We start from the raw sequence: 105,699 nt of genomic DNA, 5'->3' as shown, positions 1-105,699 counted from the left end.
GTTAACATGGTGAACATCTCCAGCTCGGAACACACACACACACACACACACACACACACACACACACACACACACACACACACACACACACACACACACACACACACACACACACACACACACACACACACACACACACACACACACACACACACACACTCTGGCTTATACCCTTCTATGGTCCTCAAGGAACAGGTATAGAACACATAAACCTACCAGACACTGCCCAATGTATGTGATCAAACTAGCCAGCTTTTGTCACACGCACACGCTACTGTGTGCAATTGCACCGCCCAAAAATGCCAGTTCCCAGGCTTTTAATAAATGTGTAATTCTATATCACATCAGCTCAAACATCTCTCTCGCTCTCTCTCTCTCTCTCGCTCTCTCTTTCTCTCTTTCTCGCTCTCTCTCTCTCTTTCTCGCTCTCTCTCTCACTCTCTCGCTCTCTCTCTCTTCTCGCTCTCTCTCATCATGGCCGCCTCTGTTTTCACTCGGCTGCCCGGACAAAGACTGTTGAAATGATTACGGCTGGGCCTGAACAGTTTGTCTTTGTGTGTGTGTGTGTGTGTGTGTGGGCTTGGGTGTGTGTGTGTGTGTGCGCGTAATCTCCAGCGAGCCCTCCAGCGGAGACCGTGACACAGGAAGAGGGAGGAAGAAGTTGATTGTTCTGAAAACCAGAAGCCAATGACATCATTTCAAAGGGCACTATTCAGAGTGTTCACAACAGGGAGGTGTGTGTGTGTGTGTGTTTGTGTATTTGTGTGCATATGTGTGTATCATTGTGTCTGCGTGTGTATGACTGTTTGTGTGTTTCCATTGGAATGCGTGATTGGTTTGTCTACATGTGCACGTGTATCTGTATGAGTGTGTAACTGCGTATGTGTTTTTGTATTGGGCGTGTATACCTTTTTTGGTCGCAATATATTTTGGTTTGTACGTGTGTGTATGCGTGTGTATTTCTGTTCCTGAGAGGCTAAATAAGCAACAAGGTACAAGGTATAAAAACCAAACCGCGGCCAGCAATTTCAAAGCCTCACATGCTGTGTTCTTGGAGGCGTTACTCCGAGCGCTTGCTCTGTCCGGGGAGCTCGAGAGAGAGAGAGAGAGGGGGGGGGGGGGGGTACCGCAGAGTAGGTTCTAGGTTTGGTCCAACTGCTAAGAACCCTCACACCCGTCCCTTCCCCTCTTCCTGCTGGCACATGTCTCTCATGCCGCTCCGCAGTGGGTCAGCTACCAGGGTGTGGGTTTTATGGTTTTAATATATGTTGGTCTGCATGGCAGAGCAGGTCCATGTTGGGGTCCACCGTTGTTGTGCCTGGGGTCGTGGCAGGATGTATTTTTAAAACGGGATGGGACAACAGCCACAGCAGGAAGGCCAGGGTCCTGAGGAAGTGACTGAGCCTGAGATGGTGGGGGGGGGGGGGGGGGGGGGGGGGATAAGAGAATGCGAGACAAACAACAAGAATTGGGCACAGAGCTGTTTCAGAACATAAGGAAAGAGAAAAACCTCAGGCGATAGCAACTGAACGTTAGAAGAAATAGAAAAATATGAATAGAATCTGCAATTGTACGATGAGGGTGCGTTCCTCTTCGCTGCTGTGAGGACCCACCACCGGAGGAAAGGTCGTTCTTAAGAGGACGAGGTTCCACCTTACAATAGACTGATCAATCATGATGATGTTGGGCCGTTTGTGTGTGACCGCCATAAGACAGCTGGTGTACAGCCAACTTGGGGCGCTGGTTCTGTTAGGGGAACTAGAGAGGGGGTACGGTAGTAGAGTAGGCACACAGGGAAGGGAAACATGGACATACAGCGATATTTACATACAGTCAGACAGACTTCCGGGCATTGTCAGACCGAGAGCGTCGATGTCAGATCCACTCCTTCCTGTGCAGAAGGGAGAACGCCATGCAATGACAATGGGCCCAAAACGGGACAAAGAGGAAATGTTTAAATTTAGGCACCATCTCCTCTCGCGCAGCTATGGATTGGTGGTGGTGCTGTTTAGTTTTTAGTGAATTCCTTCAGTTCCCCCCTTCCCCCCCCCCCCCCCCCCCCCATTGTGTTTTTTCAATAGAGGGATTTTCACATTCAACGTAAATCCCAAAGGAGGTCCACTATGTGAGACCAGAGTTCAGTCAATCACCTCTCTTTCTCACTGCCATGTTCCCTTTGAAAACGATCAGTGCCAAGTCAAACACAACAAACTGGCCAAACAGAGTGGATATTTAACAGCTAGGCTTTGGAGAGGAGGTAACCGAGGCATTTATAAGGAAATATCTGTATGCCTGTGTGCGTGTGTGTGTGTGTGTGTGTGTGCGCGGTCGTATCCCTGTGTGTCCACCACCACCACCACCACCCGCGTGCGTCTGTGTCTGTGTCTGAAAAGTGCACGTGTGTGTGCGGTTCCCCTGGCAGTTGGGCGTCAGCGTGCGCTGCGAGTTTCTCACCACAGACCTGCGTGTCGGCGTCTGCTGGAGCTTTTGGGCGCAGGGCAAGAGTTCACGCGTCTCTGCCTCATTCGGTGAGTTGCTCCCATTTCTTTCCAGATAGTTGAAGAAGTTTAGGTTCAACTTGTGCGGCTCCCTGAAGAATGGCTATCATCGACGTTCTGATCGGTTTTACTGATGGATACAAAACGTGTAGGGTTTGGTAATAGAAAAAAGCGTTTTATCACTGTGTTTTGTTGTGTCGCGGAAGTTTTCTTAACCGGGTTTTTTTTGGAGGTAAGTGAATATAGCTTCGTTTTTAACTTTGTTGAATCGTCGCCTAAGAAATCTGCATCCTGGTAAGTCTCCTCCTGTATGTCTAATTCACGGGAAATAGCCCAAGGTTTGCGAACCAATTGTTTAGAGTAGCCTTACTTTGTTTAGAGTAGCTTCGGCTGACTAAAGTCCTATTTGGTGATGTTGACATGTCTACCTGCTGTGATCGATACGGTGGAGGTGGATCAATTAATTAGATCGACCCGCTGATTGGTTGTATAACGTTATAGCACGTATAGAAGTGGCCGAATATCGTGAGACTGGTCAATCAATGGAGCTCAATGATTGAAGTGTTCGATTGTTTTTCGTAATTTTATATGATGTAAAAGTATTGTATTCTTATGAAAGTGCTTTGAAAAATATGGAAACACGGAAGATATGGGACAGTAAGTCTATCAGCAAGATTAAGGAAGGTTTATTGCAATTTAAAAAATAGCATGTGAAGTGAACTGATTTGTCACAATATAGAAAATTCGTAAGGCCTGGAGCTCTATAGAAATAAAATTGGATGATTCTAAAATAATAATGCGTTATAATTGGTCATCTGAGTACAAAATTACAACCTTGGCCTACATCAAACGTAGCCATTATGAAAAGGGGGGTAATTAACAGGCAATGGTAAAGGAGGCCTGTTCGAGTCAAGTCCTCTGCCTCAGGAAATGTTATTTCAGCTAGATGGTGATGTCACTGTTGGACAGCAGGGCTGGAATGACCAGATAGCTCTGTATTATACGTTTCCATGACAACAGGTTCTCCTGGTATAAATGGTTGAGGGGCTCTCATGTCTGAATAATTACCAATAAGCACCGAGCGTGCAGTGTGGGGGGCATTCTGTTTGCTGACTCACAGTTATCAAACGTGTGTGTGTTGGGTCTCCCCCAGGCAAATGAAAGAAAGCAATATAAATCTGTTATGAATAATAACACATTCTTGTCTCTCTAGGTGCATGTGTGCTCGTGTGTGTGTTTATGAGACAAACATGACGGCCATTGAAGCGAGCTGACATCGTGGGATGTGAGAACATGGAGGACACAAACAACGCCGGCCCCCCAAGCCCCATACCCAACGGCTTCGTCAACCGCCTGTTCAGCGTTTCCCTGGACGTCCACAATGAAACGAGCAGTGTGTGCATTCAAGAGACGCCGCCTGGGATCACCGACGCTGGGCCACCGCCGGAAGACCAGGCTCCCCAGGTTCCCCTTCCCAAGACCCCCGGGAAGGACAGGCCGCCTGAGGTGCTCCGGAGGGACCGTCGCGCCACCGGGGGGATCTGGAAGATCCTGACCCGGAAGAAGGTGGCCTCAGAGCTGGAGAGGAGACCCCATTCCATGATCCTCCCCGGGGAGGCCTCGATCCCCAAGTTGTCCTTCGCCGACAAGGTCCGCTCTTTCAAGAAACTCAAGTCCCCGTCGGTCTTCAGGGGGAAAACGGGGAAGCTGTCCAGTGCCAAGTTTGGCAGCTCCTTCGTGGACGAGGACTCCTTCTGCCATGACTTTGGAACGCCCGGGCAGCCCAGCAGGGGAACGCTGAAGCACCGCGCCAAGAGGCACTCCTACGCAGGCTACACCTCGGAGTACGAGTGTTCCTTTGAAGACCTTGAACTGCCGGCCCCGTCCGAGAACCACTACCCCGCTCCCGCCGAAGAAGCCGTGACCCAGAATGGCTGCAAGCCGCCGGAGAGAGTTTGCTATGCTAAAAGGACGGCTAGTAGCAACTCGGCCAACTGTAACAACATGGCTGCCGGCGGCGAGGAGCAGAGTGTTCGGGGCAGCCCCAAGGCCCACCTGGGGGGAGCGAGGAGAGCCAAGGGCCCAGATGTGTGGAGCTACTTGCGGAGGATCTCTCTGCTGGGCAAGGCCAATCCCGTGTACTCTGAGAGGAGCTTTGACTCTGAGCTCCCCACTCTGGACAAAACCATGGACTCAGATTGCGGCTCGGTAGACTTTGAATCCGTCAGAGATTTCCAACCGGCGCCCCCGAAACACTTAGACGGCAAGGGCCATTTCGGTGGCTTTTTAAAGTTCTTCAACAGCTTCGCCGAGAACGCGAGAAAATGGCGGTCGACTCCGACGTCTCGTTCGTTCTCCCCCCCGGAGGAAGGGAAGACCCCAATAGACTCGCCCCGTGCGGGAGAACGCCCCGTTGAAACCATTCACAGCGGCGGGTCTTTTACTCTGCACAGTCAAGGACACCCAGTCCCCATGCCCTCCCCCAATATCCCCAAACCCTCCCAGTCTAGCACCCTAGAGAGGCACGGCAAAGCCACCACTGGGGACGCACGTTCCCCCACCGTGGTTCTGAGGGCCTTTAGAACTTGCCCAGAGTCACCCGCTGTCAATGGAATTCACTGTAAGAGTTCAGAGGGTGCAGAGAAACCTACACACAGGCAGGCTGTTCAGAGGGCCCTGGTGACAATAGAGAAGCCCATAGCCCGGCCCAGCCCGAAGCGAGACAGGGAGAATGTGCCTGCCTATGTTGCCCGAATGGCTTCCTCTGCCCAGCTTTGTCCAGAGGAAAAGGCAGAGGGACACTCTTCAGGAAATGAGCAAGATTCCACTGAGGCTCCACCTGATTCACACCAGACACAGGAATTAACCGGCCAATCACAGGCGGGAGACAAGGAGAGTATAGCCAATAGTGTGCCACCATCCGACTCCACAGAGGAAATATTCAAGGTATGTGTTGATATCGGAATATGTGGTAAATCTATTGTATTTGGCTCTAGGAAATACAGTATTATCGGTTGCTCTTATGAAACATTCTTATATTTGATTAAAAAACGTAGTGGGAATGTTATTCTTTTAGAATAACACAAGTATTCATTAAAGTATGTTAACCATAGGTATATAATGTTTCAGTGTGTATTGGGTTCATGGCCTAACTCGATTTCCATTACAATCCTAATGCCATCATTTGCATCATCGTCCATGCTACGCATCATGTAACAACTGCTCATGACCAAATTACCATCATCTTCGCTCCATCCGTAATTTTAACCTCCTTTAATTCCCAGTTCATTAAGTACAAGCCTTAAGGAAGTGTTCAAGTCACTCACACACACACACACACACACACACACACACACACACACACACACACAGCCCGACACTTGCAAAACACACACATGCGCAACCACACTATTGTACAGTTGTCCTTTTGCTCCATCTGTTGGAGAGGAGAGGGAAGTCAAGAAGTTAAGAGAACTGATAAACGACAACAACATATACCCACCCCCCCCACCTATCCCTTCCCGTTCTCTACTTCTCCTAGCATAGCAGGAAACCCAGTCTACCATAGATGTGTGCGGTTCCCCCCCCGAGCCTCAATGGCTTCCTCTACACCCCTCCCCACCTCCCCCATCACACTCTGCACAGGCATTAGTCATCCTTCCCCCCCCCCCCCCCCCACCACTCCAGTCTCACACCAGCAAGTCAGGGCACGTTAGCTCCGGCTAACTCGCCCAATAACTTGATCCGATATGACATCCCTCAGTGCTAAGCGGTCCTAGCATAGGGGGGGGGGGGTGGCCACAAAGGAAGACTGTGGGAAAAGCGCGTTTAGACAGAGAGAAACGATGACACAGAGTCGATCCTGCTCCCTAATCCCCTGATTGTATACAGCACAAACAAACCCACCTGTCTCCAGTAATTGTTGTGACTCTCCTAATATGGCCGTTAAGGGCGCGGCCCGAACGGGTGGGTGGATTGTTACACATGCTCAGTAATCACAGAACCCAACGTTCACGCTTGGTTCGACACCGGCGCCTGCCAACTAGTTTTCAGTTTGGATTCATACACAAATACGTGGTTGACGTGTATAGACACTCTCAGCGTTTTTACAAATCAGACGACGGGTACCAAGTAGTCTCTGCCTATCACAGCTGTGCGAGCAGATTGCCGTCGTCCAATCAGCCGGCGGCAAAGATCGGTCCAGCCCGATCCCGCCGACTCCCTGTAGCTCCTGGAAGGTCCGGGCGCGACCCAAGCCCTCCCAACCTGCCCGCCCTCGGCCCCGCCCCGCCTCGGCTCTGCTGGACCTCGGGAGAGCAACCCCCCCGCCAGAGGGGGATCTGTACCCGGGCTACGCCGAGGTGGGCTCGCTCTGCCGGCGCAGACGCAGGCCGGTGGCGGCGCCGGCGCCGGCGGCGACGCACGCCGCCTACCCCCCGGGCCAGAGGACGAGGACGGCGGGCCGCTCCAGACCCCACTCTGTCATAGAAACCAGCGTCGCTATGGAGACGCAGGCCACGCAACTGCACCACAGAGTAAGATCATGCGACGCATAGACACGAAACGTGGGGCACAACTTTAGGACGTTTAAATTCAAGTTCAGAAAAAGGCAAAGCACTCGCGCACTACACAAAAAAATAAGCAATCAAAAAGGATCAAAAGCGTTAAAAAAATCCAAAGTAAATACCATAAATCTCATGCTGATGTGGGGAAAGAGTAAGTGCAGGAGGGCAGAGGCTTAGGCCAGCCGACTCCGCCAACCCAGTGATAAATATAGCCTTCACCAGCCCATAATGAATCAAACACACACTGCAGACGCCGAAGGGAAGCCCAGCACCAACCCGGCATTTAAACACTCACCACCACACACAACAATGCATGCATGCTCCGGCCCATTTATTGAGGCCTCCGGGCACTGCCCCTCTACCTCCATTTCCCTCCCTTCAATTGTCTCTCCGTCTCCCTCTTCTCATGTCTGTCATCCCCTCTCCATTTCCTTTTATTATTCCCGTCTCTAACCATATCCGTTCCTCACCTTCTCTTACCGATCTCAGCTCCTTCTATTTTTACTCCTTTTCACATTGTTCCGTTCTGCTTATGTTTGGCTCTATCTTTTTATTTCAACATCATTTTTTTTTCTGGCCAATTTCCCGCCTCATCGCCCCCATAAGCGCTATGGCTCTCCTGCTCCTTACTCAAAGTCACTTCTCCTTAACCTGAGAGAGCGCACCTGGGCTGAATGATGTATAGTCTCCCATGGTTCACTGCCAGCCACGCTGCACACTATAATCCACCTCACCGGAATAGACCTGCAGGAGGTGAAGTGCTTTAATTCACTGCAAAATAAAGAGGACAGGGGACTAAGGCATAAAAAACATGTGATTTGAAGGGCAAGTGTGTGTGAGAGAATGCTTGTGAGCCTGTGTGTGTGTGTGTGTGTGTGTGTGTGTGTGTGTGTGTGTGTGTGTGTGTGTGTGTGTGTGTGTGTGTGTGTGTGTGTGTGTGTGTGTGTGTGTGTGTGTGTGTGTGTGTGTGTGTGTGTGTGTGAGAGAGTACACGTGAGCGAGCGTGTTTGTGAGCAGACGTTCATGTGAGTGTGAGCATATTTGTGTTTGTGTGTGCGAGCATGCGTGTGTGTTTTTGTATGAGTACATGTGAGCGTGCACGTTTGTTAGCAGATGAGTGTGTGTGTGTGTGTGTGTGTGTATGTGAGCATGCATGCATGCATGCATGTACGTGTGTGAGAACATGAAAGCGTGTGTTTCGTGTGTGAGCCTGTGTGAATGTGTGATGACATGTAAGCACATTAGCCGTGGTGGTGTCTGCCACGGGCGGGCGGTCCATGTCCTAATCACTCAGCCCCCTCCAGGCCCTCTCGCGGCCCCCCGGGGTGTCCCCGCTGGAGCCCCCACTCAGGGCCTCCCTGCAGCGCTGCCGGTCCCTCCCTCTGGCCCCCAGCACCCTGAGCACCTTGGCCCTGCTCCGCCAGCAGACAGGTACCCCCGCCCACGCTTCTATTATTGTCCTCGACGCGTGACGCGTTTTGTATCGTGTTCTGTATTTAAACACTAGGCATTGTGTTTGAGTTGATGGGTCTTTCTCTCGATGCATCGGTCTGCGTGGCTGTCTGTCGATCTGCACGTCTGACGTCGGTCTGTCTGTCTGTCTGTCTGTGCATCGTCCCTCCGTCCAGTCTGTGAAGGCCAGTCGTCGCACTCCGTCCGTCTGCGCAATGGAGACACGGGGAGCTGCAGGAGAAGGCTGCTCAGACCAGGGTCAGGACCGCTGCAGGTTAACATAGTGAGTCACACACACACACACACACACACACACACACACACACACACACACACACACACACACACACACCACGTAATTACCTTAAAAATATAATGTGTATGAATATCTATAATTATTATATTTCTTAGAATGGCGACAATTACAGTAAACAAACATACATACATACACATACATACATACATACATACACATTCATAATGATTACTAACTAATCTAACTATAACTAGTGGAGTCTCGTTTTGTCTGACTGTCCTTAAATCTTATTGACCCCTGTTCATCCTAACAACTTCAGGAAATGCAGTGTGCAGTTGTTTGGATGAGCGACTGTCGAGAAAGCAGCAAATCGGCCTGTTCCGAACAGTTTTTGAATGTTTAACGGGAACAGTATTATTACTATCAATAAGCAGAGGATCCATACTCAAAGGACCAATGTTCAAATAAACAGCACCCTTTCATTATGCTGACCAGGACTAAGGCAAACTTGCCTCCTAAAACCACATTAAAGTGAAGTAGCCCGCGGTTGTAGAGACCCTTTTGCTAACCACATACAGTATAATACATGTAATTGTAAGCAAAAGGTTGCAGTAACAACAGAACATCAATGGAAATCCAACTAGCTTAATGCACCCATTTCTAAAGCCATATAATAGCAAGTGTAGCATGTCTTCCTGAGTTGTGTAATATCCGCCTCCGAATGCAGGGGAATAATGTAGCTGGAGTTCCCAAGACGGAACTGGCCCCTCGGTTGGGAAGCTTTGCCCCGCTGAAATGATTCCGGTTAGCCAGTTAAGGTATATTTAAAGGCAGTTTCTGAAAAATGATCCGAAGATTAAGACTCTAGTGAGCAAGCTAGCGCCGCTTTTGTCTGCAATTGAATTATTTAAAAAAATGAAATGGTTATTTTTAACCCTCATGGTTAAAACGGATAATGTGTCACAGCATGAAGGATTGATCAGCATAGATTATTAGATCAGCATTAATTCCCACCCACCATTAATCCGAGGGAATTACAGGCATGTAACTTGTGTTTGGCTCTAGGTAGTATGTTAGCTATGTATGGCATTGACATAGTTCCCAAGTTAGCCTCTAAATATAGAAAAAAAGAACACTTTCAGATATAATATATTAGGTATTATAACAGTGTAAGAATATCACAGCATAATTCTTTTCCTTTATAAAAAAAGAACTAAAACATGGTTCCCTGCTCCTCACCGGGCTTGTAATAGTGATGTATCTATCACAAGTGAGGGAATCGTGGCTTTCAACATCATTCTATTTGCTCCCCTTTTACCTTTTTCTTCCTACCGCGTACCTCAAACCGCCTTTTGAAGTGAATCTCGTGTCACAATTGCAAGATATTTTCGCTCACGAGCCAGGCATGAGACAATCCTTCTGATTACGAATCCCCCCCTGTCGTCTTCCACCCCCCCCCTTAGCCCATAGCCCACTCCCAGTTTAAATAGTGTTGGTGATGCCGCTGGTGCACATTGTTGCCATGACACTAGCATGCTCCTCTTCATCTCCTGCTTCTATCTTTAGGCAGTGTGAACTAAATGGGGGCCGTGGGTGGGTGAGAGAGAGAGAGAGAGAGAGAGAGAGAGAGAGAGAGAGAGAGAGAGAGAGAGGAGAGAGAGAGAGAGAGAGAGAGAGAGAGAGAGAGAGAGAGAGAGAGAGAGAGAGAGAGAGAGAGAGAGAGAGAGAGAGAGAGAGAGAGAGAGAGACCTAGAGAGAGAGAGAGAGAGAGAGACCTAGAGAGAGAGAGAGAGAGAGAGACCTAGAGAGAGACCTAGAGAGAGAGAGAGAGAGAGAGAGAGACCTAGAGAGAGAGAGAGAGAGAGAGAGAGACCTAGAGAGAGAGAGAGAGAGAGAGAGAGACCTAGAGAGAGAGAGAGAGAGAGAGAGAGAGAGAGACCTAGAGAGAGAGAGAGAGAGAGAGAGAGAGAGAGACCTAGAGAGAGAGAGAGAGAGAGAGAGAGAATGACGTGGGAGAGACACAGAGGAATAGAGGGAGATGCTCTCATTGTGTGGAGGCTCCTTGTGTCATGACTCTCCTTGGTGGGGAAAGGGACGGAGTCTGGACCCCCGGGGGGCTTTTGATTTGATAGGAGAATCGTGAACACGGTGCTTTAGTTATCGTTTGCATAGCAAAGTCCAAATACCACAGCACCACAGAGCCGTCTGCTGGTTCTAAACCACATCCCTTCTGAGGTAGAACACGCGCGCACGCACGCACGCACGCACGCACGCAGGCACGCAGGCACGCAGGCACGCACGCACGCACACACACACACACACACACACACACACACACACACAATGTCCTCTGTCCATGTAAGAGGAGATGATTTGCTGTGCAATGTCAAAGTGTGTGTGTGTGTGTGTGTGTGTGTGTGTGTGTGTGTCCTATTTCTGGTAAATCATGCATTCTTGATGTGGTCATGTGTGTGTATCCGTGCCAGGATTTATTCTCAACAGTTTTGTGATGCATTGTGTCGCATGCGTAACAGTCCCACTTTCAGGGCAACTAATGGAGCCCAGAAAACGTGGGCAGAGAGAGATTGATCGTAAAGTCGCTGCAGTGCATAACTACCACCACCGCTCATACCTTCTCTCTTTTCCCTCGTTTCTCTCCACCCCCAAATCCCCCACGCACCCCTCATTCTCTCTATAAAATACAAAACATCGTTTTTAACGCGAAAGATGGGCTTGAGATATTTCATTTACATTTAGGGCATTTAGCAGACACTTTTATCCAAAGCGACTTACAACAGGTACAACAAAATATCACTGTCGGTACAGTAAGGGTGTTCATAGAACAAGTGCGAAGCACTTACTATTGCTATGTTAACCCATTCCTCGTATTCAACAAAGATAGCTAGGATAAGATGTTATACAATGCTAAGCACTATTATTAAGTGCCTGGATGTACAAGATAATAACAATAAATGCATACATTAAGTTCCAGGGTATACAAACATACAATAGGTGTGTAAGAGGGTGTTTTTAGGAGAGTAAGGGAGGTGAAGGGGCAGTGGGGGGATAAGGTGGGAGTCTATGCAGAGTCCAGGTGAGCTCTGAACAAGAGAGTCTTGAGTCTCTCGCTTAAACTGGTGAGCCACTCTGAAGTCCTGACATCGGCACGGAGCTCGTTCCACCGTTGGGTTGTGACTTTGTCGTGCGACCTGTGCTTGCTCCTAGCGATGCCGGTACCAGGCGTCCAGCTGAGGCGGTTGAGCGGAGCGCTCGAGCCTGGGTGTGAGGTCTGACTAATGCTCGGAGATCGGCAGGGCTAGTTCATTGACCGCATTCATTGTAGGCCAGTACCATTGTCTTGAAGTTAGTATTAAGATTATACACATTTTATGAAGAATTATTCTACAATTGTCCATGCCCAATGTTTGAACAACAAAAAGGCCACACTTGACACAATTGAGAGGTACCACCTGCAATCCTTCAAAGTACACCTAGGGGTACACATACCCCCATTTCAGAAACAAATGGTGGTATTCAGAAGAGAGCAGCGGTAACCCATAATGCTAGTTCCCACGCTGGCACTTTTTCTTTTTCTGGTCTTTGATGCTTCGCCTCAAGGTTTAGGTAAGCAGTTGTTAAAAAGCTTGGGGAAGCTGAGGTTTTCCCTTTTCTAGAGCGACCTGTCCCATCTCATCACATGACGCAACATCGTTCATTATGAATGGCTGAGTCAGCATGCGGGAGACGGGCTCAGCATTTGGGATGAAGGCGCCAACCTCACTAAAAACACTCCCTCACTCACATGCTCACTCCCTCACTCACATGCTCACTCACTCACTCACTCACTCACTTGCCTGCTCACTCACTCGTATACTCACTCGCTCACATGCTCACTTATTCACTAACTCGCACATCACATAGACACACAGACACCCAGACACGTGCACACACGTCACCACACATGCAGAAAAACAGTTTAGCAAACAGACACTACCAGCATCAGATCTAAGAAAATGTATTTAATGGTATTAAGCACAGAGCCTGTATATAGTCTACAAAAGCCAAGATGCTTTGCCCTCTCCTCTCAGTCTCTTGGGCACTTCCTCTCATATATAGACTCTCATTTCAAATTTCCCTCTGATAGAGTCAGGATTCATCCTCCCAGGCTCGTGTGAGTCACTGCATCGACAATTTCATTATTTTTCTAGAAATATGGAACAAGGGTTAGTAATATCTCTGTCAAACAGATTGTGTGAATATGTGTGAATCCTCCTTCACCACAACCCTTTATTTTGGAAGGCTGTCAGAGGAAGGCTGTGAATCTGTCCTGCTCAAAATAGCCATGCGCGTACATGTTACGTTCCACACTATCGCGGTTCATTCAATGCCGGTTGGGTTGCCAGGCTAGCAGCTTGTAGGTACGCTGCTTCTACGTAGCCACGAGCTAATGCTGTTAAAGCACGTGGTGGACTATGATAAATAGTAGCGTTGCTAAAGGAATCCAGGAGAGTGGGCGTATTGGATCTCTCAATGCTCTTTCTTTCTCCAAAGAATAGGTGACACATTGTCAGGTGTGTGTGCTTGCCTGTGTGTGTGTGTGTGTGTGTGTGTGTGTGTGTGTGTGTGTGTGTGTGTGTGTGTGTGTGTGTGTGTGTGTGTGTGTGTGTGTGTGTGTGTGTGTGTGTGTGTGTGTGTGTGTGTGTGTGTGTGTGTGTGTGTGCGTGCGTGCGTGCACGGTGACCGTGTGTGTGTGTGTGTGTGTGTGCGTGTGCACAGTGACCGTGTGTGTGTGTATACGTGCACATAGGTGTTAATGCACTTTGCGGTTTATACACTTTGAAGCTCACATACGTGAGCATACAAGGGACTACAACCACATGTGTTTTTGTGTGTGTGTGTGTGTGTGTGTGTGTGTGTGTGTGTGTGTGTGTGTGTGTGTGTGTGTGTGTGTGTGTGTGTGTGTGTGTGTGTGTGTGTGTGTGTGTGTGAGTGCCTGCGTGTGTGCACGCGCGCCTGCCTGTGTTTATGTGTGTGGGGTATGTTGTGCATATGTGCAGGGAATAGTTGGAGAATGAGGGCGATGGTGATTAAGGCCTTTACGTAACTGTTTGAGAGGGTTTCTCCTACAGAAGCGTGTTTCCACCTCTTCCTCCGCTGATTGTCCCCACAGCGCCCGGGCCCTCGAGGCACATTGAGGCTATGCTAATCCCATGACTAACTGTTGTTTTATTTCTCTGTAGCACTTTATGTGCCCCAGCTCCAAGCACAAATGTGAATGCACGGACCTGTGTAAATGTGACGGCAACTGACTTTCGTTCTTTACTGTGAGCGTGTGTACTTGGAACATTCGGTGATGATTATACATTATACATTTACATGTAATCTCATGGTAAATGCTTCCAAAGCGTCTTACAAGTTTTTGTACAGTGATTACTTTGCTTCTGCTGAACTGCTTCATAGAGTGCAGGGTGGCTATATTACAGGCATTTAAACTGGTGGGCCAACATAAATAAAAACTATTGTCCTGAGGTTATTTGGATTGCCTGAATAGCATGGGGTGTGTATTCGAGAATCTAGTTTGATCAGTTGTGATTGGTTCTTCAGACAAGGTGCCGTATTTTTCTGGCAGCCATTACTTGAATAGAAAGTAGATTGTCGTTGGATGCTGCAAAACCAGTTAGACAGTACAGTATAACATAAGATCCAGTACTGCCTTCATTCCCGAGGGGGAAATCTGCCAGAGGAGTAAAGTGTTCGAGTCTGTTTTCTTTTAAACCACTTAATCCCTTCACCAGCATTCTCATGCACTAAACAACAAAACAACAGCAAACCCTTGAACCACAAAAAACCTAGATAAATAATTCAAAGTCAGGCGCAATCGAATGTAAAAAACGTAGATAAATAATCGACAAAAAAAATATTCTAATTCTAAAAAAACTGCCTGTGTGAACACGCCCTTAGGGCGTGTTCACACAGGCAGTTTTTTAGAATTAGAATATTTTTAGATCACCGTATTCTTTATATCCGTACACACACACACAAGCCCCCCAGCTGTTTTCCTGTACACCTAAGATGGAAGCCGCCGTCCCGTCTAATGAAGCTCAATGCGTCAGCGGGGCGGCGTTATCCACAGCATCGCCACGTTATAACCACCGCAGCCGCCCTTTATCTCCCTCACGGCCCCCAGACAAAGAGACGGAAGCGCTGCCTTGGCGGGGCGGAGACGGGCGGCTGGTTAAAGAGGGCCCCGCTCGGGGCCCCCCCTGCGCCCGGCCGAGGTGACGCTCCTGGCAGCTGCCTCTTCCTGTGTGTGTATAAATCAGAGAGCGTCCTCTCCACGTCCGTCTGCACTCGACGCTGCGCGGGGCCGTGTCGGAAGAGAGCCCCTTCGTCACGCGTTACATAAACCACCCCCCCCCCCCCCCCCCACCTCTCTCTCCCCACCACCGCCGCGTTCCCTCTTCCTGTGCTCTCGGCGCACGTCATCCCCTCCCTCCATCACTGTCTTCTCCTCCTTTCTTCGTTCTCTCGCTCCTTCTTCTTCCTGCGTTCCTCTTTCCCTCCCTTGACCTTGGCTTCACCCTCTCTTCTCTCCGTGCTGTTTGTACCTCCTTTCACAGGTACCAGCTGTGGGAAAACACCTGCATCCTGGGGCGGCGGCGGCGGCGGCGGCGTTGTGTGTGTGTGTGTGTGTGTGTGTGTGTGTGTGTGTGTGTGTGTGTGTGTGTGTGTGTGTGTGTGTGTGTGTGTGTGTGTGTGTGTGTGTGTGTGTGTGTGTGTGTGTGTGTGTGCATAAAGACGGCTGTTCCACATGGTTATACGGCAAGGTGTCAGCCGTTGATGTACATCTCTTTTGATAAGAGGAGATTCACTCGTCTACCAAAGGAAAAATACCAATGGGAACACTGCGCTCTGACACTGTCTCTCTGCAGAGTTTTAGCATTTCAATGCAGTGATTTCCTTTTGAATGCGGCATGTGAGAGTATTTGTGTGGGAATTTTTTATCTTCAAACAAGAAGAAGGGATTTCTTCTCCTGGATCCTTACTTTGATGGACAGCTTTTGTAGCCAATTAGAATGGATGTGTTATTCCAAGAGGGTGATCTCTGTCCCGCTATAGCTAACTGTCTACTCGAGTTTTTCTTTGTCTCTTGTGTATGTGAGAAAATGAAAAGGAAGAGTATCGATAGAAGTTTGGATTATTCTGCCTTGATAGCCACAATAATCAAATAATAATTGGAATACCTTCAGTCCCACTAACATTGTTTTGGTGTTGTTCATGTGTATGTATGTGTGTGTGTGTGTGTGTGTGTGTGTGTGTGTGTGTGTGTGTGTGTGTGTGTGTGTGTGTGTGTGTGTGTGTGTGTGTGTGTGTGTGTGTGTGTGTGTGTGTGTGTGTGTCCTTTCCCCAGGTGGTCAATGGTATTTTGACAAATTGTCATGCCAGTGAGCATGCTCAGTACAGCCCAGTGAGAACACAGACTTGCTTAAGTAACAAGCTCGTCCACCGACTAGCCTCCTGTGCGACTCGTCCTTGTCTCTAAGTAATTGCATGTATTTTTTTCTTTTTCTTTAATGTTTTTAAAACTGCTGACCTATCAGTGCTGCCTTCTGGGAGCTAATTACACTTTGCTAAGCCACAGCCGATGCAACGTGCCGCAGTAGAAAATCCAAGCAGGATTTGTGCATCTTTACCACAGAGGTCAGAGTTCAACATATTAGGGTCTCAGAGGAGCGGGGGGGGGGGCACTTGACAGGTCGCACCAGAGCTGTTCTTATTTAAAGTGATTTAATTACATGATGGTGTTTTTCGCTGTGTGTTGGAGTGGCATCTTCAAGGGGATGGATATTGTTCATAGTATCTTTGGGCCATGACTAACAAAGAGTAGAACCAATCCTTTAGGAACATATTATTATCTGCTCTATAATATAACAGGCAAAGAGCAGTGCCACAGGGCAAGCTAGTCATTACCAATCTGCATCTAGCCATAGGGGATAGGATACACAGGTAGGGTTTCAATTAGCTTTTTTTACTTTTGGCATTTCAACTTGGCATTTAGTATTGTATAGTCAAGACGAGGTCAAATTGTGCAAAGAATCCCTGAAAAAAACAGCTGTTAGCCGCAAGGTTATTTACAGTTCTTTCTGTTTGCTCAGTTGTGTCTCTGCCTAGTTTCGTATCTAATGTTTGGTCGGGAGGGTGGGGGGGGGGGGGTAGATACAACCTCTTTCTATGTTGTGACCTGCAGACATTTTCACTCAATTGAATCAACAGCTGATGTCTGAACAATGGCAACAGAAGCTGAGTTCAGGGAGGGGGAAAAACTTTAAAAGTTGAAACGTTTATTTTTAGGCGTTTGCTTGTGACTGAGAGCGGCCTGGGGAGGAAGCAGGAAACCGAGAAGCGTGGTTGTCATGGAGACGGCATGGAGAACGAGGAGAGTTTTGGCTAACTAGAGGGGAAATGGGTGCGGTGGGCTCTCTCCCATTAGCAAGCGATTGGCCTCAAATGTGCTAATTTACACAGACTCCAATGTGTGGACTATTCCGGGTGGAGAACAGGCCGACTGTGGGGGGGGTGGGGTGGGGGGGGGCTTAACCTATCATATGGTGGCTGTTCTTCAACTCAAAGTATGCCCACAGTTTGTAACTGAAGTACATAGACCATTGACCACCATAGAGCATTTTTACTCACTCGACCCAGTTCAGAGGAGGTGTGCTTTTTTTTGTTCTACAGTATAATTTATTCCTTTTAAGATAACTTATGTATAGTTTCGTTTTTGTTTTTTTTCACTAAACTATAACCAAAGAAAATCTAGTTATAAACCAATGAGGGAGTCATGTAACCTTAACTAAATATTCCCATGTCTCCGAATTTTTAAGTCAAATTTTGTTTTTCAATTCATAGGATAGTGTAGTCGTAGCAAAGGTGTTTTACTCCGTGAAGACAGGAACCAGGTGTGATCCCCCAAATGTCCACAGTCTACATCAAGCCATGAACAAGATGCATAACCGGCTCAAAACCGAAGCTGAAATCGCTACGTTGCTTTGGATCAAAGTGTCTGCAAAGAAGTATAAGAATTGATTGGAGAAATAAAAGTTTAGCGTTAAATATCCAGTGTTGTATGGTTTGAGAATGCAAGCACCCGGGGGTGTCCAACAGAGTTTAGAAAGTCTTCTCACACACCAGCACTGCTAGCCGCCGCTGCAACCGCAAGCGAGCGCCAGACTTCAGAAGGCGTGATATCCATCGGCTGAGCGTGACGGAGCTCTCTGGCAAGGGCTCACCGTCACGCTAGACCGTCCTGCTCACCGTCAGACCATGACCAACGCGGTTCAGAGAGAGAGTGTGTGTGTGTTGGGAGAGGTGGAGAGGGTTTGGGGTCTGCTTGCTGGAATCTTCACGGTGACACAGCCTGAGCTAATGGGTAGCATAGCACAGCACGTGTTCTATTTTATTTTTTATGAAACGTTACTCAGGTCATATGATTTGTCATTGAACTCGTATCTTTTATCAGTCGCCCCAATGTCCCATTTGAGGTGCAGTAGTGGTTGTAGTATTGGTCATGTAGAAGCAGTAGCTCGGTATTAATAGCGAAAAGATACGTTAGTCCTTATGACCTCGAAATGTGTTTTTGCATCTCTTGGTGTCCATGAAAAATTTCCGCCCCCTCTTTTACCGGTAAGATCGGTATCAATATGACCACCGCAAGCTGGATGTGTTGGGTCAGCCTGTTCTCCCACCTAATCGACAGAATAGGTTTGTTCTCTGCTGGCTGGGAGCTCCCGGTCTCTCTGCCAATGACAGGCCAGCCTTATTCTTCTGGGTGCTACCTTCTCACTCAGCCCGATAGCCCCCCCTTATTACAGATGCATGTTGGTGAACAAGCATGTGAGTTCTGGTGTAGCACCCGTCCAGAGACTTCTGTAGGGTGGGCTTCAGGGTCCAGCTTTAACAGCCTTTCCTTCAAAGCAATGAAGCAAAGTAAGACCCACTGGTTGACGAAACAGCCATACAGTCACGTATGTTAATGTTCTGATTGCGTTTTTGAGAACATTTCTAGCACTTAATGTGTTTTATTTTCGAATGCTGAGTCTGTGAATATATGTGATGTTTAGTTTGTTCATTAATGCAACGTTTTCTATCGTTCCAATGGTGTTTCGTATGGGCGCTGCCATCCCTGAAACGACTTAGCCTGCTTGTTGTTTGAATTGATGTCTCTGCGATGATTAGTCATCTGAGCTGTTGTGATATGTGTTCTTTTATGTAACTGATGATGTTCTTTCCAAAAAAAGAAATTTGAGTGACCCAGGGATGACACTCACTCTTCTTTGGGAGGGACTAGGCCGCCGAGTCTTTATGGGGCAGTTAAAAACGTTATGTTGCTTTGCCTCCGCCAAAAAAAAATCCATTTCAACATCTAATTCCATTCATACATTTTATTCATCAAATTAATCGTGAAATTCCACTTTAAAGGTTTTTTGAAGCGTGAAAGCAATCAGTAAAATGTAAAATGCAGACGAGAAACATAGTAAAAGGCTACTAAAATGATCTGCTCCCCTGTCTCTGAGTAGTGTATGTATATGTATGAGCGTATTAGCATTAGTGTCCGCGTATATTTAGACTTTCAGATGTGACCTTTGTTGTCTAAATGTCAGGGAGAGCGGAGTGAAAGCCCACAGAGACATAGCGGGCTTATGTAACACAACCCCACATACACATCTGCACACACGCACACGTATGCACGCACACACACACACACACACACAAACACACACACGTGGCAAACACAGACCCACCAACCCATGTGGTACATACACACACAGGGCACACGTTTCGATACACACTCTCTTGCTAACACGCACACACGTGGTACACACACACACACATCCCTACACCCACTTACACTCACTCTCTTTCTCTCAAGCAAATACACCCACACACACCCACACACACATGAAGGGGGAAGAAAAGTGTATTTGAGGGAGGTTGTCATTTGGAGCTGTGAAGCATCTTCCTGCTCACTGTTCTAAAGACCGATGGCCCGGTGTTCAGGAGGGAGAGCTTTTATCAGCGTGTTGTTCAGGCCCAGAGTGCCCCTGACAATTATTTATGGCCTTAAAAATAGCGATGAAGAAAGCTTTCCTTTTTTTGCCGTATTTACTCTCAACCCATCCTGGGGGTGATCCCGATCCGTCCTGTAGCTCTGCCTTTTGTATCTCTGTGAACACAACCTGAGCTTGCAAGGTCGAGGGTGTGGCGTGGCGACTGAGGTTTCTAAAGGCATGAATCCATTTATGACAATCTTCCATGTGCTTCACTCATGATCCGCCAACAAAGAGATTAGGGCAGGCCACTCTTGTGTAATACAGTAATTATGACGTGCTTGCCATGACTAACTTACAGATGGAAGCCTGCGTCACTGTATAGGCTACTATAACAAAGAAATAATATATATTTGAATATATTGTTAATTATTTTTGTTAAATTACCACAAGATCCCATAACTTGTCCATTCAGCTCAATGGCTAACCATATATGCGGATTATTATGGTTTGTAAGAGAAAGATCCCGGCAGCTTGTCCGATCGATACATGGGGTGAAGATGCTTCGCAGGTGAAATAAGACCGCGATAGCTGGGCTCGGCTCGGTAGGGAAAAAGCGCGTTCCATTATTCTGACACGTAGCCTATCACCTTCATCATCACGTGACCCCTGCTAATGATAAACGATAAATCACTTAGACCGCGATATTTTTAGCTGGGGTTTAGGGCGGGGTGATGGAGAGGTGGTGGGGGGGGGGGGTTGGGGGGGAGGCAACGCTTCTGCCTCTCTGTGGTCAATACAGTTTGCGAGGGGGCGGGGCGTGGGGGGGGGGGGGGGGGGGCGCAGGCTGTGCCCCTCCCTATCCCCCCTACCCGACTTTCTTAATGGCTGGTGCCGGTAGTTTAGCCGACTGAGGGTAGCGCTGATCAGTATTCATGCGGGCCCGCCTCTCAGCAGCCTCCCAGCAGCCTCCCAGCCGCTCTGGCCCTGGTCCCCTACTCACCGGTAGGCAGGCTGAGCAGCAGAGAGCAGCTTGCGCACAGACTCCCTCTCTCCCTCTCCCTCTCTCTCTCTCTTTCTCTCTGTGCCTTCACAATCTATTGGCCGGTGATAGTCGGTGTAGGGGAAGAGGCAAACACCGGCGGGGTGTTGACTAGCGGGGAGAAATCGCGGTGCAGACTGATGATGATGATGATGGTGAGGATGATGATGATGCTGTTCTGTTCCCGTGCCTTTATCATAAAAAGCGCGTAGTGTGTGAAGAGGCGTACAGGCGCGTTTTTTTTTTCTTCTTCGATTTTTTTTTGTATGTATTTCTTTCCTTTTACTGTGATGGTGGATATCTGGGCCGGTGTTGTTACGTATCGAGGCGGAGAGGCGAATCCCGCCCGCCAGCAGTAAAGAGCATCTCTTTCTGTACCGCATCTCAACGCACAACGACTGCCGCTGCCGCCGCTGCTACTACCGCTGCTACCGCATCACCACCATGGCCCTGGACGTCCAGACGTTTGTGGTTTTTATGGTGATCGCGGTTCTGGTGCTCGTGAACGTGCTGTTAATGTTCATCCTCGGTACTCGTTAATGGATCCGCGCGCGGGGCCCGGTGCGCCGTGCGCCGCGGGTTCACGGAGGAAAGGCAAGCAGGCGAGCTGCTGCTCTGCGCGTTCGTTGCGAGCAGGGACGCCCGGCGCGCCATCATGCAGGCTACACGTTGAAATGAATGACGTTGGTACAACATATTGTCTTTCTATTCCCCCCCTCCCCACCCACCTTCCCCCCCCAAAAATCTCCTCCGTACTTTCTTGTCTTGTCCCTCTAATCGTTTGTGACAGCTGGTGGTGGTGGTGTCTGGTGGTCGTATAGTTGTGGCGGATCATTTATAGATGTGGAGTTCTTATTTTGGTGGCCGGGGAATTCATTTATTCCCTGTCATATAAATATGCCCCCCCTCCCTCCCCCTCCCCTCCCGCTCACGTCCATCGCCTTCTATCCTCTATGTTGCATTATGTCATTTTTGTGCGTAGGCTAGCTGTAATATGGGCTGTCTTATACTGAAAAATGTGCGTTATCGCCAAATTATTTCATCGTTGCTGTTTTTGAAACCCGACATTCCTGCTGCGTCAGGACTTACTTCTGAGGCACAAGGGAAAGCTAGGGATCCTCGGATATTACAGCCGAGGCCTGTATATCGACACTACCCTCCTTGTAGAGGATGCTAAGCTAGGTTTTCTTGGAAGGTAAATAGTGGTGCTGTCGCTGCTGGCATCTGCTCGTGTTTATTTTGCATCTATAAGCTCCATAATCTGCGAGGGGACAGTAGCCAATAGCAGGCCAAGCTAGGCCTCATAGAGGACGGCAGTCATCATTTCAGGTTTCCCCCATTTTAGATACAGCTCCACTTTGCTCTCATTTCATAGTCCACAAAATAACCCCCTCCCTCCTTGCCCATTGGACATATTGAAGTGGTCCCCCGTTATAGATGGCCACACATTATCACACCAAACACCACTTCCTACATGATATATATTCCGTTTAGAGAGATAGACAATCCTCCAAGTGAAAAAACATGCCACACAGAAGAAAGAAAGTACAGGTTCCCCTTTCCCCCAAATGGTATTATCTAGTAATGATAATAATAAAAAACTGATGTGAGGGCAGATGTTTTGAATTTTGCATGAATATCATAAAATAGACATGCTAAAAGCCTTGGCTATCTATACACACACCTATGAGTAGAGTGGTGGTGACTTGGTCGGGGGTGAAGAGTTACCTGTCCCCTAACACTCTATGCTAAGTGCATTTTGTGTGTGAGCGTGTGCTTGTGTGCGTGTATGTGCGTGTGTGTTTCTGTGTTTATGGGCTTGTGTGTGTGTGTGTGTGTGTGTGTGTGTGTGTGTGTGTGTGTGTGTGTGTGTGTGTGTGTGTGTGTGTGTGTGTGTGTGTGTGTGTGTGTGTGTGTGTGTGTGTGTGTGTGCGTGTGTGCACATTTCTGTGTACATTCATCACTGGGGTCTGGCAGTGTGCATCACGAGCGGTGGTACCTCATTCACATGCGCTGGCATGTGGTGCTAGCCAGCGCGGTTTCCCATCGCTGTGATGCAGCAGATAACCCCCTCTCCTGCTCTCCTCTCCTCCCCTCCCCTCCCCTCCCCTCCCCTCAGCAGAGATCCCCCCCAGGGGTCGGTGAACATCATAATGATGCATGTTGCAGCCAGCGAGCTGCACATCAGCTAGCATGCTGTACAGCAGCACAGATAGGGTCGCAGTGTGGATGCACATCCACATGTCTCTACTGTGTTTGTTTGTGTGTTTGGGGAGGCGGGGGTTGTGTACTTGTGTGTGTGTGTGTGTGTTTGTGAGTGAATGTGTTAAAGCGCTACACACGTGAAGTTTCTCTTTGAAGCTAAATCTCTGGTGTTCACACATTTGGAATAATCCCAAAAGGCAGGTGGTTGCTAATGGAGTTATGTTGAATTCTGTGCAGTCAGAAGTGTCAATTTGTTTACAGTATGTGTGTGTGCGTGTGTGCCTGTGTGCGTGTACACGTGTGTATGTGCGTGGCGATGTGATGCGCCGGGCACGATGTATGTGCACGTTACCTCTCTCTGTGTTTTTTTCTCTTCTTTTTATTTTTTTGCCAGCCAGAGCATCTTTGATTGGCTCTCAGACTCTGGACATAAGTGTATTGCATAACGGGGTTGGCAGACACCGAGAGAGGATGGTCCGCGAGACTCTCACTGTGTGCGTCGCTGAGCGAGAAGCGAAAAAAGAAAGAGCAGCAGCGAAGCCTCAGTCTGGAATACAGCGCCTCGCGAGGACTGCCCTCCCTTGTTTCCGCGTTCCTTTAAAAACCGAGAAGGGGGATTTATATTTGTCATGATTTGATGAGCCGGGCTTCTCCATGCATACTCTTTGTGAGCAGTTACATGCCACAAACATGGTAAGGCTGCTGTGTGTGTGTGTGTGTGTGTGTGTGTGTGTGTGTGTGTGTGTGTGTGTGTGTGTGTGTGTGTGTGTGTGTGTGTGTGTGTGTGTGTGTGTGTGTGTGTGTGTGTGTGTGTGTGTGTGTCGTTGTGTGTGTTTGAGAGCAGGGGGTTGTTGGAATGCAGGGGAGCTGCCAGTGCAGTGAATGCTGATGTGTTATGGTGCAAAGAAGATTTAAGCTCGAAAGAAAGAATTGCTTTTTTCTGTTCTTTTCTGGTCACCGTTAACCTATTCCCTGATCGCTTGTCTTTCTGGTGGAGTGAACACGTTTTGGACAGCATTGCTATCTATCTATACAGGGAGAGATGTATGAATATGTGGTCCATTTGATGGGGGAGTTATCTGCATTCATTTGCATTGACCCATATAGAGACTGTGCGGCTCGGAGACAGCTGTTTCACCCTGAGATATGATTTGATTTTGCGACTGCAGTATAACCATGGCGATGACTTAGGTAGTTCCAGCCGGTAGATGTAGTGGCAATGGACAAGGTGTCTTGTGGCAGAAACCCCTGCATGGTTGAATGTTAGTCAGGGTCTCTGTGAAGGTGGTGTGTTGTGCGTGTGTGTGTGTGTGTGTGTGTGCGCGCGTGTGTGTGTGCGTGTGTGTGTGTGTGTGTGTGTTTGTGTGTGTGGATTGCGATTACTTTCAACTAGGGTATGAATCAGGCAATGGAACAGATTATGTTATATAATCCGGGTTCATTCCACAGTGGAAGGAGGGAGAGAGATGGGGTTTATAAAGGAGATGGTAGCATTGATCTCATTAGATTGATGGGTGGGATGAGTTGAACACAGGAAGAAACATGGGGGAATCTCTCTGGTTCTCTCTTTCGTTCTCTCCCTCGTTCTTTCTTTCTCCAGGGCCTGTATTAAGGAAGATTGATGGGGCCTAGAGACGATGGGCTTGGAGGGAAATGAGAGTGGTGGTTTGTTAAGCCGGGGGGGGGGGGAGGGGGGGGGGGGGGGGGGGGTACATGAGAGATAGCCGAGGGAATAGGGGAATATGTGAGGTAGTGAGGAAGACAGGTGGACAGCCTAGGGAGATGGGGGGGGGGGGGGGGGGGGGGTATTTGTGTAGTGAGTTGTCGTTCGGAACCATCCATGTGAATCAAAACAATGATGTCACTCTACTCCAGGTTCCCGTTCTTAAGTCAGGGATGAGTTGACCTCAGAGCTCTTTTGAGCAGGGACCCGTATCGGGGGGGGGGGGGGGTGTTGCCATGGCAGCACGACACATGTTTCTGCAGTAATCCTCCTACTTCCCCAATGTTCGGATCAGCGGTCCGAGAGGTAGAGATAGCGTTATCCCCCCCCTCCTCCCCCGCTTCACTTGGACCTAATCTAGTCCATCTATTTCTTCCTTTACGGCCAGAAACCCTGCGCGTGTGCGTGACGCTGCTGTGTTCAACCCTTTCCCTTGACGTCGAACTCTGCCATTTAGATCACGGCGGATGTTTCCGTTGGTTATTTTAGGTCTGCCCACAGAGGTCACATGGCATTTTAAGACACGCACACACTGTTACGCACGCAACCATGCACACCGACCATCTCTTCTGCTCTTGGTGTTTGTTGGTGCACCCTAAGATGTCCTTGCCTCCTCTTCAGTCAACGCCGGCAGAGCATCTCCATCTGTCACCATGACGATGGCCGCCTCGTTCCCCTCTTTCAGACGTGGACATCCCTCCCGAGGTTCACTCCTCCGGTGTGATTGCGTTCCGTCCTCCCCGTGTCTGTCTGAGTGACCCACGGGGAGCCCCGGCTGTCCGCAGGCTTACGGGGTGGGCGGGATATAGCTGGGATCCTGATAGGGAAAGGATTAGCAAGAGACACACACTCGGAAACGCAAACACACGCGAACACGCGAGCGCCACGCACACTCGGAAACGCAAACACACGTGAACACACGCACACACAAAAACCGATGCCCGCACACTCGGGATACGCAAGCACACATTGGAAACCAAAGACGCGTGAACACACGCGCGTGAACACACTCGGATACGCAAACACACTCGGATGCGCGAACACACATTGGAAACCAAAGACACGTGAACACGCGCGCGTGCACAAACTCGGATACGCAAACACACATTGGAAAACAAACGCACGCATGCATGGGCACGTACAAACAGCACGCTGCGGGGAGCACGCTCATGCTGGGTCGGTGACGCACCACGACAGCATCACAGATATAGGGCTGCTTCCACACGGCAACACAAACACAACGCAACCACAACACAACAACAACACAATGCCAATGGTTTCGGGAGGATTTACCCTTCAAAGGGTTCACATTGCACAAAAGGGAAGGTTTTAATGAGAGCCTAACCTTGATTTAAATCAACGAGTAACATCGTAGCATTTTTGGTGGCCGAAAGAGGGAAAAAGTCAATGCATCAACGCATAAGCCTGTTGTCCTCTGGGAAAGACACACACACACACACACACACACACACACACACACACACACACACACACACACACACACACACACACACACACACACACACACACACACAGAGACAAACAGACAAACAGACAAAACACACAGAAATACACACAATATCATAGTGTAACCCACATTGCACGTGCTGGTGAATTTGCAGCGGAAAACGGCTCATCCAGAATGGATGTGTGTTGAGGGGTGGTGTGGGGGGGGCGGGGTGTGTACTGGGGGGGGCGGAGCAGTGGCTGTCAGGCTTGGTTAGGACTGGCTGCTGGCTACTCAGCCCGCAGCCCCGTAGGACCGGACGCGTGGTTAACTCTGGACTGGGGAGGGAGGCAACGGAGCTAACTGTTTGCCCACAGATATAGCATGGTTCCAAAGTCTGTGTGTGTGTGTGTGTGTGTGTGTGTGTGTGTGTGTGTGTGTGTGTGTGTGTGTGTGTGTGTGTGTGTGTGTGTGTGTGTGTGTGTGTGTGTGTGTGTGTGTGTGTTCGTTTACTGCTTCATGCACTATTCATACTCTTATACTTCTCTATGTGCATATGCACCCATGTGTGGTGGCCTTTGTTTGCGTCTATGCAGGTTTATCTACTACACCTGTGTCTGTGAGTATGAGCTTTGTGTGTGTGTGCGTCATTGAGTATGAGCTTTGTGTGTGTGTGTGTGTGTGTGTGTGTGTGTGTGTGTGTGTACACATGGCTGTGAGCCAGTCTCAGGGTGGCAGAGCTATCCCTCAGCATGGCTTAGCTGCTAGATGGACCATCTAGCCATGGGCCCGGGTTCCTCCTCTGAAACGATCCGCACCTCCTCTCCCATCCTTCAACAGGAGTCCCTCCCCGTCCCCCCCCCCCCCCCCCCCCCACCCCATCTCCATTCACACCCACACTCAACTGCCCTCTTTTTTGTTGCACACACTCACAGATGATGCAATAGGTAGATAACAGTCTCTACATGCGACGGCCAATTACCCATGTATATTTATAAATGTTTCCCTGTGTATTGTGTATGATGTCCACAATCGTCGAACATCATTTATTCACGACCCGGAGAGCCAATACTGACTCGTAGTTGATGAGTCACGGGTGTTTTCCGTGCGGCGGAATAAATAAACTCTGGTGACGGCACGGGCCCAGGGAGTTTATATTATCCCCTCAACATTTATATTACATTAACACATATAATTATTCTAATGTCATAATCGGCCAATTACCATCCCTGTGCAGAGCGACTGGTGCTGTGTTTCTGAACGCTGTGTTGTTTCCTTCCTTCCTGATAAGGATTTTGCCTTTTTTGTGTTGTGTTGTCGACTAATGTGTTAGATATTATTGTGTTGTGATGTTCTATTATCCTGAAGTGCTAATGGGGGGCCCAGAGCTCTGAGGGCGTGCATTTGCATTTCATTATTAGTCTGCACGGTTTTTAAGAGCAAGGATTCACGTAATAATAAGGCCAAGAGGGTGGGCAATGTATAACTAATAACTAATATCCCCCCAAACCCCTAACAGAAATGGGGTTCATTTGGATCCATATTAATGTCGCTGGTCAATTATACATAAAATCGTTTTCCTTAGCTTTCCCCCAAAAAGACTATGTATGAATGTGAGTATGTATTGTTCAGCGGTTGTATCACTGTCTTGCTCTCCGTCTCTCTCCGTCTCTCTCTGTCAGTTGATAAGCGGGGGGTCAATCGTCAGCGCTGAGGCGGTATGGGACCATGTGACCATGGCGGACCGGGAGTTGGCGTTTAAGGCGGGCGACGTCATCAAGGTGCTGGACGCCTCCAACAAGGACTGGTGGTGGGGCCAGATCGACGAGGAGGAGGGCTGGTTCCCCGCCAGCTTCGTACGGGTGAGTTAGCCGCCCCGCGAACCACCAACGGCTACTCCGAACCCGCCATTACCTCGACAGCTATAGCACGGCGACGACGGAGAAAGAATGAAAAGGGATGGACACACGCAAGCACACGTGGATAAATAAAACTCACAAACAACAACAGACAACAAATGGCAGAGATTTTTTACATTTCCGACCGTCAATGAAACGGCTAGCGTTCACGCGCGTACCAACATGGAAGCGATCCCAAAATACACACCTTTCCTGGGGATGCAGGCACACATATATATGCAGGCACGCATATGCACAGCGACACACAAACACAAACAGAGGATTCAGCGACGCCTTTGCTAGTATAGTACATCTCAGTAAATGTGTCTACCTGGAGATCTGAGAGGTCAAAACGAAGAGGATGATGAGTAATCCTCACACAGCTCTATCCCACTCCTGAAAGCGAGTTACACGCGCGCACACACACACACACACACACACACACACACACACACACACACACACACACACACACACACACACACACACACACACACACACACACACACACACACACACACACACACACACACACACACAGAGGGCCACTTCTTCCCGGACACCTCGTCATGTGCTCTTAGTCATATTTTAGTGCTAACATGTCGTTAATCCAAGGAGGTGATTCAGGTACACTCACATGGACATGCCAGAGCGAAGTTTTGCTTCAAAGGCCTTTTTCAAACACTAGCCAAACATTGCCCAGAACCCCTTCTCCCCCCACTCCCCACCTTTTCCTCGTAACACCTGGCCACCCTTTCACCCACCGACCCAAAACCTCCTCCTCCCCCCCCCCCCACCCAAAACGATGGCCGCTCCTGAGAAGAGAGGAGGCCAACGCTCCCACCGAAACCATCAAACCACCCAACCGCCGACCCGGAGAAAAACAAGAAAAAACAAAACGTCTGTTTCTTTCTGCTCTGTCATTCTCTCTCCCCAAGGTGGAACCCCACCCTCCTCCACCCCAAACAAAACAGGTTTTCTATATCAACCCCGTAGCAACTCCGCGGTTCCAAAGCACCACGTCAAAGGTGCGTTCTCCCAGCCTCATCCGAAACCCAAAGCCCACCCCACCCCTACCACCCCCACCCCCACCCCACCCATCAAGTCCCGCCCATCTCCCTCTAACCCCTCCCTCACTAGTGTGTCCATGCAGCGTCCTCCACCCCTCCTCTCCTCACCTCCCCTGACATTACCAATACATCCACTGATCAATGCTCCCATCACCACAGCTCTTCATCCTCTAACCGGCGGGGGGGGGGGGGGAATGGGGAATCGAAATGCAGGAAGGGCAATTCCAAAGTAATGATTTTTTCACTTTTTGACACTCAAGTGACATTTCATATTTGTTGAGTGTGTGTGCATTTATTTATGTCCACATATTTATGTATAAGTACGTTTAGCGGTATGTTTATATGAATTACTGTATTTACAGGTATTCTATGGGATGGGTAATAACTTGTCCTGTGCTAGCATTTACGATCAGATTATTCTCATTTATTTTATTATTATTTCTATTACTATTCTATCCGTCAGCTGGGAGCTGCTCGCAGATCACTGCAGACTCTCTGCCACCCGTCTCTGTGTCTGTGTCTGTCTCTGTCTCTGTCTCTGTCTCTGTGTCTCTGTCTCCGCTTGTCTGTGAAGCTGCATCTCTCATCCTGTTTTTTGGCATTCAACCCGTCGGTTCTTTGGTGTTGCCTTGGCAAACTTTGTGCCATCAGGTGTGGACGGCTGGACGTCTGAAACCCTCCCTCACTTGGCTCTCTCTGAGTGGGCACCAGCGAGTGTTTGCTTGACCCCACTGTGTGTGTGCGTGTGTGTGTGTGTGTGTGTGTGTGTGTGTGTGTGTGTGTGTGTGTGTGTGTGTGTGTGTGTGTGTGTGTGTGTGTGTGATTGTGATTGTGATTGTGATTGTGTGTGTGATTGTGTCCGTGTGTGTGTGTGATTGTGTGCGTGCGTGTTTATCAGTAATGAAAAACTACTAAAGGGTGTCTAGATGAGAGCTGTCTTTGGGCCCAGATTGGGCTCAAGTTGGATATCTTCCGGGCTTGTATCCCAGATCGGGGCTTCTGAATGCACAGAGGGACCCTGGCCATGAGTCACTTTCCCTCCCATCTTGGTTCAAGTGCCTTGTTCAATGCCCAGACTACCCGCGCCTTTAACAGAGAGTGTGTGTGTGTATGTGTAGCTGTGGTCGTGTGTATACATTGTGTGCCTCATGCCCTGTTATTTTATGGTACAGTAATTTACTGTGGAATTATGATTAAGTATTCGGCTAAAATTAGGCCAATGGTGTTTGTGAAATAATGCAGCATATGCACACACTCTATGATGAACTCACAATGAACTTGTATGTACCATCACGCTTATGTCTGTTTTGTGTGTGTGTGTGTGTGTGTGTGTCCTTATTTGTGCGTGATCTCGGTATGAACGCCTGTGTGGGTGCATGCGCTTGTGTATGTTTGCGTGCCTGTATGTGTGGATGTGCATGTTGCCCGAATGTGTATTTTACGTCCTCAGCTTTGGGTAAACCAGGAGGATGGAGGGGCGGAGCCAGTCGAGGGGACCAGTGAGGTGCTGAACGGACACCTGGATCCGACCAATGACTGCCTGTGCTTGGGATCACCGCTTCAGAACCGTGACCAGATGAGAGCCAACGTCATTAATGAGATCATGAGCACAGAGAGACACTACATCAAACACCTCAAGGACATCTGCGAGGTGAGGAGGCGCAAAATAGAGTCAGGGACAATGACACGCACGCACATTCTTGGTCCTCCATGCAAAGGGGAAACGGGGAAAAACTGCAAGGCAGTGTGAAACCGTAGGGCTAATTTCGTCAGGGCTTGGAAGCCAGTTGATGTGAACTGTGTTTTGTGTGTCTGTGTCTGTATGTGTGATGTTTTAAAGGAGCAGTTGACCCCTAAAATGAAAAGTCTTGCCATTTTCTCATCAGTTGCTCATAGTTCGTTAAAGCCCCCTAAGTTTTGGTTCCCACGTGACCAAGAAGCTGGTGTATAGTTGATTCTCAGAAAGAGTAGGAAGGGAACACATCTTTAAATCAGCCCCTAAAGGGTATTAAAAGGGTAATACAAAATGCATGTACCGTATAACGGATAACATTAAACAGCCCGTGGAATACACACAATTCCGGTCCCCACTATGGATAAAAGCCTGGCTTTTGAAGCAAGTCTTTAGAAAGTCACATGGTCGCAGGCATCACTCAGGGGTTCTGTTCTGCATCACACTGTAATGCTGCACAAGCGTTTTAGACACTGCATGTAATGCACATTTGGTACAGGAGGAAAACAATTTTTCTTGCTTCCAGTTGCTTTTGTAAGACACGGCAGCGATATCGATATTAAGTGCATTGCAAAGCCTATAGATCACTTCCTCTAATATAATAATAACGATGTGGGAGGATGCTGCGTATTAAGTTTATTTTTGGCTGCATAGTCTGGCCAAGGGGCAACGATTCAGATCTCCAATCTTATAGTTCAAAATACCTCCCTGGTTTTGGTTCAGACCTGTTTCTGTGTTTTCTTAGATCCAAAAGACAGATAGGGTGTGAGACTGATTGCAATCACGCTCCCCTTGATCCTGGGACTAGGCCTTTGCAGCTCAACATGCAGATACCTGCGTACAGCACTGCTGCACTGCTACTGCAGCGTGGCCGAGGCGGGTCAAATCTGATCAGCTGCCGTCCGCTTCCTTTGATACTTGGCAAGCAAGCGATAAAAACTATGCGTATTTGTAAACTGATCGACAGAGGTTTGTGAATGTGCAGGACAGGTTCACTTTTGAGTGTTAGGCATAGTTAGGTTTTTTGTGTGTTATTTTTGTGAGGTGGTGGAGTGGTTTGGTTTATCTCTGCATCCAAGCACCACATAAGGATTACGTGATCCTGACAACCTCGGCGTTTGTTTTCAGATTTGAACGCGTGTTTGATACACATCATCATCAGCATCATCATCATCATCAACATTCTGATCCTTATCTTGTTTCAACACCTGTATGTGCTGGTTGGAATAAGAGCCCTTCCCCCAATATGTATTCCAGCTGCAGTCTCAGCTGATTTACAGTTTCCCTTCGTCGAATTAACCGCATGTCTCCACCCGCTGTTGCCGCGGTTACTAGGGCTACCTGCGTCAGTGCAGGAAGCGCGTGGACATGTTCAACGACGACCAACTAAGGGTGATCTTTGGGAACATCGAGGACATCTACCGCTTCCAGATGGGCTTCGTCAGAGACCTTGAGAAACAGTACAACACAGAGGATCCCCACCTCTCTGAGATAGGGCCCTGCTTTCTGGAACACGTGAGTGTACACACACCCACACCCACAGCCTTGCATACGCACGTGCGAGAAGGCATGCATACGCACGCACGCACGCACGCACGCACGCACGCACGCACGCACGCACGCACGCACGCACGCACGCACGCACGCACGCACGCACGCACGCACGCACGCACGCACGCACACACACGCACGCACACACACACACACACACACACACACGCGCGCATACATGCACGCACATACATGCACACGCACACGCACACACACGCACTCATGCACACACACGCACTCATGCACACACACACGCTCATACACACACACACGCACCCTCAAACACACACAAACACACATACACAAAAAACAGTGGTGCTTAGTCAGACCTCTTGGGTTGGCACGATATTACAAATAAAATGTTATTGCTTCAGGTGCAGTTATATAACATGGGGGGATGTAATATGCATAAACAAACATTGGTGAATATATTGGATCAGACTATTTTAATTACTTCCGGTTTATGTGACCCGTGCATCATTGAAAGTCAAATGAAGTGAAATGAAGGCAAGCGACCAACTTACACTCATCTAATTAGAAACTGCATAACATATGTTGTTTGCCACTGTGCATGATTGAATTTGCCAGTTTGGTCACCTTATACCAGACATGTTTATATATAATTAGATACAGATACAGATAGAGATAGAGTAATAGATAGATGGAGATATATAGAGATGTATATATTATATATATATATATATATATATTAAGAAAGAAAAAAATTTAATTGTATACTCTCTCTCTGCTCCTCTGTCCATCTCCACAGCAAGACGGCTTCTGGATCTACTCTGAGTACTGTAACAACCACCTGGACGCCTGCATGGAGCTCAGCAAGCTGATGCGGGACGGCAGGTACCAGCACTTCTTCGAGGCCTGCCGTCTCCTCCAGCAGATGATCGACATCGCCATCGACGGCTTCCTGCTCACACCGGTCCAGAAGATCTGCAAATACCCTCTTCAGCTGGCAGAGCTGCTCAAATACACGGCGCAGGAGCACAGGTAACGGTTCAGGGAAGCTACCCGCTAACTAGGGCTCGGCAATTAATCGCATTTTGATCGTGTGGTGATTTTTGGGTCAGCGATCTCCAAACTAATATAATCGAGTTGAAACTATTTTCTTTCAATTATTATAATTCCATTTTTTTTGCTGGATCCAGCTGGATACTTTTTTGCATACAGGGGAAATTTCCAAGTTCTCGGTTACAAAATGTGTTTTTTCTAGAGAAATGCTGAGCAAATGCAGCATATTTTCATACTCAAAAGATTTAGTTTGAATAATCGTGATTTCAATATTGACCAAACTAATCGTGATTAGGATTTTTTTACAAAATCGAGCAGCCCTAACGCTAACTCGGGCAGGCTATCACAGCGCAGGGAATCTTATCGTACACTCACTGTAGCCTGGAGGGAGGCTAACATACGCCCAGCCTGGCTAGCATTTTGCAGGACGCTAACATGTGCCAAGGCAGGCAGTCACAGCCCCAGGCAGGCTCCCATAGCACAGGGAGACCAACATATGCCCAGGCAGGCTATCATACCCCTAGGCAGACTATCGTAGCATAGGGGAGCTATTGTACGCCCTGGCAGGCTACTGTAGTGCAGGAAAGCCTAAGTTTGCCCACATAGGCGCAGGGAAGCTATCATAGAGCCTGGAAGCTAGTGCAGCAAAGTAAAGCCAACTAACGCCCAGACCGGCCCTTGTAGCGCAATAGCCTGTTATAAGATAATAGCCAGGCTATAATAATAGCAGTAGAGCCTTGCTCTACAAAGGAAGCCATTGTAGAGCAAGGAAGCTAGCGAGCACAGGAATTATTGGATGTAAAGAAGCTCTGTTGTAGCACAAAGAGGAGCTATCAAAGACGAAGGGAGCTAGCATTGAACATGGAGGAAAACATAGCACATGGAAGCTATCATAGCGCAAGGCAGCTAGCTTTGCACAGAGAAGCTAGCGTAGCACAGGGAAGCTGTTGCAGGGCCAGGGAAACTATTGTAGGCACAGTTGAGTTATCGTTGCCACGGCTTGCAATCTGCACAGGGAAGCTATTATATGCACAGGGAAGCTATCGTAGCCACAACAGGCTATGATTAATTTGGGAACCTTGCGTTATAATTGCACTTTGTAACACCCAAACAGGAAAATAGGTTACTCTGCATGATTCTGCCCAGCTTTATGATACAAAGTAATGAGTCTATTCATGTGTGTGACTTGCATGCAGCATCGCATCCTTCTATGTGAACATCTGTCCATAGTTTAGAAGACAATAAAGGGCATTAATTACGGAAACCATGATAACGGAAGGTCATATTTCAATGCTGCATAGCGCACACACACACACACACACACACACACACACACACACACACACACACACACACACACACACACACACACACACACACACACACACACACACACACACACAGAAAACTGCATCGTGTGTGTGTGTGTGTGTGTGTGTGTGTGTGTGTGTGTGTGTGTGTGTGTGTGTGTGTGAGAGACAAACAAGCATACTCACAGCCCAGCGAACAGTGATGAGAAGCAATCAGTGAGTGTCAGGCAGCACTGGGTCATTCACGAGCCCAGCAGCGGAGCCCGTTTTCAGCCAGGGACGCCCCCCGTGTGCCAGCTCAGCCGACTGTTGCTGCCAGGGCCCTGTGTTTAACAGAGCTCTGGAGGATCTGCCAGATACACAGATGCTGGAGCATCCGCACACACACACACACGAACACACACACGCACGCATACACACAAACGCACGCACGCGCATACACACACACACACACACACACACGGACACGCACTCACCCACATGGACACACACATGCATGCACACAAACTAACGCACGCACACATACACGCACACACATACTCACACAAACGCATGCACACACATACACACAGACACTCAAACTCACACACACGCATGCACACAAACTCACGCACGCGCATGCGCACTCATACACACGCACACTCCAACACGTGCAAGGCCAGTCACGACCACTCCCACAAACACACCATCTCCCCAGCTAGGAGTGGATCAGTCTAAACCTTCCCTCGTCTGAACCCTGCCTGGCTCCGTGTAATTCCAGAGCCGGAATTAACTGATAAAAGATAAATAATGGCTGACCAGATCAGACGAGATCTCGGTCAACGGTTGTATTGGATCTTGGTTGTGTGTGTGTGTGTGTGTGTGTGTGTGTGTGTGTGTGTGTGTGTGTGTGTGTGTGTGTGTGTGTGTGTGTGTGTGTGTGTGTGTGTGTGTGTGTGTGTGTGTGTGTGTGTGTGTGTGTGTGTTGGTACCCCCTGTCTTTTATTAGGCTCTGCCCGTTCTTTCACCTCAGATACAATTGTGTCCCTTATTTTAACGAGCGGCCCCAGCCAGGAGAGGCTTTTAGCGGAGTGTGTAACACAGCCTCATGAAGTGTGTGTGTGTGTGTCCTGTCTCCATAGTGACTATCGCTATGTGGCAGCGGCCCTGGCGGTGATGCGGAACGTCACTCAGCAGATCAATGAGAGGAAGAGGAGGCTGGAGAATATCGACAAGATCGCCCAATGGCAGGCCTCCGTTCTGGACTGGGAGGTGAGCTGCGGACATGAGGAGAAAATTAAGAAAGCATTGATCTATGGATGAGTCTCAAGATATCATAGCTTGACCGAGAGTCGTGATTCACTTTTGGGGGTGATGTCGATATCTAAAATGGCCTCCGAAGAATATTTTTCCTATTCGTGTTTAAACTCTTTTTATAAAGCGTCGTTAGCTTCATAAAAGGTTTTAAACGTATTTTAAAAGGGAGACTAGAAGAACAAACGTACGCACACTACGAAACCGCACAGCCAAATGACATACACAATATAAGGCGCTAGACTTAGTTTGTCCCTTTAATTTGACCATCCTCTATGATTTTATTTTTTGGATTGAATGAATAAATGCGTGTTATTTATTTGTTTTAGACTTATTTATACGGCTCGGAGTCGCACTGATGCTAAGCAGCGGAGACGTGTGTGTGTGTGTGTGTGTGTGTGTGTGTGTGTGTGTGTGTGTGTGTGTGTGTGTGTGTGTGTGTGTGTGTGTGTGTGTGTGTGTGTGTGTGTGTGTGTGTGTGTGTTTCTCTAATTTGTGGGCTCTGTGTGTCCATCCAGGGCGATGACATCTTGGACCGGAGCTCTGAGCTGATCTACACAGGGGAGCTGTCGTGGATCTACCAGCCGTACGGGCGGAGTCAGCAACGCGTCTTCTTCCTGTTCGATCACCAGTTAGTCCTCTGTAAGAAGGTACGTTTCTCGTCGTCCTCCTCCCTCTCCGTCTCCGTCTCTTTCTCTTTGTCTCTCTCTCTTCCTCTTATCTCACCCTCTCACTCTTGCTCTCTCTCTCTCTCTTTCTGTTGGCCTCTCTCTCGCTCTCGTTCTCATGCTCTCTCCCTTTCAATTCAATTCAAATTCATAAAGCTTTATTGGCATGAGAAACAGACGTTTACATTGCAAATGCAGTTGAATAATTAGGTGGTCAATGTATAAAACGTTAAATACAAAATATATATACATATCAAATATATGAATATTAAATACTCAATATGTAAAAATTTGAATGTTGAATACTTAAAAAATTCAAGTATCTCCCATAAACAGAACATTTTAAATTATGCTGTAAACACACGGCAATGCTCTCTTCCTTTCTCTCACTCTTGATATATTTCTTGTTTTCTCCTTATCTTTTTAGTTTGCTAAGATACTGTCTTCTACTGCTCTTTGCAGTAGGAGATTGCAGTAGAATAAATAATTTTGCTTTCTCTTAATCTTTTCATCTTTTCTTATCTTCTTGTACTGCTCTTTGCTGTTATCTCCCTCTGTCTCTCTCTCTGTCTCCTTTTTCTCTCCGTATATTCTCTCCTTTGCTTTATCTTTTCATCGCTCTCACTTTCATTCAAATGCCCTCTTCTCGTATCACGCTTGTCTGTCTCCTTGTCTATCCTCTCTCTGTAGCTCTCTCTCCCTCTCTCACCCTCTCCATCACACTCTCTCACCCTTCTTTCTGTCCACCCACTGTCTCACCTTTTTTGATTTACTCTTGATTTAATGATCACATCTTCAACTCAGCCTTTTCAACGTTTTTGCTTTGTTGCGCTACAGGATATTTAAAGACGGTTATATTTAGTCAACTTCAAAAGGGGTCCTTTTGAGGGCTTCCAAACCCACCGAAAGGCTGCAAATATATGACGTAATGTTGTGGCTGCAGGCCCCTTGAGTGAAAACCCGTCCAACAAGAACTGACCTCCTGTCAAAGAATGAAGATGTGCAGATCCAGGCCCTAATGTACCAGGGCGCTGCACCCCTGTCAGAATGATGTTCACACTTCGCTGCATTTTACCACACACACACAGACACACAGACACTCACACACACAGACACACAGACACACAGACACACAGACACACAGACACACAGAAACACAGACACACAGACACACAGACACACAGACACTCACACACACTGACACAGAGAAAAATATACACACACACACACACACACACACAACCAATATACCAACACTCACCAATATACGCACACACACACAAACACACGTACGCACAAACCCATGCACGCACACAAAAAAACCAAATTGAAATATAAGCCATGAACTTGGGTTGACACACGCATACACAAGCTAGCTTAGAACCGATCACTACTGTGAACCATCGCGCACAGACGCGAATCAAACACGTACACACTCGCATGCTGTACTCTAGCCACAGTGGAAGGTACAATCACAAAGACGGCATAAAAAGTCAAGTCTACTCTTATCTATGTTGTCGCCTTCCATTTCCTTTTGTCCTGCGCCCCTCCCCTGGCTATCTGTCGTATACATCTCCAGTGCTGTTGGAATGCGCCGGAATGCGCCGGTATGTCTGTGGGCTGCAGTGTTGTTGTCCTGTTAACATGGACCCCCCCCCCCCCGCTAAGCACCCATATACCAATCTCTCCCCCCCCCCCCCCCCCCTCTGTTCTCATGGGTCGGAGGGAGAGAGAGAAGATCCCTGCGCGAGAGAAAGAGAGACTCTTGAATATAAATCCCGTGTCTTTTGTTTTAGCGCTTCCTCCGACAGGATTCTCGGTACCGACAACAATTTCAATGGAGTTCGCCTCTGGGCGTGTCGGTTGGCGTCTTGCTTGTTGCTTTTCCTTCCTCCTCTTTCATCTTATCTCCCTAATCAGGGGCCGGAGAGAGCTTTATCTGTGCACGCTCATTGGCAAGGGTTTTTTTGGGCGGTTTTCGGGATTGTTAGGGCTCGTAGGGTTTGTGCATGGCCACTGAAGAATTAGCAGTCAGGGATGAGGGCTGGTTTGGGCATCCCAGCGAGCTTCTTGGTTCTAGAACCAAGATGGACACTGGGGGGAAATAGGCCTCTATTTCCTGGAAGTATTCCGCCAAACGTTTTACAAAGTTTTACGTTATGTCCTGGTTATTCTTTTGATCATAGTAATAGTAACACACAATTTATTATTTGTTTATATTTGTAATCCTCCAATCCAATAATGTTACCATATTCCTGCATGCAGCACAACCCCTTACACACACAGAAGCACACGCACACACAGCACCAAACACAAATGCACACACGCATGAGCGCACACATTATACTGGAAGTGTTACAAATCACTGCATTAGCGATAGCAGTTGCAGTGGGTGAGGTGTTTAATTTAGCTTGAATAAATCCATTATTTCAGGCTCTGGGCTCCACAACCGGAACATTGAGCTTCCTCTTCCAAAACACACACACAGACACACACACACACACACAGACACGCACACAGACAGACACACACACACACACAGAGAATGGATTGGCCTTAAGATAAGATACAGTTAAGATGTTCTTTATTAATTCCCAGACAAGAAAATGGGATGTCACAGTAAGTGTCATTACTAGATGCTTTATTTAAAAACATGTTTGCATGCCAGAAACATACAATTTTGAGATGACCTTGACCCCTAAACACACGCACACAAATCCTTTTTTTATGTAGCACTTTTCATACACGAGGCAGACTCAAAGTGCTTTACATGGAAACATATTCATAAAATAAAATAAAGTAATAAGATAAAAGGAAAATAAAGGCAGAGTAAAAAAAAATGTGTTGTAGAAAGAGCACAATAAAATGAAGTAATAAAAAAAATAGAGTGCAAAGAATTTAAGATTTAGCAGAAAGCTAATGCAAACTTAGCTAGTATTTCCTGAACCTACAAAACACTACAAAATGTCTGCTTGTCCTTCCATCCGTGGCCCAGGACCTGATCCGTCGGGACATCCTGTACTACAAGGGGCGCATCGACATGGACCGCTATGAGGTGCGCGACGCCACCGACGGCCGGGACGACGACTTCAACGTCAGCGTGAAGAACGCCTTCAAGCTGTGCAACAAGGACAGCGAGGAGATCCACATCTTCCTGGCCAAGAAGCTGGAGGAGAAGATACGCTGGCTCAGGGCCTTCCACGAGGAGAGGAAGATGGTGCAGGAGGACGAGAAAATCGGTTAGTCCCCCCCCACCACCACGCCGCTTCCTCCTCTCGCCACCACGCCGTTTTGGAAGGCATTACTCTCATTCACGAGGGGCCTGGTTGATTTATATCCTAGTACTCCAGCCATGCTGCATCACACTGGGAGAAAGGAAAAAAAAATTGGGCAACCGATTACAGAGCTACTAAATATAGGCCCGAAAAGTTTTTTTTTCTGCAAGACAGAAATGCTGCATGCGTCTCTCTCTCTCTGTGTTGGAGTTGTAGCCGTGTGTCCTTGCTTTGTTGGCGCGGGCCACATGCAAGCATCGATGTGTTGTTTTTAAATTGTGCAGAATCGGTACTCTTGACGTAGACGATTTTTAAGTCTGTGGAGAGGGAGCTCAGGCTGCGTTGCACACTTGATCAGAGTGTTTCATTTATGTGAAACTTACATTTATTTACTTATTATGTTAATAAGTTTATAAAAGCCACATTTGAAATGTATCCCCTTGTTCGGTTTGTTTTTAAATGAATACGGTATAGATATATATTTTGTGCTACACGCGAATCTCCTAAGATGGCGCAATTTGAATGGTTTGCTATCTCGGGATATTGGGCAATATTCCTAGCCTGGGTAGCCCCGCCCATTCTTCCGGCGAATTGAGTTCGCCCTGCACATGGGTCTGGAGAAGAGCAATACATTTCTTTCTGCTTCCGATACGTTTTTGCGGGAGCAGAATCACAAAGCTGGCTTTTTCCCTTGGCACGCAATTGGCTGGTTTGACACAATGACGACAGGGAAGCGACGGCAAGCAGCCAATCGTGTACAGAGTCATAGGCCCGTTGATCACGCCTCTTGTGCTGAAGAAAATGACGGCAGCTTCCCCAGACCAACGTGCGTCTGGTAATAGCCAGTCTACAATATTCCATGATTGAGGTCTCAAACTCGGGATATTGTTTTCATCGCAAAATGTGTAATGGGGCGCGCGAGTGGCGGTCCTCTCTTCATGCTAATAAAAGAAAAATCTTTTTTTTTTGTTATACCTTGTGTCAAATTATTGATTCCTTCAGCAAGTAGCTGTGTAATAAGCAGCATGATGTGCAGCAAGCCGGTCAGTACTGTAAAATAACTTTTGGCTCATTGTCCATTATTCCTAACTCGATAAGGTTTCGAGATCTCAGAGTACCAGAAGCGGCAGGCGGCCATGACAGTGAGAAAGGTGACCAAACAGAAAGGTGAGGCAACAAGAAGATACCAGGTGACTTTCCTTTTCTTCTCTTCGCTGATCTGCTCTGTCTTCTCATTGCTGTTTACTTTTCCCACTTTCCTGCTTACTTCTCTACCTCTTTAAAACCTGAATGTAAATGTGAATTTATAAATGTTAAATGCTGTGTTTATGACTGTACTTCTACAAGCTCTCCACTAAGACTCGTTTTTTTATAAGTTAGGAACATTTCTCTCATTATTATTACTATATGTGTTATATATATTCTGTCCGTTGTCTATGAGTTAAATATCTCTCGCATCATGCACTATATGATATGACGGCTTTCCGTCCTATTTTGTGAAGTAAGCACCAATGAAAAGACAGAGGACTTTTGCATGACGTATGAGTTCAGAGAGCAATACCACTGTTTCTGCCATGTGTGGCCCATGACTATCCTGTCCTGATACCATTATAATATACATAAAACAAATCTATTCCTAAACAACCCCTCAACACAACCGTCTGATACATAATTTACTGTTTTTATCTTTAGTCTTAATTAACCTATGGATCTGATACATTTTTACCATGCAACAACTTGCTAATAACAATTATTCCATTGCCTTTAATTATGAACAAACATGATAAATTAGTATGCATTTTATTTTTTTTACAATTCAGTGGGGATAACAAAAGAAACACATTTTCGAAGCGAATCATCAGGGCACGAAAAGACTGAAGACCCACATGTCAAAACTGCTGGTATAATCCTCCTAGGATCTCCTCGTTGAGCTAGTTTAGCGGCAGGCTAGATGTACATATGATGAACATAATGCATTCACCGTTTACATTTACCGAGGATAAGGCGTTGCTATTGTGAGTTCCACAAAAAGCATGACCATCCTTGGGATCTGAATTAACTAATGACATGCTGGAATGTTCTCTCTAACGTTAGCCTTCCGGCGGTATATGTTCTGTCAGACATGTTGTTGTGTGTGTTTAACTTAGTGTTGTATGTGTACACATGGCTCTGGCACAAGGTGAAGTACTCTCTTGAATTTCAGATTCATTTATAGATTTCATCTTGAGAAAGAGAGCCATGTTATATGGACATGGGTTGAGAATGATAAAGGTATATGCATTAGAGTTACTACCCTAGACTAGAGCTAGTGCAACAAGATGCCATGGCAACTGCTTATGCAGTATTGGAAGCTGTTGTGATTAGCATCGGCATTAGTGCATGCAGTCCACGGACCAATCTGTTTTCAAGCCTTATCTTGACTGTTCAACATAGAATAGGTCTCACTGACGAAGCTATCAAACTGCTAAACAGTGTTTGGGATGAAAAACAAAATCTTTATTTTATCTCCAAGATGCCATGGCAACTTTTTTTTAAATATTATTTCATCTCCAAATATTGATTGTACTTGTAGTTTTTGATAACACTAGCATACAGTAGTTGTGATGCTTGTAGGCTGTAGCCATATTAGTTTAGTAGGCCGTAGCCCAGCTTGTACCAAACAGCTTTTTGTTCAATCTATTTTTGGCACTTTGGTGTTTTGAAGTCTTGAGAGTACTATTCAAACAAACAAGCGGTTGGATAAACAGAGACGAACCACGTCCCTTGTCAAAACGCCCGGTTCTATCAGTGTATCCCATCACATGATCAATGGGTTCTCGTGTTTGCTACATGCTATCAGGTTGGTTTGAATAGTGTCTTTGGTCTCCCTTGTGTCATAACTTAGGCTGGTTTTCACTTAATTCCATCTCAGCTATCATTCTAGTTACCTTAAGGATACCGCACCATAGATATATATATATATATATGTGATTAAAAGAAACAGAACATATATTAATAGTACTCATAGTACATACTACTCATAATAGTTGATATTGATATGTGCCCGTTTGTGCTTTAAGTAGTTCAGTCTTGTGCGCGCGTGCGTGTATGTGTGTGTATCGTCGTCGACGGGGTGTTTCTATGCTTTAGCGGCAGACGCATGAATCAATGTTGTGTCGTTGTGTCGCTCGTTCGGACGCAACGCTGATAACCTTTCTTCTTCTTCTTCTTCTTCTGTTATCTTCCTCCTGCCCTCTTTTTATTTTTTTACGCTTTGTTGCCCCCACCCCCCCCCCACACCCTCCCGCTCTATTGCCCCTGCCTTTCCCAGGTGTAAACAGGTGCACGCCCCCCTCGTACCCGCCGCCCCAGGACCCCCTGTCGGCGGGGCACTACGAGGTCACGGAGGACATGGCACAAGGGGAGGTTTTTGAATTAAGTCAATCCAAAAGAGGCCAGGCTCCCTTCTGGCAGAATTTTAGTAGATTAGCTCCATTTAAGAAATAAGACACTTGAGAGACTCTTCCGGAAAGGACCAGCTATTTTTCTTAGAAGCACTAATAAACGTCGGGTGATTAACATCCGAAACGATGAAGAATATATTATAAAGAAAACAGGAAAAAAAAACACACACACACACACACACATGTTCAACGAGAGAAAGACTTTTGAAGAAGAAGGACCATGTGTTAATATCTCCGACCCCCCCAGAGGGTTGGAAGCACCAAGAGGACTGAAGAAAAGAAAATAGACTTTACATTTCATGTATGTTATCGGCACCATCCTTTGTTTGTTGTTTTGTTGTTTTTTTTATTGGTCAAGCTTCTCCCACCGCGGCACACCTTCACAAACTCCACCCCTCTCGACCCTGCACCCTCACTACAACCACGCTCTCTGATTGTCCACAAGTTGTCCATGAGATGTTTTTCGGGGGCGGCGGGGGGGGGGGGGGGGGGGGGCGCTTCCTTAATCAAGTGTTTTTTGTCCAACCCCATTCCTCCGGGGAGCAAACACCGAATCCCAAACCTGTGTTCATCCATCTGTAAAAGGTGGAGGCCGCTTCATTCAGGCCGTATGATCGTATTCGAAAACTAAAATGAGTTGTCGTTGCTGTGCTGCTCTGTGAGTGTGTGTTTGGTGAGAGCCTTGTGTACGTTCACTGTGGTGGAAGTGGAATGACGATATGTGTCATCTACAGGCTGTAGCATCTGTCCCCCCCAACTCCCTCCCCCCCCCCCCCCCCCCCCCTCGCTGTCGGAATTAACGTCGACTCAGATCCAGTGATCACAGGCCGATCGGGACTACGCTGCTCTGAAGACGCCTGTCGTCGTCCTAGGCTGCATCCTCCTCCCTCCCTCCATGTTCTCTCTCTCTCGCTCTATAATATGCCATCTTAGTTTCTCTCTCTTGTTCTCTCCCGCACTCTGGCTCCCTGCGTTCCTCCTGCGCACTCCTCTCTGATCAATACCCCCCTACCGTTGAGACCTTTCTGTACCGTTCTCTCCATCCTTTTCCTTTTACTTTCATTCTCTCCATCTTTCTCCGATCTGTCCACGCTATCGGCGCTGCTTTCAACCGGCTCGCGTCTCCCTCTCCCCCTCTCCCTCTCCCTCTCCCCCTCTCCCCCTCTCCCTCTCTCCCTCTCCCTCCCTCTCTCTGTCTCTGTCTCTGTCTCTGTCTCTCTCTCTCTCTCTCTCTCTCTCTCTCTCTGCCTCTCCCCCTTCCTCCCAGCGGTTGGTATTCCACTAGGAGCTGGCAAGCGGGGCTGCTCAGTCTGCCATGGGCCGCATTGCATCGGGCGAGGGAAACCAATCAATGGCCTCCTCAACAACCATTAGACCATTTACACGCTTTTCGCTCAACCATTTTCAACAGGATATTAATATCCTGTTTACTGGCCAAGGGAGCTGTGGTTTATGGGGCGGTGTGCTAGGGGTACAGCCCAGTAGAATGGGAGTCCTCCTGCCAAATGCTGGAAACCACCTCTCACACGAATCCCAACCTGCACTGTCTGGGCTGGCTTCTTGTTCGTGTTTTGCAGGACCTCTGCACCAAAAGGCTTTCATGAGAAGTAACGGTGTGAGGCTCAGATAGGGGGTTTCTTGCACATGTGTTGGCTGTCGAAGGGAACTTTCTGTGTCGAGTGATTCACCGACGTGTTTTGGTTACCTGCTATGAAAAGCACAGCCAAATACACCAAGAGCCACCCCCAGTGGTAATGATTAGTACCTAGTAGAGAGTGTGGGACAAAGCTGTATACCGGAGTATAATTGCTTTTCCTCAAGCTGGAATCAAGCCTACCTTTGCAGTGCAAAAGAAAATGATAGGGTTGGACAGAAAGAGTGAAAGAGTAAGTTTAAGAGTGAAACTACATTTATTGAGGAATAGGATCAACTTGAAATGGGTTGAGTCAACTATGAAGTGAACAAACGTAACGAAAAGAAAGCCAGGATGCATTGTGGCTGGTAGAAGGTGAGCCCGGGTGGCTGGATGGCTGGAGGACATTGTCTGTAATCTGCAGCACGCACACTTCCTGGTGCATTTTTTTAATTCTTTCAGCGTCTTTCTTTGCACTACAGTGCGTCCTCCACACCAGTTGGAGGGGGGAGGGGGGGGGGGGGGGGGGGGGTCAAGGGGGGGGTACCAGACATTTTGTTTAACCAACGACGACGACCAGCAGCTGTCCCTTGCGGACACAGAGGTCGTGAACCCTTGGAAGAGGGCCCCGCCTGGCGCCTTTCCAATACACTCCACCTGCTTATCTGCGTATGTTTCATAAAGGTGTTTTTTTTGTTCTACGATTGGATTGTTAAGAGATATATCTGTTGATTTATGGTTATGTGATCATGTTTGTGGACCTCAGATACATAAGTACATTTTTCTGTGTTGGAGTTAAACCATCTACATAATACAGTATGGCAACTTGTGCCGTGTGTTGAACCATTATATAGCCTCACAATTCACCATACAGAGGGGGTATATGTGTTGTAATATGTCAATTGCTTATAACCTATTGGCGGAGGAAGAATTAAAAGAGACCTGAGACTTGTCTCTCTAGTCTGTTGTGTAATTTATCTCTTTGGTTTCAGTAAAGAAAAGTGGAGTTGAAACACTGAGTTGGTGGGTGGTGTGGCCACACGGGAGCAGTAGGAGGAAGTCTTCCTCTAGCACAGATATGATTCCTAGACCATAACCTCAGGTCGAGTGCAGTTACCCCTCACCCCACCATTCAACCCCGACAGACACACAAACACCAACAAACACACACACACACACACACACACACACACACACACACACACACACACACACACACACACACACACACACACACACACACACACACACACACACACACACACACGCATACATACACATGCACACACACACGTGTGTATGCACGTAGCTGGCACACCGTCACACACAGGTACACACAAGGGAAAACACCGCAAACGCACTCCTGCAGGCCTATCGGCCCGTTGTGCTGCTGGAAAGAGAGATGCGATCTAACAGTGCCTTCCAGCATTCCACTAGTGATGAGGACATCTTAAGTTTCACAGGCCAACCTGAGGTAGTCGTGTCATTCACCCTGGGCATGGGTCTAGGCTCTCTCTCTCTCGTGCTTAAGAGTTCTATTTTTCTATCTTTTTTTTTTTCTTCCTGTCCCTCCCCTCATTTTCCCTCTGTAGGTTGGTTTTTCTGTCACTATTTTTCTCTCTTCCTCCTTGTCTCTTCATCGTTTCAATCTACTCTCCTCCTCCCTCCAATCTCTCTCTCTTTTCTTTGTTTCTCTCTCACACTCTCTCTCTCTCTCTGTATATTCATATATATGGAGATATATATCCCCCCCTCTGTCCATTTTTTTCGTCTCTTTTCTTCTCTCTCCCCAGTACCCTCTCTCTTGTTCTCGTTCTGTCTCTATCTCTCTCGGACTGGGAATCCCATTCCCCAGTGCATGAGATCCAATCCGACCAGAGTATAGCGATCAGACCTTCCTCCCTGAACAGGAGTAGGTAATGTATTATCACACAAGAGAGCAGTATTATCACACATTAGCATAGAAGTGTCCAATATAGTGTTGCACAAACTGACAAAACATTAAGTATATTCTACTTTCAGACATTTACTTCCTTCGTTGCACATTTAAAAACATAATATTTAAAGCTCAAAAACCGCTGCAGTAGGATACTGTTTGTTATTTTATTTTTTTCCTTTCTCGGTCGGTGTATTAGAAGTAACTTGAAGCATATATACAAATTATGGGGAGTTGTAAATTGAAGGAACAATCATCTATTTTACACTTAGCAGCTACACACTGTAAATACTGTACAAAAGAACAGATCATATATTTGGATATTAGTATTTTGCGTTGGAGACGAATGTTGTACCAGTTCTAGCGTGCGCTAACACACCGCACCAGATAGATGCATGCTTGTGGCATCCAAATATTTTGCATGCAATTTAACCAGAACTCTTTAACCAGATTGTTTTAGCTTCATTTACAATCCCCCTTCATCACTTAAATACAAAAAACCATCGCTGAGTAAACCGATACCAGCTCACTGAAAGAAACGATTATTTAACTCCCCCGGTTGTGGCTTTTAACGCTTTATTTATTTATTGTCAAACCGGTGTTTGTCATCGTCATTGGAAATCCAAGATAACACTGAAGTGAAGAGCACTGATGCTGCCTTGTCTACGTGGAACTATGAACACAACTCTCTTTACATTCTTACGTCATCTTCACACCACACTTGCCAACGATGGCTAACTGTCCAGTGCCATTAACGGCTGTGACCGAAACGGGTATCTTGTTTTTTTTTTATCAGTAAACCAAACAGGGATGTACAATGATGATTGCCCTATTCGTTGTTGTTTTTTTGGAGTATAGATTTCAAGTCAAGCAGAGATAAAACAAGAAAAACCTCTTCTGATTATCAAAACAATATCAGCCAGAAATCATGAAGACACAATTACACAGAACTTCACTCCAATATCCCAGTACTCTCCTTTTGCTGACATTCTGAAGAACAATGGTCTGACACTACCAATCAATTTCTCACAATTTTTTAATTTGTGTTACAATGTTAACCGGTTTTATTTGGTTACCCAATACAGAAACAGCTTTAAGTAAGATTTATCTGAGGCAAAGTTAGGACATATTTGTTGCCATGCATCAATGCGTGTCTGTCCTGCTTGTATTATTTAATGACCTTTTAATTATAAATGCATCAGTGTTATATATTTTTCCTCACCTATTTCTACGTTTTGTTGTGTTTTTTTTTTCCAAGGGACATATTAGCAAGTAATAACATTCACAAACCTGAGCATTGCAACATATTTGATAGCTATTTCTTGCAGTTATGGCAGTCCTGTGTTATTTCGGAATAGTCAGGGTACAGCAGGGTCACTATCTTCAAAAGGTAATTTAATGTGGTTTTTAATGGCCGCAAGGTAACAGAGGGCCCGCTTTTGGAACTCTTAACCATTTGTATATTACCATCTAGTTTAAGGTTTCGATTTTTGACCACCACAGCACATTTACTTGCAAGTTTTATCCTTAGGAAATGTCACCATATGCAAACATTTGTATTTTATTTCTTGCTGGCATTTAAGTTTATTTGTTGTATAAATTTAAAACCTTAAGAATATTGTCTATTCAATCGAGAAACTGTGAATGGGGGAGTGGAGATGTCTACTGTATGTACATTATATGTTTTGATGTAATCAAAAGCACTGGGAATATGTTGTATTCCGCTGAAAAAAATGAAACCATATCTGATATAGCTGTACTTTTGTTGAAAATAAAACCTCTATATACATAGCTGTTTTGGTATTATAGCCTGAAGTAAGTCACATCACAATAAAAAAGAAGCCACATATCATATACCATAGAGTAGGCCCAAGGGCATACAAACTTCTGCATTAGCTTTGTATGTAGCATGGGTTTAGATAAGAATGGTAGACAGGACATATTGTCCCGGTTTCCTGTTGTTTGACATCATATCCGCTCTACATGGCTATTTACAGCGTACAGCTGTTACCTATTAGACAGTATGAGGTACATCAAAACTGTCAAATCACAAATTAGTTGTCAACAAGTTACAAAAACAATAATGCCTGCTGCTATTAAGAGGCTGCATATAGTTACAAAACAATATAAAATTCAAAATTGATATTTTATTTATCTGAAGTCTAAAAAAATGCATACATTCTGAACAGTGGAAAATTGTGGGAAAGTGCAATATCACCGCCAGGAGGGTATTTTATAGGTGGGGTGTTATTGACCAGAAGCCCATAATTGGTAGTGCTATTCCGATCTCTAGCGGTAGAGCTTGGTGTTACAGGTATATGACCTCGATCTGGCACATCCAAGCGTCGATTTGTATTATTGCAAGTTACACTGAGAAAAAAACTATAAATTCAGTGAGAACACAGCAAAAATATATATAAATGTTAATAAATATAGAAGGCAATAATAAAAGGCCACTAATACGGATGTAAACATAATTTCATTTCGTCTGTCCCTTTGCAACAAATTTGGGGCATCTTTGCATCTAAGGTAGGCCTATGTGTAAATATCCACATCATCCATGACCGACACATAACAAAAAAAGTGCAATCCATCCTTGATGAAAACAACGGGAACACACTTCATATATTCAAGGCGACATGGTTCAAATATTTCCTGAGAATCTGAGGAATGTCCAAGCGTTCAATGATTGGCTCTTTATTGGCGAAAGGCAGGTGTCTTCGGATCGTTATCCGGGTCTGTGACATCAGCGTTTTGGGGTGAACTGTAAAAAATATAAAGCACGGATAAGATATATATATATATATATAATGTTAAACCATTATCGTTAACTTAATACATACCGTGGCCTGTCGCATCAACCGTGAAAAGTCGAACTTTCTGTCATAGCCATACACACAAACCGACGTCTTACCTCTTTCCTTAAGCAGCAACACCAAGGCTTCGTTCTGCTTCGTCATCTTGTCAACGATCAGCGTGGGTAAATACACGTCTGCCCCAAAGTCCACGAGCAGCTGCACGTACTCCACGCCGCACCCGTACCGGAGACACATATCCAACACGGTCTTGGGCTGCTTGATCCGTCCCAGCATCTTCTCGTCCGTGCAGTTGTAGTCGGGGTTGGCCCCGTGGAGCAGCAATAGCTTGAAGCAGTCCAGGTGGCCGTACACGGCCGAGATGTACAGGGACCCCCTGCAGGCCGTGGCGTTGGTGGCCCACTCGGGGACCTTGGACCTCGCGTCGACCTCGGCGCCGTAGCTCAACAGCTCCTGGAGCACCTCCACGTCCCCCTCGCGGGCGGCGGTCAGCACCGGGGAGCTGTTGTTGTACGGGCTGCCGTTGGGGTCGGCGCCCGCTTTGAGCAGGGCCACCACGCAGTCCAGGTGCTTCCCGCTCACTGCTGTGAACAGCGGCGTCTGGGCCTTCACATCCAGGCTGTCCACCTGCAGGTGGAAAACAATGCTGTGAGCCAATGTTGTAGCAGCAGATTTTATCTTGAAAGAAAGTTTCCTTCCACAGTGTTTTAGGCTCAGTAAGAAGACTAACCCTCAGCTGTCTGTCTGTTAATGGGATGTTCGTTGTTATATGCTATTTTTTCTTGTTTTCTGAGCAAATTTTTACAATATCGTGTCAAATCTGTACGAAATAATGTAAACCACGTCCACTTAAGATGGAGTCAGTATTAACCAAGTCACACAAATGTCCTAGTAGATAATGTCCAACCCAGTCTTACGGAAATACGTGACACTGTCACGTCACGTCCATCTTTACGGAGATATTCCTGAACCGCATAAAACGAAACCGGATCGTTTTCGCCCGTTTCGGCTCCGTGTGGACGTGGCCTAGAAATGTATGTGGTTGAACGTGTAACCTGTTTATTTAATTTTTAAATATTAATTTATTTAAACGGAACAGTGTGCATTAATCAACATGGCCATTACATCGGACACATAAATGCACCAGATTTAGTTAAAAAAATATTTTTCATCTGTAGTTCCTGAAAAGGCTCACCTTGATGATTCTGGCTTGTTTTTATTGCCACATCAACCGAAAGGTAATAGGGGCATTCTAGGACTGTTCTGATATTGCAACCCAGTCTCACAGAAATATGTGACACTATCACGTCACTTAATCTATTAATTCGTGATCTGGGACACGTAATTTAAATTTTTACGTGCCTAAAAACACATTTCTAACAATGACAGCTTTTGGCCAACCGTTTCTACTTTCACCTTTGATTCAGAGAAATTGTGACAATTCACGGATATATTTAATGCAAGTGCGCTGCTCTGTAGCAAACCGCGACAGAAAAAAGGTAGCTGCTATCTCTTCTTTTTAGAATGAGTTTGAAATTTGTGCTTTTGGCACGAAAAAAATTACGTGTCGTAGATCACGAATGAATAGATTGAGGCCCTGTCCACACGAAGCCGATTTTTTGGTGACCCCGCATAAGTCTTGAGCGTTACAGCCAACAGTCCAGACGGAGCCGGCGAATCCGGTGCCCGAAACCGCACATCTCTGAAACCACCATTTAAAACCACTAGGAGGTGGTTTTAAATCTATCCGGACCTATGTGGTTTCGTGTTAGGATTCGTGTGGACGCCTGAAACGCAAACGATGACGTCATTTGCCCCCCCACCAGCTGGGGGACGTCAGAGTTGCATTGAATTTTTTATTTATTATTTTATTTGGATTCTTTTTGTAGCTTTAAATATAGCCCCTTGATGAAATTAATTACTAACTGTACATTAAAAAGTATTTCTGCGCAATTTAAAAGGTTGAATCTCCTCGTGATTAGCGTGCAGGCTGTGTGCGCCGCAGGCTTGATGCGCTCCACTTTATTTCTGTGGAGAACCAGCCCCTTGAATATGCACTCCAGCGTTTCTACAGCTCGATGCGGTCTCAACCTCCAGTAACCACCTCCGCTCCCTCTCTACGCCCCTGGTGGTTCTTCTCACCTCCGCCCCGTGCTGCAGCAACACCTCCAGGCACCCGAGGTGTCCCCGGGAGGCCGCGGCCCGGAGAGGCGTCAGGGGTATCCCCCATCCGCTGCGGCAGTTGATGCACCGCCTGTAGCTCTCCTGGGCCAGGAGGCGGGCGAGCTGGGGCGCGTCGTCCCCGCTCACCGCCTGGTTCATCTCCTCACACAGCTGGCCCTCCTCGTCCTCCTCCTCCCTGGGCTGCAGCAGGGAGAAGATCTTGGAGATGTCCATCAGACTCATGTCGACCGTACCGCCAGCGATAGGTACCCCCGGGGGAGGGGGGGGGGGACGGGGACGTGGGGGATAGGGTGGGAAGCTATAGGCGCGTCAACGCTGTCCCATCTACAGTGGAAGACAGACATGACTTGGTTGAAATAGACCATCACACACACCCGCATACGCATACAGATATACACGCGCACACACACGCACACACACACGGATAGTCTAGGCTAGTAGTGGGTTAGGGTTTTTAAGGGTTTAAACCCCGATATTTACATCCTTGAAAGAGATGCCTTGCTGCTATTTGTTGATCAATGACTTGTTAAAAGGAAAATTTCCACAGCAGTCATTGTTTGTTGGAATAAACCATCCCAAATATGCCCGAAATAGAATACAAATGTAAAGTAATGACACTAGATTCATCATCGCAAACCTTCAAGTTGTTTTGGTTGCGAACCGACCTTCGCCTCACATAACTTTAACTGTGACTCTTTAAATATCAGTAAACAGCCCTATGTGTTAGGCAAAACATTGTTGCCACTAAAAAACACGACAATCCCTGAAGTAAGTGTATCACTTCTAGTAGATAAAATTTCACAAAGCATTTACACATGCAGAGTCTAGCTGATCCTCTGAGCTCTAGAGAACAAAAAGGTGGGACACGGTGGGACACAACCGCTCGATACAATTGTAATGCGTCTGTCAATGTGTCAGTTACATACCTTGCCCTCCCAGGTATCCAATGTCTCTGCAAACGGTGTTAATCAGATGGGGAGCAATCATTTATTTTGTCACTCCATAATTTGGACCGTGAAAGTAAACCAAGAGTTCTCTAGGTGATTCTTTCTCAGGGTGTGAGACTACTGGGGATATCAGGACACACTGTGTGTGTGTGTGTGTGTGTGTGTGTCTGTGGAGCCAGAAAGGGCAGGGAGTTCGGGGGGCTGGGGTCTAATTTTAGGTCACAGATGGGCCTGGCTAGATTTCCATTCTTGGAGAATTGGGGCTGGGTTAAAATTAGAAAAGGTGATAAAAAAAAAACTTGCGCCACTCTTTCAATCTGTGGCCTGTTAGACAACGCAGTTTACACTGTGACTCACCAAATTCACTGTGAAACACAAGAATAAAAAACAACAGAAAATAAAAAAAGGGGTGACAAAGAGCATCACAATGCATATGCGAACAGCTCAGACCCAACTATTGTCAGGTGAAACAATGCCTTTGAAAGTATTCAGGAACCATCGAGGTGGACGCCAACATGAGATGATGGCATCTTGTGGAAAGTAATATACTTATGGGGAGTTGGGGGAAATGGTATCACTCAGGCCTCATTCACACTAGGAATACTTGGAAGCCGTTTCAGGAGGTGTCAGCTGTCGGTAGCTCCCTTATAGACCCTCTCAGGAAGAGTTTGCGATCAGCTGTTCTCCCTAACCCGCCCACTTAAGCTTATTCCGTCCCTCCGTCCCAAGGTGTTAGATTTTGCCAGATTACATTCTTTCAGCAGATGGCCCAGGAATCCTGGTAAAATATTAGTTTCAAAGGCTACTTATCTTGGCTTATTGTTATATTGTTTGCTATATGTTGTAAATTATAAAAATAAAAACATTAATACATTGTTAGCAGGTATTAACATGACTTTATACACGCGGGACTCAGGAAGGACAAAAGGGTTTTTCAAATAAATGCATTGGAGTTGTTCTTGTATTGATGCTCCCCGTCACCGCCAGGGGGAACTAGTGTCTTATCGACTATAAATAAACAATAAAAGAAGAAATGTCAACAAATTGGCTAAACAGTCTATGCTTTAATAGTGTGAAACGTCTGCTCCCAACTGGTTTCTTTTCCTGCCCTTCAGAAACAGATTAAAGATGGAGGAGGAGGCCCCTCGAACCTATTATACCAGAATGTTTTTAAGTGTCCGGAGCAAGCTTTCCAAAAGCTCTCCAACGTGCCTCCCACGCCAAGAGAGAGAGAAACATATAAAACACAGAGAGGAGGGGGGAAGCCTCGTTTCCCAGCCCAATGCACAAGACCGGACCGAAGAAAACCCGATTGGATTTGGCAAACAAGTTGTAAGAGTGGAGGATATGGCGAGTGATCACAGACGGTACAGCGTCCCACTTTCTGGAAAGCCGAACCGAGAGAGATATGCAGGGAAGAGTGACCTAACCTCCCACAATCTCATGTCTCAAGGCCCCGAAAACCAGCTGGTCCCCACTCGACTTGTTTCATTGCTAAGGCACAAGACGTTGGTGCAGGAGATGAGACGGGTCAGAATGTTGTTGGGCTCATTTATATTTTGCTGCAATGAAAATCAGCCACCTTAGCAAGTCAATGACCTTTCTCTGCATAACGCGGCCCTATTTTAATCTTTTTTTGTGTGACAGGCTTTGGAGGTCGAACTACACTGCCCTTCTCTCTGTACTGCATGTGAAGAGGCCCGGGCTTCACTGGCCTTGGAAAGCTTTTATCAGGAGAAAGAAGACACAACTTGATGCCGAAGGACGTCAGCATTACTAACCAATGGGGCGTGGCAGTTAACCCAGTTTACCGTATCCTTGTCAATCAATTATTTTTAATTAATGAAATAATATTTAAGGCATTTCACTATTGTGTTGCAGGACAGCATGTGCTTTTTGGGAGGGTTGGCGCAGAGCCTTGCCAAAACCTTTCTATGCCACTATGATTTCAGGAGGGAGTACTAGGCAGTGATATGCAGGTCACAGCAACCTGTGGTTGCCATGGCAACAAATCAGGAACACACGGTTGCCCTGACAACAGATGAGATGAGGGGTGACCCTGACAAAAAAACGCAACAGGAACTCATTTTGCAAGACCTTGCTGTCCTTTTCAGATAGCTGCAGACATCACAGGCACAGAACTAATACGATGAGGGACGGCCTGTGCGGAGTGAATCCGACAAAGCACTTTATTTTATTTTATTGGAGGCACATAGAGAATGTTACGTATAGTGGGTTGTATATCAAATTTGGGATTTAAATGTAACATCTACAGCCTGGACTCCTGCTGGAGATATAATTGTAACACTGTGGAATGTCAACAAACGTCATCTACAAATCATTTGAGTACAAAACAGCCATTTATTTTTTTTTGTATTGTATTAAAGTTTTAACACACAACACCATTCAAAGCATATAAGTCCCTTTTTTTTTACCTCACGTTCCAGGTTGTGGTCACGTGTACGACATAAACATTTAAACAACATTACAGTTAATTCAACATGTCCGATAAACCTACTGAGGTCTTTCTATGGTCACAGAAATACGAGACAGTAATCCATAGAAACATGCTTTCGAATAACAGTTAAATTAAAAAGTTGAAAAAGATATTTTAAGTGAATAAACAACAATATGAGCAATACTTCACAACTACTACTACGACACAGTTTTATTATTTCCTTCTTTCTTCAATTTTGGCAGCAGTTCGGTCCATGGCAAGTAAACCTAATACACAGTTATGGTTACATATAAACACAGATCGTTAGTACAGGTTATGTGGTATATTCATTGCTAAAACTGTATTATGGAAACAGCTTTTTAGAGACAGTCAGGCTTCACCTAAAAAACAAAAACAAATAGAAAATATCCATTGCTGACCCATAAGATCGGCGTACCGGACCTGTTGCCTTTGAACATGAACAGAGAACCCAGAGGCGCGGCGCACCTATTCGTCTGGTTTCCTCTTGGGCTTCTTTGGGTTGCGGGAGCGACTCTTGGCCTTGCACAAGGGACATATGGGTGCGTTCCGGTGGATCTGCTGGTGGCACGAGAGGCAAGCCTGTGGGGAGGTGAAATGGGAGGTGGGGGGGGGGGGGGGGGGGGGTAATGGCGGTCAATAATGCTGGGCCTGGTGTCATCAAGAATCGCACTGGACTTGTGGCCTGAGAACGCACAGTTCAGAGTAGGGGCTTACGTTACTAGGCTTCCTACACCTCAGCTCATCAATGACAAGGACCAGGCTTTTAGAAGTAAATGACATCACTATTAACGGTCTACCAAAGTTTGGAGACATTTAGCCGTACTAAAGAACTAGTACTTGGACTTAACATAAAAAACATGATTAATGATACTACCAACTTGTTATGCACTGCAAGGAAACTTAAAAAAGGAATCAACACTTTGTCCAAACAAACCCATCATTGCGTGGTTTCCTCCATGCAGCCACATTCTGGCCACAGCTAGCAGGGGGGGTCCTCTTCTGCACTCGTAACTAAGCCCTGAGTTATGAGCGTTCTTAAGACGTCAGTATGCTGATGTATTGCTTTTACTACTTTGGAGCAGGAATAATATAACTCTGAATTTTTGTGATAGTGGAAACTGATTTCCCGCTCTGACGCCTGATAAGTGGGGGATCCAGGTGGTCTTTAACGATGGCCTTGACGGACGGCGGACAACTGTTTGTGTGCATGCATACCTTCATAGGGGGAGGCTGTTGCCTGAATGTGGCTGTCTGGCGGGCGTCTTGCTTCCTGGAGACCTGTAGCTGCTGAGCTGCAGCCGCCGCCGCTGCGAGGGACTCAGGGATGGCGGGCTCATGGGGCTCCTTCTGCCACTCGGCTTTCTGCTTCTCAAAGTAACTGTTGAAAGTAGAGAGAGAGAAGGAGAGAGAGAGAGAGAGAGAGAGAGAGAGGGGCCAAGTTGAGCGTGATTCTAATAGAGGTTTTAGAATCGCATCAAAGATGAGATTATCCCATCTGGGCTGCATATAGAGACCGCAGGAGGAGGGAGAAGTGACTACAAAAGAGAGCAAAAACCAGACGCACAATAGTCCCTATCGCACAATTCCTTCATCGCACAAAGGTAGTCAGTGTGAGTGTGTGTGTGTGTGTGTGTGTGTGTGTGTGTGTGTGTGTGTGTGTTTTGACAGAAGCAGCCTAAAGGAGGGAGCTGATACTACGGCTCCTACTTCCTGTTGGGCATAGTTTTCTCCTTAAAAAATTAAGATTTCTCAACGTGGCAAAAGCATGTACCTTGAAACAAGCCTTGTTTTTTTGTGTTGTGAAATATTTTTTTTGGTTGAATTATGACATGTAGGACATACTAGTATGTCCTATATCATACATCCAGAACAAAATAAAAACGTTTTTTTTGTGGAACAAATGTTTGTTTGAAATCTGACATCGCTATAAAACCTTTAGCAGTCCGTAAAGATTAAAGTGTTAAGTGTTAAAGTGTTGGGACCCAGTACAATAACAAAAAAAAGGGGGTAACTGTACGCTTAGCAGTCCCACTGGATATATCCATCTTCCGGTTTCAGATAAGGTTCAAATAAAAAACCATCAGTGGCTTTTCCCAAAACGTGAGAGAATCAATTTTTTGTTTTGTTTTAATTACGTGTGCAGGCTGCTACGATCCCTCTTGAAAAGTGTCACTCCTAAACTCAGCCTACACCCCTTGGGATAATTTACACTGCAGTTGACCAATGTTGACCCTGGACCATCTGGAAATCTATTTCTCTTCAGCTGCGGAAGGACAATCCCAGAAGAGTACGCAACTTCCCCCCCGCCTCACACAGTATCGGTCAAGAGGCTTCTACGCGGTGCAAGGAGTTCCAAACAGAAGGCGCTTTTGTTATTGACATCCTACTTGACCCGTATGTATGTATATATATTTATATACACATACACACATATACTTTATTTGTTATGTTTATAAATATGTGTATATCTTAAAATGAAACGTGTTTTTTAATCGTGAAATCCAATTTGGCATCATAAATTGGCATCATACATCCTATTGCTCCTGACCCTAATTCAGAAGGACGAGAGGAGAAAAAACAAAAGCGTTCTGTCGTGGAAATTATATTTTCCTGGATAAATATGAAAAAATATTGTGGTTTGTATTTATTCAGCTGAATGAGAGAAGGAACAGCACAGCCATCAGAAGCTTGCCTGAGCAATCCTTGAAGCTATTACTGGTTTTCTGAGCATTGACAAATAATGTCTGCATTAATAACCATGTGTCTTCAGCTCTGAGCATTTATCTGAAAACCCAATAACCTGAATCCACTGTCCTCCCTCCTGATTGCTTGGCCGCCAAAGATTGGAAGTCTTGTTAATAAGATCAGAATATTACTTTTGTCCTTCGTGTTACTAAACTCGTCCAGTCATGATTCATTAGGCTAAGAAATATCGCAAAAGTCAGTTTCAAACTATTGACTTTCTTCTATCTGGATAATTGTAATTGCCTCTTCACGTGCCTCAGTCAAGATGCTCTAAATCTCTTTCAGCTGGATCCAAATTCAGCCACCAGGCTTTTAATCAGAACAAGCCCTCCGTTCCCCATTACCCCTGTTCCCGACCCTCTGGAACCTTCTCCCCCAGATTTGCTGGATGTTTCGACTCTATGACAGCTCACAAGGGCAACGTTTTGCATGGCGGTTCTACCCCATGCCGCTATACTTTTGAGGCGTAACATCCCGCCGTGCCATGCTGTTAACCTGCTGATGTGTGCCAGCCCATTTATAATAAGAACTGTGTGAAGGAAGGGGGATTATAGGGTAGCATAATAGAGCCAGCCCCTGATCTTCTCCAGGACGTTTCCCCGATCGGGGGTGACGGGGGGGACCGGGGACGGAACTAGATTAGATTACGTCACATTAAGTCGTAGGACTGGATTTATCGACTTTGATAAAGCACATTGTTGCAGTAGGTACGGAGGCAGGGCTCCAGAGTGCGCCTAATTTGGGCGCACATGCGCCTAGAATTCGAGGTAGTGCGACCAAATATTTTATTTGGGCGCACCGGTGCGACTGAAAATGTATCTGGTATAATTATTATTATTTTATTTTTTTACAGAGCAGTCTATTCATAATATTGTAATGACCACGGAAGAGGCAGTGAATGAAGTATTGATTAGACAGCGATTTATTAGATACCTAATAAACCGTTGGAACACGCAAGACCGGTAACAATAGCAACGCCGGTAAACAAACCCGCGAAGCCCAATCCAGGGGCCTGTACTACGAAGCTCGATTAGAGGGTTAGCGAGGTATGTTGAGCTGAAAGCCTGGGTTAGCTGTACCATGAAAGTCGATCTCTTTAAGCGTCGCTGTATCACCATTGGTGACTTACGCTCGCAACCCCCCCCCCCCCCCCCCCCCCTCAACAACTCAAAACTTGGGTGCACCATAAATACGTGCTGGTGCACCCAAATTAAAAATGTAGGCGCACCAGTGCACCCAAGGAAAAAGTTAGTCTGGAGCCCTGTACGGAGGTGTATTACCCTAATGGATACATCTATATAGTGTTTTATATTTGATAGCTGTTGGACATGGCTAGAGAACACAGACACAAACCCAGCTAAAGCGTCAACAACATTATTTTTATCTTCCTATTAATCATCATGCTATTTTTGTTTGCTAAGGTTGTGTTGCCCAATGTCATGAAACGTGTATCTTTGTACTTTGTGCGCATACACACACATGGGTCACGTTTGTACAAGCGGTGTGGGGGGAGTTTATGCAGTCTGAGTCTAGCATAACCAGTTTGACTGCTTCAGTTCAAGCCTTTTGATGTATTTTTATTTGAGGAATGATTGTAGATTATTTTATAGATGTGGATTTGATTAGAATTTATATGAACGTTTATACAAGCACTCAAATGGTTTAATTAATAATAACCAATCCACCCAAGGCTAAATTAAACCAGGATTTCTTCCATCCAAATCAGTGACGCCTGCAGGGTAAAGTCAAGAAGATATTTTTACAATAACTGATGAATGTGGGGAAATCATTAAGCAGAAACAACAGTGACTCGGTTCAGTTACACCCACATGGAAGTAACAGGCAGGTGTGACTGTGTCTGCAACTCTGCACAAATCAAAGCTCAAGGGTCGCATGACAGTTGAGAGTGCAGTGTCAAACTTGGCTGCTTTAATTCCGTTTCAATGCGAACCCAAGAGCATTTCAACACAGCAGACGGAGCTGATGTTCATCGCAGAGCGCAGCTCCTTTTTTCCATTGTGTTATTTCTCATACAGATTTTCTGCTCAGGCACACCTAACATTGGAATGCAACTTTCCAATGTTTGTTTACGGCAAATTAATATCAGACCTTGAATAAAGGAAGAATGATTTGTTGTGACTTGATTTGACTTGATGTAGCTGAATAAGAGAGCAGGCAACAGCCATGTGATGTGGGTCAACACAGAACCTTTCCTGGAAGACCCTAACCACTAGAATATAGGACATTGGCATCCCTGAGCTTTGCTATGGGACCTTGGTTCAAGCCCTTTAACTTCTAAAATATCCCGCCCCATAAATCTAGCAGGGTTACATTATGTATTATATTCAGGATGCATGATGAATTATATACATGTATATAATCCACTCAACCTGTATAGCCTAATGAAGATGAGCACATACTGCGTCCTTTCACCAAAATATCTGATTTATTTAGAGGATTAAATTATACTGGAGTCGTTTTACCTTTAATCCTTGTATGAACTATTGACGCGCATGGCTGTACGTGGATGAGGGGGATTACGATGGAGTGGTTGTGTTTTGGAGACCTAAAATAGGCTTTCACTCTTTGGAAGAAGGTTGGTATCCAAAACAAAACTCTACAACGATACAACTGCACACCTTCATGTTATCAAAAGCAACCTATATTCACGTTGTGAGGTTCAAGGGACCATTGATTTTAGCACCGATGTAGATCTCCAGCAGTAAATAACGTTATACCATGGGATCCAATTAAGGGCAGTAATTAGTAACACCCACTTCTTTTACCTACTTTAAGGCTACATGTAAAATTAGATCAATCCTTTAAAGTAAGAAAAAATAGGAGGGTTGTGGAGAAAAATACAATGGAATCTCTAATTAAAGAATGCTCATGAGATTTTATACACCCGTAGTGCTTTGAAATAAATGACTGTATAATAATTGTGAAACCGTCCGTGGTTATTCCTCAAACTACACTCTTACCACCAAAATCTATAAATCTATATCATAATCGTTGAATCCATAAACCGAGGTCATCGCTGCTGCAGCATTTTATTAAAAAAGGAAGCAGAAAAGTATGAAGGTATATCGTCTAAAGGTTTTTTCATGATGTCTGGGATGCTCTGTCAACTTTGGTGTTTAACGCTTGACGGCCCTGAATGTAAACATATTAGAATTGGTAGCTTAGCACGGATCGCATGGGATCCATTGGGACCCATTATATTAAACACAGAACAAAACCTTGTTTCGTCTATCTTCTACGCTGCCCGACGTGGTGCCCAGTGGCTCGTCCGGTGTGAGACCAGTTTACATGATTGAAGCTCTGCCGTAACCGAGCTGGGCTCGGACCAAGGCTGTATCTGAAACCCACTGACTTTCGCCCCACAGCACTTATATTATTATATCATATTTATTCTAGCAGGTAGAGCAGAGTGCACTGTGGCCGATTAAATTGATCTACAAATAACGTTTAGATATTTTTCCGACCAATCGGTCGGAAAAAGTTGGTCGAACTTCAGTCCAACACGATATTCTTTGGTTGACCACAGCCCTAGTACATGTGCTTGTAGTAATGTACGCGTGTGTGTGTGTGTGCGTGTGCGTGTACTCACTCCAGGGAGAGCTTCTCCTCTTCCTCGTTGAGGTTGGGGAGTCTGTGCAGGCCCAGGGTCATCCTCAGCGCGTCCACGTGTTCCTTCAGGGGCTTGTACTCATCGTGCAGCCGCCGGGTGGTCTCCAGCAGCTTGTTCAGGTCGTTCTCAGACTGCTTGATGGTGCTCTCCATCTGAACGGACAGGAGTCGTTAGCACATGATGACCCATAGGCCCATAGGCCCACTGGTTGCATTTTATAAGTCTCATTGAGTCAAGTCATTCAAGTGCAACGGGGCACCAGGCCACGCCCCCTTTCCCTCATTGGCTAGATTGCCCCTCTCATTTCTTTATTTTATTATTGTTATTAATATAAATATGATGATTACGGATGCACTGATCAGGTTTTTTGGGCTGATGCCGATCTTTGTAATGTGCGATCAGCCAATCCGATTACCCGATAATTTTTTTATTTTGGGGAAATATATATCACTGGGATGTAACTTATGAAAATCATGGTGTGACGATCGTATAAAGTTTCTTAGTTTGCGCACTGTCAGCGCTGCATTGCGTGAGTTATTTTTCACTTGTTGAGTGGGAGGAAACTTTGTTGTTTGTTAACACGCATTAAGCATGTGGGAGTTTTCTGAACGTGAGTAGAATTGTAGAAGTAAAAGAAGGTTGAATAAATTATACATAACTTTGACAAAGGAAAAGGTAATCAGTGGGATGAGTGTTAATTGGAATGAGTCAGGCCAACACACTCACTCACGCACTAAGGAAAGGAGCACTGATGGAGAATATCAGCATAGACTATGGATAATGCACAAACAACACAGACTACATCCAACTAACCATGTGCATGGTGGTAACTAAGCTTTAGGTAACAAATAATGAGTAAGACAGTTCCATGGGTCATTATTGTATCATGTGTGCATCTAGAATAAATGGTTGAAAGGATTTTACAGCGTGTCTGTCTGGATTGTGGACTCGCACACGTAGGGGTGTACATGGGAATCCTTCAATTTGTACTTTTGCCGCCAGCGTAGAACTATTATCCAGGTATTCAACCACGTTACCCATAGGCATTTATTTAAGTGCTTTGCTAAATATAGTATACTATTACATAAATTGACTATTTTATTAAATAACCTGCTTCAAAACTTGGCTAAAATACACCACATATCAAAATAAAAAGACATTCATAGTATTAAGAGTCGGGAGAAGGCTTGATAGAAAGAGGAGCATTTGTATTTTTGACAGTATTGAATATCGGTGCATCACTAATTATAAAAATCATTATAATACAAATACATTGTTATAATATACAAATACGTACTTTTTAATACCCTTTGTATACCGTAACATCGTGAATACCACCCAAGGCTAGTGTAAGTATACTATTTTAGGTTAAATACAGGAGAGAAGCCCAGATAGATGCAGGTTGGTTTTCGCATTCTGTAACATAGCTCAACAAAAAGCTATGCATATGGTTAATGATTTATTGTGAGTCAGGACAATTTAAAGATGAATTATGTCAAAGCAGGTTAGCATAAATGGTCTCAGTGACTGAACCTAATGAAGGCCTGTCGCAGCGATCTGCAAATTTCCAGCGAATCGGCCGATCATGTGATTATGGCGTATATCGCCTGATCATTAATCGGTGGATCACTAATTATAAAAATCATTATAATATACAAATACATTGTTGTTATTGTAACAATAATTGAGTGCCTTGTCACGTGAGCATAACATTCAGGAGTTGATGGTATGAACAAGGTTGTTCAGGAGGAGCTGAGTCTTGTCTATTCATCAACCCGGAAATAATTACCGGTATTAACATTTGACATGACAATTGCCCTGGTCCACATTTTGGTAAAAACAAACTGCAGTTGTTAATCCAGTGAGCCTACCTCATATAGTGACGTCTATATCCGCTTGTGGCATTTATGCAACACCTCAATATATTCCAAAGCTTGGCTAAATGTTCTGTTTAGACATTAGCCCTTTTGGCAAAGACGAAATGTCTTCTTATGCAGATTTCAGTAATGTATAAAAGAACTAGTGCAGGTTGTTCCATTCACAATATATCAATAGCAAAATGTCCTTTTTGTCAAACTGTTTGTGCAGCAACTCAAATAGTTACATACTGTTTTATAATGGGGGGCAAAAAAAAGGATGGAAAGAGAAGATACACATTTAGAAAATCCTGCATTATGTCAATATTTTTAACTCCTTAAAACATAATCTGCATGTACGAGTGTTACAGACCACATTGATATCAGCGTGGATGAGCCGCAGTTCCTCAACGTGGGCCATCTTCTCCTGGAGCAGCAGGTCCATCTCCTGCTTGTACTCCTTCAGGTGCTTCTCCTCAGACTCCAGAGAGTCAAACTCTGTCTTCAGGCGAGATTTGATCTTCTGCATTTGGATGGTTTTGTTCCTTGGGGGCAGAGGCACAAACAAAGGATGACAGCAGTCAGGTCAAACCGTTGGAGCAATACGGAACAAAAAAAGAAAGGGGAGGGAATGAAAAAATATAATTATTTTTGTTTTGGGACACGTAATACAGCAATTGTAAATGATGTATTAATATACTGCGCGTATCTTGCGTGGTGAAATTACACCTTCGGGTGAGATGGGACTTATTTTCCAAATATATTTAGAAAACATTGTTTTTCAATTGTGCCAACGTCCAGGAACGTCCATGGAGCAGACCTTCGTACAAAAAGTTTAGACTTTAACAAGATAATTAAATAGTGTTACACGACTCGGTCGCTGGAGTGGTCGAGCTAACCCGTAGCAACATTAGCAGAGCAGTGCATCTGGCACTCGTTGATAAACATCTGGAAATGCAGGGGCAAGCATGACCAGAAGATCCAGCTACAGTTTCAGCGTCTTTTTTCCGCTTCCTTAAACGATATAAACAATCGTTTGCCAGTTTCGCCCTGGGCAAACCATGTTTAAAAATCAGAGCTATAACGGTATCGGAGAGATTGTAACACAGCTAACATTAGCTAGCCAGTAACAAAAGCCGAGCCAAGAGGCTGCTCTAGCCGGTTAGCGACATACAGCTGGTCCTGGCTGTTTTCCTAAAACATCCAGCCACCCGATATCCTCCACGTATTCTATTGCATTCAATAGTAACGTCCTTACCTTATCTCTAATATATTTTCTAATTTGCACATGATTTCTTGCTCTTCCGCCATGATTTGAGACCTTAAATTGTCAAACTCAGACTCCCCGTATGGCCCTAATAAAAACACAATAGCTGGCGTGTGCGCGCATGGAGGCGCGCACGGCCGAAGGGGAACGGGCTACGTATGGTGCGCGGATAGTGTGACCTCCGTCCGGACATTAGAGCTCACAGGCCCTCTGATACTACCTCCTTCTGTTATTTTCCAGAAACTATAACATTTCCATTGATGGTGTGGCTGTTATTACCCTAATGACTAAATAAAATATGAAGTTGCTTCGTGAAGACATTTTCTTTGTGTGCCCTAATAAATCTACCATCCGTTATATGATGGATAATTATTGTAATATGGCCTATAGGCCTAGTTTTATATTTATATATATATATATATATATATATATATATATATATATATATATATATATATATATATATATATATATATATATATATATATAATTTTATTCTGGTTACGGTTACACTTGTTTTTTATTGTTGTTGGTGAAAGTGCAATGGCATGGGCCCACTCCAGAACTCAGAAATAGTTGATGTGGTCAGATCACATGACTTCTTGGATGTCTGACGATAAACTCGTGTAGGATCAGGCCCTAGCTCCCGAGGCATCGCTGGATTAACCAAGAGAAAGCCTTGGGCAATACAATGGTCCATTTGAAACAAGTCTATAATCCTTACAGGCATCACAAGCACTTTCATATGACTCTGCAGCGTAAAGGCCACTTTGGAAACCTGTTTAGGTCAGGTATAGAAGATAAAAGCTATACAATGTCGATTGTAAGTATGTTTTTTATACTGTTTCCTAATATATTCTTTATCTTGACCGTATTTTACATTTACCCGGTTATTCTAAGCCACGGCTGAATAAATTCTTAGGCCTGTGAGGCGGCTGAACTTGCACACTATGCTATGAATATATAGATTTTAAACTTTTTTTTCTATTATGAGGAATTTTGCTGGAACAAACCACATGTGGTTATCGTCTAAGCTTACAGTTTCTGTTTCTGTTCTGCATCTGTTTTGTGTTGGCATTGTAAGGGAAACAGTGTTCCCTAGAGCTATTTACTTTGTTGCAGAGTATTTGGGCAAAACAGTGCCACAGTGCTTCTCAAATGTCTAATCAAACATCTCGTGTCAAACATCTCTATTAGTATCATTATTATTAGTAGTAGTGCACACATTTGTTTTTTATCATTGTGACCTATTGTTATTATCATATTATTATTATAATTATACATTGAATGACAGCATTAATAACAACAGTGATTTATTTTTTAACGCTGCTAAACACATCATTTAACAAATACGCCTTTGAAGGGTTGTCGTCACATGTTAAAGCTAAAACATTATCCCAAACTCTTGGCAGTCTTCAGTCCCATTCTCTGGCCGTCAAAATTTCCACTGCTTAACCATCTAAAAGCTCTTAATGCTCCTTAATGTGTGGGGGGAAAAGTAAGGAATCGTCCCGTCTCCTGGTCACAGTGTTTCAGTTTACCCAACAGAAAGGTTCATGGTCTTCGCAGTGATGATAACATTTCCTTTTAAATTCCCATTGAGAAGCCCCAGGGTGAACCTGGGGCTGCTCTACACTTCAAACGGAAATAGTATCTCATATCTAGGTTGATTAAATTGTAATCTTCATGCCTGCATAGGATGACATTAATTACTTTCCTGCAGTTGTGTACCACTTGCAGTTGCCACGCTTGTTTACAGACTCATAAAATCTCTCCCTGTTCTTAAACATAATAGTTGTTACTCTAGTTGGCCCTGGTTGCCATTGTGGTTTCCACCAGTTGTACTTTTTATGTTGTCAAGCAACAATAAAATGGAGATTTAGCTAACAGTATGTATTATATTCTTTCATTTCCAGAGGTATCGTCATGTGCATGCTATTGTTGTCAGTCCATCATACATGAATTGTATTATTTGTTGTACGCAAATCACTTAGCGTTATTATACTTGCCTTTATTTGTTTATTATTTATTGCTTTGTTTTGGATTAATGGAACATAACATTAATCACTAACACACAATCATTAACACAATCGCAAATATTATTAGTAGAGAGAGGGAATGTGTCTCTGGAATCTCACATTTAACCACAATTAAAGTAACAATCATGTATGAAGGACAAAGTACGCAATAAGCATATAATCTCATGTGCCTATAGGCCTACTTCAACACACACTTTGAAATGGTTAGGACTATGTCATGAACAAGAACAACAGCGAGTAGCGTTTAAAAAAGATGCATGTAAGATTAACACCAAACAAAGAGTCTCATCATCACTGGAACCCAATCGTAAATGACTTCGTGAACCCCATGGTTTCAGTCGTGAATGTATCGCAACTAAACTGTGGGCTTCATTCTCTGATTGTAGTCCCCACCAACCTCTTGCGATTGGATGCTCCTGGTTGAACAGAAGAATGTAAGGAACCCCTTGTATTGCTTTTTGGTCATTTACCTGTGAAAAATATATCAAAAGGAATGTGTCAAAGTTGGAAGGCAAAGTTAGTTTATTACCAAACCATTGTAATGTCACAGAACTGTTTTGCATCTGCACCCGTTATCTTTGTGTGTTTCATGGCACACAAGGCCTGACCCCTCGGGGATCCTCCTCGTTGCTTTATCTCAATGTGTTTCTGACAGATAAATGTTCGCGTTACGACCATGGACGCCGAGCTGGAGTTCGCTATCCTGCACAGCACTACCGGCAAGCAACTCTTTGACCAGGTAGGCCTACACCGCTCCGTGGGCCTGCGCACGAGCCCGACTCCAGTCACGTGCGCCCCATAATGGTCGTTTAACGAGATCCATTTCATGGATTTCATTTTGTGTTTCCTTTGCGGAATCAGATAGTGAAAACAATCGGGTTGAGAGAGACCTGGTTCTTCGGCCTTCAGTTCCAGGATACTAAAGGATTCTCCACCTGGCTGAAACTCAACAAGCGGGTATGGGGGAAGTTCATGTCTGCTTTCTTTGTAAACCTTACATCATGCTATAATTCATATCTGCTCCCCTTAGTGATTGTTACGGCCATGGGAGCTCATAAGCGCCTAATTAAAATTGCAATGTCGCCCTGCTGAGGGAATTCCCATCCCAGGTAACTGCACAGGATGTAAAGCGGGAAAACCCCCTGTTGATCAAGTTCAGAGGCAAGTTTTACCCGGAAGACGTCGCCGACGAGCTAATTCAGGAGACCACGCAGCGACTCTTCTTCCTGCAGGTTATGAGTGACAGCCTGCATGCGAGCACCGAAGAACACTCGTTCTCCCCTTTTCACAGTCAAAAGAACAACAACACGTACACATTTGAATTGGCCGTTATACACACATTAGCAAAGAAGTTTGTGTCTGTGTCTGTGCTTGATATTAATTGAAATTTTAATGGACTATAATTGCAGAGGCCTGCTGCGGCAGCCACTTCATGTTCACATTTGTTTTGCTAGAGTAATTGATAAAAGTAAGCGTATCTGTGATGTACTGTTTAAATGCCTGTAATGTGTTCCAGGTTAAAGAAAGCATTCTGAATGATGACATCTACTGCCCACCGGAGACCGCAGTGCTGCTTGCCTCTTACGCGGTTCAAACCAAACATGGGGATTACAGAAAGGACTATCACATCCCAGGATACCTGGCAAAAGAGAAGCTTCTGCCGCAGAGGTGATAATTGATATCAATTTAAAAAAAAATCGGAGAAGATTTTTATTTATGAAGCACTTGTTGTTGTTGTTGTCATTTTTTAAGATTAAATTGATGCTGTATTGATCTGTTTGTTTGTTTGTTTGTTTGTTTGTTTGTTTGTTTTTGTGATGAAAACCAGGGTTTTGGAGCAACACAAGCTCAACAACAGTCAGTGGGAGGAACGGATCCAGGTCTGGCACCAGGAACACAAGGGCATGCTGAGGTAACACAACTCTGAAGCGCTTGCGTGCACACACACACACACACACACAGACACACACACACACACACACACACACACACACACATACACACATACACACATACACACACACGCACACATGCACACACACACACACACACACACATACACACACACACACACACACACACACACACACACACACACACACACACACACACACACACACACACACACACACACACACACACACACACACATACACACACACACACACACACACACACACACACACACACACAGACACACACACACACACTGCTAGGTAAACATCCCTGTGGCCTTATGTCCTGGAGAATTGACTCCACAGAGAAGATGGCATGGTGGAATATCTGAAGATCGCCCAGGACCTTGAGATGTACGGGGTCAACTACTTCAACATCAAGAACAAGAAAGGATCCGAACTGTGGCTGGGTGTAGACGCCCTCGGCCTCAACATATATGACCAGACGGACAAGTAGGAACCATTTGGCAAAGGCCATATAGCAGCGTTGTCCACGGTAAAGCTATTGTGTCCGATTTCAATGAGCTCATCATCTCTGTCTCTCTGTCTCAAAACACCAGGATGACTCCAAAGATTGGCTTTCCATGGAGTGAAATTCGAAACATCTCCTTTAATGACAAGAAATTTGTCATCAAGCCTATCGACAAGAAAGCCCCGGTACTTCGACTTTTTCTTGTTTGCCGCTATGCTTCCACCTTTAAAAACTCCTCGGGCCAAATAAGGTCTCACATACATCTCTTTAACGGCCACAGTGTCTGAATAAGTTACTTAAAGGATGTATTGCCGGTGATGTATTTGAGCACCAGTCAAGTTTGTACTCCTGTGTCATTTCATCTGAACCTTGGTTCCAAGGACTTTGTGTTTTACGCTCCACGGCTGCGCATCAACAAACGAATCCTGGCCCTGTGCATGGGCAACCACGACCTGTATATGAGGAGGAGGAAGCCGGACACCATCGAGGTCCAGCAGATGAAGGCCCAGGCCAAGGAGGAGAAGAACAAACGGCAAATGGAGAGGTGAGGACGACGGAGCGCTACCGGTGTTTTGACGAGGTATCGTTTGCACAAAGTCGATATTCGCTGTGAAAAAGTTTTGGCTGCAATTATTAATTATTTTGTCAGGGCTCTGCTTGCGAAGGAGAAAAAAAAGCGTGAGAACGCAGAGAAGGAAACTGAGAAGATTGCCCGGGAGACCATGGAGTTAATGGAGAGACTGAGACAGATTGAGGAGCAGACAAAGAGAGCTCAGGACGGTATGACAAGAATCCAAATACAAATGAGGCTAAATCACGTCTTCCTTTCCCCAGTGTCATGCCAAGACACAAAGCGGGCTTCTTGTTTTTTTCGGAACATCTCTCGGTTTCAGAACTTTCCGTCTCAGTAGTAATTATCTCTTTATGAATGGTAGTTTAGAAACGACATCTGCTTGTTGTGTATAGTCAATAAGTTCTCGTTCATCTGTGTCCGCACAACGCCTTTTGTGTGTGTGTGTGTGTGTGTGTGTGTGTGTGTGTGTGTGTGTGTGTGTGTGTGTGTGTGTGTGTGTGTGTGTGTGTGTGTGTGTGTGTGTGTGTGTGTGTGTGTGGTTGTGGTTGTGTGTGTGTGTGTGGTGATGAAACCTTGGATGGTTGGTGTTCATCAGAGCTGGAGGAGCAGACTCGCAGGGCCCTGGAGTTGGAGAAGGAGAGAAAGATTGCCCAGGAGGAGGCTGAGCGTCTCGACAAGGACCGCAAGGAAGCGGTGGAGGCCAAGGCAGCGCTGATGAACCAGTCGGAGCAGCAGCTGAAGAACCAGGAGAATCTGGTGCTGTTGCACAACTCTGTACATTTAACGTACACATCAAAACCCACACACTCCAAAGATATCGAGAAGTCACGAGACTCAGAAGAAATGTTTCTCTTTTCTTTTTTCGCATATAAATCACAGGTTACTTTTATATTTAGATCAAGCTCACATGCCTCATTCCCAGATAAAGAATTCTCTGAAGTTTTTTTGAGTATAAATTAACACATTGTTAAGCAGGAAACCTGATCTGAAATCCTGGATCTCTTATCAGTCCCTTGTCCCCCATTTGTGTGTGAAGGCCACGGAGCTGGCAGAGCTTACCTCTAAGATATCCAAGCTGGAGGATGCCAAGAAAAAAAAGGACGAAGAGGCAAAGCGGTGGCAGACAAGGGTGAGCATCAGCAAAAAAGTTAAGTGATGACGAGTGAATTAAAGTTGAGCTCAGTGACTCCACTGAGACCTTGGTAGGAAAGAAAAGAAACTACAAAGAAAAGTTAGGTTTTCTATCACTTAGCGCATCGTTGTCTAATTCCTAAAACTTCAGAAGTTAGACCAGTGGCGACAACGCTAACGTCAAGTTAAGAAAAAGGGGGCGGGGCAAGGTAGATCTTGGAAACTCGAGAAGGTTGGTAACAAAGTGGGCCTGTTTGCCAGTAAGTGCCAACACATGTGCGTGTGGCACTGGCAGTATATCCGGCTTTTGTTGTTTGATAATTATATTATAACATAATTTTGCATTAAAAACACAATATTTGACTATTCTCCATTATTGTATCTTCATTACAAATGTTTGACTTGTTGATAAGAGTCACTGGGATTGAGTTCCCATTCATAATTAAACGGGTGTATTTGTGAGTTCTTCCCGACATTCCCTGGCAGAAACCTTCCATTTGGAAACCACTGTGGCTTCAACAATGGGAGGCTCCTGAACGCCCCGATGTGCATGTGTTGACAGGCAATGGCCGTGGAGGGTGACCTTGAACGAACCGAAGTGGATCTGAAGAGCAAACTCATGGGTGTCCACATCCAAGCCTCGGTGCACAGCCACATGCACGAGCACGACGAGACGGACGAGAGCAGCGCGGAGGCTAGCGCCGAGCTAACCTCCCCGGACATGGTGCGGGACCGCAGCGAGGAGGAGAGAGTCACCGAGGCCCAAAAGAACAAGATGCTGCGCAAGAATCTCAAGGTCTGTGCCGTTTGGCTCTGCACGTACGAGTATATACTGTAAATCACACGTTAGACATATTTAAACATAAAACACTATAAATTACTTATTTGTAAGGGGGTATAGGACCGGGTCGAAAATGAGTACCTGACACGAGCCAATGGATGAGAGATGTATAGGCTACCGTTGTGCAGGTAAAGAGGAAGAAGGGCTGCTAGTAAGCTATTGATTGGCCGGTAAATAAATAAATACCTTATGGAACGGAACTATATCTGCAGCAGCTAAGGAGGACTCGCATCGCATATGATGCCAATTTTAGGATAATGATGATAAATATTGAAACTGGAATTAAGAATTCCAATACTTGGGAGGTAGAACCAACGAGAATAAGAGAATGATATAACTAGTAAAAATTACAAATATTTATTTATTTATAGAACAGTGAAGTTAATAGAATAACTGTAAATGCAAAGATACAAAGTGCATGACCTTCTCTTAAAATTATAAACACAGGCCCCTTTAACCATTAGGGTATAGAAGGTATCCAGAAAAATGAGTACCATTATATACAAGTAAATACACAATAATAGGGATATTTTGCCTTTGTCAATGGCATCTTGCAGCCTGCTTTCCAACCAATCTTTTTACCAATGTAACAATATCTTATATATTTGCACAGAATAAAAAAAGTATTTTATCAGGCCATCCATGTTGCCTTATCAAATAGGTATAGAGGAATCTGCTGTTTTCCTCCAGTCCTATTATGAAGAAAATAAATTGCATCCCTTCCTCACCAAAAAAGAACTATTGTCATGTGGTAGCCTATACCAAAAATAACAGAAAAACACAATTGAAGCTTTTGATTAGTATGCCTATTTTTGTGTGTGTTTAGGGGGGTGGGCTGTTTATCCAGTCTTTTGTGTGATGTTAACGTGTGTGTGTGTGTGTGTGTGTGTGTGTGTGTGTGTGTGTGTGTGTGTGTGTGTGTGTGTGTGTGTGTGTGTGTGTGTGTGTGTGTGTGTGTGTGTGTGTGTGTGTGTGTGTCTGTGCGTGTTTGTGTGCGTGTGTGTGCACGCGCGCGCGCGGCCCGGCGCCCCCTGTGGCTCTCTCCATCAGTTCTTGAGCACTGAGTTGGCCTGCGCCGTAGACGAGAGTAAGAAGACCCCGAACGACCTGATCCACGCGGCGAATGTCAAGGCGGGTCGAGACAAATACAAGACCCTCCGTCAGATCCGACAGGGCAACACGAAGCAGCGCATTGATGAGTTCGAGTCCATGTGAGAGCGATCGTATAAGCGTCATAATGAGGCAGAAAGAAACTGACAAAGACATAGATAATAAAGTTTGACACTGTTCTTGATATGCTTCCTGCGCAGTCAGAACGCCAACGCAACGTTCCACGGTCTCATTAGATTTTAATTTCAATGATTTGTCACTTAGTGTTCGAAGATCCATTACATGTAGAACACTGTAAAAAAAAGATGCCGTGTATTCAAGCAATGGTTTCTAGATCGCTTTGCCCAAAAACCTAAGCATAATTTTGTCCGTTAAAATTGGTACTATATAGCCTATAGGGAAGTCAATATGAGCCTATCAAGTAGACCAATCATATCTTTATGTATCCTACAATTTTAATGTGTATTTCAACAATTGCCTGTAATGTGTGTGTGGTTACCAGTAATCGATGATCAATGATCGTAAAACAATAATAAAATGTTACAAATCAATTTGATTCAGTTGTCCACCTTCACTTTACCACATATTGAATAGAAAAAGAAAAACCAAACCATAGCATTCCGCTTCTATGATTAAAAACTTTCCAAAACCTCCAAAGATGGGGGTGTCTCCGAGGCTGCTGTACCTGCACTGATCTGGTTGGTTGTCTCGTGGGATTGGCAACGCGAGATTACCGCGAATTCGCTGTTCGGCAGCCGAGATCGACGGGGAGGCGCGGAGCTGGCTACCAAATGACATGACGGTCTGTATTTTCTCTCGCTGAAGTTGCCGACATACTTTCAACACCCCCCAGCCCCCACCTCCCTTGTACGTCAAAGAAGCGTTGAGAAGTAACGATCGAGTGGTTTTACTTTTGGAAGGGCAAGAAAACTACATTTGCATAATTAGGTAAAACCCCAACGTGTGATTTGGCTGGATACTTAGTTCATTAGAACACAAAGCTATGAATTGAAACCGAATGACCGCTGCCCTTCGCAGAGCAAATTGGAGAATACTTTAATTCACCACGAAAAAGAAGCTGCGTTTAGAGTGATCTTCACACATGACCGAGTCTTCGTATGGTAAGCCAGTCCCCTCTTGTCGGAAAAACTGTTTCTCCTCTTATACATCCACCGTAAAGAAACAATCAAAGATGTCTTTCCACGTGAAAGCGTCTGCACTCGGACTAACTCAGAGCTCGTCGACAGCGAACGGACGCGATCAGCAATATATCTCAGGAGAGACATGTCCCTGCCCGGTGGCCATCGAGCTCAGCACCGCCGTATCCGTGTCCCTGGGCTTGGATTCGGCTCCACAGCCCAACGACCTGAATAATTGCTCCAAGAACGCCTTCGCAGAAAGCGTCCCGTCTGCCGCCGCCAACAGCATACAAAGTGCGCCTGAGTTCGGACCAGGGGTGAGCGTGTCCCCCGAAGTGATCAGGGGGCAGCCGAAAGACCCGGAGGAGATGGAGCAGGGCGCATTCGATCAGGTGTCTGATGACATGTATCAGGTCAGCTGTATGGGTCTGCTCGGATCCAGTCAAGGGGACTACGTGCTGCCCGAGACGCGTGCTCATCCCGCGATAGCACGATATGTCGTCAAGGAGTCCAACTTGTTCATCATGAACGCTGTGGACGAGCCGTCCGCTCTACCCAGACAGGACGAATTGCTGCACGTGAAGACCTCGACTCAAACGGCGACCCCGCCACTTTTCAGGGACACACCGGGGATGTGGTGCGTCGGTTCGCATGTACTATACAGCGATCGGACCGAGCCGGAGAGAAGTAGATTGTGCGGACATAATTTGTCTTGCAAATATTGTAACTATGGGCAACCCTCATTTGGACCGAGGCAACCCTGCTATTGTGCCCCCTCCAGCGACGGCAACGGAGATGCAAACAGTGGCTTACAGACAGTGATTGCTCAGGGGTACGGCCAGGTGGAAAGTTACCAAACTGCGGTTCCACAAGGCCTGGGACATTACTCCAACATCAAGACCGAATCTCCCAGCTGGGTTGAATACAGAGATCCAAGTTTCAGGTAGGTCCGCCAAGTTCATTTTGATAATCAATAGGCCAAAGGCCTCCCCCTGATGACACTTCAAATAATGGTAGTCTTCATACACCGTGCCCATTTGACTGCAGTTATTGCAGTTTTATTTAACCATGGTAGGGGGAAAGTAAGGTTGGCGTACGATGAGGCAGCTGTCTACGTTGGTGACCTATAAACATTTCAGCATAATATCATTTGGACTCATGAGAAGGACGTGAGGAACAGGGACGTCACTAGGATTTAGAGGCTGGGGGGGGCTTAGCCCCTAGCAGTGCCCGAAATGCATGCGAAATTTTTTCATCACATCTTTAAAGTGGTTCTTTAATTCATATTACAGTAGAGAGTACAGCAGGGCATCTATCAGGGCCTGTTTTCTCTTACTCTGCCTGACGCCGACCCTTCAGAAAATGTAACGTTAAATGACCCCTCACCCCTAGCCCCTCCCGCCAGCGCTCTCGGAAACTATTTTAATCCAAAAGACAACTTCTAATTGTATTAGTATTTATTTCAACTCATACTCTGTCTTATTATGTTAAGTGTAGGCATGTTACGATTTCCTTGACAAAAAAAATAAAAATAAAAATAATATATATCTTTTTTTTTGTAGGGGGGGCTTTTGAACATCTTGGGGGGGCTTAGCCCCCCCAAGAAGACTCTGGTGAATGGTGAAGACTCTGGTGAATGGTGTTGTACAACTCAGCCTAAACCTCTAAACCCCAGGATTAATTTTTGTGGCGTCTTATTATACTGCTAAAATTAAAGGAAGTTTATCAGTGCCATTATAAAGGCGACTATTAAATAGTTTTCTACGAATAAGTATACATTTGGTTTGTATTAATATATATATACAAATATGATATTACATTAGTAAAAAATATCCTTCAATGAGTCCTTTCTCCAAAATAATAATCTGAAGAAAAACAATGTTATTTAGTTTTATTGCCACCATCTTTCTAAAGTTTCCTACGTTTTACTCGTGGAGCAGTGCCATTCTGAGGTGCTTAGCTAATGGGATTTAGTGATAATCTACCTTTTACACACGTTGTCATCTCTATGAATAGCTATGCTGTACTCGTGTGTGGTGTGTAGCACTTGTGTTCGCTGGCCGACCACAGTTCATGGCTTCGTGTGTCTGCATTGCCTGGCTTCCCTTTGCTAGGATGTCTTTTCAACTATAAGACTGCCGTCTTGTGATTCATCGTCTTGCCCTAAGAGCAAAAGATGGAATGGCTCTCCAAAAGCCTTTGACACATTAACCTCTGAGTTAATATTTTATATATTTCCGTGAGATGTGATCTATTCTCTTTCAAAAAGGCATACTGGTGTAATACTCTACTCTTTAATTTGGCGGTTTGTGTGTGTGTTTGTGTGTAGATATGATGATATGTTCCCAGGAATGAGCGTGTACCTGTCAGACCGTAGAGTGTGTCAAGTATGTGCAGACGACGCCTCAGGTTGTCATTATGGGGCCGTCACCTGCGGAAGCTGCAAGGTGTTCTTCAAGAGGGCTGCAGCAGGTACACGCACGCATCCATCAACTTTGATGCACACTAAACAACAACTTGAAACGACTGTAACGCAGTTGCCGCGGAGAATACACACAAATGTTAATTTACGTCACCTGACAGCAAACAGTAATTATACAAGAAAGTTACACCTTGACCTACACACAGACAGACATCCCCCCCACACACACATACACACTACTAAATACACAGTAGTGTGTTATTCTTAAGAACACAAACACATGCACAAAGACATCTACACATTGTTACACCTAAACTCAGACAAAGCAAGAACCACACACATACACGCACACACACTTTACAAACCTACGCACACATAAAACGCCGATAGTATTGGCCATTATTTGCCATCCCGTTCAATTAAGCCCACCAACTCTCTCACACAGACGGGGCAGAGTGACCTTAGATTGAAGCGGTAGAGAGAGAGAGAGAGAGAGAAAGAGCGAGAGAGAAAGAGCTAGTTCTTTTGTTATTGGTTCACGCCTACATGTTGTTGTTACGACTGGTAGCGGGGGCATTGCTATAGTACAGTGCGTGTACGCGTGTGTGCTTTTGTGCTTTTGTGTGTGCACTCATGCGTGTGCCCGCGTGTCTCCAGGTAAACAGAACCACCTCTGTGCCAGCCGCAATGACTGCACCATCGACAAACTGAGGCGAAAGAACTGTGCCTCGTGCCGCTTAAAGAGATGCTTCATGTCTGGCATGAGCCTCAAAGGTGAGCCTCTCTCCCTTACTCCCGGTCTCCCTTACCCCCCGTCTCATTCTCTCCCCGTCTCCCTGTCTCCCTCACTCCCTGTCTCCCTCTCTCCCCGTCTCCCTGTCTCCCTCACTCCCTGTCTCCCTCTCTCCCTGTCTCCCTCTCTCCCCGTCTCCCTGTCTCCCTCTCTCCCTGTCTCCCTCTCTCCCCGTCTCCCTGTCTCCCTCACTCCCTGTCTCCCTCTCTCCCTGTCTCCCTGTCTCCCTCTCTCCCTGTCTCCCTGTCTCCCTCTCTCCCTGTCTCCCTCTCTCCCTGTCTCCCTGTCTCCCTCACTCCCTGTCTCCCTCTCTCCCTGTCTCCCTCTCTCCCTGTCTCCCTCTCTCCCTCACTCCCTGTCTCCCTCTCTCCCTGTCTCCCTCTCTCCCTGTCTCCCCCCCCCCAGTCCAGTGTTTCCCTCAGCACGGTATGTTGCCCTAACAACAATAGGGCCCCGCCTTGACTACACATGTATAAAAAAAACTTGTAGGGGGAGGAAACATACTTCCATCAGGTGCAAAGAATATAGATAAATAATGCATTGGTAATACTGTTCACAACAATAGTCGTGCCATAAAGCTTTTTGAATAGTAACCCCCCCCCCCGCTCGCGCGCGCTCCTCTACCACCTTGACTAAGACATTTCCCGGAGGAAAAGCTGCTCTCTTATCTCCGGGAACACATCGCGAGTGAATGGAGTTCGAGTAATTGTTGCGACGAGTGCTAAAGCTCGGCAGAATTTAGTCAAGAATACGTGTAGAGACTTCGTCTAAAATGAAGTCATCAAATGTTCCTTCCAAGCCAGATGTACTGTAGCCATTTCATTTCAGCCCAGGCCAATGGCACATTCCAGGAGGAAAGTGCCAAACCAAAGCAACGCTCGCCCACAACCTTATGTAAATGAATCGCAATATTAGTTTCATAATTTTCTTATTTAATGTTGGCTCTTTGTCTCCCACCCCGTTCGTCAAGCTGTTTTCCTTTATTGGCCTTGTCCTGTTTTGTGTAATAAGCACAGCAAATAAAACGGTTGGCTTGATATACAGCATTTGGAACTATTCATCGGTTTCCTTTAGTCTATCCTCTTTAATTGACTTCATTATATCTGCGTGGGTTTTTAATTGAATGAATAGTTGTTTGGGTTAGAAAATGTCCTATCCTTTCCATCGACTCTATCACGTGCGATTCTATTCTCTTCTATTCCATTCTATTCAGGTCGGAGGCTAAAGGTTGCCACTCAAACGCGAAGCAGGGATGAAGAGATGCCCCAGGCGTCAGGGAGTGATCGAGTGTTCGAAGCCAGTAGGATTGCCCCCACAAGCCACGCAGGTGAGGCTCAGGCTCTCTGTCTGTATTCTGTCGCTTTGTATTCGTCGGTATTCTGTCCATCCTCAGGTTTAGCTTCCCTCATTCTTCTTCAGTCAGTGTTCCTAGTTTCTGTCCAAAGTGACTTCAGACCGATCCGACAGTAGCAGGCATATAATCTGTATTACTGCAATGCCTTTCAGTACGAAAAACATGAGGGGGCAATTTGTTCAAATATTTATAACAAACTTTTTAAGAAATCGCTTATTATATTATAATCAATATTATTTAGAGTGTAGAGAGATGGTTGAGGGTCATCACCGGGAGGAAAGTGTGTGTGTGTGTGTGTGTGTGTGCACGTTTGGGGGGCAGTTCACTTCCTTTGTCTAATGCTATGTGGTTGTGCTTAACATCGATCCATCCGACCTGTCATCCATGGACCTGTCCGTTCTCTCCTCCACCACCGTGTGGGTGGGTCTGTCTGCTTCGGCTAAGGCCCTGCTCCTTGTCTCCTCCCAACTGCAGCCTGCTCCCAGAGCCTGGACCCGGGTCCCTCTCCAAGCCTGCACGCTTGTCTCTCCCTGCTCAGCCAGCTGCAGGCCATTGAACCCATGGTGGTCAATGCGGGCCATGACCCCACGCTGCCTGACAGCCCCAGCTCCCTGCTGACCAGCCTCAACGAGCTGGGAGAGAGGCAGCTGGTCACGGTGGTGCACTGGGCCAAAGCCATACCAGGTACAGGTGCTGTCTGTCTGTCTGTCTGTCTGTCTGTCTGTCTGTGCTGTCTGTCTGTCTGTCTGTCTGTCTCTAACAGTCTGCGTTTGTCGATCTCTTTCATCTCTAGCTCACCCGCTCTTTGTCTATCTCTCTTTCTCTCTAGCTCAGTCTCTCTCGCTCTGATCTGCTACGTCTAGCCTCTCGGCCTTCTCTCTCTCTCTTCTCTCTCTCTCCTCTCTCTCTTCTCTCTCTCTCTCTCTCTCTCTCTCTCTCTCTCTCTCTCTCTCTCTCTCTCTCTCTCTCTCTCTCTCTCTCTCTCTCTCTCTCTCTCTCTCTCTCTCTCTCTCTCGCCGTATGTCTGTCTCGCCGTATGTCTGTCTCGCCGTATGTCTGTCTGTGTCGCTATCTTTCTCTGTATATGTCTATATCACTCTCTATCTTGCTGTATGTCTGTCTCTTATTTGTCACTTTCTTTTTCAGCGTCTCTCAATCGCTGTGTGTGTGTGTGTGTGTAACTGTCCGTCCACACCAGAAGCGAATTGAGCGACCAAATCGCCGGAAGTCATTCACTTTCTATGGGCAAGAGCGACCAAAGCGACCAAAGCAACCAACGCTACCAGCGGCCAAAGTTGAGCGACCAGAGCGTCAAAAAGAAGTTGAAAACTTTTTAACTTTATGCAAATGACTATTATTCGCTTCAGCGGCCAAACACTGACAGCCAATCGGAATGTAGACGCTCTTCGCTTGCGTGGATCCCAGGGAACATCGGCAGGCACTTTGGTTCCTAGCTACCTTTATTCACTCACTGAACAAAATGTCGGCTGAAGTATTAATCGCGGCTGTAACTGGGCACCCGGTGTTCTACGAACCCACCCCTTTTCAGTTCAGAGATCGAAACGCCGTAGTGGTTTGGATATCAAGTGATGATAAGCGGGAGTATTTATAGGCTACATCTAGAACGTTCGTATTTAAGCAGGAATCATTTTAATAGAGTGGCGAAGTCACGCCCCTTCCGGTAGGGCTCATGGGACCTATGAGATCGAAAAATATGAATGGGTGTCAATGGAGAGAAAATAATTATTTTCTGGTCCCGGTCTTTATATGCCCTGGATTACACATATGTTGTTTGTGGATTTAAAGGATAATTTTTCATGCAAAGAGTTCGACCGTTTATTGTGCAATTGTTCAGATAAAGGCTGTAGAGAAAACACAACGAGAAAGACTACACGGCTCGTATGTGACGTCACGCTCCCTGCGACTGGCGTGGAGAAGACCGACAATCTTCCCATCGGCCTAACTGAAACTCTGCACGTGCCCCGACTTATAATGGTTTTCACCTCTTTCGATGCTTTTATCCTCCCCTTGGAAAAAGCGGTGAAGTGGGGCAGAGAGATCGCCATCTCTGTGCCGAGTTCCAAGGGCGGGTGTGTTGACGTATATCATATGCTTCGAGAGCAGCGAAGAGCTGTAGTTCACAAAGCGGCCTCACATAAAACGTAAAATTATCAAACTTCTTCACGAACATTTTTAGTTTTCTTTCTTTGAAAAATTATCATTTAAATCCACAAACAACATATGTGTAATCCAGGGCATATAAAGACTGGGACCAGAAAATAATTATTTTCTCTCCATTGACACCCATTCATATTTTTCGATCTCATAGGTCCCATGAGCCCTACCGGAAGGGGCGTGACTTCGCCACTCTATTTGCTCTCCATGCCACCAATCTAACCAACCAATCGCGTGTAGCATGCTTTAAACAAAACCAAAAAAGTTTTTGAAATCGTCACATAAACAAACTAATCGACAAGACGAGGGATAAATGGCAAGGGATATATCTAGTCTAGATAGATAGAAAGCCTAGTCAAGTCTTTATTAATGCCAAACGACACAAATCGTCGGGAATCCATTTAGGTGGTTCGGCCCACACAGGACAGTAGCCTACAAGACCACACAGAACAAGTCTGACTGGACATACACACAATACATCACATTAAAACTAGACACGCGTTGATAGATAGATAGACAGAAAAGCCTAGATAGATCGATATGTTCCATTATTTGCCTTGCGGAGGCAACCAGTCCTGTGCGCGTATGCAAATTAGCCATGTGCGCGAATGTCTATTTGTTTTGAATGCGACGAATGAGATCAGTGAAACATATTTTAACTACTACAGCACGCAGGGTTTTTTGTTCTCGGTTGTAATTAGCCTACATTTTAGGATTTTTTTTGTATTGAGGGGAATCACTGTCCTACTTGTTGTCGAAGCACTTTATCGAACAAGCAAAACCGTCTCGGCAATATGGCCCAGGTGTATGGGAGAGTTCACTATTTGATATGGCTGTCTGTAGGGCCTACTAAACGCATACGGCTCCTTTAAATGCGTCTGCATAATTGAATTGTACGTCATGAGCGACTTGAGCGACCAAAGCGAACAGAAAAATTCGCAGCGAAACTTTTTGACGCTTTGGTCGCTCCTGGTGTGGACGTGTGTGTGTCTGTGTGTGTCTGTGTGTGTGTGTGTGTGTGTGTGTCTGTGTGTGAGAGACTCGCTATATCTCGCTCTTTCTAGCTTGTCTAAGGTTATCAAGCAGTCTGGTCTCATCAATGAAGTGGTAGTTTGGAAAATGTGCATTTTATTCTCACTGAGGCCAGGTGGTATTTTAGCATATATTGTGTTGGAAGAATGAACAAAAAGGAAATTATATCAATATAAGCTATGTACATCAGCATTTATATACACACATACCTACAAATACAAAGTCAAAGAGCATCACACCATCTCTAATGCTAGCCAAGGCCAAATGTTTAACGCTAAGCAAGACCTGGCCAAAAGCTCCTTTCAGATTTAATATTTTCATAAAGGTTAACATACAGTCATACCCATTTGTTTTCTCTATTAAATGCAAACCGTGGCCGAGCAAAGATTTAAAACACAGAATCTGCCACTAGAGGGCGATGTGTTCATGTGTATAACAGAAGAAACACCAGCTCACACTTCATACCAACCATGTCTTTGTTTAAAGAATGGAGAATTATTTTTTCATCTAATGTAGTAATACACATAAAAAGAGTGGTCGGGTGACTGATCCCCCCCCCCTCACCTGGGCAGGTTTCCGCGACTTGCACGTGGACGACCAGATGTTCGTGATCCAGTCTTCGTGGATGGGGGTGATGGTATTTGCCCTGGGATGGAGGTCTTACACGCTCACTAATGGCTCCATGCTGTACTTTGCTCCAGACCTGATCTTTGATGAGTATGTCAACAGCTAAACATTGCATTTCATAAGCTATTTTCCCTTAACGAAAAAGTTTCCCTATTCCGCTATTAAGTTTGTTCTCTATTGAATAAACTATTGCCTGTCTGCTCACCCCCACAACAAAGTTGGCATTATAGTTTGTTGATGCATAAGGAGGTTTGAACTGTCACTGGGAACACAAAGTGAGCAAACACTCCCAAAGTGAGCACACTTACTCATTGTGGAGTAAACAAGTATATTCTCTTTATTTCCCTTCTTTCCCCCCTTGCACCTGCTTAACACATAACCCCAAGAGGAATCGCCTGAATTCATCATTTATTCTATTTCAAGATTGAAACCTCCTCGTCAATTTAACCAAGATGAGAGCTTCTGTCTCTGTTTTCAGTTATTTTGCTTTCATCTTAAAGCTTTCATTTTATTTTTTCGCTCCCTCATAAAGCTACCGTTCTAACTGCTCCGGAAATGTTTTTGGCCCTTCATACCGTCTCACTGTCTTAGATCTTGGGGTGGTATCGAGACACATGAGCAGGCTTTTATTTGGAGTATTTCCCGTACATGCATCCAGGATTACTAGAGCCACTAAAATCGGCCATGCAGAACATATATATACATATATATTTTATATATATATATAAAATAATGATGCTATCTCCCCCCCCCCCCCCCCCCCCTCAGTTGTTACAATCTCATTATTGTCATTATAGAAATATTATGGAAAAATACTGACATTTAACAAGTGTATATGATGAATATACTAAACACATCACGATTCTGTAGGAGGAAAACATACATATTTGAAGCAGAGAAGCATTCGTACCATGACAGCGAGATTGGTGGGTTTCCCCTACACTGCCCCCCCTTTTCCCTGAGAGAGCTGGGTTCCAGTCAGCGCAGCGTCGAGGCAGGTTGTGTGCGTGGAATCCTAAAGCATGCCCCCGGTCCCCGGGAGCTGCCCGCGTCTGTCTGATGTTTCATGCGGCCAGCAAAGTGCTCATTCAGTCTGCATTAGACCTCTGTCACTCTAGCTGGCCGCAGCCGACCTGAATGGTAATGGATACGCGTGCCCTTGCATCTGACCCTCGTTTTTCTCTGCCTCCCCGTCTCCTTCTCATTTTCCATTATCCGTCTTCGCTTATTTTTTCTCACCTGTACTGCTACTTTTTCTTCTTCTTTTTCTTTCCCTCTCCCCCACCCCCCTCTGTACAACCATCTTTGGGATCCCTTATTGCGAACGCGCCCCCCACAACCCCGCCGCCCCCCCGGATCGTTTCGTACCCCCTCCACACACCATCCACCAACCATGCCCACTACACGGTTGTGATGTCTTTGTCCCCCCCCCCTCTCTCCCCTCCATCCGATTCCCTTTCCTACCTTTTTAATCCTGCCTCCAATCCCCCCCCTCTCCCTCACCGTGCATCTCCCACCCCCCCCCCACCCCCACCCCAACACCGTTGTGCTTTGTTCCCTCCGCCCCCTACCAGGCAGCGGATGCAGGTGTCCAGCATGTACGAACACTGTGTGCGGATGCAGCTCCTGTCCCAGCGCTTCAGCATGCTGCGGGTCACCCAGGAGGAGTACCTCTGCATGAAGGCCCTGCTCCTCTTCAGCATCAGTGAGTGACGGCCGCCGCGGTCTCGGCACCTGGTTGGCACACATCTCTCCACTGGTTGGTTGGGGGTGGTGGGGGGGTTTTCTCCCAAAAAAAAACACGTAAAAACCGTTAAGGTTCCTTCACAATCGCTGCACCTGTAGGCTTACATGAACAAACCGCCTGCACCTTTAGGATGCTCTCGTATCAGAATTCACGGTTCGTTGCTCTGGATAAGTGAATAGTAAATATTTACGTGTTGTCATTTTGCGCTTATCGCTTTTTTTGTATTCGATTTTTTTTACTGCAGAATGTGCTGAATTTAAAGTTTTGGGTTTGGTTTGGTGAATCCAATGCCCCGTTTTTGCCCCTCCTTCCACCCCAGTCCCGGTGGAGGGCCTGAAGAACCAGCAGGGCTTCGACAAGCTGCGGAACTCCTACATCACCGAGCTGGAGCGCCTGGCCAGCCACCACGGCGAGACCACACGCACCCAGAGACTGTTCCAGCTCACCCAGCTGCTGGACTATCTGCACCCGGTAAAGAGTCGCTCATAGTCCCGCCACATTGCCCCTCCATCCCCACCCATCCTTCGTTTAAAATCCCGGGCAACACACTGTGCCTGGGCTAGCCCGACCACAATGTCCTGTCCCCCCTCCGAGGTAAAAAAAATCATGTCATCTTATACCTCTTTCTATTTTGGCAGTGTGGAGGTTATACTTTCTCTATGTGGATATGTCTGCGAGTATGAGAAGTACTCAACCGTCTCAACGTCTCCTGCCAAGGAGAGTGAGGAGTGGCATCATTGATGTATTGGCTGTCAAATGCGTCCTTGCACCGCTAAGTCGGCGCGGGTCCAGTCCCACACAGTATACCGGGTCACATTACCCACCGGTTCAGCCCCTGCGTCTTGGTTACCCGCCTAGATCGTAAATGAAGATTTCACCGATTTATTTTCTAAAGGTTGTAAGTACATGTTACGAAAATGTAATCCCCAAATGTTTTAGATCGTATTCCAAGGGGCGTTTTTCTGGCAGGGCATCCTTTGGTGCTGTTGAAGACTGCCTCTTAAGAGAACATCCAGATAACACATACACACACACCCCTCGTGGCACTTCAAGCATCCTAAACCCTAGAGCCCATTTAGGGGAAGGCTGGGGAGATTCAGTATCTACTTTTATTTGGATGCCAAATTCATGATGGCTCATATATCAAATCGTCCTTTGTGCTGCGAATACTTTCCTAGTGGCGCTGGTAGTTTATTAATATTTAACTCCTCGATTACATCTCATCACGCATGCTGCGGTCCCTACGGCAGGATATTCATGTCGCTCGTTCTGTGTTCTTGTTCTTCCAGATCATCAGGAAGCTCCACCAGTTCACCTACGATCTCTTCGTGCAAGCGCAGTCGCTGCAGAACCGCGTCTGCTTCCCCGAGATGATCTCGGAGATCGTGAGCGTCCATGTGCCGAAGATCCTCACCGGCATGGTCAAGCCCATTCTTTTCCATAAGGCAGGCTAGGACCCTTTGCCGTCCTTCCCAAGCCTCACGCTTCAAGCTTTCAACCACGGCTCACACAAGCTCTGGGACTACTGTCCATAAATCCATCCATTCAGAATAAATGTAGTAGTAGGGGTTTAAAAAAAACTGTTACTGTTACAATTTTTTTTAATCACAAGATGAAAAAGGCCTTCATGGTGTTGTAATGAGAGTGAACAACACATAACCATGTGCTATGGGTGGTCCATAAGACACAAATAATCGAACTGATACATGCTCTTAATTACTTTCGCTACCTATTCATTCATACACACATGAAAGGGTATCTAAAACAAAACACTGACAATAATATGGTAGGTCTACAATAAGAAGCAGGACTCTTTTGCGCACATTCCACCTTTATCTGTCTAATTTATGTTCCTCTGTTTGCAACAGGCATGAAGCATTTTCTTCTTGATATTGATCAACAGCATTGGAGAAAATAAATGTATTGGGCCATTGAAAACATAGTGCTCAAGATGGGTTCGGGTGAACAGAGCTTGTCATAAATATGCATGCTGAAAATATGTTTCATGCAAGCCAAGTACGACGCATCGTAGGCTACTTTCTTAGAACTCATATTTTGAAAATGATTGTACAGGAACGACTGCTGTCGGCCAAATATCGATTCTTACGCAAGAACAGAACTTCTTAATTCATTAATCTCCCTGAGCAATATCGATGCAAGAAGGGTTTTCATGTGTCGAGCTGACTGACTGTTACAAAATACTGTCGATAATCTATTTGTAATTTTATCATGACAAAAAAAAAAAAAAACACTAATTCACTTTATCCCAATGTCGTATATCTTGGAGGAGCGGGGGGGGCAGGGGGAGGCGGGGATTATTGGTTTGCAATCTTTGTTTAGTAGGCTACTGCTTGTGGTATTTTCTGTGTCATTGCCAACTACACGCGCCTTGCCCTTAATGTGAATGGACATTTTTGTCACGGTTTTAATTTTTCTACATTTTCACAAAAGTGTTACTAACCCGTGCTATATTCAGTCTACTCAATTGTTGCAACTGCTGGTGGACGACTGGACTTCACCGGACGCCTAGAGACGGCGAAATTGTTCCGATTATGTACAGCTTTATGTTCTACCACGATGTGATGCATGAGTGTTAATTGTCCATAGAGGCGGAGCGAGAATTTTCCAAAATTCTTCGCAGATCTTTTGAATGCTTTCTAGTGTCAATACAGTCAATGTCCACGAACCCTGTCTCTTTTAATGTATTTCGGATGCATAAGTGATGGCTTTAAACACTCCTCCATAGACGTATAAATAAGAACTGCAGGATCCATGAAATAGGAGGCCCGGCCACGACCTCAGAGGAGGAAGGCCGAGCTCTCTGAGTGGCCAACTACGTGCGTCGCGTCGTAGGTCGCATTGGTCGCGTCGTAGGTCGCATTGGTCGCGTCGTAGGTCTCATTGGTCGCGACGTTGGTCGCTCGTCTGGCTGCTTTCAGTCGCTGTGGTCGCTGGCTGGCTTGGTCGCTCAAAATCTATGGGCGGTCGTTTATCAGTTAATTTGCATGTTAAGGTAACTTAACAGGTTTTTTGAGACAGTTGAAGTACCAGAAGCGATAGCTTCCTACAGCTCTTTATTGCAAATATTATTTTTATATTTTTATATTGAACTAGGCCTACAGTTTAAAATGATGAAATCGTTTGTCTATCAGTGTCAATAAAATATATTAGTTGTAATTTGGGGTGGATTCAAATAATGTATTTTAGATATTATATAACCTATTTGTTTTAAACATAAGGGGTAACACTGTTGTTTTTTATTGGTCGTCATGAAAAAAAACATAAGGGGTAACACTGTCGTTTTTTATCGGTCGTCATGAAAAAAAAAATAAGGGGTAACACTGTCGTTTTTTATCGGTCGTCATGAAAAAAAACATAAGGGGTAACACTGTCGTTTTTTATCGATCGTCATGAAAAAAAACATAAGGGGTAACACTCGTTTTTTATCGGTCGTCATGAAAAAAAACATAAGGGGTAACACTGTCGTTTTTTATCGGTCGTCATGAAAAAAAACATAAGGGGTAACACTGTCGTTTTTTATCGGTTGTCATGAAAAAAACATAAGGGGTAACACTGTTGTTTTTTATTGGTCGTCAAGAAAAAAAACGTAAGGGAAATAATAGAAATACAAACATACATTAAAATGTCATGTATATCGTCTTTATTGATGATTGATTGTTGTGGAATGTCATCGCTTCAGTGGTGCAGTGGAGTGCATTCTGCCTAAACCCCTGGAGACCGGGGTTCAAGTCCGGTTGATGTCCTCTGTTGCAAGACTCTTATCTCTATTTCATGCGAATTATAAAGTCAAGTACAACCATTGTGTTGTCTTTTTTCTGTGTCTTGCTGGTGCATTGATAAGTTCGGTGGTTATCACTCTAAACAGTTCAGGTTCGGTACCCCGCAAAAACGTAGACAAGGGTACCCCTGTTGTTTTTTATTGGTCAACATGGAAAAAACATGAGGGGTAACTGTCGTTTTTTATCGGCCGTCATGAAAAAAAACATAAGGGGTAACACTGTCGTTTTTTATTGGTCGTCATGAAAAAAAACATAAGGGGTAACACTGTCGTTTTTTATTGGTCGTCATGAAAAAAAACATAAGGGGTAACACTGTTGTTTTATATCGGTCGTCAAGAAAAAAAACATAAGGGGTAACACTGTCGTTTTATATCGGTCGTCATGAAAAAAACATAAGGGGTAACACTGTCGTTTTTTATCGGTCGTCATGAAAAAAAACATAAGGGGTAACACTGACGTTTTTTATCGATCGTCATGAAAAAAAACATCGTTTTTTATTGGTCGTCATGAAAAAAACATAAGGGGTAACACTGTCGTTTTTTATTGGTCGTCATGAAAAAAAACATGAGGGGTAACACTGTCGTTTTTTATTGGTCGTCATGAAAAAAAACATAAGGGGTAACACTGTCGTTTTTTATCGATCGTCATAAAAAAAAACATAAGGGGTAACACTGTCGTTTTTATCGGTCGTCATGAAAAAAAACATTAGGGGTAACACTGTCGTTTTATATCGGTCATGAAAAAAAACATAAGGGGTAACACTGTCGTTTTTTATCGGTCGTCATGAAAAAAAACATAAGGGGTAACACTGTCGTTTTTTTATCGGTCGTCATGAAAAAAAACATAAGGGGTAACACTGTCATTTTTTATCGATCGTCATGAAAAAAAACATAAGGGGTAACACTGTCGTTTTTTATCGGTCGTCATGAAAAAAAACATAAGGGGTAACACTGTCGTTTTTTATTGGTCGTCATGAAAAAAAACATAAGGGGTAACACTGTCGTTTTTTATCGGTCGTCATGAAAGAAAACATAAGGGAAATAATAGAAATACAAACATACATTAAAATGTCATATATATCCTCTTTATTGATGATTGAATATTGTGCAATGTCATCGCCTCAGTGGTGCAAATTATAAAGTCAAGTACAACCATTGTGTTGTCTTTTTTCTGTGTCTTGCTGGTGCATTGATAAGTTCGGTGGTTATCACTCTAAACAGTTCAGGTTCGGTACCCCGCAAAAACGTAGACAAGGGTACCCCTGTTGTTTTTTATTGGTCAACATGGAAAAAACATGAGGGGTAACTGTCGTTTTTTATCGGCCGTCATGAAAAAAAACATAAGGGGTAACACTGTTGATTTTTATTGGTCGTCATGAAAAAAAACATAAGGGGTAACACTGTCGTTTTTTATTGGTCGTCATGAAAAAAAAGATAAGGGGTAACACTGTCGTTTTTTATCGATCGTCATGAAAAAAAACATAAGGGGTAACACTGTCGTTTTTTATTGGTCGTCATGAAAAAAAACATAAGGGGTAACACTGTTGTTTTTTATTGGTCGTCATGAAAAAAAACATAAGGGGTAACACTGTCGTTTTTTATCGGTCGTCATGAAAAAAAAAATAAGGGGTAACACTGTCGTTTTTTATCGGTCGTCATGAAAAAAAACATAAGGGGTAACACTGTCGTTTTTTATCGATCGTCATGAAAAAAAACATAAGGGGTAACACTCGTTTTTTATCGGTCGTCATGAAAAAAAACATAAGGGGTAACACTGTCGTTTTTTATCGGTCGTCATGAAAAAAAACATAAGGGGTAACACTGTCGTTTTTTATCGGTTGTCATGAAAAAAACATAAGGGGTAACACTGTTGTTTTTTATTGGTCGTCAAGAAAAAAAACGTAAGGGAAATAATAGAAATACAAACATACATTAAAATGTCATGTATATCGTCTTTATTGATGATTGATTGTTGTGGAATGTCATCGCTTCAGTGGTGCAGTGGAGTGCATTCTGCCTAAACCCCTGGAGACCGGGGTTCAAGTCCGGTTGATGTCCTCTGTTGCAAGACTCTTATCTCTATTTCATGCGAATTATAAAGTCAAGTACAACCATTGTGTTGTCTTTTTTCTGTGTCTTGCTGGTGCATTGATAAGTTCGGTGGTTATCACTCTAAACAGTTCAGGTTCGGTACCCCGCAAAAACGTAGACAAGGGTACCCCTGTTGTTTTTTATTGGTCAACATGGAAAAAACATGAGGGGTAACTGTCGTTTTTTATCGGCCGTCATGAAAAAAAACATAAGGGGTAACACTGTCGTTTTTTATTGGTCGTCATGAAAAAAAACATAAGGGGTAACACTGTCGTTTTTTATTGGTCGTCATGAAAAAAAACATAAGGGGTAACACTGTTGTTTTATATCGGTCGTCAAGAAAAAAAACATAAGGGGTAACACTGTCGTTTTATATCGGTCGTCATGAAAAAAACATAAGGGGTAACACTGTCGTTTTTTATCGGTCGTCATGAAAAAAAACATAAGGGGTAACACTGACGTTTTTTATCGATCGTCATGAAAAAAAACATCGTTTTTTATTGGTCGTCATGAAAAAAACATAAGGGGTAACACTGTCGTTTTTTATTAGTCGTCATGAAAAAAAACATGAGGGGTAACACTGTCGTTTTTTATTGGTCGTCATGAAAAAAAACATAAGGGGTAACACTGTCGTTTTTTATCGATCGTCATAAAAAAAAACATAAGGGGTAACACTGTCGTTTTTATCGGTCGTCATGAAAAAAAACATTAGGGGTAACACTGTCGTTTTATATCGGTCATGAAAAAAAACATAAGGGGTAACACTGTCGTTTTTTATCGGTCGTCATGAAAAAAAACATAAGGGGTAACACTGTCGTTTTTTTATCGGTCGTCATGAAAAAAAACATAAGGGGTAACACTGTCATTTTTTATCGATCGTCATGAAAAAAAACATAAGGGGTAACACTGTCGTTTTTTATCGGTCGTCATGAAAAAAAACATAAGGGGTAACACTGTCGTTTTTTATTGGTCGTCATGAAAAAAAACATAAGGGGTAACACTGTTGTTTTTTATTGGTCGTCATGAAAAAAAACATAAGGGGTAACACTGTCGTTTTTTATCGGTCGTCATGAAAAAAAACATAAGGGGTAACACTGTCGTTTTTTATTGGTCGTCAAGAAAAAAAACGTAAGGGAAATAATAGAAATACAAACATACATTAAAATGTCATGTATATCGTCTTTATTGATGATTGATTGTTGTGCAATGTTATCGCCTCAGTGGTGCAGTGGAGTGCACTGCCTAAACCCCTGGAGACCGGGGTTCAAGTCCGGTTGATGTCCTCTGTTGCAAGACTCTTATCTCTATTTCATGCGAATTATAAAGTCAAGTACAACCATTGTGTTGTCTTTTTTCTGTGTCTTGCTGGTGCATTGATAAGTTCGGTGGTTATCACTCTAAACAGTTCAGGTTCGGTACCCCGCAAAAACGTAGACAAGGGTACCCCTGTTGTATTTTATTGGTCAACATGGAAAAAACATGAGGGGTAACTGTCGTTTTTTATCGGCCGTCATGAAAAAAAACATAAGGGGTAACACTGTTGATTTTTATTGGTCGTCATGAAAAAAAACATAAGGGGTAACACTGTCGTTTTTTATTGGTCGTCATGAAAAAAAAGATAAGGGGTAACACTGTCGTTTTTTATCGATCGTCATGAAAAAAAACATAAGGGGTAACACTGTCGTTTTTTATTGGTCGTCATGAAAAAAAACATAAGGGGTAACACTGTCGTTTTTTATTGGTCGTCATGAAAAAAAACATAAGGGGTAACACTGTCGTTTTTTATCGGTCGTCATGAAAGAAAACATAAGGGAAATAATAGAAATACAAACATACATTAAAATGTCATATATATCCTCTTTATTGATGATTGAATATTGTGCAATGTCATCGCCTCAGTGGTGCAGTGGAGTGCACTCTGCCTAAACCCCTGGGGACCGGGGTTCAAGTCCGGTTGATGTCCTCTGTTGGATGACTCTAATCTCTAATTCATGTGAATTATAAAGTCAAGTACAACCGTTGTGTGGGCTTTATTCTGTGTCTTCCTGGTGCATTGATAAGTTTGGTGGTTATCACTCTAAACAGCTCAGGTTCGGTACCCCGCAAAATCGTAGACAAGGTTACCCCTGTTGTTTTTTATTGGTCGTCATGAAAAAAACATAAGGGGTAACACTGTCGTTTTTTATTGGTCGTCATGAAAAAAAACATGAGGGGTAACACTGTCGTTTTTTATTGGTCGTCATGAAAAAAAACATAAGGGGTAACACTGTCGTTTTTTATCGATCGTCATGAAAAAAAACATAAGGGGTAACACTGTCGTTTTTATCGGTCGTCATGAAAAAAAACATTAGGGGTAACACTGTCGTTTTATATCGGTCATGAAAAAAAACATAAGGGGTAACACTGTCGTTTTTTATCGGTCGTCATGAAAAAAAACATAAGGGGTAACACTGTCGTTTTTTTATCGGTCGTCATGAAAAAAAACATAAGGGGTAACACTGTCGTTTTTTATCGATCGTCATGAAAAAAAACATAAGGGGTAACACTGTCGTTTTTTATCGGTCGTCATGAAAAAAAACATAAGGGGTAACACTGTCGTTTTTTATTGGTCGTCATGAAAAAAAACATAAGGGGTAACACTGTTGTTTTTTATTGGTCGTCATGAAAAAAAACATAAGGGGTAACACTGTCGTTTTTTATCGGTCGTCATGAAAAAAAACATAAGGGGTAACACTGTCGTTTTTTATTGGTCGTCAAGAAAAAAAACGTAAGGGAAATAATAGAAATACAAACATACATTAAAATGTCATGTATATCGTCTTTATTGATGATTGATTGTTGTGCAATGTTATCCCCTCAGTGGTGCAGTGGAGTGCACTGCCTAAACCCCTGGAGACCGGGGTTCAAGTCCGGTTGATGTCCTCTGTTGCAAGACTCTTATCTCTATTTCATGCGAATTATAAAGTCAAGTACAACCATTGTGTTGTCTTTTTTCTGTGTCTTGCTGGTGCATTGATAAGTTCGGTGGTTATCACTCTAAACAGTTCAGGTTCGGTACCCCGCAAAAACGTAGACAAGGGTACCCCTGTTGTTTTTTATTGGTCAACATGGAAAAAACATGAGGGGTAACTGTCGTTTTTTATCGGCCGTCATGAAAAAAAACATAAGGGGTAACACTGTTGATTTTTATTGGTCGTCATGAAAAAAAACATAAGGGGTAACACTGTCGTTTTTTATCGGTCGTCATGAAAAAAAAGATAAGGGGTAACACTGTCGTTTTTTATCGATCGTCATGAAAAAAAACATAAGGGGTAACACTGTCGTTTTTTATCGATCGTCATGAAAAAAAACATAAGGGGTAACACTGTCGTTTTTTATTGGTCGTCATGAAAAAAAACATAAGGGGTAACACTGTCGTTTTTTATTGGTCGTCATGAAAAAAAACAAGGGGTAACACTGTCGTTTTTTATCGGTCGTCATGAAAGAAAACATAAGGGAAATAATAGAAATACAAACATACATTAAAATGTCATATATATCCTCTTTATTGATAATTGAATATTGTGCAATGTCATCGCCTCAGTGGTGCAGTGGAGTGCACTCTGGCTAAACCCCTGGGGACCGGGGTTCAAGTCCGGTTGATGTCCTCTGTTGGATGACTCTAATCTCTAATTCATGTGAATTATAAAGTCAAGTACAACCGTTGTGTTGGCTTATTCTGTGTCTTCCTGGTGCATTGATAAGTTTGGTGGTTATCACTCTAAACAGCTCAGGTTCGGTACCCCGCAAAAACGTAGACAAGGTTACCCCTGTTGTTTTTTATTGGTCAACATGGAAAAAACATGAGGGGTAACTGTCGTTTTTTATCGGCCGTCATGAAAAAAAACATAAGGGGTAACACTGTTGTTTTTTATTTGTCGTCATGAAAAAAACCATAAGGGGTAACACTGTTGTTTTTTATTTGTCGTCATGAAAAAAAACATAAGGGGTAACACTGTTGTTTTTTATTGGTCGTCATGAAAAAAAACATGAGGGGTAACACTGTTGTTTTTTATTTGTCGTCATGAAAAAAAACATAAGGGGTAACACTGTTGTTTTTTATTTGTCGTCATGAAAAAAAACATGAGGGGTAACACTGTCGTTTTTTATCGGTCGTCATGAAAAAAAACATAAGGGGTAACACTGTCGTTTTTTATCGGTCGTCATGAAAAAAAACATAAAGGGTAACACTGTTGTCTCTGTCAAATGAAATATAAGGGGTAACACTGTCGTTTTTTATTGGTCGTCATGAAAAGAAATATAAGGGGTAACGCTGTTGTTTTTTATTGGTCGTCATGAAAAAAAACATAAGGGGTAACACTGTCTTTTTTATTGGTCGTCATGAAAAAAACATAGGGGGTAACACTGTCGTTTTTTATTGGTCGTCATGAAAAAAAACATAAGGTCGTTTTTTTATCGGTCGTCATGAAAAAAAACATAAGGGGTAACACTGTCGTTTTTTATCGGTCGTCATGAAAAAAAACATAATGGGTAACACTGTCGTTTTTTATCGATCGTCATGAAAAAAAACATGAGGGGTAACACTGTCGTTTTTTATCGGTCGTCATGAAAAAAAACATAAGGGGTAACACGGTTGTTTTTTATTTGTCGTCATGAAAAAAAACATAAGGGGTAACACGGTTGTTTTTTATTTGTCGTCATGAAAAAAAACGTAAGGGGTAACACTGTTGTTTTTTATCGGTCGTCATGAAAAAAAACATAACGGGTAACACTGTCGTTTTTTATTTGTCGTCATGAAAAAAAACATAAGGGGTAACACTGTTGTTTTTTATTGGTCGTCATGAAAAAAAACATGAGGGGTAACACTGTTGTTTTTTATTTGTCGTCATGAAAAAAAACATAAGGGGTAACACTGTTGTTTTTTATTTGTCGTCATGAAAAAAAACATGCGGGGTAACACTGTCGTTTTTTATCGGTCGTCATGAAAAAAAACATAAGGGGTAACACTGTCGTTTTTTATCGGTCGTCATGAAAAAAAACATAAAGGGTAACACTGTTGTCTCTGTCAAATGAAATATAAGGGGTAACACTGTCGTTTTTTATTGGTCGTCATGAAAAGAAATATAAGGGGTAACGCTGTTGTTTTTTATTGGTCGTCATGAAAAAAAACATAAGGGGTAACACTGTCTTTTTTATTGGTCGTCATGAAAAAAACATAGGGGGTAACACTGTCGTTTTTTATTGGTCGTCATGAAAAAAAACATAAGGTCGTTTTTTTATCGGTCGTCATGAAAAAAAACATAAGGGGTAACACTGTCGTTTTTTATCGGTCGTCATGAAAAAAAACATAATGGGTAACACTGTCGTTTTTTATCGATCGTCATGAAAAAAAACATGAGGGGTAACACTGTCGTTTTTTATCGGTCGTCATGAAAAAAAACATAAGGGGTAACACGGTTGTTTTTTATTTGTCGTCATGAAAAAAAACATAAGGGGTAACACGGTTGTTTTTTATTTGTCGTCATGAAAAAAAACGTAAGGGGTAACACTGTTGTTTTTTATCGGTCGTCATGAAAAAAAACATAACGGGTAACACTGTCGTTTTTTATTTGTCGTCATGAAAAAAAACGTAAGGGGTAACACTGTCGTTTTTTATCGGTCGTCATGAAAGAAAACATAAGGGAAATAATAGAAATACAAACATACATTAAAATGTCATGTATATCCTCTTTATTGATGATTGAATATTGTGCAATGTCATCGCCTCAGTGGTGCAGTGGAGTGCACTCTGCCTAAACCCCTGGAGACCGGGGTTCAAGTCCGGTTGATGTCCTCAGTTGGAAGACTCTCATCTCTATTTCATGCGAATTATAAAGTCAAGTACAACCATTGTGTTCATTTTTTCATCATGAAAAAAAACATAAGGGGCAACACTGTTGTTTTTTATATGTCGTCATGAAAAAAAACCTAAGGGGTAACACTGTTGTTTTTTATTTGTCGTCATGAAAAAAAACGTAAGGGAAATAATAGAAATACAAACATACATTAAAATGTCATGTATATCGTCTTTATTGATGATTGATTATTGTGCAATGTCATCGCCTCAGTGGTGCAGTGGAGTGCACTCTGCCTAAACCCCTGGAGACCGTGGTTCAAGTCCGGTTGATGTCCTCAGTTGGAAGACTCTCATCTCTATTTCATGCGAATTATAAAGTCAAGTACAACCATTGTGTTCATTTTTTCATCATGAAAAAAAACATAAGGGGCAACACTGTTGTTTTTTATATGTCGTCATGAAAAAAAACCTAAGGGGTAACACTGTTGTTTTTTATTTGTCGTCATGAAAAAAAACGTAAGGGAAATAATAGAAATACAAACATGCATTAAAATGTCATGTATATCCTCTTTATTGATGATTGATTATTGTGCAATGTCATCGCCTCAGTGGTGCAGTGGAGTGCACTCTGCCTAAAACCCTGGAGACCGGGGTTCAAGTCCGGTTGATGTCCTCTGTTGGAAGACTCTTATCTCTATTTCATGCAAATTATAAAGTCAAGTACAACCATTGTGTTCATTTTTTCATCATGAAAAAAAACATAAGGGGCAACACTGTTGTTTTATATTTGTCGTCATGAAAAAAAACATAAGGGGTAACACTGTCGTTTTTTATCGGTCGTCATGAAAAAAAACATAAGGGGTAACACTGTTGTTTATTATCGTCGTCATGAAAAAAAACATAATGGGTAACACTGTCGTTTTTTATTGGTCGTAATGAAAAAAAACATAAGGGGTAACACTGTTGTTTTTTATTGGTCGTCAAGAAAAAAAACATAAGGGAAATAATAGAAATACAAACATACATTAAAATGTCATGTATATCCTCTTTATTGATGATTGATTATTGTGCAATGTCATCGCCTCAGTGGTGCAGTGGAGTGCACTCTGCCTAAACCCCTGGAGACCGGGTTTCAAGTCCGGTTGATGTCCTCTGTTGGAAGACTCTTATCTCTATTTCATGTGAATTATAAAGTCAAGTACAACCATTGTGTTGCCTTTTTTCTGTGTCTTGCTGGTGCGTTGATAAGTTCGGTGCTTATCACTCTAAACAGCTCAGGTTCGGTACCCTGCAAAAACGTAGACAAGGGTACCCCTGTTGTTTTTTATTGGTCAACATGGAAAAAACATGAGGGGTAACTGTCGTTTTTTATCGGCCGTCATGAAAAAAAACATAAGGGGTAACACTATCGTTTTTTATTGGTCGTCATGAAAAAAAACATAAGGGGTAACATTGTCGTTTTTTATTGGTCGTCATGAAAAAAAACATAAGGGGTAACACTGTTGTTTTTTATTGGTCGTCAAGAAAAAAAACATAAGGGAAATAATAGGAATACAAACATACATTAAAATGTCATGTATATCCTCTTTATTGATGATTGATTATTGTGCAATGTCATCGCCTCAGTGGTGCAGTGGAGTGCACTCTGCCTAAACCCCTGGAGACCGGGTTTCAAGTCCGGTTGATGTCCTCTGTTGGAAGACTCTTATCTCTATTTCATGTGAATTATAAAGTCAAGTACAACCATTGTGTTGCCTAATTTCTGTGTCTTGCTGGTGCATTGATAAGTTCGGTGCTTATCACTCTAAACAGCTCAGGTTCGGTACCCTGCAAAATCGTAGACAAGGGTACCCCTGTTGTTTATTATTGGTCAACATGGAAAAAACATGAGGGGTAACTGTCGTTTTTTATCGGCCGTCATGAAAAAAAACATGTTGGTTTTTTGTTGGTCGTCATGAAGTACTTGGGAAGAACACACAGAAGCAATCACCGAGCTCAACCAATGAGAAGAGAGGGGTTGGGTTTCTGAGACACACAGAAGAACACACAGAAGCAATCACCGAGCTCAACCAATGAGAAGAGAGGGGTTGGGTTTCTGAGACAGTTAATAACAGACTCAGAAAGGGGTAACACTGTCGTTTTTTATTGGTCGACATGAAAAAAAACATAAGGGGTAACACTGTTGTTTTTTATTGGTCGTCATGAAAAAAAACATAAGGGGTAACACTGTTGTTTTTTATTTGTCGTCATGAAAAAAAACATAAGGGGTAACACTGTCGTTTTTTATCGGTCGTCATGAAAAAAAACATAAGGGGTAACACTGTCGTTTTTTATCGGTCGTCATGAAAAAAAACATAAGGGGTAACACTGTAGTTTTATATCGGTCGTCATGAAAAAAAACATAAGGGGTAACACTGTCGCTTTTTATTTGTCGTCATGAAAAAAAACATATGGGGTAACACTGTTGTTTTTTATTTGTCGTCATGAAAAAAACATAAGGGGTAACACTGTTGTTTTTTATTTGTCGTCATGAAAAAAAACATAAGGGGTAACACTGTTGTTTTTTATTGGTCATCATGAAAAAAAACATAGGGGGCAACACTGTCGTTTTTTATTGGTCGTCATGAAAAAAAACACAAGGGGTAACGCAGTCGTTTTTTATTGGTCGTCATGAAAAAAAACATAAGGGGTAATACTGTTGTTTTTTGTTGGTCGTCATGAAAGAAAACATAAGGGGTAACACTGTTGTTTTTTATTGGTCGTCATGAAAAAAAACATCATTTTTTATTGGTTGTTATGAAAAAAAAACATAATGGGTAACACTGTCGATATTTATCAATGAAAACATAGGGGGTAACACTGTCGTTTTATCAAATGAAACATGAGGGGTGACACTGTCGTTTTTCTTTGGTCGTCATGAAAAAAACCATAAGGGGTAATATCAAAGTATATCAGAGTATATTATACTATATCTTTCTTCATAGGATATTTTATTTGTCTTGGACATTTAGTTTTATTAGCCATAGTTTTGAATGATGACTATATGCTCTGTAAGGTGACCTTGGGTGTCTTGAAAGGCGCCTCTAAATTAAATGTATTATTATTATTTTATTTATTTAACAAACCAATAGGCTGTACAATATAATCAATACAAATTCGTACACATCACTGTATTCCAAAGTTAATTTAAAATTAATTATAGATGGATAGACCAATAGGCCTATTTATATATATTATAAAAAGGCCTATTGGTCAATCAATATCTAAGCTATATATTATTGTATGTACGTTTTTATTACACTGACGCACGTAGGCTACATTTATTCTGTTCAATGAGATGTTAGCAGATAACATATAGGCTTTTGGTTATGGTAGCAGCCATGGTGACAATGGCTGGCTGCCACAGGTCGCTCATTCAGTCATACCTCTGGTTGGTTGCGACCTATTTGCCGCCAAAAGGGTCGCGACGCTTTTATGGTCGCGACCTAGTCGGTCAGCCTGCCAGAGCCAGCTGCCAGCCGCAGTCAGCGGCCGGCCAGTGGCCAGCGGCAGACAGCCGGGCCTGTCGTCGCAGCCAGCCAGCCGATACCAGCCAGGCGTCGCAGCCCGTCATTACGTCGTATAATTATCGTACTAAAACATACAAAAATGTTAAAATGAAAGAGGCCGATTGCGTCAATAAGTTTGACTAAAGAGCAATAATATATGACCGTCCGTGGAGAGAATCAAACACTGGCCTTCATGATAACTCACCTAGCATGACTACCGCTGGTACCACTGTGGCATTGGCTTCAAATTATTGCACTTCTATTTATGTTTATCACTCTATAACGAAGAACTTTGTGCATAATATACGTTATTAGGCTTAATGACTTTTAACAAAACAAATAGGTTATATATAATATATAAAATACATTATTTGAATACGCCCCAAATTACAACTAATATATTTTATTGATACTGATAGACCAACGATTTCAACATTTAAACTGTACTTCAATAGAAAAATATTAAAACAATATTAGCAATAAAGAGCTGTAGGTATAGCTTTCGCCAGAGAGCATGACTTTCTGGTACTTCAACTGTCGCAAAAAAAAACGTTAATAACATGCAAATCAACTGATTATATAGACTTCCGACGCACGTCGTTGGCCACTCAGAGAGCTCGGCCCCACTGCCTCAGAGGCTGCGATCACACCCTAGGCTCAAGATCCAGCTTATTTTATCGATTTCCTTGTCACGTCCATGACAAAGACTTGCTTGCCGGTTCTAAATGTTTCCTTGTGTTTTACTGCCATCTAGCGGTGTTATCGAAACTGACACCTAAATCGACTATCCGGGGTTTGCTGACATTTGCCACCTAATTTGATTGGACAAATAAACAACATCTGAACACAATCCCCATTTCATTATTGATGTACAGGAGTATAATTGCATAACATAATATATTTCCTGCTATAAAGTCCTGCCATCCAAGTAAATACTTAATTGTATGCATTATTAAATTGAGGGTTCTACCATGGGCATAGTAATTACTAATTATAACTAATTTGAAACTAAAAACTCAACTAAAACTAGAAAATGCATTTCCTGCAGAAAATTCGGTGAGTGCTGTAGTTCAACGTGAGGTTTAATTTTTTTTTGTTGAATAAAGCCAAGACATTAAGAAACGGCTTAAATCAAGTGAAGGGATTTGAACAAAAGTTCAAAAGTCTAAATGGAGTAAACATGCTCACCATTTAAGAAAAAGTAAATGGTTGGAAACAAATAAAGTGACAGCTGAATGAAAAGCGCAAAGCATTGCTAAAATGCAGAAATGTAAAAGGTCACATGTGTGTGTGTGTGTGTGTGTGTGTGTGTGTGTGTGTGTGTGTGTGTGTGTGTGTGTGTGTGTGTGTGTGTGTGTGTGTGTGTGTGTGTGTGTGTGTGTGTGTGTGTGTGTGTGTGTGTGTTTAAGAGAATAGCGAGCCGGTGCGTGATTAAAAGTAGCTCAATAGCGTGGGGAAAACACCCCAATCTGGCAACACTGCCTGAACGTCCTCCAAAAGTAGCCCAATCCGGCGAGGAAAACCGCCCAATCTGGCAACACGCTCCAGCGTCAACGTAAATCAATGAGACCCACTGAAAACGAAGCCAGTGTGAAACAAAAACTGTGATTCTGAATGAAGTTTAAATGATATGCAATTTGACCGCTGCATGCAGCACTCACCTAATTATCTTACAAATTCAACCTTCTAAAGCAACGGACAAAAGTTTACATTTGTATTTTTACATCAGTGCTCTGCCATAACTAGTATTGTTTCATTGTAAGCATGGCTATTTTGTGAATAGTGATGAAAGCCTGAACTGGCAAAGGCAGTCTGGCTAACCTCAAGGGCCATTTCAAGTACGCTTCCCCGACCAAACAAAGTATTTGCGCTTTTCTTAAAGGAATTGTAGATGAAGCGAGCGGCTGGCTGAAACATTTCTTATTCTAAAAATATTCTCTGCATCACATGTCTATCTGGTTTTCTTTAAAAGGAATGGCATGGTAGCTCTGCAATAATCAAAAATGTATGCGTTGATGTCAACATTTGAACTCGGTTTAGATTCCATTTGATTTCTCTGTCGTTCCTGCATTAATATTACATTCAGCTCGAGCCGAGAATACTTTTTTTCTTTTTTGGGCCCTGTTGGGTAGCAACTAACGACAAACCTCACCGAGCTTCTAAACACTCAATTGTAGTTCCAGTCCCCACAAACAAAACAGTAAAACTGTTTTCCTCTCTGTGTAAACAATACTCAGGACTTCCTTGATGCACAAAGGGGGAAATGGGACACAGACGTTGATTGTCCACGCCTCCAATGGGTTTTCTCAATGAGGTAACCGAACACCCACCGTGCCAGGCTGACATGGAACAGGGGCTGGCGTTTGGGCAGAGGGCGGGGGGGTGGGGGGGGTGGGGGTGCATGCTGCCAATACAGCCGCGCAGGACGTTATATAAAAGCAAAGTGACAATAATTACTCCAACACCCCGTTTGCATAACTCATGGAGTACAGTGACCGGGAAACAATTAAGCGACCGTAGGTGGTAAGTTGACACTCGTTGAATGGGTTGTTCCCGTGGCCGGTCTAATGGCCGACGACTCCTAACCCAAGCAGTCCATTAACAACCAATTAACTCCCTATTAATATTTTACCAGACAGTGCCCCTCATCCTGACGTGTTTTAAGGGGCTTTTCCCAGGAGTGTTTGAACATGAGCGGCTTTTAGCGCAGCATAAAGAGGTCTGTGTAATGGGCTGGAGGAGAAGGAGTGGCAACATGATAGCACTGAAAGCAAAGGGAAGAGAGAGGGGGAGAGAGAGAGAGAGAGAATGAGACAGAGAAGGAGACCGACTTTTGCAGCTGGCCTGTTTCGTGCTAAGCCAGCCTTGGCAAGTTGGGCCAAGTAGACTAGGTAAAATGGTATGCTGTATTTAGGAAATCCATGTTACACAGCTCAGTCACAAGACTTGACACGAATACGAGCCATGTGCTCTGTGTTCGACACACGTTGCAGTATGCACAAGGCCCTGACTCAGTGAATAATTAGGATTCTTTTTTTCGGTCTCGCTTTGTTTACCCAAAATGGCGGTTTAATGTCAGTTGGCCTTTCGGGCCTCGACTCCTACCTCTAAGTTACACGCTCGTCACATAAATATGGAACAGGGGCTTAGAGGAGGAATGTCCGTTCGCGGCCGTAGTTATGTTCTGAACCGTCTGGCGGTGTTTGTCGAACGGTTCCCGGCTGGGTGGACACTTAAAACTCGGACCGGGGAAACTCCCTGCCATGAGAGAGAAAGAGAGAAGGACGGGGGAGCCGGAGAGAGAGGCCATTATGACTCGCCTGGAGCTGCTCCCAGTGGAGAGGGCATTTGTCTTCACTCTAAAGTATGATTTATACTTCCACCAGTCAGAAGGGTTATGTTTGTCACCGCACACTGAAAGGACTCTTGAAAATAGCAGCAGAGGCAGAAAAGCGGCGTGTGGAAGTAGAATAAGAAGAAAAAAGCGGCAATTGGAGATTTTCTAATACAGTCGTCCTGTCTTCCATCTCCTCCCTGAGCTTCCCCTAGCTGCCCCCCCCCCCCCCTCCCCCCCCTAGCCTCCTGGTTTAAGATCAATTTCAGTATTTATTAACTTTAGCAGAATCATAAGCTCTCTAAACATTTCCTCTAATTTATCAACAAGCATGCGTGTTGTGGTGGTGATTAAGAGAAAGGGGGAGAGTGAGGCGGTTGTATCCAGTTCCTTCCACTGGGTGTAGATGTGGGCTTAGATTTCTCCCAGGGCTGCTGATTAACTGGTTGTGTGTGTGTGTGTGTGTGTGTGTGTGTGTGTGTGTGTGTGTGTGTGTGTGTGTGTGTGTGTGTGTGTGTGTGTGTGTGTCTGTGTGTCTGTGTGTGTGTGTGTGTGTGTGTGTGTGTAAGAGAGAGAGAGTGTTGTCTGCATGAGTGTGCTTGTCTGCATGAGTGTGCTTGTATCATGCGTACGTGCGTATTCTGCATGCACATTTGTATGCTTATATTTGTGTGCATGCATTCCTGTGTTTCTGTGTTGGCATGTGTCTCTACCTGTTTGTGTGTGTATGCCTGTGTGTGTGTGTGTGTGTGTGTGTGTGCATGTGTGCGTTTTTTTGTCTGCCTGTGCGTGTGTGTGTGTCTGACTGCATGTCTGCATGCCTATATATGTTCGCCTGCCTGTATGTATGTGTGAGTGTGCGTGCTTGCCATGCGTGTGTGCAGCTATGTGTGTTACCATGCGTGTGTGTGTGTGTGTGTGTGTGTGTGTGTGTGTGTGTGTGTGTGTGTGTGTGTGTGTGTGTGTGTGTGTGTGTGTGTGTGTGTGTGTGTGTGTGTGTGTGTGTGTGTGTGTGTGTGTGTGTGTGCGTGCGTGCAGGCACGCAGGGCTGAGGGTGCAGTGAGGAGGAGAGGAACTTCAGAATTTAATTTCCCCCAGCTCCAGATATTACACCCCCGCTACTCTCTGTTTTTATTGGAACTGAGACCAAAAAACACCAAGTGTTTATGATGCATTAAAACTCAGGGGGTGGGGGGCTGGGGGGGGGGGGGGGGGGGTGGGGGGGGGGAGAGGGATGTGTGTGTGTGTGTGTTGGAAGTGGGTGTATGGGGGTATGGGGGGGGGGGGGAGTAAAGTGGTGAATTGTAAATCTATACGTTTGCCTTAGTCTCAGAGAGGCCATTCATTATTTTAGGGAAGAACGCGTGTGCGTGTTTTATGAAGACTGATGATTGCCTTTGCATTGCGGAATCCTGTTTATGTAGGACAGCGTTGACGTGGCCTTCTTCGGGGTGGAGAGGAGACAGAGAGAGAGAGAGAGAGAGAGAGAGAGGGGGGGGGGGGGGGGGAGAGAAAAAGAATGACGGAACCCCAAAAATCCGGAGGTAGGAGGAGGGAGTTGAGGGGAGGGGGAGGATGGGAGGGAAGTGAGCAGGCGAATGTTTGGGGTTGAAAGAATTTTTCGGCATCAGCTTAATGGCCGTTTGAACACACTGCTGGGCGATGGCACCACATTGCGTTAGATTAATTCAGCTTTTTGATGTCCGCCACCTGTTAATGGTGTACAAAGGAATAGAGGGAAGCATTCCACCAATCTCGTGGACGATGCAGGCGTTCTCTGTTCTCTTCTCCCAATTACCCCACAGTAAGCTAGCCGCTATAGTTCTGGATACCTGGAGACACATTAGCCACCTCTAATTAGAGCAGGTATCCTCTCTGTCAACATAACTGCGGAAAACAGCTGCAATTAGCTTTCTTTTTTCTCCCTCTCGCTCTGTTGTTCCCTTTCTCTCTCTCTCTCTCTCTCTCTCTCTCTCTCTCGCTCTCTCTCTCTCTCGCTCTCTCGCTCTCTCACTCTGCCTCTTTCTCTCGCTCTCTGTCACTCTCTCTCTCTCTCACTCTGCCTCTCGCTCTGCCTCTCTTTTTCTCACCCGCTCTCTCTCTCTCTCTCTCTCTCTCTCTCTCTCTCTCTCTCTCTCTCTCTCTCTCTCTCTCTCTCTCTCTCACACTCTGCCTCTCTCTCTCTCTCACTCTGCCTCTCACTCTCTCTCACGCTCGCTCGCTCTCTCTCACGCTCTCACGCTCACTCGCTCGCTCCCTCTCCCTCTCTCTCTCTCCCTCACTCTCTCTCTCTCTTGCTGCACCGTCCTCTCCCGCCCCCTGTCGCTGACCACAACCTTTGTCTTTTTCTCTGCTTACTTTCTTCTCTCATTTCCTCTCTTCTTTGCCCCCCCCCCCCCCCCCCCCCCTCCAAACACCTCTCTCTCTCCTCCCGCCTCTCTTCCCCTCCCTTTGTGAGTTGTTCTTCTCGTTGGGTTGGAACCCTCCCCCTGCCCCCCGTCCCCGTCCCCGCCTCCCCACCAAACGCCCCCTCCAGATATGGGCCAGTTCATTATATCCATGGCAAGAAGCATGTCCCTAACCCTGCAGCCTCTGTGGGCCAGCCAAACCCGATGTGACAGCCCCAGCCACAGCTCTCATTTACAGCCATCACAGGGCAGATTTCCCCTGCGCACGCAGGGTCCAGTCTG

General features: G+C 44.8%; 5 protein-coding genes and 1 long non-coding RNA gene across 20 annotated transcripts; 4 read left to right on the top strand and 2 right to left on the bottom strand.

Annotated features, from left to right (window-relative positions):
• The first annotated feature begins 2,169 nt into the window (after positions 1-2,169).
• On the top strand, positions 2,170-48,856 carry LOC132466358 (rho guanine nucleotide exchange factor 9). 8 transcript variants are annotated; one of them, XM_060063526.1, is made up of 15 exons: positions 2,170-2,528; positions 3,712-5,444; positions 6,650-7,033; positions 8,368-8,494; positions 8,692-8,798; positions 27,916-28,095; positions 29,070-29,159; positions 30,652-30,852; positions 32,269-32,448; positions 33,254-33,486; positions 35,939-36,068; positions 36,629-36,760; positions 39,774-40,017; positions 41,152-41,220; positions 43,364-48,856. In XM_060063526.1, the coding sequence occupies exons 2-15, from the start codon at positions 3,792-3,794 to the stop codon at positions 43,537-43,539; spliced, it is 3,906 nt and encodes a 1,301-aa protein (XP_059919509.1). In that variant the 5' UTR covers positions 2,170-2,528; positions 3,712-3,791; the 3' UTR covers positions 43,540-48,856. The 8 variants fall into 8 exon arrangements, with proteins under 8 accessions (XP_059919509.1, XP_059919513.1, XP_059919511.1 ...); XM_060063529.1 differs by having other exon boundaries at positions 2,173-2,528; positions 41,152-41,243; positions 43,364-43,506; XM_060063527.1 differs by lacking the exon at positions 2,170-2,528 and adding an exon at positions 2,553-2,730.
• On the bottom strand, positions 46,825-53,164 carry LOC132466397 (ankyrin repeat and SOCS box protein 12-like). 2 transcript variants are annotated; one of them, XM_060063631.1, is made up of 4 exons: positions 52,992-53,164; positions 52,024-52,389; positions 49,980-50,508; positions 46,825-49,829 (listed from the first exon to the last, which is right to left on the bottom strand). In XM_060063631.1, exons 2-4 carry the CDS (start codon positions 52,285-52,287, stop codon positions 49,687-49,689), a joined length of 936 nt encoding a protein of 311 aa, XP_059919614.1. In that variant the 5' UTR covers positions 52,288-52,389; positions 52,992-53,164; the 3' UTR covers positions 46,825-49,686. The 2 variants fall into 2 exon arrangements, with proteins under 2 accessions (XP_059919614.1, XP_059919616.1); XM_060063633.1 differs by having other exon boundaries at positions 52,024-52,245; positions 52,992-53,163.
• Positions 53,165-53,258: 94 nt separating this feature from the next.
• On the top strand, positions 53,259-55,864 carry LOC132466429 (uncharacterized). Its single transcript, XR_009527853.1, has 2 exons — positions 53,259-54,542; positions 54,660-55,864. It is a non-coding gene; the product is annotated as an uncharacterized LOC132466429 (long non-coding RNA).
• Positions 55,354-65,140, bottom strand: zc4h2 (zinc finger, C4H2 domain containing). Of its 2 annotated transcripts, XM_060063651.1 has the most exons (6): positions 64,982-65,140; positions 64,097-64,268; positions 61,847-62,019; positions 56,707-56,869; positions 55,957-56,070; positions 55,354-55,736 (listed from the first exon to the last, which is right to left on the bottom strand). In XM_060063651.1, the coding sequence occupies exons 1-5, from the start codon at positions 65,032-65,034 to the stop codon at positions 55,957-55,959; spliced, it is 675 nt and encodes a 224-aa protein (XP_059919634.1). In that variant the 5' UTR covers positions 65,035-65,140; the 3' UTR covers positions 55,354-55,736. The 2 variants fall into 2 exon arrangements, with proteins under 2 accessions (XP_059919634.1, XP_059919633.1); XM_060063650.1 differs by having other exon boundaries at positions 55,354-56,070.
• Positions 65,141-65,645: 505 nt separating this feature from the next.
• Positions 65,646-73,296, top strand: LOC132466372 (moesin-like). 3 transcript variants are annotated; one of them, XM_060063573.1, is made up of 15 exons: positions 65,647-65,813; positions 67,416-67,463; positions 67,685-67,768; positions 67,891-67,986; positions 68,139-68,261; positions 68,546-68,697; positions 68,858-68,941; positions 69,291-69,437; positions 69,545-69,641; positions 69,837-70,000; positions 70,106-70,236; positions 70,626-70,786; positions 71,067-71,159; positions 71,724-71,957; positions 73,053-73,296. In XM_060063573.1, the coding sequence occupies exons 1-15, from the start codon at positions 65,682-65,684 to the stop codon at positions 73,215-73,217; spliced, it is 1,911 nt and encodes a 636-aa protein (XP_059919556.1). In that variant the 5' UTR covers positions 65,647-65,681; the 3' UTR covers positions 73,218-73,296. The 3 variants fall into 3 exon arrangements, with proteins under 3 accessions (XP_059919557.1, XP_059919556.1, XP_059919558.1); XM_060063574.1 differs by lacking the exon at positions 67,416-67,463 and having other exon boundaries at positions 65,646-65,813; XM_060063575.1 differs by lacking the exons at positions 65,647-65,813; positions 67,416-67,463; positions 67,685-67,768; ... (1 more) ...; positions 68,139-68,261; positions 68,546-68,697 and having other exon boundaries at positions 69,277-69,437.
• Positions 73,297-73,882: 586 nt separating this feature from the next.
• Positions 73,883-87,087, top strand: LOC132466367 (androgen receptor-like). 4 transcript variants are annotated; one of them, XM_060063562.1, is made up of 10 exons: positions 73,884-74,233; positions 74,360-75,194; positions 76,581-76,723; positions 77,331-77,447; positions 78,680-78,793; positions 79,295-79,504; positions 82,600-82,744; positions 84,229-84,359; positions 84,721-84,872; positions 85,691-87,087. In XM_060063562.1, exons 1-10 carry the CDS (start codon positions 74,215-74,217, stop codon positions 85,853-85,855), a joined length of 2,031 nt encoding a protein of 676 aa, XP_059919545.1. In that variant the 5' UTR covers positions 73,884-74,214; the 3' UTR covers positions 85,856-87,087. The 4 variants fall into 4 exon arrangements, with proteins under 4 accessions (XP_059919544.1, XP_059919545.1, XP_059919548.1 ...); XM_060063561.1 differs by having other exon boundaries at positions 73,883-75,194; XM_060063565.1 differs by lacking the exons at positions 73,884-74,233; positions 74,360-75,194 and adding an exon at positions 75,335-75,366.
• The last annotated feature ends 18,612 nt before the right edge of the window (positions 87,088-105,699 follow it).

This window comes from Gadus macrocephalus, chromosome 10 (genome assembly GCF_031168955.1).
Source record: "Gadus macrocephalus chromosome 10, ASM3116895v1".
NCBI lineage: Eukaryota > Metazoa > Chordata > Actinopteri > Gadiformes > Gadidae > Gadus > Gadus macrocephalus.
The sequence above is the reverse complement of the archived record's forward strand: the minus strand, read 5'-3'. Positions and strand labels throughout refer to the sequence as shown.

Coding starts and splice junctions, on each gene's coding strand:
- LOC132466358 (XM_060063526.1), top strand. CDS start 3,792: ATGGAGGACACAAACAACGCCGGCCCCCCAAGCCCCATACCCAACGGC. Junction 29,160..30,651: donor TCCAAAGCACCACGTCAAAG/GTGCGTTCTCCC, acceptor TTACGTCCTCAG/CTTTGGGTAAACCAGGAGGA. Junction 30,853..32,268: donor ACCTCAAGGACATCTGCGAG/GTGAGGAGGCGC, acceptor CGCGGTTACTAG/GGCTACCTGCGTCAGTGCAG.
- zc4h2 (XM_060063650.1), bottom strand. CDS start 65,034: ATGGCGGAAGAGCAAGAAATCATGTGCAAATTAGAAAATATATTAGAG. Junction 62,020..64,096: donor TCCACGCTGATATCAATGTG/GTCTGTAACACT, acceptor CTGTCCGTTCAG/ATGGAGAGCACCATCAAGCA. Junction 56,071..56,706: donor AACAGCCTCCCCCTATGAAG/GTATGCATGCAC, acceptor ACCTCCCCACAG/GCTTGCCTCTCGTGCCACCA.
- LOC132466367 (XM_060063561.1), top strand. CDS start 74,215: ATGACCGAGTCTTCGTATGGTAAGCCAGTCCCCTCTTGTCGGAAAAAC. Junction 75,195..76,580: donor TACAGAGATCCAAGTTTCAG/GTAGGTCCGCCA, acceptor GTTTGTGTGTAG/ATATGATGATATGTTCCCAG. Junction 77,448..78,679: donor GTCTGGCATGAGCCTCAAAG/GTGAGCCTCTCT, acceptor CATTCTATTCAG/GTCGGAGGCTAAAGGTTGCC.
- LOC132466397 (XM_060063631.1), bottom strand. CDS start 52,287: ATGAGTCTGATGGACATCTCCAAGATCTTCTCCCTGCTGCAGCCCAGG. Junction 50,509..52,023: donor TGCTGCAGCACGGGGCGGAG/GTGAGAAGAACC, acceptor TTCCACCTGCAG/GTGGACAGCCTGGATGTGAA. Junction 49,830..49,979: donor GTTGCTGCTTAAGGAAAGAG/GTAAGACGTCGG, acceptor TATTTTTTACAG/TTCACCCCAAAACGCTGATG.
- LOC132466372 (XM_060063573.1), top strand. CDS start 65,682: ATGGTCCATTTGAAACAAGTCTATAATCCTTACAGGCATCACAAGCAC. Junction 69,438..69,544: donor ATATATGACCAGACGGACAA/GTAGGAACCATT, acceptor TCAAAACACCAG/GATGACTCCAAAGATTGGCT. Junction 70,001..70,105: donor AACAAACGGCAAATGGAGAG/GTGAGGACGACG, acceptor TTATTTTGTCAG/GGCTCTGCTTGCGAAGGAGA.